The 107,183-nt window shown below is 41.4% G+C and overlaps 5 protein-coding genes across 8 annotated transcripts; 3 read left to right on the forward strand and 2 right to left on the reverse strand.

Moving 5' to 3' along the window:
* The first annotated feature begins 16,742 nt into the window (after positions 1–16,742).
* On the forward strand, positions 16,743–38,688 carry LOC139408345 (lamin B1). Of its 4 annotated transcripts, none has more exons than XR_011634277.1 (13): positions 16,743–16,797; positions 17,097–17,476; positions 27,861–28,017; positions 28,697–28,822; positions 32,262–32,432; positions 32,876–33,001; positions 33,334–33,554; positions 34,011–34,239; positions 34,988–35,092; positions 35,366–35,485; positions 36,414–36,518; positions 36,762–37,660; positions 37,701–38,688. XR_011634277.1 is itself a non-coding variant. In XM_071152107.1 (12 exons), exons 2-12 carry the CDS (start codon positions 17,112–17,114, stop codon positions 36,801–36,803), a joined length of 1,767 nt encoding a protein of 588 aa, XP_071008208.1. In that variant the 5' UTR covers positions 16,745–16,797; positions 17,097–17,111; the 3' UTR covers positions 36,804–38,688. The 4 variants fall into 4 exon arrangements, 2 of the variants coding, with proteins under 2 accessions (XP_071008208.1, XP_071008207.1); XR_011634278.1 differs by having other exon boundaries at positions 16,781–16,877; XM_071152107.1 differs by having other exon boundaries at positions 16,745–16,797; positions 36,762–38,688.
* A 745-nt stretch (positions 38,689–39,433) lies between these two features.
* Positions 39,434–62,124, reverse strand: LOC139408346 (E3 ubiquitin-protein ligase MARCHF3-like). The gene is made up of 5 exons (XM_071152108.1): positions 61,979–62,124; positions 47,415–47,727; positions 44,865–45,069; positions 42,085–42,294; positions 39,434–40,993 (listed from the first exon to the last, which is right to left on the reverse strand). Exons 2-5 carry the CDS (start codon positions 47,669–47,671, stop codon positions 40,835–40,837), a joined length of 831 nt encoding a protein of 276 aa, XP_071008209.1. The 5' UTR covers positions 47,672–47,727; positions 61,979–62,124; the 3' UTR covers positions 39,434–40,834.
* Positions 62,125–64,379: 2,255 nt separating this feature from the next.
* c5h5orf63 (chromosome 5 C5orf63 homolog) lies at positions 64,380–68,670 on the reverse strand. The gene is made up of 4 exons (XM_071155232.1): positions 68,637–68,670; positions 67,093–67,207; positions 66,868–66,924; positions 64,380–64,717 (listed from the first exon to the last, which is right to left on the reverse strand). The coding sequence occupies exons 2-4, from the start codon at positions 67,198–67,200 to the stop codon at positions 64,547–64,549; spliced, it is 336 nt and encodes a 111-aa protein (XP_071011333.1). The 5' UTR covers positions 67,201–67,207; positions 68,637–68,670; the 3' UTR covers positions 64,380–64,546.
* On the forward strand, positions 67,291–73,599 carry LOC139409633 (polymeric immunoglobulin receptor-like). The gene is made up of 4 exons (XM_071155054.1): positions 67,291–67,340; positions 72,376–72,383; positions 72,593–72,901; positions 73,265–73,599. Exons 1-4 carry the CDS (start codon positions 67,291–67,293, stop codon positions 73,597–73,599), a joined length of 702 nt encoding a protein of 233 aa, XP_071011155.1.
* A 3,956-nt stretch (positions 73,600–77,555) lies between these two features.
* On the forward strand, positions 77,556–92,594 carry LOC139409634 (polymeric immunoglobulin receptor-like). The gene is made up of 10 exons (XM_071155055.1): positions 77,556–77,610; positions 84,444–84,752; positions 84,963–85,311; positions 85,362–85,463; positions 85,838–85,932; positions 86,164–86,221; positions 87,017–87,100; positions 89,167–89,298; positions 91,657–91,706; positions 91,920–92,594. The coding sequence occupies exons 1-7, from the start codon at positions 77,556–77,558 to the stop codon at positions 87,045–87,047; spliced, it is 999 nt and encodes a 332-aa protein (XP_071011156.1). The 3' UTR covers positions 87,048–87,100; positions 89,167–89,298; positions 91,657–91,706; positions 91,920–92,594.
* Positions 92,595–107,183: the final 14,589 nt, after the last annotated feature.

The raw sequence follows: 107,183 nt of genomic DNA on the forward strand, positions 1-107,183 counted from the left end.
GAAGAACTGGACATTTTCAGCTTCCAGGAATTATGTACAGATCCTTGCGTACATTATCATGTGGAAACATGAGGTGATGGTGGCTAATGAATGTCACGACAATGGGCCTCAGGATCTCGTCACGGTTTCTCTGTGCACTTAAATTGCCATCAATAAAAATCTAATTGTGTTCATTGTCCATAGCTTATACCTGCCCATACCATAACCCTACCGACACCATGGGGCACTCTGTTCACAACGCTGATATCAGTGAACCGCTTGCCCACATGACGCCACACACGCTGTCTGCCATCTGCCCGGTACAGTTGAAACTGCGATTCAACCGTGAAGAGCACAGTTGTGAAGAGCACAGTATGCGGTTGTGAGGCCAGTTGGACGCCAAATTCTCTAAAACGACATTGTAGGCAGTTTAGAGAAATGAACATTCAAGTCTCTGGCAACAGCTCCGGTGGACATTCCTGCAGTCAGTATGCCAATTGCACACTCCCTCAAAACTTGAGACATCTGTGGCATTGTGTTGTGTGACAAAACTGCACATTTTAGAGTGGCCTTTTATTGTCCCCAGCACAAGGTGCACCTGTGTAATGATCATGCTGTTTAATCGGCTTCTTGTTATGCCACACCTGTCAGCTGAATGGTTTATCTTGGTAAAGAAGAAATTCTCACTAAGAGGGATATAAACTAACTTCTGCGTACAATTTTAGAGAAATAAGCTTTTTGTGCATATGGAACATTTCTGGGATCTTTTATTTCTGCTCATGAAACATAGGACCAACACTTTACATGTTGCATTTATAATTTTGTTCAGTATAGTTGCAAACTATAGCTTTGAGAAATTTGTAAAATAACACAATTTAACCTGTTGTGTTCAGTGGATGGGATTCGGTTTACATAATGTAATTTTGGCATAGCACCTCATAGTAAGGTATGTTTCGCTTTGAATATCTAAACACACTAGAAATTCCAAAACCGTTGTTCTGCTGACAAGATAATTGAGGAAGTTAATGTATAACTTTAAAGGTGATACTTGAGGAATTGAGGGGTGAAGTGTTCAGGACAACTTTAGCCTAAGGTCAATGTAAACCTACAACATGTCACACCTTCTAACCTCTCCTGCGTTAGCAGCTCATTTTGTTGTCTGAAATGGTTAATGTTGGCTTCTTTCACCTATAAAGTAGTTCAGGGAGCTGGCGGTTCATGGGAGATGGTCAAACAATTTAGGCAAAACAATTGCAATGTGCAAAACACTATAGAATTCCCAATTCGTAAGCATTTCACTGTAAGGTGACCTGGTGACCTGTAACCTGTTGTATTCTGCTCATGTGACAAATAAATGTGATTCATTTGTGAGGATTGACTGGTATGTAGCCAACACACTCCCTTCTCCTTGGCCAGGGCCAAGGGGGGCTTGTCTTGGAATAGGAGAACAAACGACATGATACTTCAGCTTGAGATTAGATATTTGGCATTATCAGGGAGCTTTCAGGGAATGCTCAATAAGATATTCCCTTCTTTGAAGGGAACTGGTCTCGCGGACTAGCCTATGTTTTATCCCACTCTGTTCACAAAGTTGGTGATAAGGCAGAGGACATTTATCAGGAATTCCTATATCTTATTCTGTAATTTCATAATCGCAAAGCTTTAGGATGCAAGTAATGCCTAAAAGCAAACACCGCACATTCTATGTTATTGTCATGTGTGCTCCCTCTCTGGCATCTAGGTCACCAGCCTGCTTGTTGTGGCGCACACCTGTCACCATCGTTATGCACACCTGCGTGTCATCAGACTCATCTGGACTCCATCACTTCCCTGATTACCTTCCCTATATGTCACTCCCTTTGGTTCCTTCCCAAGGCGTTATTGTTTCTGTTCCTGTGTCATGTCTGTGTGTTGTTTGTGGTTCTTATGTTGTATTATGTTGTGGTTATTTATTAAAACACTCACTCCCTGAACTTGCTTCCAGACTCTCAGCGCACATCGTTACAGTTATGTCCTCTGTTGGAGCCATAGGCCTCAATCATTACACAATCATTTATTTTGTCTCATCCAAGAAGGCCCACTGTGCAATTACATAATGTATTAATCAGGATCACTACTTAAATTGATGTTATTAATCAAAAGTAGAATCATTACTAATCTACTGTTTGGTCCTCTTGGATATGCGAACAAATAGAGGTAGGCCAAATTGTCATTATAGAGGTAGGCCTAATTGTTATTATAGAGGTAGTGCTAATTGTCATTATAGAGTTAGGGCTAATTGTCATTATAGAGGTAGGGCTAATTGTCATTATAGAGGTAGGCCTAATCGTCATTATAGAGGTAGGCCTAATTGTCATTATAGAGGTAGGCCGAATTGTCATTATAGAGGTAGGCCGAATTGTCATTATAGAGGTAGGCCTAATTGTCATTATAGAGGTAGGCCTAATTGTCATTAGAGAGGTAGACCTAATTGTCATTAGAGAGGTAGGCCTAATTGTCATTAGAGAGGTAGGCCGAATTGTCAGTCAAATGTAAGATGGCGACTACAGTGGATAGAAGCTATTTTATGAGCTCCTGACCAATTTGTGTGTTTTTTTTTTTTTTACAGTTATCTAAAATAAATATATACATAATGTCTCTGCCATTGATCTAAAATGGTTTCTGGACATCAGAACAGCGATCACTAACCTCGATTTAGAAGAAAATGTCTACTTCAACGAGTAGGCAGCTCAGGACGTTCTGCTTACTCCGGACTAGGCCCGAATCCAGGGACTTGAAAGAGGAGGGGGGGGTGAAAGAGAGACAGGTGAGGCAGCAACCTGACAAGACTACGTCCTCGAGCAAATAGACCGTCATTGCCCTCAGTTCTATTGGCCAACGTTCAGTCACTGGAAAACAAACTGGATGCTCTCTGTTCTATTGGCCAAGGTACAGTCACTGGAGAACAAATTGGATGAGCTCAGACTATCCTATCAAAAGGACCTGAAAAACTGTAATATCCTATATTTATCAGAGTCGGGACTGAACGAGGACATGGATATATAACTCGCTGTTTTTTTAATGCACTGTCAAAACCGGACAGCACACTCAGGTAAGATAAAGGGAGAAGGGGTGTGTCTCTTTGTTAACAACAGCTGGTGTGCGATCTTTAGTTTTTGCTCGTCTGAGTTAGAAAAACTCATGATAAGCTGCAGACCAAACTATTTACCAAAATAGTTTTAATCTATATTTTTTTGTAGTCAAATGTCCCGAATACAACAGGTGTAAAAATGCTTACTTACAAGCCCAATAATGCAGCTTTAAGAAAAATAAGAGTTAAGAAAATATTTACTAAATAAACTTAAGTATAAAAAGTAACACAATAAAATAACAATAACTAGGCTATATACAGGGGGTATCAGTACCAAGTTAATGTGCAGGGGTACAGGTCAGTCGAGGTAATTGAGGTAATATGTACATGTAGGTAGGAGTAAGGTGACTATGGATAGATAATAAACAATGAGTAGCAGCAGCTTAAAAAAAGGGAGGGGGGGTTAATGCAAATAATCCGTGGAGCCATTTGATGAACTGTTCAGCAGTCTTATGGCTTGGGGGTAGAAGCTGTTAAGGAGCCTCTTGGACCTACAGTCAAATCAGATTAAATTTGATTTGTCACATACACATGGTTAGCAGATGTTAATGCAAGTGTAGCGAAATGCTTATGCTTCTAGTTCCGACAGTGCGGTCATATCTAACAAGGAATCTAACAATTCCCCAACAACTACCTAATACACACAGTTCTAAAGGGGTGAATGAGAATATGTACATGTAAGTATATGGATGAGCGATGGCTGAGCGGCATAGGCAAGGTGCAATAGATGGTATAAATGTCATGCCCTGACCTGAGATATCTCTGTTTTCTTTATATTTTGGTTAGGTCAGGGTGTGACTAGGGTGGGTACGCTAGTTTTGTATTGTCTAGGGTTTTTGTATTGTCTAGGGTTTTTGTATGTCTAGAGTTTTGTAGGTCTAGGGTTTTTTGTAATTTTATGTTGGCCTGATATGGTTCCCAATCAGAGACAGCTGTTTATCGTTGTCTCTGATTGGGGATCATATTTAGGTAGCCATTTCCCTTTGGTGTTTGTGGGATCTTGTCTATGTGTAGTTGCCTGACAGCACTCGTTTGTAAAGAGTCATGTTTCGTTTTGTTATTTTGTTAGGTGTTCATTCTTTAAGTAAATAAGAATGTACGCATACCACACTGTGCCTTGGTCTCATCTTTATAACAAATGTGAGAATAAAATACAATATATACATGTGATATGAGTAATGTAAGATATGTAAACATTGTTAAAGTGGCATTATTGAGTGGCATTGTATAAAGTGACTAGTGATCCATTTATTATAGTGGCCAATGACTGGGTCTCAATGTAGGCAGCAGCCTCTCTGAGTTAGTGATTGCTGTTTAGCAGTCTGATGGCCTTGAGATGGAAGCTGTTTTTCAGTCTCTCATCCCAGCTTTGATGCATCTGTACTGACCTCGCCTTCTGGATGGTAGCGATGTGAACAGGCAGTGGCTCGGGTGGTTGATGTCCATGATGATCTTTTTGGCCGTCCTCTGACATTGGGTGCTGTAGGTGTCATGGAAAGTGAACAGGAAGTACAGGAGGGGGCTGAGCACGCACCCTTGTGGGGCCCCAGTGTTGAGGGCCAGTGAAGTGGAGATGTTGTTTTCTACCGTCACCACCTGGGGGCGGTCCGTCAGAAAGTCCAGGACCCAACTGCACAGGGCGGGGTTGAGACCCAGGGCCTCCAGCTTGATGATGAGCTTGGAGGGTACTATGGTGTTGAATGCTGAGCTGTAGTCAATGAACAGCGTTCTTTCATAGGTAATCCTTTTGTCCAGGTGGGATAGGGCAGTGTGCAGTGTGATGGTGATTGTGTCGTCTGTGGACCTGTTGGGGCAGTATGCAAACTGAAGTGGGTCTAGGGTGGTCAGTAAGGTGGAGGTGATATGATCTTTGTCTAGATTCTCAAAGCACTTCATGATGACCGAAGTGAGTGCTACGGAGTGTTAGTAATTTAGTCCAGTTATCTTTGCCTTCTTGGGTACAGGAACAATGGTAACAATCTTGAAGCATGTGGGGACAACAGACTAGGATAGGGAGCGATTGAATATGTCCGTAAACACACCAGCCAGCTGGTCTGCGCATGCTCTGAGGACGCGGTTAGGGATGCCGTTTGGGCCAGCAGCCTTGCAAGGGTTAACACGTTTAAATGTTTTACTTACGTCAGCCACGGAGAAGGAGAGTGGCTGATTTTCTTTTTGTTGTCTGTGATTTCCTGTAGACCCTGCCACATATGTCTCGTGTCTGAGCCGTTGAATTGCGACTCCACCTTGTCCCTGTACTGGCATTTCGCTTGTTTGATTGCCTTACGGAGTGAATAACCACTGTTTATCTTAGTCATATTCCCAGAGACCTCTTTCCATGGTTAAATGCGGTGGATCGTGTTAAATGCGATGGATGCGCGAATGCCGCCATCCATCCACGGTTTCTGGTTAGTGTAGGTTTTAATAGTCACAGTGAGTACAACATCTCCAATGCACTTCTTTATAAATATACTCCTCAAGTCAGCGTATAGGTAGATGTTGTTCTCTGAGGCTGACCGGAACATATTCCAGTCAGTGTGATCAAAACAATCTTGAAGCATGGCTTCTGATTGGTCGGACCAGCGTTGAATGGTTCTCGTCACTGGTACATCCTGTTTGAGTTTCTGCTGATAAGATGGTAGAAGCAAGATGATGTCGTGGTCAGATTTGCCTAGGGGAGGGCTTTGTATGCGGAAGTTAGAGTAGCAGTAGTCGAGGGTATTGCCCATGTGCGTAGCGCAATCAATATGCTGGTAGAATTTAGGTAGCCTTGTTCACAGATTTGCTTTGTTAAAATTCCCAGCTACAATAAATGCAGCCTCAGGATATATGGTTTCCAGTTTGCATATAGTCCAGTGAAGTTCTTTGATGGCTGTCTTGGTGTCTGCTTGAGGGGGAATGTACACAGCTGTGACTATAACTGACGAGAATTCTCTTGGTACTGTAGGTAAAGTGGCTGGCAGTTGATTGAAAGGAATTCTAGGTCAGGTGAGCAGAAGGACTTGAGTTCCTGTATGTTATTATTATGATTACACCATGAGTTGTTAATCATGAAGCATACACCCGCGATGCATGGAGAAGCCCAGTGGCTGAACCGATTCCGACAACATATCCCGAGAGAGCCATGTTTCCGTGAAACAGACCCTTGCTCGAATTTAGTTGACCTTGTCAAGAGACTGGACATTGGATAGTAGTGTACTCGGGAGTGGTGGGCGATGTGCACGTCTACGGAGCCTGACCAGGTGGCCGCTTCGTCTGCCCCTTCTGCGGCGCCGTTGTTTTGGGTCAACTACTGGAATTAGATCCATTGTCCTGGGTGGTGGTCTGAACAGAGGATCCTCTTCGGGAAAGTCATATTCCTGGTCATAATGTTGGTAAATTGACGTTGCTCTTACATCCAATAGTTTGGATTGCAGATACTTTTGAAAAACTTGATGATTACTTTGAGGATTATTTTTAAATTCAGAAAGGATGTGTAAGGACCGACGCCGGAGACGAGAAGCAGGTACGGGGAGTCAACATTTAATAAGGAACAGGCATAAAATAAGACAGGCACAGCGTCGGCACACGGGCAACACAACGATATTCGACAAGCAATTCAGCCGCGGGGAAAAGACAAATATAGGGGAGGTAATAAACAGGTGATTGAGTCCAAGTGAGTCCAATAATACGCTGATGGGCATGACGGGGAAAGGCAGGTGTGCGTACTGATGGTAGCAGGAGTGTGTAATGCTGGGGAGCCTTGGCGCTTTCGAGTGCCAGGGAGAGCGAGCGGGAGCGGGAGGGACAGTACCCTCCCTCTAGGGGCGCCACCCGGCATCCCCCTGGGTGAGCCTGACGGGCCAACCGAGGCACGGGTACTGGACAAGCCAGCTGGGCGTGAAATCCCAAAGAACAGGCAGAGGCGTGAGAGCCTGGCAAGCCGGCTGAGGCATAGGTGCCCGACGATCCAGCTGAGGCATGAAGGCCTGTCAATCTTGCTGAGGCGTGGGATTCCGATGATCCGGAGGAGGTGTAGCAGCCTGATGAGCCGGCCGGGTGTAAAAACCTGATGATCCAGCTGAAGCCTGACATGGGATGGGCTCCTCCGAGCCAACCGGGGCAAAAAACCTCTCAAGCCAGCTAGAGCTTGACAGCCTGACGAGCTGGTTTAGGCACCCCCTGTTCCATCGGTGGCGGCCCCCGAACCCGACGTCACCACCAACCGGAAAGCCAGCACTCCCCGATGCTTCATTTGTTAGCTGCTGCATTCTGTAAGGACCGACTCCGGAGATGAGAAGCAGGTACGGGGAGTCAACATTTAATAAGGAACAGACAGGAAACAAGACGCGCACAGCGTCAGCACACGGGCAACACAACGACATTCGACAATCAATGCAGCCGCGGGGAACAGACAAATATAGGGGAGATAATAAACAGGTGATTGAGTCCAGGTGAGTCCAATAATACTCTGATGCACGTGACGGGGAAAGGCAGGTGTGCGTACTGATGGTGGCAGGAGTGTGTAATGCTGGGGAGAAGGAGTGTGTCGTGTCTTTGGCTATGCCGGATTAAGTGATATGACATGCTATTCTATAAAATAATTTCTCCGTAATTAATATTACCTGATTGAGCTAATCATGTAAATGTAATTAACTAGAGAGTCGGGCACCACAAAATAATATTCTAGAGCTGTTATCTTCCGAATAAACTCTTAAAGACCTAGTAATATTTTACATCAATAGCAGTCAATATTAATCGTCATCTTAATTCAGTCTCATCTGAATGTTATAAATTCTTGGTTATCTGCACGAACCCTGGCTAACAAGTTGAATCAGCAATACAAAATTGGGTTTAATTATTTCTTTACTAAATACCCAACTAATCACACAGAATTACACATACACATATTTAAATCATAACTTGATTACAAATTACGTCATAAAGGAAAATGTCCCTAGCGGGCGGAACAGATATGACAGCTGGTTACACAAAAGAAAAGGGGCTGGGTTTGAGTGAAAGAGCGGGAAGACTGAGGAACAAAGGGCGAAGCTGTGCTATCGTAAATACAGTATCTTATGCATTCTAAATTACCGCCCATTTGGAAAAAGAAAATGCAATAAATATTTACTCTGAGCTGCGCTTTGGTAGGTTGGTGGTAGATGGAAGGCCGTGTTGCCCAACCGAGTCCTTTGTCCTTTGAAGAATGTCTCTGCTGGTAAATTGAATATGTTGTAGTAACGTCATTGTGTGGTAGATGGGATACTCTGTCTGTTCTTTCCTAACCCTCGTTTGCAGCTGCTGTTGCTAACTCAACGGCTAGGAGGTATCACTTCTGTAGTGAATAAGAGTTCAATGTTCATACCATTCGCGTTGGCTTCGTTCTGTAGTTATTATCTGAACCATTCTGACATTGGACCGTCGTCCTCACGTCCTCGGAACAGGAGGTTATATTGTCGTCAATGCTTTATATAGGAAGGGGGAGGAGGGCGTGTTTGAAAAGTTATATAGCCCATGTCCATTCACAGGGGCGGGCCACTGATTGAGCAGATCTTATGAAAACCCAAATCTCACATTTTAGAAGCTAAAATCACATTTCATCCCATCATGAATAATTTCATATTCAAACATTTAAATTGAACAACAATTCCATGTGAATCCGATAACTCTGATGTGTAGACTTTCCACTGTAGAGTTTGCCATCTTATCATTGATGAGAATGTCTCAGATGACAACCGAACTGACATCATATTCATTAAGTACCACCGCATATGTTCAATTGGTCAGATTACCAGAATATAGTTCATTTCCCCCCACCTTCTGATGTTCCTAGAAAGTCTATTAACCAAAGGGGTTTGCAAATGTAACATCAGTAGGGTAGAGAGAGTAAAAAGAGGGGAAGAGGTATTTATGACTGTCATAAACCTACCCCCAGGCCAACGTCATAATGGATGTTTGCGAAAAAAAATCTTTGACACTTCTGTTTTCTCAACGACATTCAAATCAGCATTGAAAAAAGGTGCACGTTTAAGTTTGTTCCACCTGAACGAGTCTAACCACAAGTCAAAGACCACTATGATGACACACCACGTGTTTGTTAGATCGTGGGCAAAGAGCAGGAATAGGCTTTTGTAGGCTACAGTCCAAGCTATGTCTTCCAATGGTGTGGCTGCTATTGGCATCCAAAGATTATCCAACTTGAATAAACGCTTGGAGGTAAGGATGACAACAGTGGTGTAAACGATGGCGATGCGGATATCACTTATTATTGATATCTGCATAGCGCATTGATGTGAATCACTGCTGCTCTCTCATTTAGCTATTTGCGCCTTACGGATTTTGGTTGTTGTGGATGGCTGTTAACAAATCTAAATATGTATTTGAACACAATAATGGTTGAATTCAAGAAGTTTAAACTGCCTGTCAATCATTGTTTTTTAAACTAGCGGAAAGCCAGTGAAAAATGCACTCTTGCAACTGCCTCAGTGCGGATCCCAGCCTATGGAATAAAAGTGGGGCTTTTATTCCTCAATCAAATTCCTGGTTATAATTATTTTTAATCCATAGGCCTAATGGACACATGCTCAAACTCACACACTTTTGATAGACATAAAGGGGCCATCTGTAGTTGCTACATCAATTTTTGGTATACAATATATATATATCCATTTATTGTTGGAGAATATAGTTTATAAATGCCTCATGTGCTTAGTTCAACTGTCACACTCCATGAGAACCCAAAATATGAACTTGTCTTTCTCCAATGTTTGTAAATGTGAACTAACACTGTATAGCCTCAAAACACAGTTAAAACATACATTTTGATATCATTGATGGTCAGTCCTTGCATCCATAGCTCTGTCTATTAATCTGAGAGTGGTTACATTTTTACAGGCCCATGCCTCAGCTTTGTACCAAAACAGAGTGGGGTGACTGTTTTGTTATTGTTTCATTTGTGGATTTTCAATTTAAACATCTGCATATTATCAAGATATCATAGTGATACCAACAAAACGGTATACAATAGGCCTATAGCAAATGCAGCATATGGTATTCATTTTTCACATGTAAATAGCACTTTTCAGTAGTGCTCAAAGCATGCCGTTCCATGAGTGCAGCATTTATTTTTCAACTTGAATCAATGAACCCAATCAGTCCTCCATGACAACAAAATCATAAACAACAGAGTAGGGTTGGCTAGTAAGTCCTTAGTTTTGGGGTTATGCTCAGGTTATCATGACACAAGACGAGACCCAGGAGGCTGATGGTTGGAGTCTTACAATATTTATTAATCCAATAGGGTAAAGCAATAGAATGGTCATGGACAGGAAAAAGGGTTCAAACCAGTTCAGAGTCCAAAAGATACCGAAGGGCAGGCAGATTCAAGGTCAGGGCAGGCAGAATCAAGGTCAGGGCAGGCAGAATCAAGGTCAGGGCAGGCAGAATCAAGGTCAGGGCAGGCAGGATGATCCGACAGGCGGGAAAGTTGTCCAGCGTCAGGCACGGGTCAAAACCAGGAAGACTATCATAAAGAGAATATCAAAAGGCGAACAGGTAAAACCACGCTGGTTGACTTGACTAACATACAAGACGAACTGGCTCAGAGAGACAGGAAACACAGGGATAAATACACTGGGGAAAATAAGCGACACCTGGAGGGGGTGGAGACAATCACAGGAACAGGTGAAACAGATCAGGGTGTGACACAGGTAAAACAATTTGGCTAATCTATACTTTCATATTTCCAAGTCCTATTCTTGAAGATCAAGGGGTATAACATTTATTGGAATGACTGGAATTCAGATAGACTTTGGATTTTAATGTAAAGATATAATTGAATCATATGTAGTAGAAAGCTGATGGGTTAGAAGAAGTCTACATAACCAACCCATAAAGTTAAATGTAACATCCATATATGGCCAGCTATATAAACTTTGACGTTGATTTTCCTGCAATAGATGTCGTTCAATTGGTAACATACATTTTTGTCTTCTTCTAATGCCTCTTAATTAAGGGGAAAGTAATCTAAAAGTAACGGAATGTAATCAGATTACGTTACTGAGTTTGGGTAATCCAAAAGTTACATTACAGATTACAGTTTTGGACAGGTAACTTGTAACTGTAACTGATTACATTTAGAAAGTAACCTACCCAACCCTGCCTTTACTCCACACACAGAAATGCACACAAAGCCCTCGCTCATCCTCCCTTTAGCAAATCAAACCATAACTCTATCCTTCTGCTTCCTCCTTACAAGCAAAAACTCAAACAGGAAGTACCAGTGACACGCTAAATTCTGAAGTGGTCCAATGAAGTGGATGATAAGCTACAGGACTGTTTCGCTAGCACAGACTGCATCATCCGATAACATTCACTGGTTAAAAAGTTTCCATTTCAGGGGATATCTTTACATGACACATTTTTTGATATTCTACAGAATATAGACCATTTCCAATGAATATTTTGAGTTTTGTGGATATGCACCATATCCTGACAAATTCTGAATCTGTATGTGTCTTTTCAACATTTGATATAGGGATGACTCCGAATATCACACATCGACATTTCCTATGGCCGGATATGGGCTCATTCAATATCTTGAAGTATGTGACATGCTATTTTCATGTTGACAAATACTGACAGTAGGCCTACATAGTATGTTTTCTCAGCATATACAATGCACATGCTCTTGACTGAGGACCATATCAGGATTATTATATGCATTTTGATATGCTTATTAAGGACACATTTTTTTAATGCTAATTTGAATTTTGAGGATATGGCTCAATAATTTGACAAATATTTATTGAGTATCATTCTTTCTGACACTAGCTATAATTTTTGTATTTCCTCTGGATAAACACGCTCAAACCATAAGCTAAGACCACAGTAACTTGTAGACTAGCAACAAGAATCACATCTACTGTGGAGTTCAAACTGTAATTTTTACATTTTGGCGCCACAAATGAGTGTGTAAACGGTGTGTGCTCGAACTGACGACTGGGGAAACAAAGAAGTGAGAAGCTGTTCAGAAAATACCACAAAGACGTTCACGCTAAAGTGAATAGCTAATTTGAGATATTTTATTTATCTTATTAACTAGATTCAAAAACTTTAGCTAATTTGGTCTACAACCAGTAGGGATAGCTAGCTAACTAATAACAAAATTGCCTTCCCATAAGGAATTTTGTTTAACCCCCTATCAAGGCTCAAGGTGACAGCTAACGTTTTAATGCGTTTAGGCGTATTTTGTATTACTAGTTAATATTAGATAGCCAGTTAACTAACTTAGCTAGCTAGGTAACTAGCAACTTAGCTCGCTAATGTTAGCTTGTTCCAGTTAGTTTTCTCATTATGAATGAAGCAGGTAGAGTAGCTTGTGGTAATATGTGAAATTACATTATTTTTGTGCAATATTGACACAATTTGTATGAATTATTTATGCATTTACAGTTTGGAGTGGATCACAGACCAACACTACCACCACATTGGGTCTGGACTGTGAGGGACCGCCGCTGATGACCCAATCTGCATCCATCGTCCATCACAAATAGGGCAAGCAGAGGGATTTAGGGTGTGAATAAAACACGTTTTTTTTAGCAAAGATTGGCCTACGTTTGCATCTTTACAGAAAACATGTGTTGTGATTGGAGTTCTGGATTTCCTATGCTGCATCTTTTAAACAGAAATAGCAGAGATGTGCTTTGGAAATAGCAACTTGGATTAAATATGACGATGTTTTCCTTTCTGTGCCTTGTATAGCCTACTACTGAATGTGGTGCGAATGTATGCTCAGATATATCACCTTCATGTGAAGAAGCACTATGATTTTCGGTGCCTGAAAAGGTAAAATTATTTGGGCGTTGGACATTTCATGAGTCAGATTTTGCCTATTTTCTATCATACATATGAGGATGAATATTACATATCATGTTAGGATATTTATTGAAATTATACATTTAAAAAAAATGGATACATAAATGATCAGGTAACTACAGATATGATACATTTCTGAAAATATGTGGATTTGTTCATGCCTAAAAATAAACAGGCAGAATGCCAATACAGGACAAATATGGAATCCTACTACACCGGCTCTGACGCCCGTGGCAAAGCTTGCAAACTATCACGGATTACAAAGACACCCAGCCACGAGCTGCCCATCCGTGCAAGCCTGCCAGACGAGATAAATGCCTTCTATGCTCGCTTAGAGGCAAATAACACTGAACCATGCATAAGAGAACGAGCTGTTCCGGAGCTAATGCGAATAAGATCTTTAAACAGGTTAACATTCGCAAGGCCGCAAGGCAAGATGGAATACCAAGACTCGTACTCAGAGCATGCGCTGACCAGCTGACAAGTGCCTTTACTGACATTTTCAACCTATCCCGACCCGGTCTGTAATATCAACTTGTTTCAAGCAGACCACCATAGTCTCCCCTACCCAAGAACGCTGAGGTAACCTGGCCTAAATGACTATCGCCCCATAGCACTCACATCCATAGCCATGAAATGCTTTGAAAGGCTGGTCATGGCTCACATCAACACCATCATCCCAGACACTTTGGACCCACTCCAATTTGCATACTGCCCCAACAGATCCACAGATGACGCAATCTCTATTGCATTCCACACTGCCCTCACACACCTGGACGAAAGGAATACCTATTTATGAATGCTGTTCATTGACTACAGCTCAGAATTCAACACCCCTCCAAGCTCATCACCAAGCTCAGGACCCTCAGGGGTGTGTAGTTAATCCTCTAATGTAATCCCTGTTCCTCCTAGACTGTGTGGCCGCGCATGACTCCAACACCATCACCAAGTTTGCTGACAACACAATGGTGGTAGGACTAATCACCAATGATGATGAGGCAGCCTACAGAAAACGGAGGGGCGAGCACACCCCCATCCACATCGATTGAGCTGTAGTGGAGCAGGTCGAAAGCTTCAAGTTCCTGTGTCCACATCACTAAGGAATTAACATGGTCCACACACACCCACACAGTTGTGAAGAGGGCATGACAGCACCTCTTCCCCTGAGGAGGCTGATAAAATTTGTCATGGTCCCTCAAATTCTCAAAAAGGTCTACAGCTGCACCATTGAGAGCATCTTGACTGGCTGCATCACCGCTTGGTATGGCAACTGCAAGGCACCTGACCTCAATGCACTACAGAGGGTGGTGAGTACGCCGCAGTACATCCCTGGAGCTGAGCTCCCTGACATCCAGGAACTCTATACCAGGCGGTGTCAGAGGAAGGCCTTAAAATAATTCTAAGACTCCAGCCACCCAAGTCATAGACTGTTCTTTCTGTTACCACACGGGAAGCGTGTAAGTATACCAAGTCTGGAACCAACAGGGCCCTGAACAGCTTCTACCCCCAAGCCATAAGACTGCTAAATAGCTAATCAAATTGCTTACCTGCATTGACCCTTTTTTGTACTAACTCTCTTGCATGGACTCTATGCACACACACTAGACTCTACACACAAACTCACACATACTTACACTGACACCCCAACACACACACACACAAAAGACATGTCCACACACATATAATATGCACACATGCATACGGACCCCTCACACACACTCACAAAAACTTTTACACTCCCTACATGCACTGCTGTTACTGCTATTATATATCTTGTTGCCTAGTCACTTTACCCGTACCTATATGTCTATAGCTACCTCAATTACCTTTTACCCCTGCACATCGACTCGGTACTGGAAAACCCTGTATATAGCCATGTTATTTTTTACTCATGCACTGTGTATTTATTCCTTGTTTCACTATTTCTATTTAAAAAATATATATATTTTACTCTGTATTGTTGGAAAAGGACCCATAAGTAAGCATTTCACTGTTAGTCTAAACCTGTTGTTTACGAAGCATGTGACAAAATAGCATTTGATTGATTGATGCCTTGAATCTGTTTAGGAGAGATAGGCATCACAAGGAGAGGTGAAGGTCAGCCTGTAAAAGGAAAGTAAGTTGCATTACATCGTGTCAAATAATGTGCTCACACCTCCAACTGGTTTCAGTCAAAAGAGGGTGTCTGCAAAGTCCATCTTGGCCCCTCTGACCAAAACCTTTTAGAGGCCTGTCAGGATTTGCTTTATAAAATGCTATCATCATCAAATATATTTGTTCATACATTTATCTTTTAATTTTATTTTGTAATCAAGCTTTTGTTTGTTATCGAATGTTATGTCATAATTGTAATCTTAATTTTTAAAAATGTAACCTTATTTTATCAGGGAGTCATACTGAGACCAATGTGTCTTTTACAGATGAGACCTGAATAACATAAATTACAGAAAATACATCAAAATATAAATACAAGCAGAAAGAATAAAATGAAAAGAAAGTTACAATTATGATAATAAGAAATAAACACCATGCAACTTTAACAAACCCCCCAAAATACAGGCAGCTTCTGTAGAAAGGTCATATACTGTGAGATGCATGTATTGATTCATTACCATATTGTACTGTACAGTAGACAGACAGCAGACGTGCCAGGAAATACAAGCCTGAGGCAGTGAACAGGGTTGACTGTTGACAAAATAAAGTGTCAATGTGTCCCACAACTGTACAGTACTACACCTACAGTACATGTTCTGTACTACCCCATATTAGACACAGATCAATAGATTTATAGATTTTTTTCAATATTGTGATGTTTTGTGGATTGTATGAATGATCTATTCACTCACTGGCATATTTAAAATAACACCAATGTCAAAGTTACTACTTTGATTAGGCTACTTGAGAGCAATGACAAGCCTATAAACTTCTGTGTAATATCTTGGAAACCCAGAGAAAAGATCTCTTGACTAGTATGTTATTTATCACATGCCCTGTTAAGCCTTGTTGTCACAGGAGTTGGTGGCACCTTAATTGGGGAGGGCAGGCTTGTGGTAATGGCTGGTGCGGAATTATTCGAATTGTATCAAATACTGTCATTCCATACGCTCCTTTACAGCCATTATTATGAGCTGTCCTCCCTCAGCAGCCTCCACTGCTTGTTGTTGTCTGTCGGTGCTGTAAAGTTGACCATCTGGCAGGAGCTCTTGTGGTAGCCTAGTGACAGGTGTGATGGGGGGCTTATATACTTTTACATAGGCCTACATGCCTTCACAGTTTACAACACTACACTGAGCTTACCAACTCTGTTAATTAAATATTTCAAATCTTTCATATGAGGCAAGAGGTTATAGCTTAAATGGTCATCATCAAACATACATTTTGTGTGTGTCATGTAGCCTACACTAAAAGTGTCACAATGGACTACAAATTAAATATTTAATAATATGGATATCTAATTAAACGCAAAGTAAACCCATAAAAATTAAATATTAGACCATATATATATATATATATATATAAGAAACACACGCATAAATATATATACATATATGTTGCATAAAATACAGAGGTTTCTCATACTGACCATGTGTGGTTGTTTTAGTGGTTATTTTGGCGCAACATTGGATACATTGTGGGAGGCAACCGTCCGCCTAGGGAGTACACGATGCGCAGCATGAAAACGCATTCCATCTATTTTGAATTTTGTCTCGAATGCTAAAGTTGAAAGGACATATTGCGTTGCATGTTACCATTGGTTGGTTGAGGTCACGTTAGTTTTACATATTCATGAGCGGCCATATTCGTCAAGCCTGCTTTCTTTTGGTTGAGACAAAGTAAGATACTTGCATGAGCTTTGCGGCTTTCTTATATTTCTAACCCCATTCCACCGCCTGCCTGTTTTATATTGCCTTACGTGAGCTACTTTTGGTTTACTTCCTTCTGTTGTAAATTGATGTATTTTGTAACCTTTTTTGTTGTTGCTTAGGTTAGCGGATAAGCGACCTGTATTTCATGTCCTACAGCTTTGCCAAATTTAGTCTGCCGTGGTCATAATTTTCCCACCGTTTAAAATATATATTTTGTCGTTTTTAAACCGTATTTAATTGAATGTATATTTCTCTATTTGATTCAGCATTTTTGCTTCATAATGGCAACCGCAACTTCAACTCCGGCCGGCCAAAGAATAAGCACCCGCTCCGCCGCCGGTAGCACTCCATTGAGCCCCACGAGGATATCCAGGTTGCAGGAGAAAGAGGACCTCTGCAATTTGAACGACCGTCTAGCCATTTATATCGACAAAGTCCGGAGTCTAGAGTCCGAGAACAGCGTTCTTCACCTGCAGATTTCTGAGAAGGAAGATGTAAGAACCCGGGAGCTTACTGGTTTGAAATCACTGTATGAAACCGAGCTCGCTGACGCTAGAAGATCTCTCGATGACACCGCCAAAGAACGCGCGAGGTTGCAGATTGAATTGGGAAAGATCAAATCCGACCATGAGCAGTTATTGCAGAAGTAAGTAACTTTTATTTTATTTACGAGAACATTTGTTGAAATTAGACCTATGTGAAAATTCGCCGATTTGTCGCCGAAGTGTTGCACATTTGAACACTTAAAACGGTGAATTGCAACATTGGAGCCAAGTGGTTGCAACATCAGACCGATAATCTCGGTAAAGTTGTTTCAAATGTATCCAATTTATTTACTGTTCACGAATGGTCTACCCAAGAGAATGTGAACAAGTAGCCTACGTTGAAAACACAGTTGGTTTGTTCCCTTTTATAACTGGTTTTAGTAGAACACTAATGTATACAAACAGTAACTTTTATTCGTTTTTGTTTTTCTATTGAGTCAGTTTTTATTTCCGTATAAATTCAAGCATGGGTGTTACTCTGTCTTTTCCAAGTGCCACACCTTTTTGATAGGAATTAAGGTAGGCGCCCCTCCCCCATCCTAACGGTTGAATGGATCTCATAGCGTCATTGTCTCAATCTTGAAATCTGAGCCATTCCAAGCGACCACTGCCCAGTCAAAATACAACTTGAGTGTATACAAACTCATTGTCATTTGTTTTCTTTCAAAAAGTAACATGATACAATATAAACTCTTATACGACAGAATTTCTATAGTATCCTACTAAAGTGGACTGTAACTCCAAAATCATGACTTTTCAAATCAAATTTTGTCACATGTGCCGACTACAACAGGTGTAGTAGACCTTACAAGGAAATGCTTACTTACAAGCCCTTATCTCACTTGACATTTGAGCCCTTGGTGCTGTAAATGCTTTTGGGCTTGGTCACTTCACTTTCTACTTTTCTCTCTACTAACTTCCTGCCTATAAAGTTGTAAGCTGTAAAAAATGCAGGGAATTTTGTGGTTCTCCTGAGGTGTAGATGGCCCAGAGCTATTTGAGTCTGGGAGAGGATTCAGAAGTAGTCATTCCCACAACAATTATTCATAGTCATCGAAGGAAGAGGGGAATGAAATTAACCAATGATTATGATGAATGTTGTAGGAATTTACTACAATACCACATGAACTGTCCACTATCCTTATCCCCACCCTCTGTCTGCATGTAAATGCTGTAAGTCAATGGTACGAGAGGCAGGTAGAAGTCACTTGACAAGCCTGAATGACTGTTTACGCTTGATTGCCACGGACTTGTTTTGGTGTTTAGGGCTAACAAAGTAGCATGTACATGTGACTTTAAAATTAGTACCACAAATTTCTACCAGCTGGTTACAGTTAGTATATTAGAGGGCTTGACTCATTTGGATAATATCCACACATTTACAATCCTTGAGTTTGTCTAAGAATAAAAACAACCAGTACATTCATATCAATTGAAAGTATAGTGAAAATGCTTATTTCGTCCATCTGAGTTCACAGTAGACCCTTTCTGTGTTTGCAAACATTGTCGCATGAGGGCGGCAGATCAAGGAGGAGTTCTTAAAACACCAGCAAAATTAGCCTCTCTTTACATGTTGTTTATGAGTGCATTTCACGCTACTTTTGGATTTTAATGCTGTACTGCTTAATGTTTTGTAATCGCAAATTATTATACTTTAAAAAAACACTTCAACCAGTAAAATAGCTCTTTGTCTAACTTTTGCTACAGACTATATAAATGAGCGTTAGCATTCTAGCTAACAAATGCTGCATCCAAAATAGTTACTTTGCAAAGATCACAACCAAATATAATCTTAGTGACTGAAGCAAGAATCAAAACATCGTAATCGTATGAGAATCGCAAAAAGTAATTTTTAGAAGTAATACAATTGTAAATCTAGGCTATGTTAAATGGAAACAGATGGCGACGGTTATCTTACTGCCATCGAGAGTTCGCGCGCATATCTGCGTGACGTCAGTGTGTCAACTGGAAAGGGGTCTATAATCCGCAAACCAATTCCTGACATGTCTTGCCTCTTATTTCCTCTACTAATGCTTTATCCAATTATTTGCTCATTTGCATACTCTATTGCCAGATAAAAAAGGCTTGTTTTTCTGGGCAGAACTAGACTGGGGTCAGTTTGGAAGACTGACCAGATGGGCTATTTGAATATTCAGAAGTAATTAAGCTTTGTGTACTATTCCTGATCATGTGATTATACAGTCACGTGGCAGGTTTTGTTAGCCTATAAGAGGTCATTTGAACAGCAATAAAGTTCACACACATACTACTATTCCATATAGATTTCTATTGGGGAGTGTTAACACACGGTACTTCCTGATCAGCAGTCTACTGTTGACAACATGCATTTACAGTACACATGGTAATGTAGTTATCTCTAAGGATGCATATTGCACGTGGTCCATATGAAAAATATGAACAATATCAATATTCAAGGGTCTCTAGTTTCATTTTATGGACCATGTTCCAGTTTAGAACGTAATGCTTATATTGTACCTGCACCACACATGCATTTAAAATCAGCAAAAAAAGAAACGTCCCTTATTTAGGACCCTGTCTTTCAAAGATAATTTGTAAAAATCCAAATTACTTGACAGATCTTCATTGTGAAGGGTTTAAACACTGTTTCCCATGCTTGTTCAATGAACCATAAACAATTAATGAACATGCACCTGTGAAACGGTTGTTAAGACACTAACAGCTCATAGATGGTAGGCAATTAAGGCCACAGTTATGAAAACGGAGGACACTAAAGAGGCCTTTCTACTGACTCTGAAAAACACCAAAAGAAAGATGCCCAGGATCCCTGCTCATCTGCGTGAACGTGCCTTAGGCATGCTGCAAGGAGGCATGAGGACTGCAGATGTGGCCAGGGCAATGTCCGTTCTGTGAGACGCCTAAGACAGCACTACATGGAGACAGGATGGACAGCTGATCGTCCTCGCAGTGGCAGACCACGTGTAACAACACAGGATCGGTACATCCGAAGATTACATCCTGCACAGGATTGGTACAGTCGAAGATCACACCTGCGGGACAGGTACAGGATGGCAACAACAACTGCCAGAGTTACACCAGGAACGCACAATCCCTCCATCAGTGCTCAGACTGTCTGCAATAGGCTGAGAGAGGCTGGGCTGAGAGCTTGTAGGCCTGTTGTAAGGCAGGACATCACCGGCAACAACGTCGCCTATGGGCACAATCCCACCGTCGCTGGACCGGATAGGACTGGCAAAAAAGTGCTCTTTGCTGATGAGTCGCTGTTTTGTCTCACTTGGGGTGATGGTCGGATTTGCGTTTATCGTCAAATGAATGAGCGTAACACCAAGGCCTGTACTCTTGAGCAGGGTTGATTTGGAGGTGGAGAGTCTGTCATGGTCTGGGGCGGTGTGTCACAGCATCATTGGACTGAGCTTGTCATTGCAGGAAATCTCAACGCTGTGCGTTACAGGGAAGACGACCTCCTCCCTCATGTGGTACCCTTCCTGCATGCTCATCCTGACGTGACCCTCCATGGCAATGCCGCCAGCCATACTGCTCGTTCTGTGCATGATTTCCTGCAAGTCAGGAATGTCAGAGTTCTGCCATGGACAGCGAAGAGCCTGGATCTCAATCCCATTGAGCACATCTGGGAACTGTTGGAACGGAGGGTGAGGGCTAGGGCCATCCATTCCCCCCAGAAATGTCTGGGATCTGCAGGTGCGTTGGTGGAAGATTGGGGTAACATCTCACAGCAAGAACGGGCAAATCTGGTAGTCTATGAGGAGGAGATGCACTGCAGCACTTAATGCAGCTGGTGGCCACACCAGATACTGACTTACTTTTTTGATTTTGAACCCCCCTTTGTTCGGGACCCATTATTCCCTTTCTGTTAGTCACATGTCTGTGGAATTTGTTCAGTTTGTATTGGAGGTTGACCGGTTAATCGGAATGGCCGATTAATTAGGGCCGATTTTCAAGATTTCTTAACAATCGGAAATCAGTATTTTTGAGCACCGATTTGGCCGATTTGATTTATTTTTAATATATATATTATATATTTATTTAACTAGGCAAGTCAGTTAAGAACACATTTTTATTTTTAATGACAGCCTAGGAACGGTGGGTTAACTGCGTCATTCAGGGGCAGAATGACAGATTTTCACCTTGTCAGCTCGGGGGATCCAATCTTGCAGCCTTACAGTTAACTAGTCCAACGCTATAACGACTTGCCTCTCTCTTGTTGCACTCCACAAGAAGACTGTTACGCGAATGCAGTAAGCCAAGGTAAGTTGCTAGCTAGAATTACACTTATCTTATAAAAACAATCAATCATAATCACTAGTTAACTACACATGGTTGATGATATTACTAGATATTATCTAGCGTGTCCTGTGTTGCATATAATCTGACTGAGCATACAAGTATCTAAGTATCTGACTGAGCGGTGGTAGGCAGAAGCAGGCGCGTAAACATTCATTCAAACAGCACTTTGTGCGTTTTGCCAGCAGCTCTTCGCTGTGCGTTAAGCATCACGCTGTTTATGACTTCAAGCCTATCAACTCCCGAAATGAGGCTGGTGTAATTGAAGTGAAATGGCTAGCTAGTTAGCGCGCGCTAATAGCGTTTCAAACGTCACTCGCTCTCAGCCTTGGAGTGGTTGTTTCCCTTGCTCTGCATGGGTAACGCGGCTTCGAGGGTGGCTGCTGTCGTTGTGTTCCTGGTTCGAGCCCAGGGAGGAGTGAGGAGAGGGACGGAAGCTATACTGTTACACTGGCAGTACTAAAGTGCCTATAAGAACAGCCAATAGTCAAAGGTTAATGAAATACAAATGGTATAGAGAGAAATAGTCCTATAATTCCTATAATAAGTACAACCTAAAACTTCTTACCTGGGAATATTGAAGACTCATGTTAAAAGGAACCACCAGCTTTCATATGTTCTCATGTTCTGAACAAGGAACTGAAACGTTAGCTTTCTTACATGGCACTTTTACTTTCTTCTCCAACACTTTGTTTTTACATTATTTAAACCAAATTGAACATGTTTCATTATTTATTTGAGGCTAAATTAATTTTATTGATGTATTATATTAAGTTAAAATAAGTGTTCATTCAGTATTGTTGTAATTGTCATTATTACAAATAAAATAAAAATGTATCTGCTTTTTTGGTCCTCCAATAATCGGTATCGGCGTTGAAAAATCATAATCGGTCGACCTCTAGCTTTAACACCTGTGCTCCATAAAAAGGATGGTGGCCATATGTTGTCATTTTGTAGTCTAGACTAACGTTAGAACATTACTCGTTCCACTATGAAGATTTTAATGCGTTATCGCTGAAGATGAAGTAGCAGGCAGTTGCACTGAAGTGTGTGCAAACACATGGTTTACTGGTTCCTCAGAACATCTGCCTAGTGGCTTTGCACAGCTATGCATATTTGCCCTCAAGACTTTGGGACATAGCAATTTAAGAAATGCATTTCTACTTGTGATTCGCAAAGAGAACATTCCAGAAGTCCTCCTTTCACACAACTTGGAAATGTACTACATTTTTCTACAGCCTATGATAATCATTTTGTTTCTCCCTCTTGGCAAAGTATGGTGACAAACATGTGACATCTTTTAATTGAACTAGGAAGTGTTGTTGGAAGCCATTTTGATTGACGGAAGCATCAAGCAGACTCTACACCTGTTGGAAGATTACATTGAACAACAGATGCCCATTATTTGCCAGTAATCCTGCTGCAGCATGTGTGCCATTGACTCCAGTCTCCAACGGTCTCTTTCCAGCCCAGTACTCTCTAGATAACCTGAGTGTGGGCTTGACCTACCCCTCTCATTTTATGTTAAGTTGACAAACTTCTATCAAATAGTCCACATCTTGGGGAAATCAAGCTAGGCTAGTTGAAAGTTAACCTTGCTCGAAATAGTGTTTTACTAAACTTTTGGACTACCCTTAAAAGATTGCAGTATGCAGAAAGTACTGTCTAAATATATTTTTTTACTGCATTAATTTTGCAGTGTAACTGCAGTTCAACTATAGCACACTGCAGTTATTCTGTCATTACTGTGTCCAAAATACCACAGTTAACTGCAATATTGTTTTGGTACTGTACTCATGTCGTAATATGGAATGTTAATGGAGACATTTCTGTTCAGCTCAGTCAATGCATGCATGAAAGTCCTCTGATACTAGTCATATTTGACCAGTTCTGAAACCAGGCCTGTCGGAAGTTTTGCTACTCTAATGAATTCTTCTCTCCAGTACTCTAGGTAGTTTCAGTGCATGGGTGGGTTGGAGGTTGTGTGCTGTGGTGGCAGGACATCTTGGATATAAAATGGCTTTTCAACCCTCAGCAAAGAGTGACATGGCAGCTGCAAGATGTCTGTGTTCGGTCCCCCTCATTGAACCAGTTGTTCAGCCCATTTCCTACAGAAAGTAGCCTTTTGTCCAGCTCTGCCAACCAAGCTAGCAGCTACTTTGCTTACATTTAAAACAGTAGTGCTTGGCCACCTTGTGTACTTTTCAATGTGTTGCATTTGTTGGGTTATGTCGGTGGAATACTGAACAAAAATATCAATACATGTAAAGTGTTGGTTTCATACGCTGAAATAAGAGACCAGAAATGTTTCCGAAAGCAGAATAAGCTTATTTCTCTCAAATTGTGTTTACAAATTTGTTTAAATCCCTGTTTGTGAGCATTTATCCTTTTGCCAAGATAATCCATCCACCTGACAGGTGTGGCATATTAACACTGATATAAATGGCATGATCATTACACAGGTGCACCTTGTGCTGAGGACAATAAAGCCCTGTTTCCACTGGCACTTAAAATTAGGGCCAAATTCGAGCTGGGTCAAGGGAAACCTGGGCCAGTGCAGCCCAGTTTCACGACTGGTGCCAACTCGATTTAGAATTAGGTCTGACACCATTACTATGCAACCACCAAGCTGATCACTGCTGGATGCTGACACAACGTTTATATAGCTTGTCTGAGCTTGTTGCTGTTGGCTACCACATGGACAAGCCATACTGCAGTAGTCAGACATGACACAAATTACCACCATAGTTGGATCCTTCCTTAATTTTTGCACTACACAAACTTATGAGAAGTCAGCCCTCAAATGCAATTTATGTTGGCTAACAAATCAATTTAAACATGCTAGCTAACGTGAGCTAACAGGAATTTTTCATCTGGTTTGCTTGGTTAGCTTGCTAGCTAATGCCATGGCAAACAAGGTAGAAATTAAGCTATGTTTAGCTAATGATGACGTCAGAGCGTCCAACCTGCTTCATAACCGCAGACCACGTGTAACCACACCTGCCCAGGACCTCCACATCCGGCTTCTTCACCTGCGGGATCGTCTGAGACCATCCACCCGGACGGCTGACACAACTGGATTTGCACAACCAAAGAATTTCTTCACAAACTGTCTCAGGGAAGCTCGTTGTCTTGACCTGACTGCAGTTCAGCGTTGTAACTGACTTCAGTGGGAAAATGTTGACCTTTGATGGCCACTGGCGTGCTGGAGAATCATGCACGTCGTGGATAAATCGCAGTTTCAACTGCACAGGGCAGTTGGCATTGTGTGGTCGAGCGGTTTGCTCATGTCAATGTTGTGAACAGAGTGCCCTATGGTGGGGTTATGGTATGGACAGGCAGAAACTGTGGACCACAAACACAATTGTGTTTTATCGATAGCAATTTGAATGTACAGGGATACCGTGACGAGATCCTGAGGCCCATTGTCGTGCTATTCATTCACCGCCATCACCTCATGTTTCAGTGTAATGCTCTGCCCCATGTTGCAAGGATCTGTACACAATTCTTGGAAGCTGAAAATGACCCAGTTCTTCCATGGCCTGTATACTCACCAGACATGCCACCCCTTGGGATGCTCTGTATCAATGTGTACGACAGCGTGTTCCAGGTCCCGCCAATATACAGAATTCGCACAACCATTGAATAGGAGTGGGACAACATTACACAGGCTGCAATCAACAGCCTGATCAACTCTATGCAAAGATGTTGCGCTGCATGAGGCAAATGGTCACACCAGATACCGACTGGTTTTCTGATCCACGCACCTACTTTCTTTGAATCTGTGATCAACAGATGCATATCCATAAATTAGGGCAGAATGGAATTATTTCAAGGGACTGGTTTCCTTATTCAAATTCAATCAATTGTATTTATAAAGCCCTTGTTACATCAGCAGATGTCAAAGTGCTATACAGAAACCCAGTCTAAAACCCCAAACGGCAATCAATGCAGATTTGGAACCACGGTGGCTAGGAACTAACTTTTTTCTTGTGTGTTTTTTTATTTTTGTAAAGCAAGATAGAAAATCACGCCCTAGCGCAGGTACTGGGAAAAACAATGAAGCAAGCACTCATTAACTACAGAATAAAGTAAGCCTGTCACTACGTAGTAACATGTTATTGTTGGTCTTTGTCTGAAAGAAGCAGCTTTGTTCTTCTGTAATGCATTTCGTCTACCTAGAGAATTCTTCTGTAACATGAAATCCGACACAGGCTAAGACATTTCCCCCCCTGCATTCAGCTGTGTGTGAAATACCAGACATTCCCCCTTTATTCCACACAGTGTGCTCTACCTACGCATACCTCATGCCCCCAAGTCGAGTGTGAGACAGGAAATGCCTGCGCTCGGCAGGAATGCTTCCCTCCCACTGACGTATACACACCACGCCTCCCTTTAAAAAAAAATCTTAATTTCAAACACACCTGGCATCCGCAAAGCGTTACGCCTACGTCATGTGATGTTTGTAAAATCCTCAGTGGCTACTGGTGAAATAACTCCACACCCCTTTTCCCCTTGAACTCTCTACTGTTCCAGAAGCACCATTTACATTGACCTTTAGACACGTATTTACTGCATGTTTTGAATCATCCTATGATCCTAGTCAGTACTAGGGTTAAATATTTTCCTGTTATTTTACAAATCTTCTGTCCTGAGTAACTCACTTTTCTCCCGCGTTTTATTACATTTTTATTTGGGTTTTATTTAACTAGGCAAGTCGGTTAAGAATGAATTATTTTTTACAAACCCAGACGACGCTAGGCCAATTGTGTGCCGCCCTATGGGACTCTCAATCATGGCCAGTTGTGATACAACCTGGATTCGAACCAGGGTGTCTGTAGTGACGGCTCTAGCACTGCAATGCACTGCCTTAGACCACTGTGCCACTCGGGAGCCCCAACTCGGGTAACCCGGTATTTCCCGCCAAAAACCGGAACTGTCTTTCAAAAGAATTATTAAAGTACACTACATAAAGTATGTGGACAAACCTTCAAATGTGTGGCTTCGGCTATTTCAGCCACACTTGTTGCTGTCAGGTGTATAAAATCGAGCGCACAGCCATGCAATCTCCATTGACATTGGCAGTAGAATGGCCCGTACTGAAGTGCTCCGTGACTTTCAACGTGTCACCGTCATAGGATGTCACCTTTCCAACAAGTCAGTCAAACCCTGAGCATTGATGATTCACCATGCAGAGGCCGTGGAGAAGCCAAATTTAGATCTCACGTATCATTTAACAGTTCCATTTCACGCCATGCTGTTCATAGAAATCATTTCTTATAATTTAATTTACCGGTTTCTCAGTTATTTATCCCAGGAAAGGGGAGTGGTTTTGGGCGGTAAATCTCGGTAACCGGGTTCCCACCATTCAACCCCAGTCAGTACACCGCGTGAACTCCGCATTATTGTATATGGAGAGCACACCCCAGAGGAGGACTGCTATGTCGGTCTCATCTGGAGCCTTTATACTTAGCGGTCTAGATATGAGCCTCAACAAATAGCCAATAGAATAACCTCATCCTGTTTCCCTTTCTGCTACTCAGAGCAGTCAGTTGTGTGCACAGGAACTCCAGATTGAATGTGGAGTTTGATATTAATCTCAAACCAAATATGGCCTGTTGCACTTGAATTATGGCATGAGAAATAGCAGATTTTCTTTCAGTGAAATCACAGGATAGTTTATGCAATACGTTATGAGATGCTGTTTACGTTTGACTGTTTATATGTAGCCTGGGTAAACACAACTAAAATCTACGCTCATTATTACCATGGTTGGCTTTAACCAGGCTAGTTTAAACGGTTAGTTCACCCAAATGTCCAATTTACTGTGACTTTATGGTTTATGGCCAGTGAGCAATCCTTAGATCCAATGGACTTTTGCAACCCCACTGTTTATGCTATTTCAATTGAAGACAACAGGCCTCGTGTTTTGGTATTTGAATACCAAGAGAAATGGTGATCTGATGACATCATAACTCGCCATCCTAACTAACCACCCCTGCAAGGCTATGGTATGCAACGTTGCTGATATGTTTCACGTGTTTTTACTCAAAGGCACCTTTATGACTATATGACAATGGGGACTTCAGTCATTGAAATCCCCTCTTGGCGTTTTAAAACACACACACTACCTCCGTGGCTGGGCCGTACTCAATGCTGCTATGCCTCCACTTCTGCCTGCAGCTTTGCCAAGAAGGAGTCTGATGCGGCTGGCGCCCTGGCCCGGCTCAGGGACATGGAGACCCAGCTGAACTCGAAGGAAGCGGTGTTGGCCACCACACTGTCAGAGAAGAGGGCCCTGGAAGCCAGCCTGGCTGACCTGCAGGGAACTGTCCAGGAGGTAAACGATCAAACGATGATGATAACGATACTTTTAATTTGTAACAGGCTTTCCTCAAAGTGATGGCAGTATGGATCAATCAGACAAAGATAAGTTACTGTTTACGTTGTTTAACTTTTTTTCCTATCGTCAAGATTGTGATTTGTCATGGCAGCTGTTGGTCAGCCTATTGATGACTAGCTGCACTGAAATTGCCATGCTTAAATGCAATCATCTTTATACAATTTGTTCAATTGTTGCTTGAGTGAAACTTACATTTGGATGGAGACCTTATCTGAGGAGATTTTGCATCACTAACCAGAAGGTGGCAATCTAACTCTCCTCCATCTTAATTACATTATGTTAAAAGAGGTTATAGGAGGATGGGCTCAGTGTAATGGCTGGAATGGAATTATGGAATGTAGTCAAACACATCGAACATATAGAAACCAAGTTTTATTCCAGCCATGAGCCCATCCTATTATAGCTCTTGCACACACACGTACCCAGTCTTGTTCTTTCCTAAGCCTTATTCAGTATATCTGATTTTTACTTTGCGCAATTGGAGATCTTCTTTGCCATTTACGATCTGCAACATTTTGACAATTTAACTCCATTGTCTTTTCATAGTCCACAACAACTTCAAAACATCCAGTAGATTAGAACTCATTCACGTAACCCTCTTGTTCTTCTCCTACAGTTGGATTCTGGCCTGATCTTTGCCAAGAAGCAGCTGGGAGAGGAGACTCTGCTTCGCATCGACCTGGAGAACCGTTACCAGAGCCTGTCTGAGGAGCTCGAGTTCCGCAAGAACATGTTCGAGGAGGTCAGAGAATTGTCCAACACCTCCATTAGTTATAGCTATACACATGTTCACATTCATTCATTTAGTTATAGCACAGCTGTCTTTTAGTGGGAATGTTGGGTGCAGCAAATGCAAATCTCACAGTATACACAACAGCAGGTTGATGTCGTGGACAGTTTTCAGTATGAAGACTGCTTAACCAGGGTAACTAAGGGGAAAGGTGACATACACTACCGTTCAAAAGTTTGGTGTCACATAGATTTTTTATTGTCCATTTAAAATAACATGAAATTAATCAGAAAAACAGCATAGACAATGTTGTAAATTACTATTATAGCTGGAAACGGTCAATTTTTTTAATGGAATATCCACATCGGCGTACAGAGGCTCATTATCAGCAACCATCACTCCTGTGATCCAATGGCATGGTGTGTTAGTTAATCCAAGTTTATCATTTTAAAAGGCTAATTAATCACTAGGAAACCCTTTTGCAATTATGTTAGCACAGCTGAAAACTGTTCTGATTAAAGAAGCAATAAAACTGGCCTTAGACTAGTTGAGTATCTGGAGCATCAGCATTTGTGGGTTCGATTACAGGCTCAAAATGGTCAGAAACAAAACTTTCTTCTGTAACTCGTCAGTCAATTTTTGTTCTGAGATATGAAGGCTATTCCATGCGAGTAATTGCCAAGAAAGTGAAGATCTGGTACAACGCTGTGTACTACTCCCTTCACAGAACAGCGCAAACCGTTTCTAACCAGAATAGAAAGTGGGAGGTATAGTTTGAGAAACAGACAAGTCTTCAACTGGCAGCTTCATTAAATAGTACCCACAAAACACCAGTCTCAACATCAACAGTGAAGAGGCGAATCCGGGGTGCTGGCCTTCGAGGCAGAATTGCAAAGAAAAAGCCATACTTGACTGGCCAATCAAAATACAAGATTAAGATGGGCAAAATAACTGATGCTGGATAGAGCACTATTGGAATTAGTCTTTTAAAATCATAAACTTGGATAAGCTAACACAACGTACCATTGGAACACAGGAGTGATGGTACGCCTATGTAGATATTCCATTAAAAATCTGCTGTTTCCAGCTATAATAGTCATTTACAACATTGTCTATGGACAGATGAATCTAAGTTTTAGGTGTTCACATCACAAAGAACATTTGTGAGAAGCAGAAAAGATGCTGGAGGAGTGCTTGACGCCGTCTGGCAAACATGGTGGAGGCAATGTGATGGTATGGGGGTGCTTTGGTGGTGGTAAAGTGGGAGATTTATACAGGATAAAAGCGATCTTGAAGGAAGGCGATCACTCCATTTTGCAACGCCATACCCTGTGGACGGCACTTAATTGGAGCCAATTTCCTCCTACAACAGGACAATGACCCAAAGCACAGCTCTAAACTATGCAAGAACTATTTAGGGAAGAAGCAGTCAGCTTGTATTCTGTCTATATTGGAGTGGCCAGCACAGTCACCGCATCTCAACCCTATTGAGCTGTTGTGGGAGCAGCTTCACCGTATGGTACGTAAGAAGTGCCCATCAAGCCAATCCAATTTGTGGGAGGTGCTTCAGGAAGCATGGGGTGAAATCTCTTCAGATTACCTCAACAAATTGACAACTAGAATGCCAAAGGTTTTCAAGGCTGTAATTGCTGCAAATGGAGGATTCTTTGACGAAAGAAAAGTTTGAAGGACAATTATTTCAATTAAAAATCATTATTTATAACCTTGTCAAAGTCTTGACTTTCCTATTAATTTTGCAACTGATTACATCTATGTTTTCATGGAAAACAAGTGACCCCCAAACGGTGGTGTATCTTATGTGAATCAGGTATAGAAGTATAGTATACAGGGCTTGACAACACTTGTCCTAGACAAGTAAAAAAAAAATATATATATATATAGATGGACAAGAAGAATATATATTTGAGTTGTCCAAATGTGATTTGGTTTACTTGTCCAATGTCAAACAATTACTCTGATCAGACTTGGCTCTGTGTCCTCTGGACGCAACAATTGAGTATGCGATGTTGTGTACGGCACAATGTTATGGTAAAACAAGCCACCCCACACACGTGGTCAGTCTCAACATGCCTGTAGCGTTATATTGCTAAGCAGACCCTCCAGAGTGCCATATGGTCATACACCTTTCCCAGAATGTGTGTGTACTACCTTGAACCAGAGCCATGTATTTAGAGTTGGGCTAACTTTTAGAGTATGGTTCTAATTATAGACATCGTTACATATCTTTTTGTATTTTTATATTCCCCATGTCATGTTAATGGGGAGCTAACTTGGCTGCCATAGAACCTTGTAGTGTCATTTAACTGCATCATAATGCAGAAACCTCAATGTCCCTACTCTCTAAATTCATGGCTCTGCCGTGAACCATCTTTTGTTTTTTTGTCTTTGTTCAACACTGACTGAACCTTTTGAGGAGGCACCAAGTTGTAGGGTTTACTTAAGCAATAAATATACCACAAACCGCAAAGGTTTGATTTACAAGCTGGTTAACAATGTAATTCGAGCAGTACAAATACATGTATTGTCATACAAGTGGTATATGGTCTGATATACCACTGCTTTCAGCATTGAGTTCGAACCACCCAGTTTATACTGACAGTCCACCCAGTTTATACTGACAGTATTAACAGGGCACCAGTCCTTTCTTGGACAAAGTTGGCCTTTATTATAATTTTAGTCAAGTTATTGTAATACATTATTACTATAAAGATATGAATTGATTGAAGTTTTCCCCCAGAATATCAAGATGAACACAAGCTCTTTATAGAATCAACATTTTAACACTAATCAAAAAAAACTTTACAAACCATAATGATTGTGAAAAGTTAGAGAATGGAAGACCTGGAGATCCTGAACATGGCTGTGTTTGTTGGCTCATTCCTTGGGCTGCTCCTTTATTTTAACTAGGCAAGTCAGTTAAGAACAAATTCTTACTTACAATGACGGCCTACCCCGGCCAAACCCTCCCCTAACCCGAACGACGCTGGGCCAATTGTGCGCCGTCCTATGGGACTCCCGATCACGGCCGGTTGTGATACAGCCCGGGATCGAACCTAGGTCTGTAGTGACGCCTCTAGCACTGATGGTGCCTTAGAGCGCTGCGCCATTCAGGTTCCCTTTGGGTTGTTCCTTGTTGCTTCCTCTGAGATGCAGAGGCTGAGATCTAAAAAGTGTTGTCTTCTCCTTTTCATGAAGGTGAGTTTGTTAGGTACCGTTCAGGCAACTCTAGCTCATTTTAAAGTCTTATGTCTTCATCTGAGACTGTTTTTAGTGTATGGGCTCTTCTGTCCCAATTCCCATACTGAATAGCTAGTACTTCCTTTAAAAAGGGTCTCTCCTTCTGAGGAATGGAGGAACCCACAGCAGGGCAGACACGTCACTACAATGACCCCTAACCCCCCCCCCCCCCCCCCCCCGTCGTCTGTTGTAGGAGATCAAGGAGACAAGGAGTAGACACGAGACTCGTCTGGTGGAGGTGGACTCTGGCCGGGCTGTGGAGTACGAGTTCAAGCTGGCCCAGGCCCTGACTGAGATGAGGGGGCAGCACGACGAGCAGGTCAAACTGTACAAGGATGAGATGGAGAACACTTACGTGGCCAAGGTGAGACAGAAAACACAACATCCAAGATCCTTGATGCAGACTGGAGGGCCCATTTATTGTTTGGTCATATACCAAGGCTTTTAGGAGATTCTGTTCCTGACTTGCTGTGGTATTGACCATAAAGTTAACCTCATTTCAGTGGGTCTCGCCATGCTGGGGTGACCTATTGGGAACATTGCATGTAAATCTGTGTCAAACTTACTAGTTTTTTGATACCAGTAAAGTCACGTCATCAAGCGCAGCGTTACACAGCAAATCTAAAAAGACCAATTTCTGGTGTTGCACTTCCTCTCTGGCTGGTCAGGAAGCCCTCTCTGTGACGTTCACTTCCTCTTTGTGAGGCGTTGCACTATCCATCCTTCCGTATGTGTGAAATTAACATTGCTTGTACCCACACAACCCATTTTAACTCTGCTCTGTCCTCCTGTGTACCCCGGGGGCAGCTGGAGAACGTGCGCCTGTCGTCGGAGATGAACAGCTCGTCGGCCAGCATGGCCCGTGAGGAGCTCCGGGAGTCGTGCCTGCGTGTGGAGAGCCTAGCCGCCCAGCTGGCCAGCATGCAGAAAGAGGTGAGATCTCATTAATCAAATGTATTGGAAAGGTGTTTTTACATGATTTAAGGTGACGGTTGTACCATTATTACTATCTACTGACAATGGTTACGATGCTATCCAGTTACTTTTTAAAGAGGTTGATGGTTTGGTCTACACATTTAGACTAGAGCCTGATACTTAAACTAGCCAGAATGCAGAAAGGGGTGAGCGATGATATGGAGGATACAGGAGTAATGTTACACAGGAATAACAATGTTGAGGTGAAATGAGGTACTACCTGAACACATAATGTGTCTACCTTGTGTGTCCCACTGAACACAACCCTAACCTGTAAAATATCTCTCTAGACCCGTGGATGGCAGGACCGGATCCACGAGCTGGAGTCAGCCCTGGCCCAGGAGAGGGACACCAGCCGCAGGATGCTGGGGGAGAAAGAGCGGGAGATCGCGGAGATCCGGGCCAAAATGCAGATGCAGCTGGACGAGTACGAGCAGCTGCTGGATGTCAAATTGGCCTTGGACATGGAGATCAATGCCTACAGGAAGCTACTGGAGGGAGAGGAGGAGAGGTGAGGGTGAAGAGAGATGCATACAGAGATCAATGCCTACAGGAAACTACTGGAGGGAGGAGAGGAGAGTGACTCATGCAACAGTCACACTTATGCACACACAAAATCCTGTATGAATGCGGATGTAAAAATTGACTTTAGGGTGAGCACACTTTAGGGTGGGGGTGAAACTAACACATAATTCAGATACAGTCAGTGTCATCTTCTCTTTGGAGTGGAGCGCTTCAATGTTTGGCTCCTCTCTCCTGTTCTAGGTCAGGTCCCAGGCTGATGTGGTGTTGAGTTTAAAAGTTGTGTAGGTAGTGTTCCAACTGGCCGGACATGTACACATCGATGTAGATTCTTCATGCAGGAGAAATGTTAACTTCCCAGCTTGTCGTCGAGCTGTTACCGAGAATATAATGGTGTTAATTTGACGAATCTCTCATACCCAATCTTTCTCTCTCCCTTCACTAGACTGAAGCTGTCCCCCAGCCCGTCGTCCCGTGTCACCGTCTCCCGTGCCCAGTCCAGCTCTCGCAGCGTGCGTACCGCCCGGGGAAAGAGAAAGCGTGTGGATGTGGAAGAGCAGGAGGCCAGCAGCTCCGTCTCCATCGCCCACTCCGCCTCCACCACCGGCCCAGTGTGCATTGATGAGCTCGACACTGACGGGAAGTTCATCCGCCTGCACAACACCGCCAATGAGGTGAGGGTAGCGGGACGCGCACTGAGCGATCTAATGTTCTCGCATACATTTGAATGTGTTTGCATTTGTTCTCAAACATTAGTGTGCGCTCAGACACATGTTTGCTTTTGTTTGACAGCAGAACTTCACCGGTAATGTAACTTTTTAACTAGGCGAGTCAAATTGTTATTTAGTAATGAAGGCTGTGTTCCAGATTGTCTATAAACCATTTGTGCGTCTGATTGCAACATCCTATCAATGCTGTCACTGACATTTGAAACCCTTGTCCAGGTGTGAGATGGTGCATGACTGCTTTGCAGATGGTCTGTAACGCTGTCTGGAACACAGCCATAGTGTTGAGTATGTGTGGTGCAGACATGACAAGGTGCTCAACTGCATCTGAGCCTAGCAACTCCAACTCGCTGCGGGGATCCCATTTCTTTCTCCAGCATTTCTGGTGACCCCTCCTCCCTCCCCAAATCTAATCTCACAACCTTAAAATTAAGAGAACTAGTATACATTTTCAATTTTATTTCGAATTATATTTTCTCAAACATAATTTTGTTCCACTGCAATTCCCCCAACCATGACTGCAAATACTACAGCTTAAACCACAGCCTCTGGTATTATCACTTAAACTATACACAGAGTTAATCAAACTCGTGGCCAGGGCTCCCTTGAAAAAGAGATTAATGTGAGTGGTACCGTAAATAAAGGGTACATATAGTTATTATAATGAACTTGTTTTTACTTGTGTCCTCTTCCCCAGAACCAGGCCATGGTGGGCTATGAGCTGACCAGGACCATCGGAGAAGTTTCTGCCACCTACAAGTTTACTCCCAAATATGTCTTGAAGGCAGGCCAGAAAGTCACGGTAAGACTGCATTTTCTGCTAGTTAATACACAGGAAAGTAGATATTAATTATGTTCTTCACTGTGGTATAACACTGTAGAGCAGAGTTAGATTTATCAATGGTGAGGAGGAACAACAAGCAGATATTTGATAATGTTTGTATGGGCAGATTTCCTGGACATAGATTAAACCTAGCCCTGGACTAAAGAGCACTCTCTATGGAGAATATCCATTTTAGAATTGTAGCCTGTTTAGTTACATCACATTCCCATAACCTTGAAACCTCTGTCCCAGGTGTGGGCGGCCAATGCGGGTGTGGCCTCCAACCCCCCCACAGACTTGGTGTGGAAGAGCCAGGCGTCCTGGGGCACAGGGGAGGATGTCCAGGTGCTGCTGCTCAACCCTCAGGGAGAGGTACAGAACCTTTAATCCACCTTATGTAGCATTTATACAAGTCTTATAAAGGATTTATGGAGGGCTGAGATATTGTTACGTTGTCTCTTTAACTTCTTGACGCTACCAATCCCGGGATAATTGTCATCAACAACCGCTGAATTTCATAGCGCCACATTAAAATAAATTACTACAAATATTTATATTCATATAATCAATATAGCAAAACACAGTTTATCCATTTTGTTAATCCACCTGTCGTCTCAGATTTTGAAATTATGCTTTACAGCGAAAGCAATCCAAGCGTTTAAGTTTATCGATCGCCCGACAAAACATTATGTACACCTAGCATCAAGTAGCTTGGTCACGAAAATCAGAAAAGCAATCAAATGAATCATTTACCTTTGATCTTCGGATGTTTTCACTCACGAGACTCCCAGTTACACAATAAATGTTCCCTTTGTGTTTTCTATCCTAATCTGTCAATTATATGCATATTCTAGCATCTGGTCCTGAGAAATAGGCAGTTTACTTTGGGAACATTATTTTTCCAAACATAAAAATAGTGCCCCCTAGCTTCAAGAGGTTAAAGTGGGCCCCATATGATATTTATGTATTTGGCCCTGGCTATAAACAACCCCTAGTCTGCTGTAATTGTTTTTTTACCAGCAGGTGGTGCCCTGTTCCACCTTTTACTGCTGCTGTCAGAGCAGTATTATAATCAGCTTTCCTTAGTCCCCTGGAACCAATGTTATGGAGCCTAACGCACCTACATTCCGTAGGGTGATGTTCCATAGGGCGCACTGTAGATTTTTTATTTATTTTATTTTATTTAAATTTACGGAATCAAATATTTCTTGCTGGACAAGTTCCTGTAGTCCCTCGTTTCAGTTAATTTTCTTCCGTTCGGTGCCTGATGAACACAACCTTGGTTTCTTCCTGTTTCCAGGAGGTGGCCAGGAGGAGCACCTCGTACAAGACAGCCATGGAGGAAGATGATGATGAGGATGACGAGGGAGTGGAGGTCATTGAGGAAGATCTCTTCCACCAGCAGGTAAATGGACTTTATGGATAACCATAGCTATTTTCAGCAATTAAATATTTCTTTGGATTAGAATTGAGTAATTATGGACTGAAAATAAATAACTGCAAGGAGAAAGCCCACGCAACACTGTCTTGCAAAATTCACCATGTTTGATAGTTGTTTTAGACTGACCGAGAATATACTGTGGTATTGGCATCCAACTTTTTTCAACAAAATATTCGACTGAAATGTGGTTGTTTTGTGGCTTTCCAGGGAGACCCACGTGCCAGCAAGAGGGGTTGCTCCATAATGTGATCTTACCAGTACACCCCCACCCCTTCACACCCCCCTCTCTCAACCAGTCTCAGCTGCCAACCGAACTACCACAGAACTATTTTGTATCTTTTTAGTGTATTATAAGAACCGTGTGAATTTCTATTCTGCTCTTTTTAGTTTGAAATTCCTCATATCTCAAGATTGTAAAACTGTTTTTTTTTCTTCCCTACATTATTTTTTTATGTGTAATCTTAAAATGAACCATCACTACTTGCATTTTTCTGAACCAAATAATGTTTTCTAGTCCCAGTAGTTTCTTTTGTAGAGTATTACTTTGGACAGCTCTGTGCAGGAGAGGCAGCTTGCAGAATGAATCTGTACCTCGAGGTGCTGTGACTTTGTTTTGTTTTTACATCTGATTTTCGATAAATATAACATTTTAACGGCCTCTTTTATAGAAGGTAATTTTATTAGTGTTTTTTTCTCTCGCTCAGATACTAGTTAGACAGCCAGGTTGTTGCATACTTCAGAATGTAGTTAATGTTTATGTGAAACTATAAAGAATAAAGCTTTCCAATTTGAAAGAAGCACGCAGCTTTCAGAAATGGTCCTCCATTCGTGTACTTATGGATGACCGCTTTTGGAATTGCAGGTATTGGCAAAGTTTGTCTGAACATTACACACTACACCACAAGGTGTCAGTGTTCCATTAGCTAAGTTTCCATCCAATAGTTGAGATTTTCACGTGAATATTCTGAAGTCAGCATAGAAAAAATGTGGCAATTTTCCCACCAGGCGTGTTTCCATCAAACTGACTTGCTGCGGATAAAAGGCTGTGCGTGACGATGTAGTGTTTCCTGTATCGAACAAAAAAAACAACAACATGCGTTTCCATAGCATTCAACTCTAAAGATGGTTTTATTTCCTTGGTAGTAGGCTACATTGTGTGACTCCCAAGTTTACTGCGACATGATGTTTTTTATACAAATATTTGCTCATAAAAGCATTTCAACCGCAATTATCACAATTTCACTGACAAAATATCTCACCTTGCCTAGCTTATTTTGTTGTCGACATTGGGACGTTTTACTGACACATTTGCTGTTTCCTTAAGGCCTGTCATAACTTTTTTTGCATCTGGTCATTTATCTGCATGGAATGGTTGGATGGAAACCTGGTTACTGAGAAGAATTTCCTGTCTGCTATATTCTTCATATATTTGACTCGATATTCTACAGCCAAGACTGTTTTACAAGACAATGCTGTATACTACCAGTTGACTCTGTGGGAAAATTGTTTTCATTTTATTTAATTGTATCACGTCAGCTTTGATGCAGAAATGGTTAACTCGAGCCTGCTGTCTTGGTCAGACTTTCTTCCAGGAGCCCCCTTTAAAAAAAATTAACCACTAATTGCTGGATCCATGTCTGGTACAGGTTTAATGTCCATATAATAGCTTGGCATTAGCTTAATGTGTCGGGTTAGTATTTTCTGTATTAACAAACTCAGCAAGCAGCCAAGTAATAGTTAGATGGCTGTTTTGGCATTATTCCTCAAACCAATGGGTCTGTGATCATGATTGTACTCTAACAAATGTCAATTGAAGATTTATCAATTTTGAATTTAGCATGACTGTGTATACTCATGTTAATTTATGAATCTGAATGCAAAAATGCGTTTTTATGCTGTACTAGACATACCTTTTCAGAAACTCAGATTACCTTGCCAATATTTCTTAAGTCATTTGGGCGTCGGTCATATGCATACATTTAAAGTTTTAGCGGACCGATTTTTATTTGCTCCATCAGATTTGTGGTCATATGCATGCGTTGTTTGACTTTCTGTAACCTTCACATTTAATGAAAAAATAAACTATTGATTTTGTTGTATTTCCATTAGACAGGAATATTGTATAACTTAAAAATCTTTGCCCATATTCGAAGTGTATCGTATAGGATTACATGTTTAATCAGTCATCTTGAACCTACATTGGCACTCCTCCTTTGAGATGCTTTGTGTATAAAGGGGCCCTGATCTGTTTGATGGTTATTCTGAAGCAATTGGGTCATGGCTAGAAGGATTCTGCTTTTGTCAAATTAAAGTCCTATTTGACTTTTCGTAGCAGGTTCGAACTTACGCAGCAAGTTAGGATGATTTAATGTAGCGGGTTAGGAGAATTAGGAAAAGGGTTAGCGTTGGCTCAAACGCAAACAAACATTTGTCAAGCTGGATCCCATCTAGCCAAGACCAAGCAACTGGGGTGCATTTAACTAGGATGCAAACGGTAGACATGGAGGGATCAAACAGAACTTATCCAATTAAACTAGTTTTTGTTCCGAAACATTGTCAGTTGCAAAATGTTTTTCTAGATAGTGCACTGACGAATACACCCCTAGCTAGTTTATCTAGCCTTTTTGTTATTCAAAGCCATTCTTTTTTTGACTCAATCTTATTTCTCTTAACTAGAGAACAGTATCCTATCCTTTTCTATGGCTTGGCACTTGAAATTATATTCATTAATGCTTTATGAAAGTCAAGTAATACCCATTGCATGTTCAAATCGGAGTATGTATTAAGGTTACCAATCTGACACTATCTGGAAGGGTGGTTGTGAGCTGATTCAGTTAATCACTTCTACTTTAATGGAAATGTAACATTTAGAACAGCTCTGGAGTCCTTAAGTTCATATTTTTATTGGAAACAGCTGATAAAATAACTGTAGAGAATACATTTGATCAAACTGCCACCCCGACACACACAAACATAACGGAAGTTTATTCCACTTCACCAACAAGCTCAAAGTGAAGCCTGACATTTAATCAAATGAAGATGCTGAATAGTTAAATAAGTGCACCATGTACTCAATGATAAAATAAAAAAAAACTTTGATAGGTTAATGCATCTGGTATAACAAGAAGTTCTCTAGACAGAACATGTAAGTGTTTTTGGCCCTTCTAATCAACCTGAAGTCTATACAACCATCACAGAATACTTTACAAGGCAGCGACTACAAAATCCTTGAACAAAAGAAAATCATTAACACAATGACATATGACCACTCATGAGTCAAAGATGGGATGTCTAACCAACACAGCTATTTGTAAGTGAAGTGAATGACTAACACTAACATATACCACAGTCAACCAGTTCTCAACTGAGACCATATTGTATTTTTCACACAAAACTACTTTGTAGCCAAAATATAAATTAATTCAAAATGTCCCTTTGATATGTTAAGGTCAACCTCAATATACTTAAACTGTTAATGGTGTTCTTATCTAAGGGGAGGACTTGCAAAGAACAACTGAGCAGCTAGTATAGGCCTACATCAACCTATGCCCTGTTTAACACTCCACAAAGCCTGTCTTAAGTTGGATCGTGTTCAGCAGGGCACACCGTAGTGAAACGTTTTAAATACTTTTGAAACAGAATGAAAAATGAGTGTAGTCCCCCACTGTTTCAGTAAGTTCTCTGGTGCATAATGAACATGACCTTGGTTTGAGGCACAGAGACCTATACATGTAAAGGTAAGAGTTTAATACTATGTAAAATACTGAAGTAGTTGAAGTACTTATTTACACTCTGGGCTTTGACTTGTTGATTGGTAGAATGTGACTAATATAGTAATACTATACACAAGTTTATGTTGGTATGTTATATGAACCAGACAATGTTTTCTGCACTTCACAGGAATCACCAATCACAGCATATGGTCACAGTGGCAAACTTTTCCTGGCTGTCCTTCAGTCCAAATGCTTCATGACCAACTACGCACTCCACCACTTCTATATCACCAAATGTCCATCCCTGTATGACATATTGGTGGCAGTGGTGGGATGTAATGCTGCATTTTGAGTCTGTTGTACAGTAACTCTACCGCCTTAGTAAATGTGTGTTTAAACCATTCCTAGGTGCCCATTAATGACATTTGGTGGCAATTTCACGCTCGTGTGGGCAATTCAAAGTTCAGCACTGGAGGGCACCAGAAGCAAATACTGTTCTGGCGCCTATGGAACTATCCCCATTCTTCCTCAGTGTTTCTCCTTCATGGCTTTTGAAGAAAGGGCTGCTCAGACAATAGTCTCTTTGGATGGCCATTTTTCACGAGATGGGCCTCGTGAAGAGGGCGGAGCAGACGGCTCACCATGTGACCTGGGGAGGAGAAGCACCACCCTCTGATTGGTCTGCCGCCATTCGTTGTACAGCCGACAGTGATACCTGAGCGACACCTGTGGTAGAGAGGCAAATTCAGGTTTAAATACTGTATATACTGAGCCCATTACTGTAATGCATTATGCAAGCCCAAACAAGTGGAAGAGGAAGATGTTGGGGTGGCAGATGGCCTACTGGTTAGGGCGTTGGGCCAGTAACTGAAAGGTTGTTGAATCTAATTCCCGAGCTGACAAGGTAAAAATCTGTCATTCTGCCCCTGAACAAGGTAGTTAACCTACTGTTCCCTGGTAGGCTGTCATTGTAAATAAGAATTTGTTCTTAACTGACTTGACTAGTTAAATAATGGTTAAATGTTTAAAAAACTTTTTTTTAAAGCCCCTAGACCAGAGATGGACAGCTGGCAGGCTGCATGCGACCGCCCCTTTTGAAGGCCCTCTGATCAATCCATTTAAAATGCAGTCTCAACTTACCAAGTTAGAATAGTACAATACACAAGGTGAAATTTGGTTGTGCATCAGCAGTTTATTTTGTCAGTCACTGATAGTCACTCAATTAGCCAATGTCAGCTAACTTTCAGATTGGTAAATTAGTCTAGCAGCCAGCTATCTGGGGGGTACGAAGACCCGCAAGCAACTGCAGCCCCTCATGATGAGTTCAGATTTTTTGTGATCCTCACCCCCATCAAAGTTCCCCATCCCTGCACTAGACACTGGTCTGATGTTGGTTTTGTGTTGAGTATTGTCTAGAATTGGGACAGGGTAAGCTGATCCTAGATCTGTGCCTAACGGCATCTTTTACCATAAGTAAACCAAGTAGCTGACTAAAAGTGCTAAATTCCCAGGGTTGCATTCCTATTTCCTGCATAGCACCCTGAAAAGAGGATCCTACAGTATACACAATAGGAATGGAGGATCCAGAGAGTCAACTAATGTTTATACTTGTTAGATTGTTTTTTACCAGTCAAATGGCTTGTATGTGTACTCCTTATGAGGCATTTGTGAATAATGCGATGTATCTGTGCAAGGGTTTTGCGTCACAGACACATCCAAGGGAAAACCGGAACGAATTTGCGCAAAATGCACAAGAAACGCCCAAAATCAGTCTGACCTCTGCTGAGATGTACTGGCTGTCACCCTCCACCACTCACCAGGGTCCAGAAGAGGTAGATGGTGAAGAGGGCCACGGTGAGGGCGATGAGGCCCACGGCCTCCAGGCGGCTGGAAAAGTGCAGGTGGTCCACGGCCCCCCGCAGACACAGCCACCCGGAGATTGTGGCCAGAGGCGTGATGAGCAGGAAGCACACCATGTCGCCGAACAGCGTCCGTTTTTCCTGGCGCAGGCCCGGGTTACGCACCCACTAGAGACGGAGAGAGGAGAGAAAATGTCACGTTTGCTGACAACCGAAACATCAATCAATGGACGAGTCAATGCCACATTTTAATTTGTGCCGAAATCAAAATTAAATAAAGTTCAACAGGCTATGTTGTGAAATAGGTTTGTTGAAGTCTTTATAGACGGGTTGGCTGACAACGTCATGAAAATGATGCGCGTGCATCGACACTAAATGTGTAATGTGATAGGTATTTTAACATTGCTATTTTTTAACACACCAAAAAAGCATTTGATTGATTGATTAATAAAATATTTTGTCACTTGTCTTTCTCAAATGAAGGGGGTGATGACGCAATCTTTGCGAGAGGGAGGGAATCTGATTTCATTGTTCCTCAGCTCGCGACTCAACACTTAATGCAGGATAAATGGAGTTAGCCTACCCAGGAGGATTCATTGCCATAGAAATGTACCTGGCTAAAATATGAGCCACTCTCTTGGTATTGGTTATCCCGAGTTGAACTCAATTGACCAAAGTTACCTCGCTAATTCCTCAAACCAGGTATGTACTGTAGTATAACCACCCTTGGGTTCTCGAGTTTTTTTTACAGTAAATTCTATATTTGCTCAGCTAACACCAGTATATTGTTTTATGGTCTTCCAGCTAACAGGAACAGTGTATTGCTAGCAGAAAATTGCTAACTGAGTTTGATAGCAATATGTTGAGAGATAAGAGAGTGTAACTGGATTTACTCTAAAACAGGATGCCAGTCAGGTCTTCGGGGACTGGGCTAGGTTGGGCTAGAGCCAACCAAATGATGCCTTGCTGATTTAGCTATGCCATTTTCTCCCTCATACAACCTCTATTCCAAAGCAACATGCGCTTTGATAGACAGCTAGCTTGGATTGCCAACTACCCAACAATATTTTTAGTTTCAGTATATTAAAGATGCACTCCAGGATCTTAAGCACAACAAATTGGTAACCTATAGTTCAACATTTGTATGATTTTCAGTACGTAACATATCATACGAAATAGACAACATATTGCACAATTTGATGACATAGTACACAAAAACCAGGGAACACTTTTGGCTCGTGAGCATCATTTTCAAAACTACTGGATGAAATTATACAAAAGTTCCAGAGTTCATCTTTAACTAAAGCCCATTCTTCAAATATTTGGAAAGTAGACTTCTCCTGAACATAACGAGAAATGCAATCGCAAACCAACCCACAATGTCTGTGGTTTGTCAATATTAAAAGTCTATGGCTCCAAGAATATAAAATAAAAATCCTGGTGCATCCTCAAAACCTCATGGAACAAAGCTCTCTTTATACGCGCACGATATATAGATGAGATATTATATTCATGAGGAATCAGACCTGGGTTCAAATACGATTTTAAATCTTTTCAGTTACTTCAGCTGTGCTTGATTGAGCTCACCTAGCACAGTGGAACCAATAGAACTGTCCCAAAATCGCAAATCCCACCAATTCGGCACACCAGACAAGTTTAAGAAAACGATCAAAGTATTTGAACGTTTTGGAATAGTTGTTGAACCCAGGTCTGATGAGAAATGCTACCATGGTATGCATGGTACGGGTGTAATTGCCACCAAGCAACCACTTTGCACCACCGCTATCCTATTATATATGGAGGCAGTGTCCTGATGCTGAAAGAATGGAGGAGATGCTAGGGGGTAATAACATGTTAGCTAGAGGTTATTGTGGAGACGAGGACACTAACACACACACACACACATTATTATTGTGGTCGAATTCATTCCACAAAAATATGGGGTGAAATCTTCTTAAAATAAAAGGGGAAATGAGGGGTAAAGAAATTCATAAATACAACCGATATTAGCAGTGAGCTTACTTATTACCACGAGAACCAAAACTCATTTGGAGTTGATTTATTCATTCACTTGCAGTATTAATTTACAGACGACAGATGACTAGGTGTTTTTGCTATGTGTTGACAATTATTTTGCGATTTAAGAGCTTTTGGGAAACTCACCCCTGAAAGACTTTTAACTGTCACATTGCTAATAAGACACACAGTAACATCAGTGTGATGATATAACCCACAGTAACATGGAGGATTGGTTGACAACTAGTGTACCTGCTGAGAATGTAGAGGAAGTGGGGTGTGTGAAGTGTCATGGAATGTTTACCAGAAGCCCAAAGTGTCTTCAACCCCCTTCACTTCATATTCCATATTCCATCTGTGCATATAGACCAAACTTCACAACACACACACACACCACAGCTTATAACTAACTATAAATGACAGATTTACTAGACTGCGTTCTTCCTAAAAGATAGCAAGAGCCGAGAAAATCCTTTGGCATGTTGTTTTGATGTAACATGAAAATAACATGGAAAAACAGGACAGGCCCAAGGCCTGGTTTTAAGCCCAGTGCGGTCAAACATATATGTGTTTGTTGGGATTATGTGGACAGATGGGGACAGAAGGGCCATGCACAGCGAGAAGGGCCATGCACCGTATGTGTATGGGTAGCATGTGATTATGACAGTGGTTTATTTACATGCTGCATTTTGTGTGTGCATTTCTGCGTCTGTATACTGTACCTCCATCAGTGGCCGGTTCTTCCTTTGTACAGTGAACTGGTAGTGGCAGAGCTCACAGGCGCTGGTGCCAGAGGCAGAGAGCCAGTGCTCCAGGCAGCTCCGGTGGATGGTACCCAGGGTCCCTGCACACTCACAAGGGGAGAGCAGCTCCTCCTGACCCCCTCCGTCATGACAGATCCGACACATGGGCCGCTCAGGCAGAGGGCTTCGGCGATATGGAACGAGGTGAGGAAAAAAGGAACAGAAAGAAATTGTCTTTAGATACGCTGATGTTTTCACAGGCTGGTGTTTTCTGTTCCCCTTGAAGCTTGGGACCGCAGGTGGAAAAATGTGCCGTTCCACCCCTGAGCAAGGAAATTAACCCCCAACACAACTGCTCCCTGTGCGCTGATGACGTGGACGTCGATTAAGGCAGCACCCCGCACCTCTCTGATTTAGAGGGGTTGGGTTAAATGCAGAAGACACAGCTGAATGCATTCAGTTGTGCAACTGACTAGGTATTCCCCTTCCCCATTCCTGAGAACAATAACAGCTGACTAGGGATCCTACTTCCCCCTTCCTGAGAACAATAACAACTGACTAGGGATCCTACTTCCCCCTTTCTGAGAACAATAACATCTGACTAAGTATCTGGGCAGGTAGCCTAGTGGTTAGAGCATTGTGCCAGTAACCGGAAGGTTGCTGGATTGAATCCCCAAGCTGACAAGGTAAAAATCTGTCTTTCTGCCCCTGAGCAAGGCAGTTAACCCACTGTTCCCTGGGCACTGAAGACATGGATGTCGATTAAGGCAGCCCACCTCTCTGATTCAGAGATTAGGTTAAATGCGGAAGACACATTTCAGTTGAAGGCATTCAGTTAGACAACTGACTAGGTATCCACCTTTCCCTTCCCCTTTTCTGAGAACAATAACAACTAAGTATCTCTTCCCTCCCTTTCTGAGAACAATAACAACTAATATTGGACATCACAATTCACTGACTAGAGGTTTAAAAAAAAATCAGGTCAATATTTCAGTGGATAGAAAACTAGCTGGTTAAATAACAAAACCCTGGGAGGGAGTTGGTGTAATTTGACGCTGTCACACATTGTTAGAATACCCTGTCTATTCTGTCTCTGTACTATGCATACATACATCTCTTAGATTACAGACTCAAATCAAACATTTTCTGGATTAAAACAACATATGCAAGGAGGATTATTACTTTCATTTACTATATGGACTGTAATCTATGATTCACCAATCTCCTATATGGCATCTAATCCTCTAATCTGGATGATGATTATGTTGGGTTGTTGATCGCCTTGATTTCATCAGGAAACTAAGCCGATGTCTTTGACGGAATGAATGAGCCCCTCACTCAACAAACCTCCCCTTGAACATAAACACTCGTCGCTGCCAATAACTAACACAACAGAATGAACATCATTTTGTCAGACAAATGAATTAATAATAAGATTTTGCTAGAACAAAAAAACTCGTTGTCAGTTTGAAGTAATAAAAGCCTATAAACCTAATCTGGAAATGATTTTTCATGTTGATCATCAACAGAACAAACATGACGACAACGTCACTGGATACGAAAACAACTAATAAACATCTATGGCGATAATGTTTGTTGATTTAGTTTATATTAGACATATATGACAAAAATACATATTTATAACCTGGTCCCAGATCTGTTTGTGTTGTCTTGCCAATGGCCAGACATAGAGTTGAAAAGACGGCACAAGTAGACCTTGGACTCGGATAGCACATACTCTTCAATCAGTATTTATTAAATAATACATTGTAGATTGTAGCTACCATGGAAATTTATTCTGTAATATTTATTCTGTAATAGGTAGCAAATTAGGTTGATCCCAATTCTATAATGTATGCTACCAGCTCTACTTTATGCCAATCTATGCTAGCTACCGCTTTGCTACTATGCTATCTATCTCTAAGCTAAGCTACCCTATGCTATCTATCTCTAAACTAAGCTACCCTATGCTATCTATCTCTAAGCTAAGCTACCCTATGCTATCTAGCTCTATGCCACAGGCTGATTATTAAGAGGGCTTTGGGGGGGCTAACAGTTGTGACCCAGTCTGCATGACTGCAGCTGTTGCCGCTAAAGCCCCCCTTTGTCTCCCATAGTGTGTGTGAGTGACAGAGTCCCGTCAGGCGTACATGCTAATCAAGGTGCTAAATTTAGACTCTGCACCATCCGGCCAGAACAGGACATTTGTTGTGTTTCAAATGTACAGACATTTACCCCACAGGGCCAGTTAGTGTGATTGGTATGTAAGTTATGTAGCTGTCTGAAGCCATAGTTACTCATCTATAGGATCTATATAGTCCTCTTTCACTGCACAGAGAACAAGAAGGACATCCCAGACAGATAGAGGGGGAAAATCCTTTTGAGAGGCACTTGATTTGTTACCATTCAGAAATCGTGGTTGGTTATATTTGGGTATATATTTAAAACACTTTACCTCTGACCCCCACCAACCCCTCCCCTCCACACTCGTACAAAACTCTATTCCATCCATGTTTGGCAGGTCCATACCTCTGTTTGGCGTACGCTCCCACGATAGGTGACAGCAGCTGCCCATCCTTGGCAGACACTTGCATGTAGTACTGAGGCTCTCCATTGGCCGGACTGCTCTGCTCTTCCATTGCTTTTCCTGGGAGGTCAGGCTCTGTCGGGTAGTCCAGGCTACCCATTGGATCAAAGTCCCTGTCGCTCAAGCAACTCCCTGTGTGGGCAGAGTCAGAACGCTCTGGCAGCACCTCCGGCAACAGAGTGCAGCGACTGGTCGTCATGGCAGCAGACGGTTATCTTTCATTGGCGTCTGGCTTGGTTACTGAGCATCATCTGTCTGGAGTAGAGGAAGGGAGAGATACAGTGATATTGACAAGGGTTTCAAGCATCATAAAGTGTGTGTGTTGATGCGTCATACATACAGGTGGCACAATGGGATTGAATACAGTATCTTCTTTTGGTGTGAAATCTTGAAGGTCAGACTCAACGCTTTGAATCTGCCACTACACCAGCATTTCGCTACACCCGCAATAACATGTGCTAAATATGTGTGTGACCAATAAAAAATGTGATTTGCTGAATAGGCCTATCTGCCTTTGTTAAAAGCTATATTTTGTGGTGTAGTAATTACAAAGATATGAAATTAGTAAAGTTCACCTGTGAACATTCAGTCAACTATAGTCCATAGTCAAGTAGAATCCTTTCCATTTCCTGTGTTACATCAATATTGTTAGACATGCCAGTCAATGTTTGACCTACTGTAACATGCAGGGCCTCCCTACCATGTTTCTGTTAGAATTATACTAAAGGTCATCTCTCTTGAGGTGCTGGAGATCTATATAGGTTATTAGTATAAAACCACTCTCAAATGACGGAGGCTTTACTAACCTGTATAGATCTCCTTGCTTCCCTGTGACAGAGGATATATAAACTATACAGAAGAAGAATTAATAGTCGTCTGTACAACCTAAGTTTCTTTACTACTCCAAACAGAGTAACACTAACATAACATACCACACTCAAAATAAACAAAAGGCAGTGTCTTAATATATTCTACGTTTTTGATTGAATGTATTGAGAGATAGATGTTTGGGATCTGTCAATGTTTTCTCTTAATGCTTACTCGCTTAAAAATGTACAAATCCCTCTAGCTTGTGTTGATATTTACCACAAAAATGAACATGCGAACAGACAGCGATCACATTCCAACTGCAACAGACTAAACACAGATGTCTGTCTATTCAGTGCGCCGGCATTAATCGTGTCCTAGTTCAGCTATTCCAGACCGCACCGAACAACTAGGGAAAGTGAAAACAGACAGAGGGTGGCTGCGACAACACAACTAAACAATGCAAAACTAATTCGCATCAATGCGGCTGAGGTCATATGTCTGGTGTTCAGGTAAACATTCTGTCAACGCAGCAGAGTGGAGGAAGGCCACACTGACAACAATACCCAGTGTTGCAGGCTAAAGATGTGGTTGGTTGAACAATGATTAAATATAACTCACCATATTTGTAGCTAACTAAGCATACAACGTAACCACACTAAACACATCCATATGATAGCATGTAAATTAACCGACATTAAACAAGACACATTATAAACACAAAGATTTTAATTGTAAACATTTAAAGCTACCTAAGCATGCAACCGAACCCTATTGAAATGCATCCGTATGCCAGCATAGCAATTAATCAACATTAAACAAGACACGTAAATAACACAAGGGTTTTAACTGTAAACTAGCAGCGAACGATAAACAATGGCATCTTTATATCCGTATACAGCTGAGACAGTAGAGCCCTTCAGCTGATTTTCCCCGAGAGTTTTCGCTAAAGAGCTTTAGAGAAGACGTAATATTACTAGACACGTTGTTAACACGTCCACAGAGGACTTTCAGATAATGATCTTTTGCCCTGGAACCACGCACTATAATTCTGGCACTCCCTATTACAGTACAAAGAAATGTGAATGACATGCTATTGGATACAGATAGAGCTTTCAGTATTGTACGTTCAACCATGCCAATGAACTCTTCCTGACTAGGACCAGTGAGACAACAGGATAGTGACTTTTTCAATTCTTCACAATGCCTATCAGATTACACAACGCAACCGTTTGTGAGCTGATGTAAAAATATAAATGATGGAGAAGTGGTAGGGACGAGACCTGGGTTCAAATACTATTTGAAATCTTTCAAATACTTTGAGCGTTTGCTTTAGCATGCCTGAAGTGTCAAGTGGGTGGGGTTTTCACTTTCTGGACTTTTCCATTGGTTCCATTGTGCTAGGCAAGTTCAATCAAGAACAGCTAAAGTATTTGAAATGATTTAGAATAGTATTTGGTACAGACATACGAAAGGGAAGGGCAAGAACACAGTTGTTTCACATTGTGTTTGGATACAGAGGAAGCAGAGCCTCCTTGGCACTCTGTGGGTGGTGTTGCGTATTTGTTCAACTGTCAGTGAATAATGTCAAACCACTTCCTGTTGCGTCATTCATGCAACCTGGTGTGCAGACAACCCATGGAAACATAGGCCTACTGTAGACCCTTATAGATGCTTTAAGTGGGTGTGGAGATAGATAGTGGTTGTGAGATGTACTTTAAATAAGCCTAAGTTGCAAACCTGCAACTAAGGTTGCAAATGCAGAAAACAAAACTTCATTGACTGATTTGTTTTGCACACACACACACACCTTGAATGGTAACTTGCTCCACCCCGGTGTGCCCCTCACTCCACCTTTTTGGGTAGCCATTTTCCAGGTCAGGACCAAAGTTTGGCACTGGGTGACCTCACATGTTGTTGTTGACCTCATCGTCGGGGCATAGGAGCGAGGCAACCCATGCCAGGGTGGACTACAGCAGCTCTCGTTAATGCCATAAACTACATTTCAAAGCCACGGTGCAGCAACAGAATGTTTCCCCTGTGAGAACCTGTGATCTCCAACCATGTCACAAGGTTTGACCAATTGAGGCAAGAGACTATTTATGACCGTAGCATGAGACTAATGACTAGTCAGACCTCCAGTAATGACTAGTCAGACCTCCAAAACAGGAACATTAATCATTGTTGGTCGACTTTCAGGAACACTTTACTCATGGTACTTTCTATAATTTTTATCATTCTTTGTAAATCAGTCACTCAATGTAAAACTATTTGACTCAAGTGCCCATGGTGGAGAAAAGGATGTAAACATATTCTGAGTCATGCTTTTGGGAAAGACCGTCAAAGTGCATTAGAAAAGGTGGTTTTTAAAAAATGGACTCTCCTGCCTTAAACCTGTACACCAGAATAAAGTTAGACAAGGACAGTGATACACAGTGAACGTTAAGGACATCTGCATGTGAGAATATCCTATAAATTGTGAATGATGACCCATGTCGACATGCTCTATGTTTCGAAATACTGCAAATAACAACTCAGAGAGCTGTTAAGCACTGGGTGTGGACATCACAGTTTAAAATTAACTGACATAGCTAAGCTAACTTCTAAATATTAGACCATGCTAACTCGCTTAGTGCGATGACAGCTTTGAATCTGACTGGACTAAGTCTTCAAAAACAAGAGCATGAAATGCAATTCTTGTCAGTGAATAGGAGCTAGTCACACAGTGAAAGCACTGTTGTGCCTAGATAAGCCTGAGTGTCGTTGATAAGTGAGGTGGAGATTCCTATGAAGTTTAATTTATCCCTTACTGCCTCCTAGACCCTCACTCACTCACTTACTCTACTTAATCCTATGGAGACACTGGCTTTGTGCCAGTATCCACACTAACACACAGACTAGCATTAGAATGCATGGCAAATACATTGGTTCATTCTAAGTAGTGTTCTAGTGTGGGTATGGGAACAGTCATGGTGCTTATACATAGTGTGGATACTGGGAACAGTCATGGGCCTCATACATAGTGTGGATACTGGGAACAGTCATGGGGCTTATACATAGTGTGGATACTGGGAACAGTCATGGGGCTTATACATAGTGTGGATACTGGGAACAGTCATGGGGCTTATACATAGTGTGGATACTGGGAACAGTCATGGTGCTTATACATAGTGTGGATACTGGGAACAGTCATGGGGCTTATACATAGTGTGGATACTGGGAACAGTCATGGGGCTTATACATAGTGTGGATACTGGGAACAGTCATGGGGCTTATACATAGTGTGGATACTGGGAACAGTCATGGTGCTTATACATAGTGTGGATACTGGGAACAGTCATGGGGCTTATACATAGTGTGGATACTGGGAACAGTCATGGGGCTTATACATAGTGTGGATACTGGGAACAGTCATGGGGCTTATACATAGTGTGGATACTGGGAACAGTCATGGGGCTTATACATAGTGTGGATACTGGGAACAGTCATGGTGCTTATACATAGTGTGGATACTGGGAACAGTCATGGGCCTCATACATAGTGTGGATACTGGGAACAGTCATGGGCCTCATACATAGTGTGGATACTGGGAACAGTCATGGGCCTTATACATAGTGTGGATACTGGGAACAGTCACGGGGCTTATACATAGCGTGGATACTGGGAACAGTCATGGGGCTTATACATAGTGTGGATACTGGGAACAGTCATGGGGCTTATACATAGTGTGGATACTGGGAACAGTCATGGTGCTTATACATAGTGTGGATACTGGGAACAGTCATGGGCCTCATACATAGTGTGGATACTGGGAACAGTCATGGGCCTCATACATAGTGTGGATACTGGGAACAGTCATGGGCCTTATACATAGTGTGGATACTGGGAACAGTCACGGGGCTTATACATAGCGTGGATACTGGGAACAGTCATGGGCCTTATACATAGTGTGGATACTGGGAACAGTCATGGACCTTATACATAGTGTGGATACTGGGACATAGTCATAGGCCTTATACATAGTGTGGATACTGGGACATAGTCATAGGCTTATTCAGGAGCATTCAATGTTACAGAATGTTGTAGAACATGTATTGTGTAGAACATACATGCCCCTCTCTCAACTAGAATAAAGAGCTATGTTTCTGCTATGTTTTTTACAAGTTGCAGCCCACAGAATAAGCCACTCCAGGCCTGCATGTCACCCTGCGAAGAGGCCCAGAGTCTAGTGTGTCGAGGTCTTTCGGTTCATATCGGCTATCCTCCCTATTCACTACAATATTTGGAGGCTCTGGAACGATGAGATAAAGTGATAAATGAGGTTATACTGTAAGCCTTTCCCAGTAAATCCCACTATGGCATAGTGTTGCTGTCTCTATCTCCCATTAAATTACTTGTCAGTGTGCTACAGTATGTGTTACAGTGTGTTAAAGGAGCTTTGGGCTGGTTCCAGTGGACGAGAGCGGCATCAAATGATAAGCTGTTCAGTGGACAGGATACCACTCCTGTCCTGCATTCAAGTCACAGCTGTGGCTCTGTGTGCAACAGTTGGCAGCCACTTCTGCTGCCGAAGCCTTCGGACCAGGCACTTAACTCTCATCAGTGATTTACTCACAAGCTGTGGTCAAGCCTAGCCTGGTTAAACTGAACTGAACGCTCACGTCAGTCTGCTTCAACCAGGCTAGATCAAGCCTTGATAGGGTGAAGTATTTAACAATGAAAGAATGTGACTTATGGTCAAGTGTATAACGTTTTGTTGGGTTGTAGATTGTTTCACACTGTTTTGTCTAGGCCCTTGGTCAGTCAAGTCCCTCAGTTGTAAGAAACAGTAGTCTAAGTGTATACGTTGTTACAGAGTTGGTGACAACCAATATCCAACACCTTCAAGTTAAATGTTACTTATTCAATGAAACAGTGTCATGTCCATATCAATAGAATATATCTCTATTGTTAATATTGTTTTTAGGTTTGACCAATAACATAGTTAAAGTGCGTCATAACACTGTGGTGTGCCTTTTATTGAGGAACCATTGTGCAAAGGCCTATTAACTCGGTTCCCCATCTTTCAGAGGTCAATCTCTCTGCAGCAACAATGTATCGGCTAAATTTACCCTGTGTTTGGTCTTTCTAGTCGCCGATCCTTTTAAGATAAAGGACAGAGAGGAAAGACTGCTTTTATCAAATTGTGACTCACAGTTATCGGATTGGCTTGAATTCTTCCAGTAAAATGTTGTGTAACTAGGAATTCCCAAATTTTGCCATCACAATGGATAAACAATGGCTTTATTCCATGCAGATTTCCTCAGCCCTCCCCAAAAACAAATCATTCAGTGGGCTACATGTGAATCAGCTCTCAACTGAAACAGAGTATAGTGTAGCACGATAGCATTCTAAGCTAGCTAGTCCTGACCCCAATCACAGTTTATTACATTTTTATGTAACCTTTATTTAACTAGGCAAGTCAGTTAACAACAAATTCTTATTTACAATGACGACCTACCAAAAGGCCTCCTGCGGGGACAGGGGCTGGGATTAAAAATATATATATTTTTTATAAAATATAAATATAGGACAAAACACACATCACTGCAAGAGAGACAACACAACACTATATAAAGAGAGACCTAAGACAACAACATAGCATGGCAGCAACACATGACAACACAGCGTGGTAGCAACACAACATGGTAGCAGCACAAAACACGGTACAAACATTATTGAGCACAGACAACAGCACAAAAGGAAAGAAGGTAGAGACAACAAAACAACACTCAAAGCAGCCAGAACTGTCAGTAAGAGTGTCCATGATTGAGTCTTTGAATGAAGAGATTGAGATAAAACTGTCCAGTTTGAGTGTTTGTTGCAGCTTGTTCCAGTTGCTAGCGGCAGCGAACTGAAAAGAGGAGCTACCCAGGGATGTGTGTGCTTTGGAGACCTTTAACAGAATGTGACTGGCAGAACGGGTGTTGTATGTGGAGGATGAGGGCTGCAGTAGATGTCTCAGATAGGGGGTTTGTGAGTTACAGTACTTGTGTACAGTGAATCAGTCCTCAACTAAAACAGAGTATAGTGTAGCACGATGGCATTCTAAGCCATCTAGGCCTGACCCAAATCACACAGTTAGAGTACTTGTGAATCAGCCCCCAACTGAAACAGTAAACTGAGTAGAGGATAGGATAGCACGATAGCATTCCACGCTAGCTAGCCATGCTGTTTGGCTTCAACTTGAGGTCTCTCCCCCTCTCACATTTTCTGAGCTCTAGCACTGTGGGAAAGGGACCAGAGAGACTTAAATATAGCTTGTTTGACAGACTGCTTTCCACCACCCCGCTGACCACAGCCGGTAACCTCTAGCCAGTCTTAATTCCATCCTTAAGGACGCAGAGTCGTAGACCCTCCCCCCCCTCCTCTTCCTTCCCTTCTCAGTGTCCTTTGGGACAAAGTGTGGTTCATTTAAACAGCTAGAGGAAGGGGCACATAGGAAGTGAGCCAGTTTGGTGAGAACTAGCTCTGCAAAAGACTGCACTTCTGGGTTCTCCCTAAGCTTGCATGACCGCATATATAACCCCCCCCCCCCCCCCCCCCCCACACACACACACACACAATAGTTGTGGTGTCTTAAATCTTTCCAAATGTCTCATCTTTAAGACTAATTGGCTAATAATACTGTCTGTGAAAACTGCATTTAAACACCTTTCTGGTTTTGGTAGTAAAAGGTTTAAAACAATAACTGATATAGTGTACTGATGCCAAACACAATGTATTAAGGTGGTTTCCGTAGGTGGTGGTCATTTTTTTAGACCTCAAGAGATGTGTAGGAGGCTCTTTTTTCAATTTGTTTATTCATTTTCACTCAGCCAAGTGAAACGCACCACAAAGGCTTTTCACATTAGACCAAAAATAATTGTTTCAAAGACAGTGGACATGCATTGGCCAGTACCAAACCACACACATGAGAACTTCCAACTCTTGTATAGCCTGTTTGTTTTAAACACAATTTAGCTTTTTAGTTTTACTCACACCTTTCAACAGCGTGCCAGCAGACAAATTCATTTTCCAAACATCTCTACACACATGGTTAACATTTTTGCGTTTTCGAGCATTTAACTAATTTTTTATTGAGAATATCCAATTTCAAATGCCTGTGAGCATCCACTGACTCTAGGCCGGCACAATTATCTAGACTGTTCCCACACAACTACACTACAGCATTCCTCTTCAACTAGTGTTTGACCATAACATAGCTGCATACTTTTCTGAGATAAAACCCCATAGCGACTCGTTTATGGTTAATCTACCGCAATAAGGAAGTTAATGGATATAAATAGCCAATGTGGGACTGAGTACAAAGGGGCTTTGACTGTGTGTGCCAGGGACAGTGCCCACCCAGCTCTGCGTGTGCTGCCAACCGACCATTGTGGCATGGCAGGAAAAGGACTCCATGCTGCCTTTTGCATGACATGCTGCCCCGGGGCACAAATTAGAGCAAAAAATCGGCCCTTTTGTTTTTCAGATGCCCTTTTAACTCCAACTTCTCAACAGAAATCCCACATGTATAAATAGGCTACAGTATATCTCTTCGGTTATAGTGGGAAAGGGCTAGACAGGGCTAGCGTTTAGTACAGAACTGCTCAAAGTATGGCTTAAACTGTGGCCTAGCTAACCTCCTAAAACAAGAATTGGCATCCTATATCTTACCACAACATGAGCAAAACCACTGTATCTAGAGTGGCATGGCTGCTGTGTAGTATCTGTATTTGCATTTATTATGGATCCCCATTAGTTCCTACCAAGGCAACAACTGCCTTATACAATTTTAGAAACATTACAATACATTTACAACAGACTACTCCACTACCACATCTCTACAATACAAAATCCATGTGTACGTGTGTGTATAGTGTGGGCTTCCGAGTGGCGCGGCTGTCTAAGACACTGCATCTCAGTGATAGAGGGGTCAAGACAGACCCTGGTTCGACAACCAGCCGTGATTGGGAACCCCATAAGCCGGCGCACAATTGGCCCATTGTTGTCTGGGTTTGGCCGGGGTAGGCCGTCATTGTAAATAAGAATTTGTTCTTAACTGACTTGCCTAGTTAAATAAAACATGTAATTGTGTGGATGCCAGTTTGTGTTGCTTCGCAGTCTCCGCTGTTCCATAAGGTGTATTACTCCCTGTTTTTTAAAATCAAAATTTGACTGCTTACATCAGTTACTTGATGTGGAATATCATTTTTGTTAGTGCTGTTAGAGTCGCACTTTATTATGGACAGACTTCTCCCCAATATGTTTTGACCATGACAGTTTACAATCCAGGGTTACTTGCTCAATTTCCACATTATTTATTACAAGATTTAGTTGATAGTTGAGGTTTAGTGAATGATTTGTCCCAAATACAACGTATTTAGTTTTAGAAATATTGAGGACCAACTTATTCCTTGCCACCCATTCTGAAACAAACTGCAGCTTGTTGTTAAGTGTTGCAGTCGCTGTAGTAGCTGACGTGTATAGTGTTGAGTCCTCTGCATACATAGACACAATGGCTTTACTCAAAGCCAATGGCATGTCGTTTTCATAAAGATTGAAAAAAGTAAGGGGCCTAGATTGCTGCCCTGGGGAATTCCTAATTCGACCTAGATTATGTTGGAGAGGCTTCCATTAAAGAACACCCTCTGTGTTCTGTTAGACAGGTAACTCTATCTACAATATAGATATGTTGTGTAAAGCCATAACACATGTTTTTCCAGCAGCAGACTATGATCGATAATGTCAAAAGCCGCACTGAAGTCTAACAAAAAAAGATTATGGGGGCTGTTATCATCAATTTCTCTCAGCCAATCATCAGTCATTTGTGTAAGTGCTGTGCTTGTTGAATGTCCTTCTCTATAAGAGTGCTGAAAGTCTGTTGTCAATTTGTTTACTGTAAAAATAGCATTGTATCTGGTCAAACACAATTTTTTCTAAAAGTTTACTAAGGGTTGTTAACAGGCTGATTGGTCGGCTATTTGAGACAGTAAAGGGGGCATTAATATTCTTAGGTGGTGGAATTACTTTTGCTTCTCTCCAGGCCTGGGGCCACACACATTTTCTAGTAGGCTTAAATTGAAAATATGTCAAATAGGAGTGGCGATATTGTCCACTATTATCCTCAGTAATTTTCCATCCAAGCTGTCAGACCCCAGTGGCTTGTCATTGTTGATAGACAACAATAATTGCTTAATCTCTTCCATACTCACTTTACATAACTCAAAATTACAATGCTTGTCTTTCATAATCTGGTCAGATATACTTGGATGTGTAGTGTCAGTGTTTGTTGCTGGCATGTCATGCCTAAGTTTGCTAATGAATGATCATTAAAGTAGTTGGCAATATCAGTCAATTTTGTGATGAATGAGCCATATGATTCAAAGTTTGCATTTTTCCCCAAAATGTCATTGAAGGTGCTCCAAAGCTTTACTATCATTCTTTATGTCATTTATCTTTGTTACATAGTGTAGTTTATTTTTTATTTAGTTTAGTCACATGACTTCTCAATTTGCAATATGTTTGCCAATCGGATGTGCAGCCAGACTTATTTACCATTCCTCATCACTCTCAACCATACAATTTTTTAATTCCTCACCAATCCACAGGGATTTAACTGTTTTTACAGTCATGTTCTTAATGGGTGCGTGCTTATCAGTAACTGGAATAAGGAATTGAATAAATGTGTCAAGTGCAGCGTCTTTTTGCTCCTCATTACACACCACGGACCGACAAATATTATTTACATCAACATAGGAATCACCACAAAACTTATTGTATGACCTCTTATACATTATATTAGACCCAGCCTTTGGAACTTTGGTTTTCCTAGATATGGCTACTATATTGTGATCACTACATCCGATGGATCTGGATACTGCTTTAAAGCACATTTCTGCAGCCTTAGTAAAGATGTGATCAATACGTGTTGATGATTTTATTCCTGTGCTGTTTGTAACTACCCTGGTAGGTTGACTGACAACCTGAACCAGGTTGCAGGCACTGGTTACAGTTTGAAACTTTTTTTTTTTGATTGGGCAACTTGATGAAAGCCAGTCAATATTTAAATCACCCAGAAAATATACCTCTCTGTTGATATCAAATATATATACTGACTGTTATCACTTTATAGCAGCTTCCCACCAGAATGGTCTTTAGGTGAGGCAGATGAACCTGTAGTCATATTACTTCAACAGTATTTAACATGAGATCCTCTCTAATCTTTACAGGAATGTGGTTCTGAATATAAAACAGCTACACCTCCACCACTGGCATTTCTGTATTTTCTGTAAATGTTATAACCATGTATTGCTACTACTGTATCATCTAAGGTATTATCTAAATGGGTTTCAGAGATAGTCAGAATATGAATGTCATCTGTTACTAGAACATTATCTGTGTTTAGGCCCTGGCTGACACATAATCTATGAGTTGACATACATGCCATTGGCATGAAGGCCTGATTGTCTGTGATGGCTTTTCTAACTGCCAGTGATGTCACTGTGCTTTGTGCAATTAATAGAAGGCGTCGAACTGTCGTGGCTCTGAACAGACAAGGGGAGGGGAAACCAACGCGGATATGGATTCAGCCCATAGGGGCTAGTGCCTTTAACTCGGCGGGATTACCCCTGTCAATCAGAGGATATTACTGTATCACCACAGAATTACTTAATGTAATAATAACTTGTATTGCGCGTCATTGTCAGTTTAATGTGAAACTGCAGGGGATTAGTTTGGCAGTGTGCCAGCTGTCAAGTAGTAGATCAAGTCTGAGATAAACAACATCAACATGTCATGATTTGTTTACTCTTCTGGGCCAATCAGAGGAGTGACAAGCTATCCCATTGCATAGCAACAAGCTCTTTGGCGAAATAGGGATTTTGAATGATCAGTTAAATCCAATGGAAAACTAGAGATACTACTTGACCAAAACCGCTGTACAGATGTTTTCAGGGGTAAAAAACAACATTGGCCTTGTGCTGGCAGGGTGCCCATTTAGATAGATTCAAATAACTACTACTACTACTGACTATCTATTTGAACACACCCACACACGTAAATTCAAACACACACTGAGAATACTATTTTGGTGCATCTGGGAAATAGAGCCATATCCAATTCTTCACTATTCTTCACTATTTTATCCCTCCATCTTACCAAGGCATGTACAGATGTACAGTAGCTATAACACACTAAGGAAACTGACACTTCAGAGAAACCTTGGGAGTGATTGTCCTCTGCACAGTCTCCACTTCAGATGGGTACTTTTCCCTTTTCATGATGGCGGACAGCCATTGAGAATTGGCACAATGCCTGCTACAACAGTGGATTGTGAGACCTGGTAGCCACAGCACTGATCAATCGATATTTTCACAGTACACACATTGTAGGACACTATAACACTATGCCGTCCTTCCACATACTGCACTGTAAATCTACTTGTTTGCTCCCTGGGGCTGTGTTCTGTGAGCATGGTTGGTGTCAATGCCATTGCTAGTCGGTCAATTCAGGAAGTTAACTGAAATTCCTTTTTTTCCATTAAGGAAAATTATAATTTTTGTTGACTAAATGAATTTGATTACAATTGACCTCTGTCTGTGAGTGACCCCTTGCCTCAATCTAACATTCTCTTTGACATCTTATTTCCTCGTTGTTACTATATAGTCTTCCAAACATAGGAAAGGCATATAATATCAGCCTTTATTTTACACCCCAGCCTATTAGAACCTGACTGTTCTCTGTTACATGACAACTTCTGTTGTTGTGATCCCCCAGGATGCTTTGCATCATTGTTGTCAATGAGGCTCAGGCAGACAACAGAATAGTATTAATCCATCTAACATTTTTATAGCCACAACGATATCCGTTCACCATGTGTTTCACACAAGTTCTAGTCTAACCTTTAGTGTAATTCACATTTTAATCCAAATGATACACCACAGAGATCATTAGTAATGATAAACTCTCCACATACAGCACAGTGCAATGTGAATATTGGTATTACACAGCCAAATTAGCATTTCACCAAAACCGTTCAAGCTATTTTTTTATTCTATACTTTCCAGCAAGAGATTAAATTGGCCTCTACAATCAGACGTTCATAACCACAAATTCATATTTAGTTAGAAATGCTGTATAAATGAACATATTTTCTGTGTGTTGTATGTTCGGGAGTATTTTGATGACATGATAAGCTGAACAACTGTAAACAAAGCAATGCCAAACAATGCCTTTTTTTTTTAAAGGGCCAAAGTACACTCATGACACACCGCAGGGACTGGATTCCTTAAAGCAGCACCATGTTGCATACGTTTTCTGTGAAACATAATGAATCTTTCAGTCTAGTGCCCTTATGGCACGGACCAATGACCATATTGTTTGACCCTCTCGACAAAAGATCACCTATCTATTGCGTGATGAATAACCAGATAGACACAGACATATGTGCGTCTCTTAATAACTCCAGTAGAAACTTCAGTATTAGTTTTAATATACAGGTAGCTGCCAAAATAATGGAAACTTTTGAGTAAATGAGGGATAGATACAAAGTATATTGAAAGCAGGTGCTTCCACACAGGTGTGGTTCTTGAGTTAATTAAGCAATAACATACCATAATGCTTAGGGTCATGTATAAAAATGCTGGGCAGACTATTACTTTGGCTACCATGGCTAAGCCCCCCACAGGATGACAATGCCCCCATCCACAGGGCACGAGTGGTCACTGAATGGTTTTATGAGCATGAAAACCATATGCCGATGTCTCAGTTAAAAGATCTCAGCCTAATTGAACACTTATGGGAGATTCTAGAGTGGCGGCTCTGAGACAGCACTTTCCACCACCATCAACAACAAAACACCAAATTATGGAATTTATGGTGGAACAATGGTGTCGCATCCCTCCAATAGAATTCCAGACAGCTGTTCTGGCTTGTGTTGGCCCAACGCCGTATTAACACCAAGTTGGTGTTTCCTTTATTTTGGCAGTTACTTGTAGCTAACTATCTTGCTGTAATAGACACACTTTAAAAGAGTGTGTTAAAGTTTAAAATAAAATATGTATTTATTTTTAATTAAAAATATAATATTGTCATGTTTTTCAGTCTGTATATCATCATTGGCTTGGCTGTCCAATTGAAGAAGCCTACACGAGTCAACAATAATGCAACAGCTGAACGCAATGACAACTGTACGAGAAATGCTCTGACTAATTAACTAACGTTCTGGAGCAAATGCGCCCTCGGTCTCATGACAGCATTTTTGGGATTATCACAGGCAAGTCCCAAAGAGAGAGCTGCCAAGAAGACTCAAAGAGCAGATACCGTTTTCAGAAAATTGAATGCACTGTACATGTTAGATAAATGAAAGTAGGCCTCGCAATTTATCAGACCATTTACAAAAATCACACGCTTTCACGGTGACTATTGCCATTGTTCATAAAGACAAGTAATAACATACACAGTACACGTATCCAAAACGCTGTTGTCAAAACACTGTTAGATTGTAACACTGTAACTAACAGTAGCTTTATGCATGGTGAACCCCATTGCATTGTTTTGACAGCAGGGTGTGTGGGTGTATTGAGCCAGACACAAAACGAAATGTTAATTTTGTTAACTCATGTGCCACACCTTACATTTTACCATTTGTACTTACTAATATCTAAACTATACATACCTTCATTGTGAGATCCCAAATCTTCAAATTATGATTATACACACTGCGACGCAGGATGATCAAATAATCGTTTGGTTTAATGTCAGTGATCCACGCCAACTTCCACCCCGGTCAGCTGGTAAATCAAGCCGTCTAGCCAGTCAGACATACAATAACGGTCTCCCCCATCCAATCAGATTATTGCAGTAACAAAACTTGCCACCAATGGGAGGGTCCTCGGTGGAATGATGATCTCGGGTACCGTGGCGCATCCTGGTGGTCTATCCAGGAACTTTCACTTTCAAATCCATTACCGGTACTTGGTTATTATTCATCCAATGTAAGACGGCTGTCTTTTTGATATTTAAAATGTATTGACAAAAGATAATCATCACCATAAGCATGCATTTCACTTAAGAAAATGATAGGCCTATATTTATTTCAGTCAAATAAAAAATTGCCTACAGCTGAAGTCGGAAGTTTACATACACTTAGGTCATTAAAACTCGTTTTTCAGCCACCACACATTTCTAGTTAATAACAAACTATAGTTTTGGCAAGTCGGTTAGGATATCTACCTTGTGCATGACACAAGTAATTTTTCCAACAATTGTTTACAGACAGATTATTTCACTTATAATTCACTGTATGACAATTCCAGTGGGTCAGAAGTTTACATACACTAAGTTGACTGTGCATTTAAACAGCTTGGAAAATATTTAAAAAATGATGTCATGGCTTTAGAAGCTTCTGATAGGCTAATTGACATAATTTGAGTCAATTGGAGGTGTACCTGTGGATGTATGTCAAGGCCTACCTTCAAACTCAGTGCCTATTTGCTTGACATGGAAAAATCAAAAGAAATCAGCCAAAACCTCAGAAAGAAAAATTGTAGACCTCCACAAGTCTAGTTCATCCTTGGGAGCTATTTCCAAAAGCCTGAAGGTACCACGTTCATCTGTACAAACAATAGTACGCAAGTATAAACACCATGGGACCATGCAGCCGTCATACTGCTCAGGAAGGAGATGCATTCTGTCTCCTAGAGATGAACGTACTTTGGTGTGAAGATGCTGGAGGAAACGGGTACAAAAGTATTTATATCCACACTAAAACGAGTCCTATATCGACATAACCTGAAAGGCCACTCAGCAAGGAAGAAGCCACTGCTCCAAAACCGCCATAAAAAAAGCCAGACTACGGTTTGCAACTGCACATGGGGACAAAGATCGTACTTTTTGGAGAAATGTCCTCTGGTCTTATGAAACAAAATAGAACTGTTTGGCCATAATGACCATCGTTATGTTTGGAGGAAAAAGGGGGAGGCTTGCAAGCTGAGGAACACCATCCCAACCGTGAAGCACGGGGGTGGCAGCATCATGTTGTGGGGGTGCTTTGCTGCAGGAGGGACTGGTGCACGTCACAAAATAGATGGCATCATGATGGAGGAAAATTATGTGGATATATTGAGCAACATCTCAAGACATCAGTTAAAGCTTGGTCGCAAATGGGTCTTCCAAATGGACAATGACCCCAAGCATACTTCCAAAGTTGTGGCAAAATGGCTTAAGGACAACAAAGTCAACGTATTGGAGTGGCCATCACAAAGCCCTGACCTCAATCCCATAGAAAATGTGTGGGCAGAATTGAAAAAGCGTGTGCGAGCAAGGAGGCCTACAAACCTGATTCAGTTTCACCAGCTCTGTCAGGAGGAATGGGCCAAAATGTACCCAACTTATTGTGGGACGCTTGTGGAAGGCTACCCGAAACGTTTGACCCAAGTTAAACAATTTAAAGGCAATGCTACAAAATACTAATTGAGTGTATGTAAACTTTTGACCCACTGAGAATGTGATGAAAGAAATAAAAGCTGAAATAAATCATTCTCTCAACTATTATTCTGACATTTCACATTCTTTAAATAAAGTGGTGATCCTAACTGACTTAAAATAGGGAATTCTTACTAGGATTAAATGTCAGGAATTGTGAAAAACTGAGTTTAAATGTATTTGGCTAAGGTGTATGTAAACTTCCGACTTCAACTGTACATATAATTTTTTATTTAACCTTTATTTAACTAGGCAAGTCAGTTAAGAACAAATTCTTATTTTAAATGACGGCCTACCCCGGCCAAACCTGGATAACGCTGGGCCACTCGGGAGCCAGTAGGCCTTAACTGTATATTTAAAGATGGAATGCTTAGTTGCTACTTTCATTTTTGGACCTATAAAATAATGATATATATATATATATATATATATATATATATACATTAATTTTTTAAGAATATAACTTATAAATGCCTCATGAGCTTTGTTCAACTGTCACACTCCATGAGAACCCGAAATAGAAGCTTATTTTACTCCCAATAATTGTAAACAATGTAAATGCAAACAAACACTGAATACCCTAAAAAAAAAAATGGTTCAAACTATCATTTTAATATCATGCATGGTCTGACCTTGCATCCATATCTCTGTCCATGAATTTGAGTGTGGTTATAGTGCCCATCCCTCAGCTCTTTACCAAAACACAGGTGGGGTGACCTGGATTCTAGCTTTAAGTAGGCTACACTATTGCAAAGTCATTTTATTGTTGTTCTTCATCCACTTCAGCCAACCGTTTCTCCAGGAGTGAAGTGCTAACTCTGTGCATCATTAGAAACTGTCCATTCAGATGGAAGACTGGGATGTCGTATTTGTATCTGTCCCACCAAATTTTGTTCTCCGGCAGTGTGATATCTACCTGCAGAAAAATATACTGTAAATAACAGAAATAAGAGAAGACATTCATTAGTAAATTGACCTTTTGATAATACACTGAGTATACCAAACATTAGACACATCTTCCGAATATGGAGTTGCACCGCACCCTTTTTGCCCTCAGAACAGCCTCAATTCGTCGGGGCCTGGACTCTCCAATGTGTCCAGCGTTCCACAGAGAAGCTGGCACATGGTAACTACTATGCTTCCCACAGTTGCGTCAAGTTGGCTGGATGTCCTTTGGGTGGTGGACCATTCTCGATATACACAGGAAACTGTTGAGCGTAGTAAAATGCCCAGCTGTGTTGCCGTTCTTGACACAAACCAGTGCACATGGTACATACTACCATACACCGTTCAAAGGAACTTCAATCTTTTGTCTTGCCCATTCACCCTCTGAATGGCACACATACACAATCCATGTCTCAAAGCGTACAAATCCTTCTTTAACCTGTCTACTGCCTTTCATGTACACTGATTTAAGTGGATTTAACAAGTGACATCAATAAGGGATCATTGCTTTCACCTGGAATCACCTGGTCAGTCTATGTCATGGAAAGAGCAGGTGTTCTTAATGTTTTGTACACTCAGTGCATACGGAAAGTATTCAGACCACTTTACTTTTTACACATTTTGGTACGTTACAGCCTTACTCTAAAATTGATTAAATTGTTTTCTTTCCTCTTCAATCTACACACAATACCCCATAATGACAAAGCAAAAAAAGGTATTTTGAAATGTTTGAAAATGTTTGTTTTTTTCCCCCCCAAAATATCACATTTAAATAGGTATTCAGACCTTATTCTCAGTACTTTGTTGATATACCTTTGGCAGCAATTATAGCACAGAGTCTTCTTGGGTATGACGCTACAAACTTGGCACACCTGTATTTGGGGAGTTTCTCCCATTCTTCTCTGCAGATCCTCTCGAGCTCTGTCAGGTTGGATGGGGAGCATCGCTGCACAGCTATTTTCAGGTCTCTCCAGAGAGGTTCGATCGGGTTCAAGTCCGGGCTCTGGCTGGGCCACTCAAGGACATCCAGAGACTTGTCCCAAAGCCATTCCTGCATTGTCTTGGCTGTGTGCTTAGGGTCATTGCCCTGTTGGAAGGTGAACCTTCCTCAGCGCTCTGGAGCAGGTTTTCATCAAGGATCTCTCTGTACTTTGATCCGTTTATCTTTCCCTCGATCCTGACTAATGTCCCAGTCCCTGCTGCTGAAAAACATCCCTCACCATAGGGATGGTGCCAGGTTTCCTAAAGACGTTCCGCTTGGCATTTAGGCCAAAGAGTTCAATCTTGGTTTCATCAGACCAGAGAATCTTGTTTCTTATGGTCTGAGAGTCCTTCAGATGACCTTTGGCAAACTCCAAGCAGGCTGTCATGTGCCTTTTACTGAGGAGTGGCTTCCGTCTGGCCACTCTACCATAAAGGCCTGAATGGTGGAGTGCTGCAGAGATGGTTGTCCTTCTGTAAGGTTCTCACATCTCCACAGAGGAACTCTTGAGCTCTGTCAAAGTGACCACTGGGTTCTTGGTCACCTCCATGACCAAGGCCCTTCTCCCCCGATTGATTGGTTGGGCAGGGCGGCCAGCTCTAGGAAGAGTCTTGGTGGTTCCAAACTTCTTCCATTTAAGAATGATGTCGGCACTGTGTTCTTGGGGACCTTCAATGCTGCAGAAATGTTTTGGTACCCTTCCCCAGATCTGTGCCTCGACACAATCCTGTCTCGACTCTAAGGACAATTCCCTCGACCTCATGGCTTGGTTTTTGCATTGACATGCACTGTCAACTATGGGACCTTATATAGACAGGTGTATGCCTTTCGAAATCATGTCCAATCAATTTAATTTACCACAGGTGGACTCCAACCAAGTTGTAGAAACATCTCAAGGATGATCAATGGAAACAGGATGCACCTGAGCTCAATTTCGAGTCTCATAGCAAAGGATCTGAATACTTATGGATATGTACTTTGTCATTATGGGGTATTGTGTATAGATTGATGAGGGGGGAAAAAACAATTTAATCAATTTTTGAAACAGGCTGTAATGTAATAAAATGTGGAAAAAGTCAAGGTGCCATTTAGCAGACACTTATCCAATTGTTCAGCAAACATTTAAGGTGCATTTCTGAGAAACATAACCTCACCCTGTGTTTGTATGGTTCAAGGACGTCTTTTGCTTCATCACACAATGGGCATGGATCCTGGAAAATGGTTAAATACACATATCAGTAGTGCTAACTAATGCATTCATCACTTTGCCTATAAAAAGCACACAAAAAATGTGTCAAGCAAAACCACTAATATGAACATTATTAATTAAAATATGAATATTATCTGATTAATTTAAATTACTCAACAATTCACATTACCTTGGTAAAAAGCGTTAAAGTAGGTAAGTACTTTTGGGAGAAGAGTCTTCTAAGCAGATGAGCAGAACTCTTTGTCCTGTGGAGAGTCCTCGGCAAGACCAAATGCATTGTCTGTCTGCAAAGTAGACAATTACTGCATCAGACATGTAGGCTTGGCACTACTTTATATGCTCTCTGTTACCTGGAGTTGCATGACAAATGGTCCAGGTACACAAGTACAATGCCCACTACGTGACAGTGACCCCAACGTGATATATCATTAGGAAATTGTGGATTATTTTGATAACTTTGGAAGTTCGGTAAACGGCGATTGGATACTTAGGAGTATTCTTGATTAATCTGAATGTCCGGTTCAGGTCGTATCCTTCATATTTGCATCCGTGGGTCCGTAGGAAGTTTAGATGATTTATTCCATTAGATTCCATGATATATAATGAATACACATCCTCTGTAATGAATAAGGTGCCATCTACAGACCTTTAAGTTGAGGGAATCTCGTATTCTTGAGTTAGCTCAAATGCAGATCAAGAAAAATAATGGTCTTAACATTAATTCGACAAGTGATGAAATACTTGATTAGGCTGCTAATATTTAGGCTGCTAATGAATGTCTTAGGCTGCTAATGAATGTCTTAGGCTGCTAATGAAAGGTCTCTTTGACCGGAACGTTACATGTTTATTAATGTTCTCTCTGCACTGTGTGCTGGAGCACCCATTCTTGTTTTCACTTTTCCCAACCTGTGACCTGTGCGTATTTTTTATTTATTTTTCTACTCACTTATTTCTGAGTGAAAGTGTGTTGTCTGTCCAGAGCTGAAGGTTGGTGAGCTGCTTCTTAACCAGATGGAAGAAAATTAGCTATGGTCCAGCATTGAATGCCTTATAATGCTTGTTAATGTTTATAATTTAAGCTTGATGCCTTGTATGTAATCCCTTTATTTTCCAAAGTAATTAAATACACTTGTATTTAGGATTCCATTCTCAGACATTTATTGATTGCTTATTAGTGTAACTCAAATATATTGTTCTTCCATATTGCTAAATCATCTTTATGGAGTCAGATAAACATTTTAATTGGCTAATTGCTTAGTCTTATTACTAGTCACATGTGAGGTATTTATACTATCATATAAACTGTATGTCAAAAATATTACGGCTACAGACATTCTTGTATTTCAAAAGCATTTCGATTGCTATAATGACCTCTCTTTGCATTGTGAAGGGTGACCAGAGTATTAAGACAGCCATATTTCCTCTCAAATGTCTCCACATATAAATCTAAAGCACTGGGTAAATCAGTCAGAAATCAACTAATTTTTAAAAACAGTAGCGCCGATTGCGTAGGATGTCGCTCTCCAGTTTGGCTGCAAAGTGTATTTTTTAGCGTAGACCTGTGCCTTGAGGTAGTAAATAAACCTACCGCTGTATCTATGTTTATGTTTCTCTATGAAATGTTTTTATCCAGTATAAAAATGTATGCACGTCAAAAGCCTGGCAGTATTTGAGTTATTTGTGTAAAAGAGTAGAGTTTATGAAATATCTCACCTATGAGAGGACAACCAGGCGTGACAAAACAGAGGAAAAAGGAACACAAATGTAGGTGATACCTATTGGTTGACTGTCATTTTACTTCCTGTTCAAGGGAGTGCCACTATTGGACAATTTTCTGTCCATCAAATAAAGTTAAACCTACACGCGGCAGTATTGTGAAAACGTGTACAATCAGCGGTTACAAAGTTTCCATTCATAAAATGACAAATGACAGTCAGATAAATGGGTGCTCCCATTTGTTAAACAGTAGCAAGTGTTTAGCCTTTTGTATATGACAAACCTTAATTTGCAGTGCATTTCTTTTCCAATCAATATTGATAATGGGCATAATTTGGAAATGGGTATTACTTGTATTAACAAATAATACTATTTTACAGTGATGACCTATATCCTAGATATTCATACTGCATGTAAACCCCCTCAAAACAATCCTGGTATTGAAAATATGTCAGCTGAAGGCTCACTGTCTGCACTGAAATATATAATAATAATAACAAAGACCTTTTGAATGTTGATAACTAAGCGAGGTCAAGCCCCATCATTTGACACAAACACACACACACACACACACTTTTACCTTATTACACATGTACTACATTTAGTAAACAAATGTCAAAGAGTCAGTAGCCTAATAACACCTCATTTATTTATTAATATTTTTTATTTCACCTTTATTTAACCAGGTAGGCTAGTTGAGAACAAGTTCTCATTTGCAACTGCGACCTGGCCAAGATAACTGCATAAAGACTGATATGCTTTATGCAGTTATTTTGGGATTGGATGATCAAGGTGTGCCACACTGAATCCAACCTCAGCGTAAATACAACAATCTGAAACAAATAACTAATGATTTGGTGCGGCTAATCCACTAGTATCGAAAACCTGACTCTAGGCAACAGTGACGAGTCAGGTTGGGTTTGAGAATACTAATGCACAGCATGGAGTTTGTTTGGCTGCTGAGAGCGTGCAGCAGTGACCAGTCAGGTTGGGTTTTCGAGACTACTAATGCACAGCATGGAGTTTGTTTGGCTGCTGAGAGCGTGCAGCAGTGACCAGTCAGGTTGGGTTTTCGAGACTACTAATGCACAGCATGGAGTTTGTTTGGTTGCTGAGAGCGTGCAGCAGTGACCAGTCAGGTTGGGTTTTCTAGCACAGCATGGAGTTTGTTTGGCTGCTGGAGCGTGCAGCAGTGACCAGTCAGGTTGGGTTTTCGAGACTATTAATGCACAGCATGGAGTTTGTTTGGCTGCTGAGAGCGTGCAGCAGTGACCAGTCAGGTTGGGTTTTCGAGACTATTAATGCACAGCATGGAGTTTGTTTGGCTGCTGAGAGCGTGCAGCCACGGCTAGTGTCATGGACGAGACCGCGCGGCTCTCAAACTGTGAGCGAGGGATTTAGCTCTCCTAAGCCTGCTGCTTTTAAAGGAATAGAGTAATATAACACAATGTATCTGATGAAACATTTTAAGCCTTTCCACCTTCATCATCACCTGTATCCATTATGTTACTAGGACAACGGACTAGGACAGTTGTCATTTGATTGTGCCTTTACAGACTACACATGTAGCCATAGACTATTCATTCGTGCAATATGGAATAATTCTCATCAATGACTAATTTACACCCAGGTGTGCATGGACAGTCATTTCAACAGTTATGAACATGTATCGTGAGGAGTGAGGCACACATCTTTTTTTTTTTTTACTTAAAGTTGACATAATATATGTCCACAAGTGCAGAACTTATGTCCGTCTTTTAGCAGTATGAGGTTTGGTTGTGTCTCCTGTAGGCCTCTTTGCCAAACAGAATATTTAGGCTGCTAATGAAAGGTCTCTTTGACCGGAACGTTACATGTTTATTAATGTTCTCTCTGCACTGTGTGCTGGAGCACCCATTCTAGTTTTCACTTTTCCCAACCTGACACTTCAGGTGTGAACATTTTTTATTTTGACTCTCTTATTTGAGAGAGAAAGTGTGTTGTCTATCCAGAGCTGAAGGTTTGAGAGCAGCTTCTTAACCAGATGGAAGAATAAGATGAGCTATGGTCCAGCACAGAGAAAATGCCGCAACACAGGATGTGAAAAGTCAGAGCTGTCTATTCTGTAAGGCTCTGTATTAAACTGTACTACCATCTATAGGATTTTAAAAGCAACAGCACATGAAACTCAATATCATGAATGCAAGATTATAAATGTGACACATTTTCAATTTATGTTTCGTAGCAGGCTTTAAATCCGAAGGACTCAATGCATTTCACAAGGACATGAGGTAGCCTAACGGTTCAGGGTTCAGGGTTCACACAAGTCCCTCTATATTTCACACTGTAGGTGGAAGACCTACACACATTCTTGGATGCCGTCTGACACTGGGCAAGCAACCTATACCGTGAGGATGCCTTCAAGGACCTAGTCATACACTTTGAGGAGATGGGCAACCACTCTGTCCTCTCTGCTCTCTTTTAGATCATAATTAGGAAAATATAATATAGGAGCCTACTTATGGGAGAACACTGGAAAACTTTGAAATTAAATTCTCTGAAGTATAGTGTCACAATTTATATTTCTCACATTCTCACAAATGCACATGGTTTGTAATGTTGTTTTCAGTGTATCTGGTTGAAGATGTTGGTAATGGAGTAAACTGTTCTCTGTCTTGTCCTCTCTGTCCATGTCACGTGGCATTAGAACTGCTTGAGGCCAATACAGCAGATTGTCATGTTGCCTCGTGAGCCACCCGTATCAGTTGACAGTGAAGACACGTCATGTAAGTTACTGCTTCAGTGAAACAGACACACAGAGAGAGAGACCCGAGAGAGAATGGTCCAAATACAGTAATTTAGACCATGCTACTATTGAATGTCTTGGCAAAGGTCTCTTTGACTGTACTAATGTGCTGGAGTACTACAAAATGAATCATCCTGGGTCGTGTTCAGTAAGACACACCGTAGACAAACTGTAAACAAACAAAAAATATTTCCTAATTGGACAAGCCCCCCAAAATATAATTTGATGCATAGTGAACATGACCCTCCTTAAACAGTGTCCAGAAACAGCTTACCTCACTGAATGTGGCCACAATTTACTATAGATGGGGTCTGCGCATCAACACTGTTACATTATGGGAAATGTAGTCAAATCTTAGCCCAACGAAGAGGAGGAGCCTATTAATTAGTATGAAAGTTCCTCCCTCTTGCTGTTTTAACTTTGCTAAAAGATTTTCTCAGTATACTGTGTTGCTTAGGGTGTCCATCATTCTTCCAGGCACGTCAACAGAATGTCAAGCAGAGGACAGATAAATGTTTTACAGCAGACAAAACATACTTCAGGATGAAACAACGTTGGTGGAGGAATCCGTGATCGTCGCTTTGCTTCACGCAACGAATGACTGTGGAGATGAATGGAAGCTACTATGAACCAGCTCCTTAGGAGAAACTACAAGAAGGGAAAGGATTTGTCCCATCATTTGGCACTATTATGATCATTGGTTCTGTTTGTTTTACAAATACACTGTTTGGAACTGTTGACACTAAAATACAGGCCAAATAAAGACCACCTGCTCCACAGAAATTCATACTATCTTGTGTGAGCCTTATAGATATTAGGAAGTTCAGTCATTCGATTTGGGGCCTTGGTCCTTGACACACACATTGTGCATTGGTACCATATAACATACAGAGACATATACCCAGAAATTGATTCTCATCTCTCCCTCTCCCTCCTCCTCATCTTCTCCAGACTTTCAGGTAAGGGTAACATGTTTCTATGAAGTGCTGAAGTTGAGGTCAGGGACTGAGACTGGACACATGCTGAAACTCTGAAGACAGGAACAGTAGCTTGTCTTACCAGTAACACTTCCTGTATTATGTGTGTTAGAGTCCAGATGGAATGTGATTTTTCTGCTGTGAGAATTCAGTTGGATTCCAATCTAATGTGTTTTCTGTTCTGTCTACAGTTGCTTATCGTGTGTCTGTACAGACAGGAGGCTCCACCACCATCCCATGTCACTATGTTCAGAAATACAAAACCCATGTGAAATACCTGTGTAAAGGAGATCATTTGTATAGTTGCTCCCCTGTTGTACCTGCTGACCCTCCCAAGAGCATAGATAAGTCCTCAATCTCTGATGACATCAACCAGCAAACAATCACTGTGACCATGACTGATCTGGAGCCAGAGGAATCAGTACGTTACTGGTGTGTTGTCGAGATCAATGGTGGACAAAATGTCTGGATAGAAAGGTTCCACCTATCTGTCACTCCTGGTAAGATCGCTGCAACTCATCCAAATGATTACATGACTGGTGTTCTGGTTTCATTTACTGCTTTCACTACTATTGTTCAAGTTGACATGAGGAAAGTTGGTAAAGTTGGTATATGTCTACTTTCTGTTCTCTATACATTATGATATTTGTTACAAAAAAATACTTCATCACTCAATACCTAATTTTTATTTTACTAGGCAAGTCATTTAAGAACAAATTCTTATTTTCAATGACAGTCTCAAAACAGTGGGTTAACTGCCTAGTTCAGGGGCAGAACAACAGACTTATACCTTGTCAGCTTGGGGATTTCGATTACTAGTCCAACGCTCTAACCACAAGGCTACCCTGCCGCTCTGTGTTCAGGTACTCCAGAACTCTATGTGGACCAACAGGAGGTGACAGGAGTTGAAAGAGGGAGTGTCATTGTAAATTGTTACTATAGTAACACTGGAAATAGGAAGGGGTGGTGCAGGATTGGTGGCAGTGGGTCCTGTGTGGAGAGGAATTCAGGGGCTCTTGATGGAACATCAGTGACCCTACAGCAGACCACTGATGCCCCCAGAAGAAACGTCTTAACGGTGACTATGAGTGGACTGAAGATGGAGAACACTGGCTGGTACAGGTGTGGAGTGGGAGCCCTTATGATGCCTGTTCACATCACTGTCAGACAACAAACCACCACTATGACCAGTGAGTAGAGAACAATCAGATACTGTAGAATTAAGTATTAACCTGGTTTATCCAGTCTTGCTGGCTGATCATCTAATTGCAACATGATTCAAAGCTTTTGGGAATACTAAGTCAACATTTCCAAGTTGGTGTAAATGAAATAAACTGGACAATAAACTGGACAAAAGATTCAACTGGACAAATACATCCACAATGTATTGTTGCAGTTCAGTCTACCCTGTGTCTCTCTGGTACACCAGTCATAATGACATTGTTGTTTTTACCTCACAGCAACCCAAGCTCAAACCACTGAACAATCCTCTTTCTCTCCAACTGCTGAGCCTGTTCAGACTGACAACACAGTCCAAGGACCTGAGGGGAGCAAGGAGAAGGTCACCATGAGTTAATCATCACTCATTCATCTGTATTTCATACTTACTCTTCCAAATGGATGGCAATATGAAGAAAGATAACATTTTCTGTTTTTCACACTAAGGTTTACAGCACAAAAACACCCTCCTTAAACATTTTCACACAGAGTATAGGCCAAGGCAGTGTTTTCATAGAGACATTCACCATCACAGAGACATAGACAGTTACCACTTCCTCCCACCTCTGTGGTTTGTATTTCTGCCACATTAAAAGGTAATGCATGTTAAAAGTGATGTGAGAAATCTTTACTAGTTCTAAGCTAAAAGAGCCACAGAGATCATATATGAAAATAATAGGGATTGTGTATGTAATTCTATGATTACACATAGGCTTACATTTTTAAAATAATTTGTAGAGTAGCTCTATTTGTCCTGTGGGGTACAGCAGGTCAGATACCAGGGGGAGACTCGTCGAGGCCTGGTGACAGACGGAGTATACATCACGAGACGATGGCTCCATCTGCTCCACGTGCCAGGTCTCGACGGGCTCTCCGGACTGGACTAATTGGTGCTGAACTATTATTTTAATAACACCTTTGAAACTCAGCTAATCCTACTCTGTCCGTGTCTGATCTGTGTAAACGTTTTGACCCAACCCCTGGTCTGCCACAGTCCTCAACATGCATTTTTCCACAATTTTGAATGTCTAAAGAATCCACATGTTCTTCTGAAATATGAACACAGAAATACTGGACATTTTAACTCTTATTACGAGGGCGATTTGACAGTATAACAATCGTGGTCTTCAATTGGACTTGCATTTTACTGGTCTCAGTCTTGCCCCGGTCTCTGACTCCTCGTCACGCTCCAGTCTCGGTCTTGACTTGGTGGCAGTGTCTCCTGTGTGGAGAGGACATTACAACAGACCACTGATGTCACCAGAAGAAAAGTCTTAACGTTGACTAATAGTGGACTGAAGATGAAGATCAATGTTTTTCACTCTAGAGTTTAGGGCACAAAAACACCCTCCTTACACCTTTTCACACAGAGTACAGGCTAAGACACTTCCTCAGACTCTGTTATAGAAACATTTACCATCACGGAGACAGGTACAATGACCACTTCCTCATATCTCTGTGGTTGTAGAAGTCGCAGCATTCTATTATTGGATGGACACTTTTCACATAAAAGGTGTGAATATCTCCATTTAGTCCATTTTGTCATAGCAGCACAAAAATATAATAAAAAATATGTATTTATCTGTGATCTTTTATGGACTGTAAATTCACAGTAAACATAGTCTTTCACTATCAGTTCCATAGATCTAAAAGTCCTACTGATTCCTCTGGGCAGGTTGGTGGTGGTGATAGTTGGTGTCCTAGTCACATGGAAGATGTCTATACTACCACTTTCAATGATCCACATTCATTAAATACCTTGAGTGGTCAATCTCATCACTGCCACTGCAAACCTTTAAATGCCTCTAGAAATAGGAAGTCTTCCCTTTTCAATTCCCCTAAAAAAAAAGGCATTGTCTTGCAGAAATGTACAGAGGAAATGTTTTAATTATTTTACAGATGGGGGCGAAACATTATTCTACATGCCAAACATTGGTAATGCAGTACTTTTCGTCCTGTGCAACATCATTGCTGTGGTAATGTTCAGGGCAAACAGACTCCACGATGAAACTAAAGATGAGTAGAAACCAGACACTGGTGGAATCTGTCCCTGGTGAGACCAAGGGACAGATTTACATTGTTTCTGAGTTGTGTGTGTTTGCAAGCACTATACATGATTGAACTGTTAATGATTATGCATAAATTTAAAAAATCTATTTAAAAATGATGAATTAACTCTTTAACACCCAAAATGTGGAAATCAACATATGTTCACCCCCTACTAAAGGGTGGAGAACCAGATGTGAAAAACTATTGCCCTATTTCCAAGCTCCCTATCATGGTCAAAGTCTTTGAATCCCTAGTGAACTCTCAGCTAAATAAATTCCTGCTTGAAAACAACCTGTGTGGGGTTCAGTCTGGCTTCAGTTGGCAGCAAACTGTTGCTAGCCAGACTCAATAACATCGGTCTCAGTGGCTGTCAATTGGTTAGAAAGTATCTCATAGACAGAACACAATACATCTATGCTGAGAATTACAAGTCTAGCCTCCTTGAGATTTTTAGAGGTGTACCCCCAGGCTCCATTTTAGCTCCATTAAAAAAGGTGTCATCTTACAAATACCTAGGTATATGGTTGGACAAGAAACTGTATTACAAAGTTCAGATTGATAATCTTATGAAGAAGCTTAAACTGAAATATATATATATATATATTGATTGTAATTCGCTATAAGGCTTGTTCAAGCCAATTTTCTTTCATTGATTGTGGTGACTTAATGTACACACATTATTAAGCCTCCTTTGTGCAACAAAGTCTGGACTCTATCATGCATCCGTGTGCTTTGTTACAAATGCCAAGTCGCTCATCCACCATTGCACCTTGTATCAAATGGTGGGCTGGACCTTGCATTAAATGCGCAGAGAGCTACATTTGAGTGTTCATATACAAATCCCTTCTGGGTAAACTCCCCCACTACCTCTATAGCCTGTCCTCCTTCACCACTAGCAGTTACCAGACACGGTCTACCAGGTGGATGTTACTTCAAGTCCCCAGGGCCATTACCGAGATTGACAAGACTGTTTGGCAAGACTGCCATTTTCTATTGTGCACCTGAGACATGGTCTTCAAAGCATATTTCACCCCTCAGTGAGTTTACAACTGACAAACTCTATTCAGGAGGAGGATTATAAATATTTCATGCAGACTGTTTTTCCTTAGTCCTTGATTTGAGGTTATATATTGCTATTGGCCAAGTAAATGTACTTTTTAAAAATGGTTCATTATTTTTGTCATATGTACATTTTTGTAAATACAACCTCTGGATCCAGTCTTCATCACCTAAACTGTAAAATATATATTTAAGCAATAAGGCCCGAGGGGTTGTGGTATACGGCCAATATACCATGGCTAAGGGATTTTCTTAGGCACGAGCAACGGTGAGGGCCTGGATACAGCCCTTGGCCATGGTTTATTGGCCGTATACCACAAATCCCAGAGGTGCCTAATTGCTATTATTAACTGGTTACAAATGTAATAAGAACAGTAAAAATAAATGTTTTGTCATACCTGTGGTATGTGGTGTGATATACCATGGCTGTCAGCCAATCAGCATTCAGGGCTCGAACCACCCAGTTTAAAAATATATTTCTTGCACCTGAACTTCTGACTCCGTCTCAACTTTTGCTGCTGAACACCAACTAAAAAGGCTGCTGGGTAATTAACAGTATACGTGATATTATTTGATATAAGAGATTCAAATGTGCTAATTACATAAGTAATAATTGTAGTGCCTTAGAGCCTTATGTTACAACTAGTTGATATAATGTAATGGTGTTTATCTGCCACTGAGGGGGCATAGACACTCAAACAGAAGCAGGAAGAGAGTTAAAGACAGCTGTAGCTATTAGGAAGTTCAGTCATTCTCTTTGGTGTCTTGGTCCTTGACACACACATTGTGCATTGGTACCATATAACATACAGAGACACATACCCAGAAATGGTTTCTCATCTCTCCCTCTCCATCCTCCTCCTCATCTTCTCCAGACTCTCAGGTAAGGGTAACTATTTATTTAGGGGGACATTATTTGGCAAGTGGCAGTTTGGTATGCACAGCTTGTCCCATGAATTAATCATAACATTGAGGATTAGCTGATAACTACAAAACAAACATTCTGGATAATATAGAGAACCTTCAACTATTTATTGATCAACACTTGGATTTGCTCCAACAAGAATCATACACATCGAAGTGAATAAGAGCAGAACTCTCCTGCGAAACTGAAGGGAAGCCACAATTTAAACTTCCAAATATAACCATGGAACAAGAGGTTTTTATAGCAATGTCAGCAGAAGATGGGCATTGCTGACAAGCATGAGCGAGCAGTTAGAAAAGCTGGATATATTGCTTGGATTAATGGAGGAGGTTGAGGCCCTCAAATCAGGAATGGATTACAGCAATAAAATGATGAAAGAAATACGAACTATTGTCATTGAAAATGACCGTGGACTCCCTAAAAGCCACTACGACAGGGATCATCATCTAGATTCAGCTGTGGGCCGATTTTTCTTCTTGAGTGGATGGTCAGGGGGTCGGAACATAATTACAAATAATTCATATACTGCGAATTGACTGCAAGAAGCCCAAAATGATGACTAAAGCGGAGTCACTTACATTTGCTTACATTTAAATACAATCACATATTTCTCACTATTATGCGTGTTAATACTTTGGAACATTTTTCCCAAATTGAAATCACTTAGAGCTGATTTGCTGGTCTTTTTACAATATTTTATGTACAACAATAAATGTTTTAAAAAACGTAAGTGTTTTTGCTCAGAAAAATGCTGGGGACAAATAAAGTCATCGCCAGTTGTGGAACTCTGCTGTAGATTGTCAGAACTGCATGCGCTGTATTGCTATCTTGCCCTGGCTGTGTTAATTATACGTTAATGTATCTCACTACACAGGATACATAAGACAAATATTTACTAGCAGTCATTAGCGGCTGTTAAAATGCATTTTCCTTCTTCTTTCTTGCTTTTTACGGAACTACATGAAATATGTCTCTGCTGATAGGAATATAATAGGATATAATAAGAACTACATGAAATATGTATTTCTGCTGATAGGAATATAACAGGACATAAAAAGAACTACATGAAATATGTCTCTCTGCTGATAGGAATATAACAGGACATAATAAGAACTACATTAAATATGTCTCTCTGCTGATAGGAATATAACAGGACATAATAAGAACTACATGAAATATGTCTCTCTGCTGATAGGAATATAATAGGATATAATAAGAACTACATGAAATATGTCTCTCTGCTGATAGGAATATAACAGGACATAATAAGAACTACATGAAATATGTCTCTCTGCTGATAGGAATATAACAGGACATAATAAGAACTACATGAAATATGTCTCTCTGCTGATAGGAATATAATAGGATATAATAAGAACTACATGAAATATGTCTCTCTGCTGATAGGAATATAACAGGACATAATAAGAACTACATGAAATATGTCTCTGCTGATAGGACTATAACATGACATAATAAGAACTACATGAAATATGTCTCTGCTGATAGGACTATAACAGGACATAATAAGAACTACATGAAACATGTCTCTCTGCTGATAGGAATATAACAGGACATAATAAGAACTACATGAAATATGTCTCTCTGCCGATAGGAATATAACAGGACATAATAAGAACTACATGAAATATGTCTCTCTGCTGATAGGAATATAATAGGATATAATAAGAACTACATGAAATATGTCTCTCTGCTGATAGGAATATAACAGGACATAATAAGAACTACATGAAATATGTCTCTGCTGATAGGACTATAACATGACATAATAAGAACTACATGAAATATGTCTCTGCTGATAGGACTATAACAGGACATAATAAGAACTACATGAAACATGTCTCTCTGCTGATAGGAATATAACAGGACATAATAAGAACTACATGAAATATGTCTCTCTGCCGATAGGCAGCGTGCAGGAAATCGACATTAAGAACTGTTCTTCCGATATTATAGTGTATATACACAACATGTAAAGTGAATTCCCTCCCATGTTTCATGAGCTGAAATGAAAGATGCCACAAATTGTGAAATCCATAGACTTGGATTTATTTCAATTGACTGATGTCCTTATATGAACTGTAATTCAGTACAATCTTTGAAATTGTTGCATGTTGCATTTAGATTTTTGTTCAGTGTATTTTCTTTATGTTGTTTATAATTTTAAAAAATGTATTGTATTTTATGAACAATTGCATATGCCTTTGCTATGATTTTCTTAATATGAACATGAATCTAAAATATTGTGCAGTTGTTACTATTTTGAATTATTATTATCTATTTTTATTATTATTGGTTATATATTATTTCATTATATTTTATATCTCCTTTTTACCTGTTATATTTGTATTTGTATTTATTATGGATGCCAATGCAGCAGCTTATATTCGTGGGGTCCGGCAAAAATTAAGGCAATTTTAAAAACATTACAATACATTCATATCAGATTTCAGTGTGTGCCCTCAGGGCCCTACACTACCACATAGCTAAGCGTGTGCCCTCCACTACCAAATATCTACAACACAAAATCCATGTGTACGTTTACATATGTAATCATGTGTGTGTATGCATGTGTCTGTGTCTATGTTTTGTTGCTTAACAGTCCCTGCAGTTCCATAAGGTGTATTTGTATCTGTTTTTTAAATATAATTTTACTGCTTGCATGAGTTACTTTATGTGGAATAGAGTTCCATGTAGTCATGGATCTATGTAGTCCTGTGCTCCTCCCGTAGTCTGTTCTGGACTTGGGGACTGTGAAAATACCTCTGGTGACATGTCTTGTGGGGTATGCATGGGTGTCTGAGCTGTGTGGTAGTCGTTAAAACAGACAGCTCCGTGCTTTCAACATGTCAATACCTCTAACAAATACAAGTAGTGATGAAGTCAATCTCTCCACTTTAAGCCAGGAGAGATTGACATGCATATTATTAATGTTTGCTCTCTGTGTACATCCAAGGGCCAGCTGTGATGTTCTGTTCTGAGCCAATTTCAATTTTTCTAAGTCCCTCTTTGTGGCACCTGACCACACGACTGAACAGTAGTCTAGGTACGACAAAACTAAAGCCTGTAGGACCTGCCTTGTTGATAGTGCTGTTAAGAAGGTAGAGCTGCACTTTATTATGGACAGACTTCCCCCAATCTTAGCCATTGTTAAATCAATATGTTTTGACCATGACAGTTTACAATCCAGGGTTACTCCAAGCAATTTAGTCTGCCCAAATCGCTCAATTTCCACATTATTTATTACAAGATTTTGTTGAGGTTTAGGGTTTAGTGAATGTCCCAAATACAATGCTTTTAGTTTTAATAATATTTAGGACTAACTTATTCCTTGCCACCCATTCTGAAACTAACTGCAGGTCTTTGTTAAGTGTAGCAGTCATTTCAGTCGCTGTAGTAGCTGACATGTATAGTGTTGAGTAATCCGCATACATAGACACACTGGCTTTACTCATAGCCAGCGTTATGTCATTAGAAAAGATTGAAAAAAGTAAGGGGCCTAGACTGCTGCCCTGGGGAATTCCGGATTCTACATGGATTATGTTGGAGAGGCTTCCATTAAAGAACACCCTCTGTGTTCTGTTAGACAGGTAACTCTACCTTCAAACTCAGTGTCTGGTTGCTTGATATGGGAAAATCAAAAGAAATCAGTCAAGACGTCAGAAATAAAATTGTAGGCCTCCACAAGTGTGGTTCATCCTTGGGAACAATTTCCAAATACCTGAAGGTACCACGTTCATCTGTACAAACAATAGTACGCAAGTATAAACACCATGGGACCACGCAGCCATCATACCGCTCAGGAAGGAGACATGTTCTGTCTCCTAGAGATGAACGTACTTTGGTCCGAAAAGTGCAAATCAATCCCTGAACAACAGCAAAGGACCCTGTGAAGATGCTGGAGGAAACGGGTACAAAAGTAGCTATATCCACAGTAAAACAAGTCCTATATCGACATAACCTGAAAGGCCGCTCAACAAGGAAGAAGCCACTGCTCCAAAACCTCCATATAAAAGCCAGACTATGGTTTGCAACTGCACATGGGGAAGAAAATCATACTTTTTGGTGAAATGTCCTCTGGTCTGATGAAACAAAAATAGAACTGTTTGGCCATAATGACCGTTGTTTTTGTTTGGAGGAAAAAGGGGGATGCTTGCAAGCCGAAGAACACCCTCCCAACCGTGAAGCACGGGCTGGCAGCATCATGTTGTGGGGGTGCTTTGCTGCAGAAGGGACTGGTGCACTTCACAAAATAGATGGCATCATGAGGTAGGAAAATTATGTGGATATATTGAGCAACATCTCAAGACATCAGTCAGGAAGTTAAAGCTTGGTCGCAAATGGGTCTTCCAAATGGACAATGACCCCAAGTATACTTCCAAAGTTGTGGCAAAATGGCTCAAGGACAACAAAGTCAAGGTATTGGAGTGGCCATCAGAAAGCCCTAACCTCAATCCCGTAGAAAATGTGTGGGCAGAACTGAAAAAGAGTGTGTGAGCAAGGAAGCCTACAAACCTGACTCAGTTACACCGGCTCTGTCAGGAGGAATGGGCCAGAATTCATCCAACTTATTGTGGGAAACTTGTGGAAGGCGACCCAAAACGTTTGACCCAAGTTAAACAATTTAAAGGCAAGCTACCAAATATTAATTGAGTGTATATAAACTTCTGACCCACGGGGAATGTGATGAAATAAATAAAAGCTGAAATACAGTGCCTTGCGAAAGTATTCGGCCCCCTTGAACTTTGCGACCTTTTGCCACATTTCAGGCTTCAAACATAAAGACATAAAACTGTATTTTTTTGTGAAGAATCAACAACAAGTGGGACACAATCATGAAGTGGAACGACATTTATTGGATATTTCAAAATCTTTTAACAAATCAAAAACTGAAAAATTGGGCTGCAAAATTATTCAGTCCCTTTACTTTCAGTGCAGCAAACTCTCTCCAGAAGTTCAGTGAGGATCTCTGAATGATCCAATGTTGACCTAAATGACTAATGATGATAAATACAATCCACCTGTGTGTAATCAAGTCTCCGTATAAATGCACCTGCACTGTGATAGTCTCAGAGGTCCGTCAAAAGCGCAGAGAGCATCATGAAGAACAAGGAACACACCAGGCAGGTCCGAGATACTGTTGTGAAGAAGTTTAAAGCCGGATTTGGATACAAAAAGATTTCCCAAGCTTTAAACATCCCAAGGAGCACTGTGCAAGCGATAATATTGAAATGGAAGGAGTATCAGACCACTGCAAATCTACCAAGACCTGGCCGTCCCTCTAAACTTTCAGCTCATACAAGGAGAAGACTGATCAGAGATGCAGCCAAGAGGCCCATGATCACTCTGGATGAACTGCAGAGATATACAGCTGAGGTGGGAGACTCTGTCCATAGGACAACAATCAGTCGTATTTTTGCACAAATCTGGCCTTTATGGAAGAGTGGCAAGAAGAAAGCCATTTCTTAAAGATATCCATAAAAAGTGTCGTTTAAAGTTTGCCACAAGCCACCTGGGAGACACACCAAACATGTGGAAGAAGGTGCTCTGGTCAGATGAAACCAAAATTGAACTTTTTGGCAACAATGCAAAACGTTATGTTTGGCGTAAAAGCAACACAGCTCATCACCCTGAACACACCATACCCACTGTCAAACATGGTGGTGGCAGCATCATGGTTTGGGCCTGCTTTTCTTCAGCAGGGACAGGGAAGATGGTTAAAATTGATGGGAAGATGGATGGAGCCAAATGCAGGACCATTCTGGAAGAAAACCTGATGGAGTCTGCAAAAGACCTGAGACTGGGACGGAGATTTGTCTTCCAACAAGACAATGATCCAAAACATAAAGCAAAATCTACAATGGAATGGTTCAAAAATAAACATATCCAGGTGTTAGAATGGCCAAGTCAAAGTCCAGACCTGAATCCAATCGAGAATCTGTGGAAAGAACTGAAAACTGCTGTTCACAAATGCTCTCCATCCAACCTCACTGAGCTCGAGCTGTTTTGTAAGGAGGAATGGGAAAAAATGTCAGTCTCTCGATGTGCAAAACTGATAGAGACATACCCCAAGCGACTTACAGCTGTAATCGCAGCAAAAGGTGGCGCTACAAAGTATTAACTTAAGGGGGCTGAATAATTTTGCACGCCCAATTTTTCAGTTTTTGATTTGTTAAAAAAGTTTGAAATATCCAATAAATGTCGTTCCACTTCATGATTGTGTCCCACTTGTTGTTGATTCTTCACAAAAAAATACAGTTTTATATCTTTATGTTTGAAGCCTGAAATGTGGCAAAAAGTCGCAAAGTTCAAGGGGGGCGATTACTTTCGCAAGGCACTGTAAATCATTCTCTCTGCTACTATTCTGACATTTCACATTCTTAAAATAAAGTGGTGATCCTAAATGACCTAAGACAGGGAATTTTTACTAGAATTAAATGTCAAGAAGTGTGAAACTGAGTTTAAATGTATTCGGCTAAGGTGTATGTAAACTTCTGACTTCAACTGTTGTTTCTGCCCTCTGAGGAGGAGGGGGGGGCTGGATGTGCCAACATTTTTTTTTTTTAATTAAAGGGTAACATGTTTATATGACGTGCTGAAGTTGAGGTCAGGGACTGGGACTGGACACATGCTGAAACTCTTAAGACAGGAACAGTAGCTTGTCTTATCAATAACACTTCCTGTATTATGTGTGTTATAGTCCAGATGGAATGTCATTTTTCTGTTGTGAGATTCTGAATTCTAATCTGTGTTTTCTGTTGCGTCTTCAGGTGCTTATCGTGTGTCTGTGAAGACAGGAGGCTCCATCACCATCCCATGTCCCTATCATCATTATTATATCAAACATTCTAAATACTTATGTAAAGGAGATCATTTTAATAGTTGCTCCCATGTTGTACTCGCTAAACCTCCTAAGGGCACAGCTAAGGCCTCAGTCTTTGATGACATCAACCAGCTAACCATGACCGTGACCATGACTGATCTGGAGTCAGGGGACTCTGGACGTTACTATTGTGCTGTGGAGGTCAATGGTGGAATAAATGTCAGGGCAGAATGGTTCCACCTATCTGTCATTCCAAGTAAGATCCCTGCAACTCTTCCATATGATTACATGACTGGTGTTCTGGTTACATTTACTGGTATCACTATTGTATCACTATGAGGAATGTTGGTATATGTCTACTTTCTGTTCTCTATCCATCATATCATCATTATGATATTTGTGGTCAGTTGTTACAAAAAAACACTTGATCACTCAGGACCTTTGGGGTCTGTACCTCTGTGTTCAGGTACTCCAGAACTCTATGTGGACCAACAGGAGGTGACAGGAGTTGAAAGAGGGAGTGTCATTGTAAATTGTTACTATAGTAACACTGGAAATAGGAAGCAGTGGTGCAGGATTGGTGGCAGTAGTGGCTGCTGTGTGGGGGTGGATTCTGGGACAATAAACGGAACATCAGTGACTCTACAGCAGACCACTGATGCCACCAGAAGAAACGTCTTAATGGTGACTATGAGTGGACTGAAGATGGAGAACACTGGCTGGTACAGGTGTGGAGTGGGAGACCTTATGATGCCTGTTCACATCACTGTCAGACAACAAACCACCACACAAAGTACCACCACTATGACCAGTGAGTAGAGAACAATCAGATGCACAGAATTAAGTATTAACCTGGTTTATCCAGTCTTGCCACTGAACAATCCTCTTTCTCTCCAGCTGCTGAGCCTGTTCAGACTGACAACACAGTCCAAGGACTTGAGGGGGGCAAGGAGAAGGACTCCATGAGGTAATTATCACTCATTCATCTGTATTTAACACTTACTCTTCCAAATGGATGACAATAGAAATAGGAAAAAAGTTAACATTTTCTGGTTTTGACACGAGCGTTTAGGTCACAAAAAGACCCTACTTATATGTTTTCACACCGTGTATAGGCCAAGACACTGTTATAGACATTTACCACTTCCTCATGTCTCTGTGGTTGTAGAACTAGCAGCATTCTATTATTGGATGTAAAAGGTGTGAATGTGTGAAGGGCTGAACACATGTTTCCATGTTCTCTTAGCAGTAGAAGAAACATCATATACTTGTGTTCTAATCTATTTATCTTTGATGTTTTATGGGCTGTATTTTACAATAAACATAGTCTTTCACCTTCAGTTCCATAGATCTAACAGTCCTACTGGTTCCTCTGGGCATGTTGGTGGTGGTGATAGCTGGGGTCCCAGTCACATGGAAGATGTGGAGAAAGTATAGTAAGTATTCATTCTATAATTACTATCATGAAAAAGTGATAAGTTTGATTTTGGAGATATTTTCAGGAGACAATAAATATTTTCCTTGAAGACAACTGTCTTAGCATATGTTATAACCAATGTATCTTGACATAAGTGGAGGAGACTCAAAAGTATTACTCTATGATGAATGTATTCAGTATTATTCAAGTATATCTGTGGTCTCTAATACTGCATCTGTCTTTATTCCAGAGGACAATAAGGCCATGGACCCAATGACAATAAGTGGAGGAGACAAACACCTCAGTCTGTCTTTATTCCAGTAGGCTACACTCATGTTCCTCTCATCTGACTCAAGGTCTTGTGAGAATAAAAGCCTCTCTATGGCCATAGATAGGCTTTTATTATCTCTTTTATTCTCTATTTTGGATAGGCCAGGGTGTGATTTAGGGTGGGCATTCTAGTTTCTTTATTTCTATGTTTTCTATTTCTTTGTGTTTGGCCGGGTGTGGTTCTCAATCAGAGGCAGCTGTCTATCGTTGTCTCTGATTGAGAATCATACTTAGGTAGCCTTTTTCCCCACCTGGGTTTGTGGGTAGTTGTTTTCTGTATAGTTTTAGTTACCTTACAGAACTGTTCGTTTCTTGCGTTGTTATTTTTGTTCTAGTGGTCAGATTTAAATAAATATCATGAACACGCGCTGCGCTTTGGTCCACTCCTTCTTCATCAGACGAGCGTTACAGGACATGGACATCAGATGGACTTAAATCACACATTAGCTCTTCAGCTACAGCTTCATGTCCATTGTAACTGTACAATTTTTAAACATGTTATCTCTATTTTTACAGTCAATGCTACATACCGAGGACTGTTGAGACAGTGTGATGTCAGTTTGTCAAATTGGTTTGCAATGTAGAGATAATAATAGGATCTGTTGAACAGTCACTGGTTAAATTACCACTCCAGATATTTCTGAACTAATCCAATTGAAAAAGGATAGTCCAAGCTTAAATACACATACTTAAAGGTTAAAAAAACATGTTCTAAGTAAAATAGTATTTTGTATTAGTTTTCTGAACTGTTCTGAGGAAATAAACTTGTGCAGGACCCATTTCCTGCCAATGGTGATGATGTGACGTACAGCACTGTTGTCCCCAAGAGGAGGAACCAGCTAAATGTACAGACCAAGGTAACGCTGCTATTCTGATCACTATGATGTTAATATATGAAGTTGTATCTGTGTTGTACTGTCGGCTATGTGGCAGACTGGTGCATGAGGATAAATTATAGATTAAGTCACATTTGTCAGACAATTTAAATGTCTTACACTGTAAACATTTTGGAGTTTTAATGTCTTTATCAAATCCAATTTTATAGGCCGCAAACATAATTAGCAGATGTAGCGTAATGCTTGTGTTTCTAGCTACAGCAGTGCAGTGGAATCTAACAATTCACAACAATACACACAGATCTAAAAGTAAAATAATGGAATTAAGAAATATAGAAACATTAGGACGAGCAATGTTGGAATTCGGAGTATAAATACGTGTGTGTGTGATGTATAGACATTATGACTAGTATACTAAATATTCTATCCACATATCTGTAGGATAGAAGTGTGTGTGTGTGTGAGATATATATATATATATATATATATATATATATATATATATATATATATATATTAGTTGAATAGGATGACATTGACTAGAATACAGCATATACATTTAAAATGAGTAAAACAGTAAGTAAACATTAAAGGGACCAGTGATTCTATGTTCATAGAGCAGCAGCCTCTAAGGTGCAGGGTTGAGTAACCGGGTTGTAGCCGCGAGTGACGGAAACTAAGTTCAGGGCACTGGGTGGATTTCACCCAGTGATGGCTATTTAAGAGTCTGACGGCCTTGTGTTCGAAGCTGTTTTTCAGTCTCTCGGGCCCAACATTGATGCACCTGTACTGACTTTGCCTTCTGGATGATAGCGGGGTGAACAGGCCGTGGCTCGGGTGGTTGATGTCCTTTTATCGTTTTGGCCTTCCTATGACATCAGGTGCTGTAGGTGTCATGGAGGGCAGGCAGTGGTGTGCCCCCGGTGATGCGTTGGGCAGACTGCACCACCTGCAAGCGCAGGGCTCTCCAGAGCCCTGCGCTTGCAGGTGGTGCAGTTGCCATACCAGGTGCTGATACAGGATGCTCTCGAGGGTCTTAGGGGCAAAGCTACATTTCTTCAGTGTCCTTAGGTTGAAGAGGCACTGTTGTGCCTTATTCACTACATCGTCTGTGTGGGTAGTACATATCAGATTGTCAGTGACGTGTACACCGAGGAATGGGAAGCTGTTAACTTTCTCCACTGCGGCCCTGTGGATGGGGGCATGCTCCCTCTGCAGTCTCCTGAAGTCCACAATCCGCTCCTTAGTTTTTTTTAAGGGAGAGGTTATCTACCTGGCATCACTTTGCCAGGGCCTTCACCTCCTCCCTGTAGACTGTCTCGTCATTTTTGGCAATCAGGCTACTATTGTTGTCATCTGCAAACTTGATGATTGAGTTGGAGGCGTGCGTGGCCACACAGTACTGGGTGAACAGAGAGTACAGGAGAGGGCTGAGCACACACCGTGGTGGGGCCCCTGTGTTGAGGATCAGCTTAGTGGAGGTGTTTCCTACCTTCACCACCTGGGGGCGGCCCGTCAGGAAGTCCAGGACCCATTTGCACAGGGCGGAGTTTAGACCCAGAGCTAAATGATGAGCTTGGAGGGTACTATGGTGTTGAAGGCTGAGCTGTAGTCAATGAACAGCATTCTTACATTGGTATTCCTGTTGTCCAGATGGGTTAGGGCAGTGCTACGGCAATTGAGTCGTCTGTGGATCTATAGGGGCGGTATGAAATTGAGCTGGGTTTAGGGTGTCAGGTAAGGTGGTGATATGATCCTTAACTAGCCTCTCAAAGCATTTCCTTATGAGAGAATTGCGTGCTACGGGGCAATAGTCATTTAGTTCTGTTTCCTTCGCTTTCTTGGGTACAGGAACAATGGTGGACAACTTGAAGCTAGTGGGGACAGCAGATAGGGGGAGATTGAATATGTCTGTAAACACCAGCCAGCTGATCTGCGCATGCTCTGAAGACGTGGCTAGGGATGCTGTGTGGGCCGGCAGCCTTGCGATTCTTTATGTCCCTATTCCAGTGTGTTTCCAAGCTGTAGTCTATATTCCATTGTCCCTCTTCACCTCTCTACCTGTGTGTGCCGCTCCTCTCTTATAGGCAGAACCAGATGATAATGTGGTCTACAGCTCTCTCATCCTACAGCTGGAGCCATTTCCTGCCAATGGTGATGATGTGACGTACAGCACTGTTGTCCCCAAGCGAAGGAACCAGCTAAATGTACAGACCAAGGTAACGTTGCTTTTCTGATCACTTTGATATTAATAGATGAAGTTGTATCTGTGTTGTACTGTCAGCTATGTGGCAGACAGGTGGGGTTATAGATGAAGTTGTATCTGTGTTGTACTGTCAGCTATGTGGCAGACCGGTGGGGTTATAGATGAAGTTGTATCTGTCTTGTACTGTCAGCTATGTGGCTGACCGGTGAGGTTATAGATGAAGTTGTATCTGTCTTGTACTGTCAGCTATGTGGCAGACCGGTGGGGTTATAGATGAAGTTGTATCTGTGTTGTACTGTCAGCTATGTGGCAGACCGGTGGGGTTATAGATGAAGTTGTATCTGTGTTGTGCTGTCAGCTATGTGGCAGACCGGTGGGGTTATAGATGAAGTTGTATCTGTGTTGTGCTGTCAGCTATGTGGCTGACCGGTGGGGTTATAGATGAAGTTGTATCTGTGTTGTACTGTCAGCTATGTGGCAGACCGGTGGGGTTATAGATGAAGTTGTATCTGTCTTGTACTGTCAGCTATGTGGCAGACCGGTGGGGTTATAGATGAAGTTGTATCTGTGTTGTACTGTCAGCTATGTGGCAGACCGGTGGGGTTATAGATGAAGTGTCAGCTATGTGGCAGACCGGTGGCGTTATAGATTAAGTTGTGCTGTCAGCTATGTGGCAGACCGGTGGCGTTATAGATGAAGTTGTATCTGTGTTGTACTGTCAGCTATGTGGCAGACTGGTGCATGAGGATACATTATAGATGAAGTTGTATCTGTGTTGTACTGTCAGCTATGTGGCTGACCGGTGGGGTTATAGATGAAGTTGTATCTGTGTTGTACTGTCAGCTATGTGGCAGACTGGTGCATGAGGATACATTATAGATGAAGTTGTATCTGTGTTGTACTGTCAGCTATGTGGCAGACTCGTGCATGAGGATACATTATAGATGAAGTTGTATCTGTGTTGTACTGTCAGCTATGTGGCTGACCGGTGGGGTTATAGATGAAGTTGTATCTGTGTTGTACTGTCAGCTATGTGGCAGACTGGTGCATGAGGATACATTATAGATTAAGTTGTATCTGTGTTGTACTGTCAGCTATGTGGCAGACTGGTGCATGAGGATACATTATAGATGAAGTTGTATCTGTGTTGTACTGTCAGCTATGTGGCAGACCGGTCAGGTTATAGATGAAGTTGTATTTGTGTTGTACTGTCAGCTATGTGGCTGACCGGTGGGGTTATAGATGAAGTTGTATCTGTGTTGTGCTGTCAGCTATGTGGCAGACCGGTGGGGTTATAGATGAAGTTGTATCTGTGTTGTGCCGTCAGCTATGTGGCAGACCGGTGGGGTTATAGATGAAGTTGTATCTGTGTTGTACTGTCAGCTATGTGGCTGACCGGTGGGGTTATAGATGAAGTTGTATCTGTGTTGTACTGTCAGCTATGTGGCTGACCGGTGGGGTTATAGATGAAGTTGTATCTGTGTTGTGCTGTCAGCTATGTGGCAGACCGGTGGGGTTATAGATGAAGTCACATATCAGGTTTATTGTCCGATAAGAGGAACATCAGGAAACAAACAGTCTGACATAAATAGCACCACCCACCTGCCCATAGGAGGAAGATACATGGAACTGTTTATAATTGTGATGGTCCCTGGGATGAAACTCCTCCTGAAGCCTGCAGTGAGATATTTAATAGTCTGACCTAATGAGAGAAAATCAAAGCAGTGGTGTAGGGAGGTGGACTGGAAGTCATGTGGTGGGCTTTATGCTGGATAGCTCCTTCATTAAGGAACCGTTTTGGAGTGTAGAGTCCAATCAGTTTAGATGCCGTGTTGTGAATCCTTAATAGTTTATTGTGGTGTGAGACGTTGAGCATGTTGTGGTAGCAGATACGTTGCTGGGACTTCTGTGTTATTTCAGTGGTCTGTTGATCAAAAGTGAGCTTGTGGTCGACTAATTCAAACTCATTTAAATTAAGGAACCATTTCAACACCCTCCCTCTGAGGACAGGGACATCACAGGTGGGGTCTTTGGGAAAGTCAGTGGTTGTTGTTTTTGTTTAGGAGAAGTTGAGATGCTGGTAATTATTGTAGCATCAGTCACTGAATTAGGAAATTGATTGATATTCATCAGAATACATGAAAAGGAGGGTTTTGTGGTCTGTGCTTTGTCAGTCATTGGTGTATAAGTTGTAGACACTGAAAATGTGTTATGCTGTAAACATTTCTGAGTTTTAATGTTTTTATGTGTCTCTTCCCTGTCGGCTATTCTGCAACAAATGGTTGAAGTGTTTCCAAGCAGTTGCCTACATTCAATCATCACAAATTGTCCCTCTTCTCCTTTCTACCTGTGTGTCCCTCCTCTCTTCTAGACAGAACCAGATGATAATGTGGTCTACAGCTCACTAGTCCCACACCGCAGGTCAGTGTTGACTTATCTTCTCTCTCAGATGATGCTAATCTCTTAACAAAGAAACAAACAGACAATACCATAAATTACTACTGTATGTGTACAATGCATCACTCTTTAGCCTCTCACTTTGTTATCCTTATCATATAGAGAAGCTGACTACATTGTTATCATTATTTCTGTAGCATGCCTGTATTGTGCACCAATCTACTTTCTGTCCAGCAGAGGGCAGCAACACAGCAGTGACTGACTGAGTGAAGATCTTGGTCCAAAAGAACCGTCATCCTGGAAGGATAGCCCACTCCCCTCCTGTGTCACAACATGAGTCATGACCATCTACCTGCCTCCAATATGCTTCTGCCCACACCTTCTAACCCACCTGTCTCCTTGTTGTGTCCATAAACTACTGAAGACAGTCTGCTGTGCTTGTTTTGATTATCACCATATACACAATAGTATGTGGACACCCCTTCAAATTTCTGGATTCGGCTATTTCAGCCACACCCGTTACTGACAGGTGTATAACATTGAGCACACAGCCATGCAATCTCATTACACAAACACTGGCAGTACCTCACTAATGGTTTTGTGGCTGAATGTTCCAACATCTAGGTGAAAGCCTTCCCAGAAGAGTGGAGGCTGTTTATAGCAGCAAAGGGTGGACCAACTCCATATTAATGCCCATTATTTTAGAATGAGATGTTTGACGAGCAGGTGTCCACATACTTTAGGTCATGTAGTGTATCTGTTATATTAGTCATGTCCCGCCCACCTACAGTACTCCAATGCCCTTGTCACTTTTTAATCTTACTGATATCATGTATCTAGTCAAATAACTGATTATGATCAAATATGTATATTAAATGAACAAAAAATAAAAGGCTAATGCTGAATGCAAAATGGATTGTTATTTGTATTAGTTTTTTAAAGGTTGTTAGCAATTACTATATAATGGGGACTAGTTATCTGCCACTGAGCGGGGCATATACAGTCAAACAGATGCAAGAAGAGAGAAGACAAACATGTCAGTGATTCTCTCATTAGCACAGGTGTGAGTGTTGACGAGGACAAGGCTGGAGATCACTCTGTCATGCTGATTGAGTTTGAATAACAGACTGGAAGCTTCAAAAGGAAAGGTGGTGCTTGAAATCATTGTTCTTCCTCCGTCATCCATCGTTATGTGCAAGGAAACACTTGCCATCATTGCTTTGCACAAAAAGGATATTGCTGCCAGTAAGATTGAACCTAAATCAACCATTTATCGGATCATCAAGAACTTCAAAGAGAACGGTTCGATTATTGTGAAGAAGGCTTCAGGGCGCCCAGCAAGTGCCAGGACCTAAAGTTGATTCAGCTGCGGGATCGGGGCACCACCAGTACAGAGCATGCTCAGGAATCGTAGCAGGCAGGTGTAAGTGCATCTGCATGCACAGTGAGGTGAAGACTTTTGGAGGATGGCCTGGTGTCAAGAAGGGTAGCAAAGAAGCCACTTCTCTCCAGGAAAAACATAAGGGACCGACTGATATTCTGCAAAAGGTACAGGGATTGGACTGCTGAGGACTGGGGTAAAGTAATTTTCTCTGATGAATCCCCTTTCCGATTGTTTGGGGCATCCGGAAAAAAAGCTTGTCCGGAAAAGACAAGGTGAGTGTTACCATCAGTCCTGTGTCATGCCAACAGTAAAGCATCCTGAGACCATTCATGTGTCAGGTTGTTTCTCAGCCAAGGGAGTGAGCTCACTCACAATTTTGCCTAAGAACACAGCCATGAATAAAGAATGGTACCAACATTCTTTATTCATCCTCCGAGAGCAACTTCTCCCAACCATCCAGGAACAGATTGGTGACGAACAATGCCTTTTCCAGCATGATGGAGCACCTTGCCATAAGGCAAAAGTGATAACTAAGTGGCTCGGGGAACAAAACATCTATATTTTCAGTCCATGGCCAGGAAACTCCCCAGACCTTTATCCCATTGAGAACTTGTGGTCAATCCTCAAGAGGTGGGTGGACAAACAAAAACACACAAATTCTGACAAACTCCAAGCATTGATTATGAAAGAATGGGCTGCCATCAGTCAGGATGTGGCCCAGAAGTTAATTGACAGCATGCCAGGGTGGATTGCAGAGGTCTTGAAAAAGAAGGGTCAACACTGCAAATATTGACTCTTTGCATCAACTTCATGTAATTGTCAATAAAAGCCTTTGACACCTTTGACACATGAAATGCTTGTAATTATACTTCAGTATTCCACAGTAACATCTGACAAAAATATCTAAAGACACTGAAGCAGCAAACTTTGTGAAAATTAATATTTGTGTAATTCTCAAAAGTTTTGGCCACGACTCTGGATAATAAAGTTGATGAGCTCAAGGCGAGAGTTGCTTTTCAGAGAGACACCAGGGATTGTAACATACTCTGCTTCATGGAAACATGGCTCTATCGAGATATACTGTCTGACTCTGTAAAGCCAGTTGGGTTCTCAGTATATCGTGCCGACAGGAACAAACATCTCTCCGGGAAACAGAAGGTTGGAGGTATGTTTTATGATTAATGACTTATGGTGTAACTGTGATAACATACAGGAACTCAAGTTCTTCTGTTCACCGACCTAGAATATCTCACAAACAAATGCCGACCATAATATCTTCAGAGATAATTTTCGTCAATAATAGCCACAGGGGTCTATGTCCCCCCTCAAGCTGATACCACGGCGGCCCTCAAAGACTTCACTGGACTTTATGCAAACTGGAAACCACATATCCTGAGGCAGCATTTACTGTCACTGGAGATTTTAACAAAGCAAATTTGAGGAAAAGGGTCCTGAAATTCTATCAACATATTAATTGTTGTACTCGCGCTGCTAAAACTCTTGATCATTGTTATATTACCTTCCAGAATGCACATAAGGCCGTCCCCCACCCTCCATTCGGCAAATCGGACCACAATTCCATCTTGCTCCTCCCTTCCTATAGGCAGATACTCAAACAGGAAGAACCCGTGGTAAGGTCTAGTCAACGCTGATCTGACCAATCTGAATCCACGCTTCAAGATTGTTTTCACGTGGGATATGTTCAGAGTAGGATCAAAAATAATATTAACATATAAACCGACACGGTGAATGAGTTTATCAGGAAGTGCATAGGAGATGTTGCACCCACTGTGACTATTAAAACCTACCCAAACCAGTTACCGTGGATAGATTGGTCGCACAAAACAGAAATCGCAAGACACCGAATTTAACCAGGGCAAGAAGACCGGGAATATGTAAGAATACAAACAGTGTAGTTATTCGCTTTGAGGTTAATAGAGTGTTACTGACGCAGCCCGCTATCAAGGAATATGGGCTTTCCTTCTCCGTGGCCGAAATGAGTAAGACATTTAAGCATGTTAACCTTCGCAAGACTGCCGGCCCAGATGGTATCCCTAGCAGCGTCCTCAGCACATGCGCAAACAAGCTGGCTGGTGTATTTACAGATATATTCAATCTCTCCCTATCCCAGTCTGTTGTCCCCACGTGCTTCAAGAAGGCCACCATTGTCCCTGAACCTAAGAAAGCAAAGGAAATTGAACTAAATAACTATAGCCCCGTGGCACTCACCTTTGTCATCATGAAGTGCTTTGAAAGACTAGTCAAGGATCATATCACCTCCAACTTACCTGCCACCCTAGACCCACTTCAATTTGCTTACCGACCCAATAGCTCCACAGACGATGCAATCTCCAGCACACTGCACACTGCCCTGTCCCATCTGGACAAGAGGCATACCTATGTCAGAATGCTGTTCATTGACTATATCTCAGCATTCAACACCATAGTACCATCCAAGCTCATCATCAAGCTTGAGGCCCTGGGTCTGAACCCCGCCCTGTGCAACTGGGTCCTGGACTCCCTGGCGGGTTACCCCCAGGTGGAGAAGGTAGGAAACAACACCTCCTCTTTGCTGATCCTCAACAAATAAAATCAAGTGAAATGCTTACTTACAAGCCCTTAACCAACAATGCAGTTTTAAGAAAATACCAACAAAAAAAGTAAGAGATAGGAACTACAAATAATTAAAGAGCAGCAGTAAATAACAATAGCGGGGCTATATACAAGGGGTACCAGTACAGAGTCAATGGTGGGGGGAATCAGTGTCGAGGTAATTGAAGTAATATGTACATGTAGGTAGAGTTATTAAAGTGACTATGCATAGATAATAACAGAGAGTAGCAGCAGCATAGAAGTGGGGGTCAGTCTCCTGAGGGGGAATAGGTTTTGTTGTGCCCTCTTCACGACTGTCTTGGTGTGCTTGGACCATGTTATTTTGTTGGTGATGTGGACACCAAGGAACTTGAAGCTCTCAACCTGCTCCACTATAGCCCCGTCGATGAGAATGGGGGCGTGCTTGGTTCTCCTTTTCCTGTAGTCAACAATCATCTCCTTTGTCTTGATTACATTAAGGGAGAGGTTGTTGTCCTTGCACCACAATGTCAGGTCTCTGACCTCCTTCCTATAGGCTGTCTCATCATCGTCGGTGTTTAGGCCTACAACTGTTCTGTCATCAACAAACTTAATGATGGTGTTGGAGTCGTGCCTGGCCATGCAGTCATGAGAGAACAGGGAGTACAGGAGGGGACTGAGCACGCACCCCTGACAGGACCCCGTGTGGAGGATCAGCGTGGTGGATGTGTTGTTACCTACCCTCACCACCTGTTGGCGGCCCATCAGGAAGTCCAGGATCAAGTTGCAGAGGGAGGTGCTTAGTCATTTAGGAAGTCATTTAGGCAGGTTACCTTAGTGTTCTTGACACTATGCTGGTCTGCTTGAAACATGTTGGTATTACTGACTCAGACAGAGAGAGGTTGAAAATGTCAGTGAAAACCTTTGCCAGTTGCTCAGCTCATGCTTGGAGTACACATCCTGGTAATCCGTCTGGCCCTGTGAATGTTGACCTGCTTAAAGGTCTTACACACATCGAATGCGGAGAGCATGATCACACAGTCGTCCGGAACAGCTGATGCTCTCATGCATGTTTCAGTGTTACTTGCCTTGATGCGAGCATATAAGTTATTTAGCTCATCTGGTAGGCTCGTGTCACTGGGCACCTCTTGACTGTGCTTCCCTTTGTAGTCTGTAATAGTTTGCAAGCCCTGCCACATCTGATGAGCGTCGGAGCCGGTGTAGTATGATTCAATCTTAGTCCTGTATTGACACACTGCCTGTTTGATGGTTCGTCGGAGGGCATAGCAGGATTTCTTATAAGCTTCCGGGTTAGAGTCCCACTCCTTGAAAGCGGCAGCTCTACCCTCAGTGCGAATGTTGCCTGTAATCCATGGTGTCTGGTTGGGGTATGTACGTACAGTCACTGTGGGGACGACGTCCTCTCTTATTGATAACGGCAGTGACTGATGTGGTAATATCCTCAATGCCATCGAAAGAATCTCTGAACGTATTCCAGTCTGTGCTAACAAAACAGTCCTGTAGTTTAGCATCTGCTTCATCTGACCACTTTTTTATTGATCTAGTCACTGGTGGTTTCTGATTAAATTTTTGTTGTAAGCAGGAATCGGGAGGATAGAATTTTGGTCAGATTTGCCAAATGGAGGGTGAGGGAGAGCTTTGTATGCATCTCTGTGTGTGGAGTGTAGGTGGTCCAGAGTTATTTTTCCTCTGGTTGCACATTTAACATGCTGATAGAAATGAGGTGGAACTGATTTAAGTTTCCCTGCATTAAACTTCCCGGCCACTAGGAGCACCGCCCCTGGATGAGCTTTGTCCTGTTTGCTTATGGCGGAATACAGCTCATTGAGTTACGAAAAACGTGAAAAAAACAAACAAAATAGCACAGTTTGTTGAAAGCCAATAAAACAGCAGCCCTCCACACCGGGGTGCCATTTTTTTAAACACTGGAGTCCCATACGGGTGCATGCTCAGCCCCTCATGTTCTCCCAGTTCACCCGTGACTGCATGGCCAAGCACGCTTCCAACTCAATCATCAAGTTTGCAGGCGACACAACAGTAGTAGGCTTGATTACCAACAATGATAAGACAGCCTACAGGGAGGAGGTGAGGGCTCTGGGTATGTGGTGCCAGGAAAATAACCTCTCACTCAACATAAACAAAACTGTCGAGATGATTGTGGATTTCAGGAAACAGTATAAGGAGCACCCCCCTATCCACATCGATGGGACCGCAGTGGAGAAGTTCCTCGGCGTACACATCATCGACAAACTGAAATGGTCCACCCACACAGACAATGTGGTGAAGAAGGAGCAGCAGCGCCTCTTCAACCTCAGGAGGCTAAAGACATTTGACTTAACACCTAAAACCCTCACAAACTTTTATAGATGCACAATCACCGCCTGGTACGGCAACTGTACCGCCCACAACCTCAAAGCTCTCCAGAGAGTGGTGCGGTCTGCCCAAAGCATTACCGGGGGAAAACTTCCTGCCCTCCTGGACACCTACAGCACCCAATGCCATAGGAAGGCCAAAAAGATTATCAAGGACATCAACCACCCGAGCCACTGCCTGTTCACCCCGCTATCATCTAGAAGGCAAGGTCAGTACAGGTTCATCAAAGCTGGGACCGAGAGATTGAAAAGCAGCTTCTATCTCAAGGCCATCAGACTCTTCAACAGCCATCACTAGCACATCAGAGGCGGCTGTTTATAGACATAGATTAGGAATCACTGGCCACTTTAAGGAAATGAAACAGTAGCTACTTTAATAAATGTCTCCGTATCTTGCATTACTCACCTCATCTGTGTAAACTGTACTCTATACTCTACGGTATCTCTGTACTCTACAGTATCTTAGTCACTTTAATTGTGTGTAAATATTGCATCATCCATCTCATATGTGTGTACTGTATTCTATACTATGCCACTGTATCTTAGTCCAATGCCACTCTGACATATATGTATATTTTGTTAATCCATTCCTTACTTAGATTTACGTGTATTTTGGGATATTACTGCATACTTTGCAAGTATTTAGTATCTTAGCTAAACCTAACCTTACCCCTTTTACCTAAACATAAATCTCACCTTAACACTTTAACCTTAATCATAACCTAACCTTAACCACTAACCCTAACCCCTAGGCTAAATAAAGTTATTGCTAACGGTAACGAAATGTTGATTAATTTGCGCTGTCCCTCAACTCAAATGTTAGCCACCTAGCTGACATTAGCCTCAACAAATTGGAATTCGTAACACATTATACGTTTTACAAATTCATATCATATTGTACGATTTGTAATTCGTAACATATCATACGTAATGGTTGATGAACATCCACAAAATAATACATACCATACCATACTAAATGGAGTGTCTTGTATTTACTTACAGAATCATATGTATGAGGTATGGTATGCCAGCAGCATACCACGCAGCATACCACCCTGCATACCACTGCTGGCTTGCTTCTGAAGCTAAGCAAGGTTGTTACTGGTCAGTCCCTGGATGGGAGACCAGATGCTGCTGGAAGTTGTTTTGGAGGGCCAGTAGGAGGCACTCTTTCCTCTGGTCTAGAAACAAATATATCCCAATGCCCCAGGGCAGTGATACTGCCCTGTGAAGGGTGCCTTCTTTTGAATGGGATGTTAAACGGGTGTCCTGACTCTCTGAGGTCATTAAAGATCTCTGAGGTCATTAAAGATCCCATGGCACTTATCGTAAGAGTAGGGGTTTTAACCCCGGTGTCCTGGCTAAATTCCCAATCTGGCCCTCAAAACATCACGGTCACCTAATCATCCCCAGTTTACAATTGGCTCATTCATCCCCTCCTCTCCCCTGTAACTATTCCCCAGGTTGTTGCTGCAAATGAGAACGTGTTCTCAGTCAACTTACCTGGTAAAATAACGGATAAATAATATGAAATCATATAAAATGCTGACATGGTTGCATCTCTCCCTCATCTTCTCCAGACTCAGGTAAGTGCACCATGTTTCTATGATGGAATTCAGTCATGGTTCAGTTCACTGCTGTTTGAAGTCAGGGTCTGGGTAAATGCTGAAACTCTGAAGACAGGACAGGATTATTGTCTGTTGTCATGTGTGTCCATTTATTTCTTTTTTGTATCTATATTTTGAGCGAGGACTTCCCATTGGCTTTCTGGTTTTCAATCACATTTGTCCTAAAGTACCCTTTAGTCAATAGGGGGGACAAAAACACTGCAGGTGCAATGTGATTTCTCTGTATTGTGTATTTTCTTAAATTCCAGTCAATACTGTGTCTGTTTTTTGTGTCTGCAGGTACTGGTGATCAAACTTGTGTGTCTGTACAGACAGGAGGCACCATCACCATCCTATGATAGTGATGGAGCTGGTCGAGAGTTTCAAGTTCCTTGGTGTCCACATCACCAACAAACTATCATGGTCCTAACACACCAAGACAGCTGTGAAGAAGGCACGACAACACCTTTTCCCCCTCAGGAGACTGAAAAGATTTGGCATCAAAAAGTTCTACAGCTGCACCAAGAACACCCTGACCGGTTGCTTCACCGCCTGGTATGGCAACTGCTCTACATCCGATCGTACGGCGCTACAGAGGGTAGTGCGTATGGCCCAGAACATCACTGGGGCCAAGCTTCCTGCCATCCAGGATCCACATAAATACTAGGCTGTGTCAGATGAAGGCCCAAAAAATTGTCAAACACTCCAGTCACCCAAGTCATAGACTGTTCTCTCTGCTACCTCATGGCACGTGATACCGGAGTGCCAAGTTTTGGTCCAAAAGGCTCCTAAACAGCTTCTACCCCCAAGCCATAAGACTGCTGAACAATTAATAAATGGCCATGCAGACTATTTACATTGACCCCCCGCACTTTACCCCTACCTACATGTACAAATGACCTTGACTAACCTGTAACCCCACACATTGACTCGGTACCGGTACCGCCTGTATATAGCCTCGTTATTGTTATTTTATTGTGTTACTTTTTAGGTTAGTTTTTACTTTAGTTTATTTAGTAAATATTTTCTTAAAGCTATTTCTTGTACTGCCTCGTTGGTTAGGGGCTCATAAGTAAGCATCGTCTAAACCTGTTGTATTTGGGCATATGTTGTATTTGGGCAAATTTGATTTGATGTCCCTATCATCAGGATTACATAAAAAACGTGAAATACTTGTGTCAAGGATATTGCCAGGATATGTGCTCTTATGTAGTGGGCACTGACCATCCCAAGAGCCCTGATAAGGCCTCAATCTCTCATGACATCAACCAGAGTACCTTCTCTGTTACCGTGAAGAGTCTACAACAAAGTGAGTTCATAGTTTATTCATATACCAAAAAGATGACCTGCACTTTTAAATAAATTATATATTTTTTGCACCTGAACCTCTGACTCCATCTCAACTGTTGCTGCTCAACACCAACTAAATAGGCTGCCGGGTCATCCATCTTTATTAACATTATAAGTGATTTTATTTGATGTAAAAATGTGCTAATAAAATACAAATATCAATTGTAGAGCCTTAGAGCCTTCTGTTACAACTAGTTGATATAATGTAATGGTGTTTATCTGCCACTGAGGGGGGCATAGACACTCAGAAGCAGGAAGAGAGTTAAAGACAGCTATAACTATTATGAAGTTCAGTCATTCTCTTTGGTGTCTTGGTCCTTGACACACACATTGCACATTGGTACCATATAACATACAGAGACACACACCCAGAAATGGATTCTCATCTCTCCCTCTCCCTCCTCCTCATCTTCTCCAGACTTTCAGGTTAGGGTAACATGTTTCTATGAAGTGCTGAAGTTGAGGTCAGGGACTGAGACTGGACACATGCTGAAACTCTGAAGACAGAAGCAGTAGCTTGTCTGACCAATAACACTTCCTGTATTATGTGTGTTAGAATTTGCTTGAATTCCAATCTAATGTGTTTTCTGTTGTTGTGTCTACAGGTGCTTATCGTGTGTCTGTACAGACAGGAGGCTCCACCACCATCCCATGTCACTATGGTCAGAAATGCAAAACACATGTGAAATACTGGTGTATAGGATATTATTTACATAGTTGCTCCCCTGTTATACCTTCCTTGGATGTTAGTTTTTAAATGTAATTTTTACTTTTATTTATTCATGGGAACCCATTGAGACCAGGGTCTCATTTACGATTGTGCCCCGAGGACAACAACTCAACAAATTAAAAATGATATCTAAAAATAAACTTCAAATGACAGAATCAACACCACAGGTTCAAACACCACAATCACAGTTATTTACATTCAATCTAAACATTTTCAATTCTCAAAAAATGAATTCAACATTAAAGTCCTAAACTGCCCTAGAGGCACCCGAGTCAAGTTGTAGGGAGTTCTGCAGAATATTCCCAAAATTAAAGGCACTAAAACTGAAGGCGGATTTACCTAGATTGGTGAGTATTAGTGGAACCTTGAGAGTTAACCATCTGTGTAAATGGTTTCTCATATTAGAACATTTTAACAGTGAAGTGAGGTAGGTTGGACCCTTGTGTAGTAGATATTTGTAAACAAAATGGGAGTAGTGAAGTGATCTACAGGACCTTAATGAGGACCAGCTAACCTTTTGATACAGGATGTGGTGATGCATATTTAAACTGTCACCTGTGACAAAGCGAAGGGAGCGAAGGTAGACGACATCCAAAGGTTGAAGAGTAGTGGCTGCTGCATTCCGATAAATCGTGTCACCATAGTCAAGAACTGTCAGGAAGGTTGACTGTAGAATCTGCTTCCTGCTGTTTAGGGAGAGGCAAAATCTATTTCTGTAAACTTTAAATCTCAGCTTCTTAATAACTAGCTCATCAGTATGTTTTTAAAAATGTTAATTTATTGTCAATCTAAAAGCTCAGATTCATCTGTGTTCAGGTACTCCAGAACTCTATGTGGACCAACAGGAAGTGACTGGAGATGAAGGGAGGATTGTCATTGTAAATTGTTACTATAGTAACACTGGAAATATGAACTGGTGTAGGATTGGCAGTGTCTCCTGTGTGTGGACAATTTCTGGGACTCCAGATGGAACATCAGTGAACCTACAGCAGACCACTGATGTCACCAGAAGAAATGTCTTAACGGTGACTATGAGTGGACTGAAGACGGAGAACACTGGCTGGTACAGGTGTGGAGTGGGAGACCTTACAATGCCTGTTCACATCACTGTCAGACAACAAACTACCACACACAGTACCACCACTATGACCAGTGAGTAGAGAATAATCAGATACTGTCAAATTAAGTATTAAGTTTGTTTTATCCAGTCTTGCTGGTTTATCATCTAAAACAAATTGGACTGTAACCTTATTAAAAGCTTTTGGGAATAATTAGCGGTCCTACCATTGGTTTGAACTCAACAAAATAAAAAGTCAAAATTCACACATTGGGTAAATTAAATAAGCTGGACAAGAAGGTCTTAGCTTAGCCACAATGTGTTGTTACACCAGTCATAATACCACTGTTGTTTTCACCTCACAGTAACCCAAGCTCCAACCACTGAACAATCCTCTTTCTCTCCAACTGCTGAGCCTGTTCAGACTGACAACACAGTCCAAGGACCTGAGGGGGGCAAGGAGAAGGACTCCATGAGGTAATTATCACTCATTCAGCTGTATTTAACACTTACTGTTCCAACTGGAAGACAATACAAATATGAAGGTAACATTTTCTGGTTTTCACACTACAGTTTAGGGAACAAAATCACCCTCCTTATATGTTTTCACACCGTGTATAGGCCAAGGGCGGCAGGGTAGCCTAGTGGTTAGAGCGTTGGACTAATAACCGGAAGGTTGCGAGTTCAAACCCCCGAGCTGACAAGGTACAAATCTGTCGTTCTGCCCCTGAACAGGCAGTTAACCCACTGTTCCCAGGCCGTCATTGAAAATAAGAATTTGTTCTTAACTGACTTGCCTGGTTAAATAAAGGTAAAAAAAAAAGAAAAAAAAAAAAAGACACTTATAGAGACATTTACCACTTCCTCATATCTCTGTGGTTTGCTGAAGTAGCAGCATTATTGTCAAGTTTCACACATAAAAGGTGTGAAGAGCTGAACAAATGTTTCCATTTCGTCATAGCAGCACAAACAAATAAATGTATCTGTGATGTTTTCAGAGAATTCATTTTACATTATACAGACTTTCTGTCACGATGTTCGTAATAATGATGGTCAGACCAAGGCGCAGTGTATGTTGAGTTCCACATAATTTTAATTAATAAAGTGAAACTTAAGCTAAGACAAAACAAATAAAGAATAAACAAACCATGACAACAATGCAGTGCTAACAGGCAACTAAATATAAACAATATCCTATAACCCACAGGTGGAAAAAATGCTACTTAAGTATGATCCCCAATTAGAGACAACGATAACCAGATGCCTCTAATTGGGAATCATACAAATCACCAACATAGAAAATGAACCTAAAACCCCACATAGAAAATATAAACTAGAACAACCCCACAGTCACACCCTGACCTACTCTACCATAGAAAATAAACACTTTCTATGGTCAGGACGTGACACTTTCACTGTCTGTTCCGTAGATCTAAAAGTCCTACTGATTCCTATGGGCATGTTGGTGGTGGTGATAGCTGGTGTCCTACTGTTAAATATACACGGGGTGGTTTGAGCCTTGAATGCTGATTTGTTGACAGTCGTGGTATAGCAGACCGCATACCACTGGTATGACAAAACATTTATTTTTACTGCTCTGATGACATTGGTAACCAGTTTATAATAGCAATAAGGCACCTCAGGGGTTTGTGGTATATGGTTAATAATACCATGGCTAAGGGCTGTGTCCTAAGAACAGTCCTTAGCTGTGGTATATTGGCCATATGCCACACCCCCTCGGGCCTTATTGCCTAAATATACACTGCCTTTAGAAAAGGGAAATTTTCCCTTTACAAATCCCCTTAAAAAATATAATTATATTGTAGCAATTTACAGAGGAACATGTTCTAAATCTTTTAAATCTTCTACAGATGGGAAACAACATTTTTCTACCTGCCAAAAATTGGTAATGCTGTGCTTTTCCTCCTGTGTACCATCATTGCTGTTGTGAAGTTCAGAGTAAACTGAATCTGTGTTGAAACTAAAGATGAGTAGAAAACAGATAGGTCTCTTTGGTGAGACCAAGGGAGAGATTTACTTTGTTTCGTTGTTGATCTTACATACTGAATCATAGTCTTACTGTACTATTCTGTCTGTTTTATATGTTAAAATGCATGCGTTGTTAATAAACTATAAAAATCTATCAGGATAGTGTTAGAAAGTTGTGTCTCTGCCCAAATACATTGTTTCTGTGTTGTGTGCTTGCAAACACCATATACGCTTCAACTGTTAATGATTGTTACGAATCCCTTTGGCCCTGCAGTCTAGAAACGAGACATAAATAAATAATGAATATCCAAAAAACCCTAAGCTATTCTAACCTGCTTCAAGCACAGCTAGCTAACTAACCAATAAAATACAGTGGGTGGTCCGCCCAGTTCTAACTAGGGTACTTAGACAAAGTATTCCTACGGGTAATGTATGCCCAGGGGCGACTTGGATTTGTACCCCCTTTTCCCACCAACAAACAAACAGTCATGAACCACAACAATATATAATCATATAATTACGGAGTGAGAGTGAGAGAGAGAGAGAGAGAGAGAGAGAGAGAGAGAGAGAGAGAGAGAGAGAGAGAGAGAGAGAGAGAGAGAGAGAGAGAGAGAGAGAGAGAGAGAGAGAGAGAGAGAGAGAGAGAGAGAGAGAGAGAGAGAGAGAGAGAGAGAGATTAAATAAGACAGGATAAATACTCCAGATGTAACAGACTGACCCTAGGCCCCGACACATAAACTACTGCAGCAGTCTTCAGTGGCGACTGATTGGCGACACCTGTGACTAGGGCAGAAGGAGAGAAAACAAATACACAGACAGGATACTTGTATCCGTAACACTCCCACCCTTTCATTTTTGGCTAAAAACTGTTTGTTATTTTTCACGAAAATGTAACAAATGTCAGGCTAACTATGCAACCATCGAACAAGAAGCTATAGCTTTGTTGTTAGCTCTGCAATACTTTGAAGTATATATTGGTTCTAGTGCTCTACCAGTGATAGTATATAGTGACCATAACCCCTTAGTGTTTCTCCACCGTATGTACAACCAGAACCAGCGCCTTATGCGTTGGGCGCTTATTGTGGAGATCCGCCACAAAAAGGGTTCTGAAAATGTATTGGCAGATGCTTTGTCTCGTGTTCAAAAATGTATGATTTTTGTATGCCTCGTTAGGTTGCCTTTGCTTGTTAAACTTGTTAGTATTCATTGTAAATACTTTGGTCGCAATCCTTATAGGGTTGCTCTTTTAACTTCTTGACGCTACCCATCCCTTAAGCGGGATAATTGTCATCAGAAACCGCTGAATAGCATTGCGCCACAGTCAAATCATATGACTAAAAATATTCATATTCATGAAATCACAAGTGCAATATTGCAAAACACAGCTTAGCCTTTCGTTAATCCACCTGTCGTCTCAGATTTTGAAATTATGCTTTACAGCGAAAGCAATCCAAGCGTTTGTGTAAGTTTATCGATCACATGACAAAACATTAAGTACACTTAGTATCAGGTAGCTTGGTCACGAAAATCAGAAAAGCAACACGTTTGTGCGAGTAGGAACATCATTAAAGAGACATGGAAAACTGTGTAGTAGCCTCACAATATCGTCGTCCTGTCCGTCAGATAAATGAACCAGACCTGAGAGTCAGCAGCATTTCTGAGTTGGGCAATCTAACGCACTGCTGCTGAGTATTGCGCAACTCTAATCCATCTCCATCAACATCATTAATATGACAGCCCACTATCATAGCAGCAGAAGCAGAGGAGACAGCAGTACCTGCCTGTCAGAGTGTGCTCAACTGGTTGAAGGAAGTCAGGTGCAGGAGAGCAGAGATGAGTGAACAGGCACACTTTATTTAGGCAGAGAAACAGATTGTTTATCATTGTGTCTTTTCATACTCCTCTGTGAGGAAGACAGAGCTTCCTTTGCGAGAGCACAGGCTTGGTGTAGGAGCTCACGAAAGCGACTAACGTAGTCCAACACATTCTCATCTCCCGCACACAACTCTTGGGACAAAAACTGTTCTTTAAGGACTTTCATTGGTCCTCTCACACTTTATTTAGGCAGAGGAAAACAGCCGGATGCAACTGCATCACAACACTCCGGCCCAAGGAAAAAGCGAGCGCACAAATACACAAATAGGTACAAGTAACAAAACCACTGATTACAAACAATACCCGGCGCAAAACCAGCTTGTAGCAACACACATGTAACGAAACTAACAATACCACACACAGACATGGGGGGAACAGAGGATACTATACACGTAGAGTAATGAGGGGATGTAAACCAGGTGTGCGGAAAAACAAGACAAAACAAATGGAAAATGAAAGGTGGAGCGGCGATGGCTAGAAGACCGGTGACTTCGAGCGCCGAACGATGCCCGAACAAGGAGAGGGACCGACTTTGGCGGGAGTCG

Source organism: Oncorhynchus clarkii, chromosome 5 (genome assembly GCF_045791955.1).
Source record: "Oncorhynchus clarkii lewisi isolate Uvic-CL-2024 chromosome 5, UVic_Ocla_1.0, whole genome shotgun sequence".
Taxonomy (NCBI): Eukaryota; Metazoa; Chordata; class Actinopteri; order Salmoniformes; family Salmonidae; genus Oncorhynchus; species Oncorhynchus clarkii.

Excerpts from the sequence above, each read along its gene's own strand:
- LOC139408345 (XM_071152107.1), top strand. The coding sequence starts at position 17,112 with ATGGCAACCGCAACTTCAACTCCGGCCGGCCAAAGAATAAGCACCCGC. Across the intron at positions 34,240-34,987 it reads TGCACAACACCGCCAATGAG|AACCAGGCCATGGTGGGCTA; the intron begins GTGAGGGTAGCG and ends CCTCTTCCCCAG. Across the intron at positions 36,519-36,761 it reads AAGATCTCTTCCACCAGCAG|GGAGACCCACGTGCCAGCAA; the intron begins GTAAATGGACTT and ends GTGGCTTTCCAG.
- LOC139408346 (XM_071152108.1), bottom strand. The coding sequence starts at position 47,671 with ATGACGACCAGTCGCTGCACTCTGTTGCCGGAGGTGCTGCCAGAGCGT. Across the intron at positions 42,295-44,864 it reads AGAACCGGCCACTGATGGAG|TGGGTGCGTAACCCGGGCCT; the intron begins GTACAGTATACA and ends CTCCGTCTCTAG. Across the intron at positions 40,994-42,084 it reads TCTACCTCTTCTGGACCCTG|GTGTCGCTCAGGTATCACTG; the intron begins GTGAGTGGTGGA and ends TCTCTACCACAG.
- c5h5orf63 (XM_071155232.1), bottom strand. The coding sequence starts at position 67,200 with ATGCATTTGGTCTTGCCGAGGACTCTCCACAGGACAAAGAGTTCTGCT. Across the intron at positions 66,925-67,092 it reads CTTTAACGCTTTTTACCAAG|GATCCATGCCCATTGTGTGA; the intron begins GTAATGTGAATT and ends ACCATTTTCCAG. Across the intron at positions 64,718-66,867 it reads TTGAACCATACAAACACAGG|TATATTTTTCTGCAGGTAGA; the intron begins GTGAGGTTATGT and ends TGTTATTTACAG.
- LOC139409633 (XM_071155054.1), top strand. The coding sequence starts at position 67,291 with ATGGTCCAGGTACACAAGTACAATGCCCACTACGTGACAGTGACCCCA. Across the intron at positions 72,902-73,264 it reads CCACCTATCTGTCACTCCTG|GTACTCCAGAACTCTATGTG; the intron begins GTAAGATCGCTG and ends CTCTGTGTTCAG.
- LOC139409634 (XM_071155055.1), top strand. The coding sequence starts at position 77,556 with ATGGTTTCTCATCTCTCCCTCTCCATCCTCCTCCTCATCTTCTCCAGA. Across the intron at positions 77,611-84,443 it reads CATCTTCTCCAGACTCTCAG|GTGCTTATCGTGTGTCTGTG; the intron begins GTAAGGGTAACT and ends TTGCGTCTTCAG. Across the intron at positions 86,222-87,016 it reads GGAGACAAACACCTCAGTCT|GACCCATTTCCTGCCAATGG; the intron begins GTCTTTATTCCA and ends AAACTTGTGCAG.